The sequence below is a fragment of the Lytechinus pictus genome, chromosome 5, assembly GCF_037042905.1.
Source record: "Lytechinus pictus isolate F3 Inbred chromosome 5, Lp3.0, whole genome shotgun sequence".
Classification (NCBI taxonomy): domain Eukaryota; kingdom Metazoa; phylum Echinodermata; class Echinoidea; order Temnopleuroida; family Toxopneustidae; genus Lytechinus; species Lytechinus pictus.
Window position 1 is genome coordinate 52,262,102 of NC_087249.1, and position 126,403 is coordinate 52,388,504.

Below are 126,403 nucleotides of genomic sequence, written 5' to 3' on the forward strand. Positions count from 1 at the left end.
ATCTTGTCAGAATGTATACTGAAATATGTCACCCTCATCGCTCTATCATCAGCTCAGCTGAGCTGCGCTGGTATACCATATAGCTAGTTAGTTTCAACTCAGAACAAAATCAGCCGAATATTCGCCAATAACGTTAACAGCTGGCGCCATTCGCAAGGCCAAGGTAGGATTCTAGGAAGCTCGACAAAGACAAAACGTAGCCCAAACTGGAATAACTACTCAAAGACAACAAATTTCAAGGTAAGAAAATATATCCTCAGTCAGCTGGTCAGTGTGAGTACCTCGTGGTCAAGAAAATTAGATATTGTTATTTTATACTATTTTACTGCAAGAATTTGGCCTAGGCCTAGATATGTTAGACTCTAGAGTAGACGTTAATCCCGATTCATTGGCAAAGTTTTCGTACTGAAATTACCTCGGGTCCCACTCATAGCATTATGTGTGTGCCAATATTTGCGTAATTAGCTCGGCTCATCCTCGCCCTCGGCTCAGCTCAGTCAGGATCACTCATCGACGTCGATTCAGTAAACAAGGTTATGATTAAGGCCCAGATTACGCCGGGCGTAGCCAGGCGGCTTCTTGAGAGTAAAAATCATTTACTAACGTAGGCTTACTCTAAACGAAGCCAGGGAGTCCTTCCTATTCACTCTAGGCGACACCGCAATACTTACCCGTGTTAATAAAGTAGGTATGTGACAAAAAAAATGAAAATCATCAAATATGAATAAATTTGGTATCACTTGAAAGCTCTTAAAAAGACCTTTAAAATGATACCAAGAACTTTAGTTTTCATAAAGAAATTATAAAGTTATTCCAGTTTAAGTCGCACATATTCATCCAAATTTGTGGTCATTGTCTTAATGTAAAGTCAATGGAGTACAGAATCGATTTTTGTGACCATTTTGTCATTTTTGTGACCATTTTGAACCCAAGTCTTCAACAGGCTCTAACTTCTTTGTTTTTGAGCCCTATGAAGTAATTTAGGTATCAATGGAAAGGTGAGAGAATACTTAATTGATGTGTATCAATTCATCTAGTAATTTTTCTTATTATGTGTAAAATAATTTCTTCTAATTAATTCTAATTAATTATGCAAATAACAGAAAATCACAATTACTTGCCTCTTTTTTTTTGCCAAATGAAGGTGATTATGATAGATAATTCATATAATTTAGTTGGCATCAAAACAGCATCATGTAGATAATTTCCTAATGAATTTGTCTTAAGTATTGTTTTTGTAATTTCTAATGTATTTCTTTGTTTTTCTGATATAAATTACAAGCTCTTTTTCAACTTAGTATTGTAATTTTGTATGTGTTTGTACGGGGGTCCTTTTTTACATAAGAAAAAAAAATATTTTGTACTTTGTATGACCAAATGAAAATATGTGTGTTTTTCTGATGTATTTTATTGTTTCACCACTTCCTTATGTATTCTATTGTTTCAACAGTTTGTTATAATATGTAGCTTTTGATTTGAGAGACAATGGACATGTGATTACATTTTTTGAAAGAATGAGCAGCTGAGTGTAAAATATGTATGTAGAATTGTATGCAATTTATTTCAAGTATCAAGAAGGACGAACATGAAGTTTTAATATATTGTATCAGTTGTCAATTTCTTAGATTTGTATACATACATTGTATTACAAAAGCCCTGTTTGAGCTCTCTTTTTAAAGAAAAATAAATTCAAATTATTAGTCGAATCCAAAAGAAAAGGAAAAGAGTGGTCTATTTCTTTCAAAACAAAGCAAAAAACAACCAGGAAAAATATATAACAAAGCTTTAAACAACAACAACAAAACAGACATCAAAGCTCCAAACAAGCACTAAAAACAAGAGAAACAAAAACTTGTACCAATCCCATCCCCATTTTCCAATTCAAAATACAACCCCCACCTGCATCCCTAAAAAAAGAAAAGTGAACAAAAAATAAATAGTACAATTAATAATAAACATAAATACAGGACTCAGACCCATCTGGAAATGAAATATTCTTTCCTCTGAGTTTTCATGTATTTTCTTACAAGAATGAAAAAAAATACAACATAAAATAAACAACATCTAGTTCGTGCATTTGAAAAAAACAAATCAACATCAACAGAAAAAAAAACACTATAGAATAGATTTTGCATTTTAATTTAATAAGTCAAGTCAACATTAATATTCCACTCCCAAAAGAATCCAGTTTCCAAATGATAAAATATGATTCTATAACCTTAGGAGGAAAGAATGTTTTTGTGACAAAATGTATATATTTAAATCAATATCAGAATAACAATCTACGGTAATGACAGACATTTTCAGAAAAAGGTACAATATTATCAAGTGAACAATTTAGATCCAGTTCAATCCAGCATGAACGACTCACTATCGACCACTCCCGTCACCAAGCCCTCCGCATCGGGTACCGGTAGCTCGACTGCCGAAAGACCGTCGGGAGCCCACCGCATCGGGGAGCTCATCTGGCGAGAGACCGGCTGTGACAAGGGTAGCTCGCGCCTCTTATATCTGGACTGCTCCAAACGAGAACATTTTTTTTATAGTTTTTTTTTCAATTTAAATACATTTTTAAAAGGTCAAGATACATAATTGGATTGCAGTTCTACTTACCATTAAAAAATTTCGATCATTTGCGCATCCAAAAATTTGATGAACTTTCAAGCTCCGATATCCACACTTCACAGGCGAGTATCCACATTGAAACTTATATGTACAGAAAGAGCAAGTCTTCAACTGTCTGTATCGAGGCACGAGATTGCATCAACTATGTGCGCATGCGCATGAAACCCCATTTTCGATGAGCCGCCCAGACAGAGGCGATGCCACTTGCAGCAAACCCGCGCGAAAACCGTGCAGCCAAAACCAGCGTTCGCGATGCGCCCGTATTCACACATACCTAAATAAAGTGGGACTCCGCTCACGCGCGTTTGGGCCTCCCTAGCTTAGAACTAAGCACTAATATCACCTTAAAAACTAAATCTACAAGGTATATATAATCTATTTTATTTATAGTAATTTGATAATGTTTAAACGGTACTCACCAGTTCTTTTGATGTATTTTCTCCAGAATTCCCACGGATTTGTCCCAAATCTTGCGACAAACCACGTCGCGGTAGACAGCTGTACATTTTTTTTTATTTATAAATAAAGCGCCCCTTACGATAGTTGTTAACAACGCGGCCAAATCGTTAGGTTTTTTGCACTGTGTCCAAGGCTTTTTTATTTTGTTTGATTTTTTATTTTTTAATAAATATTTTGTTCAATAGCGATTTTTACGTCAAATATTAAATTTATATCACAAAATATTTTTTAATTGTAGAAATATACATAATATTATGCAATAATTTATTCTATATATATTTTATAATAAAATTTATAATTGTTGCGGTCTTTAAAAAAGGATAGTCGATTGATCAGGTGATGACCACACGTATCACGTGATCTGAAAATCAGCTTCATACCGCTTTGATCGCACTCGACGGTGACCGGACTGACTGCCAAAAAAAGATCGAAAAATGACTCAAATGTAAGTTTCCCTTTATTTTATTAAATTCAAATTAGGAATAGGAATATATTTAATGGGCAATCTTTTAATAAGTGATAAACAAACGAGGACAAAACTCATATTTTGGGAGTAATATCATACTTGGGTGCAGGAAACAGTACGGTTAGAAGTTCTAACCTGTTTTTAATGCATTGTCGCCTATGAGGTCCATACATGTTAATGTTTGGACCTCATTGGTACTAGGAGTGTTCCTATTCACTCCTAGTACCAATGAGGTCCAAACATTGTCATTACATGTATGGACCTCATCATAGGCGACATCACTAGTATTTTTGGTTAGAAATCTCTGAGAACAGGATATTTCTATATTATATCACAAGTACAAGCTATATTCCTTTCTCTTTATAGTGTAAATGCATCGTTAGCAACAACAAAAAAATGAAAGAAATGAAGGGGAACTTACATTTTCACGGCTTTTTCCTGATTTTCTGGGCAGTTGCTCTTCACTTCTGACTCGCGATCGAAGCTGATATGAAGATCACGTGATTCGCGTTCTCGTCAGCTGATCGGTTGATTATTCTTTTTGTCAGACGTTAATAATATATATTTTATAATGCTAGCATTCATCGCTAATTTAGGTGAAAGAGATTGAAGTTAAACAGCGCCAGGTCGGAATCATAATTATTTTGGAAGAGTGTATTTATACACTCGATCTCATACCTGACGTAGACGGCGCTATTCAACAAATGCACAATCTTCAATATAAAAGATAAAACAGAAAGAACGCCTTGAACACAGGCCAAAATGCCTAACGATTTCTCCGCGGCATTAACAACTATCGTAAAGGGCGCTCCATTTATTATTAAAGATGGACGTATAGCTGTCTATGGCGACAAAATTTGCCGCAAATATTTACGAAGAATTGTGAGAAATGGTCCGAAAATGCAACAAAAGAACCGGTGAGTACCGATTAAACATTATCAATTTATTTAATAGAACATATTTTATGACTAGAGTTTAACAATGTCTAGATAATATTGCTTAGTTCTAAGCTAGGGCGGCCCAAATGCGCGTGAGTGGAGTCCCAGTTTATTAACGCAGGTAAGTATTGGGGTGTCACCTAGAGTGTTCCTATTCATCTGCGTGTACCGCAAAAAACCCTGAAACTTTCGCCCCCGAGATTTCTACTTCTGTTCTAAAAGATCTAGCTCTAAATCATGTACATGGGATAAAACTTCATTTCCGACATTTCTACGCTCTCGTTATTTTTAAACAAGAATTCATCAAAAAAATGAAAAAATATTGTGAAAAGACGGAAGAGACTTGCCCGATGTTTACGCCGCCATCTTGTTTCTTATTGTACTTCCCCAACGTTACGCGACGCGACCGGTGTTATGCAACAATCCTCTTAGCTCAGCCGCGCTCAGCGAGTGAAGAAGTGATGTATTCTTCGTTAAATATGATGGTTTTAGTGTCATGGCGGAGAAGGAGGCAACGACAGAGAGAGAGGAGGAAAGAAATGCTATTTGCTCACATTTTGCGAAGGGGGGTTAACAAACGAACAATCACAATTACTGGTAGGGTGTCTGGAGAAAAAAATTATTTTTCTTATTTCAAGAAAATATCACATTCTATTTGTGAATTTGAAGAGAAATGACCTTCAGACTGACAGAAATGTAACATTTAAAAAAAAAGTCCAATTATTGGCTGCAAAAAAGAAGAATGAAATTAGGTCAATTTTCAGCATTTCTCTGCCATAGACTGTGTAGTTAAGAAATGGACACACACAAATCCAAATTTTTAGCTTCCGAGAGCTGTTATAAATTCATTATTAGTGCCAAAAACGTGTCCATAAAGAGTCCAATAGGATTTTTTATGCTCTTTCTGATGGTATGATTTTTATAAAGATTTGGAAACCAGATCACAATGAAAAATTGCGACAAAGTGAAAAAAATTGTGCAAAACAGAAATTTCATTTTCCCATAGAAAACGCATGGGGAAATGGCAATCTCAACACACACACAAAGAAGGGTTTGCAATTTATCTCTAAATCCTTATTTCAAATAATCCTATTAACTTGTCCTTACTGTCAAAAGAGGCCCCTGAATTTAATCTTTCCATACATACCAAACAAAAGGTAATAATAAATTCAGATCACATTTTTCTAGCAGCCTGAATTTCCCGAAAAAATGTGCCATATTTTCCCCTAAATCAGCCTATTTTATGCTGACACTTTTCAGTGTGGCTTCAGACACCCTATTACTGGAATCTGTACAAAAACGAGCAATGGGTATAATCAACCCACAATTATCGTATACTGAGGCACTCAAAGAATTAAACTTAGAATTGTTATCCGACCGCAGGAAAATCATGTGTGAAAAGCAATTCCTCCAATTAAAAGTTAGATCATAATTATCTTAAAGAAAGAAAGAGTATAAGTATGATTTTAGGAACAGAAAACAATTTCCCTTGCCAACGTGCAGGCCTCTACAAAAAAAAAATTCATCACTTGCCCTGTTGGGCAAGTGATAAAAAATTTGCTTGCCCGATAGAAAAAACGATTTTTTTTTCTTCAAAAATTCTTTTGCTCTTAATTACTCTTTTCTGTCCTGGTTGAACTTGATTTACTGGCTCAAGCCTCGGCATTTCTTTTTCTTGACTCTTGTTCAAGTTGTTCTGGTTGCCGATCGCGACGACAAAAGTCGCCTATTTCAGTCTGATGACTCATTGTTTATTTGGTTTGAAGTTGAAGCTGAGTCCTGGCTGAGTCAGTCCGAAGCTTGCATGCATTCAGCGCGATCTAGTTCGAGAGTCGGCTGGCTCGCGATCGCTCGTGTACGTACGTACATGTACTGTAGCGCCGATGTATTAGAGCATGCGCTAAGAGGGCGATAGAGGGGTTTCCCCAGCTAGCTCCTTCGTCGATTAGTAGCGCATGCACACAGTATAGTTTAGAAAGTAAGATGGCAGCCCCCATCAAACGGGACCGTTGGCGATAAATTGTCGGTAAATTGGCACTGATTTGACATGTTTCCACTGTTTATTGACTGGTATGACATTTTGTCTGAGAGATAATTGCAATTTATCGAAAAATTATTAAAATTTACTGTAATATCGTTTTCATTTTCAAAACAACCACTTGCCTGATCGGGCAATTGACTTTGAGAAATGCTTGCCCGCATGTCATTTTCACTTGCCCCGGGCAAGCGGTTTTGTTGCGCCCTGCCAACGTGTAAAACAAAGAGGTACAAACAGAGTTTTATCCCCTGGTGTCTGTACAACCTTCAATAACAAGAATAGTCTCTAGCGCATTAGACAATGAGTTTGTTTATTACCCAGTTGAAAGGATCGAGCAGTCTCTTGATGTTATACATACATTTTTATATTTAAATATTGCGTATTCCCAGATTTGCTATCATGTTAAGTCTGTATACTTGAAAGTGATACAATGTGTAATATCTTCCAGGTTTTCATTCTTTATGCCCCCTTCCCCTTTTCCTCTTCTCTCTCTCTCTCTCCTTCTTTTCTTTCTTTCTTTCCTCCTTCCTTCTCCTTTTTGACCCCTTACCCTTTTTCATACTCCCCTAGCTCCTCTTTCTACCTCCTTTTTTTTCAACTTCCTTTTTTCTCTTCTTCTTTTTCCAATTCTGCTCCTTCATATTCATCTTCTTTTTCTTCTTCTCCTTTCTTTTTTCTTTCTCATATTCCTTATTACTTTCTCCCCATCTCTTCCTCCTTCCCATCCGAATTACCTAAATTAACTATCCTAATTTATTCTGAATGATCTGGTTTGACCATTTATAAAGAAATGCGGTTCAGGTTTTTTGCCCCCCCCCCCGTTTCATGTGAGTATTTTTTCAACTTTGAATAGATATTCTTGTTTTCATTCCCTGCTTATTCTTCATATACCGTTTTCCTTTTTATGCTGGTTATTTCCCTGTTTGTTTTGGTATTAATGTACAGTGTATATTGTTACATATTTCTCACCAGTTTTTTAATATTTCTTTCATATGTAATTGTGTATTTAATTGTACTACTTTGCATTGTCAATAATCCAACTGTCATGGTTGCAATGAATTAATAAATAAATAAATAAGACGACACTGCTGTCAGTGTTGTTATTGACTATGACCATCGTCCATAATGAGCACCTCCCCCATCGGTCTGGTCTCTCCCAAAATCCATTCACTGGTGGGACACCATAGTTGCTGATTGGGGAATTGATGAATGCTATTTTCGCGCGAAAAGCATGTGTTCGGTACGATCGCGATGTGTTTATGTTTTGACCAAGGCGGAAGTGGAACGCGAATTGCATTATGGACTGACGTCATTAATAAATTACCCCGATTCGTTTGGTTCACACAATCATCAAAATAAACAGTAATGTCCAACTTGACTACTATATGTACTTACTTGATTTATATTCCCCCAAAATGAAACCGATTGTGCAATTATGATGCCTACATGTATTCAATATTAATTTGAAGTTTATAAAAATATGCTCAAAAATAAAGTTTTTGTATGCTCTGGTGAATAAAAACATGATCCCCAATTTACTAATGACAAATCACAAATGCATGGAAATAAGTATTTTTCGTTATTGATGTGTACTGCAGAGATCTACATAGTGAAATACTTCAATCTGATTTGTAGATTTGTTATAGAATCTGTTCATTTGTAATTTCAATCCTTCAATCTGATTGGCTAATAGTAGGTTTGTTATAGAAACTATTAATTTGACCCTGATATTATATAATTTTTATTGTTAAAATGAATGCATATGAAGTATGAAAAGATTCCAAAATATTGAATTGTTTACTCTTTATTTTTTGTTACCTTTTAATTCAGAAGCCAAGATTCATTCAAGCTTTATTGTACATGTAGTTCCTCTAGATTCAAATTAGCTTTGCTAGGCATGAATAGTGTCGCTTGCATTTGAATAGCCACCATGAAAGGTTACAGTTTGTAGTGCTCAGCTAATTCAAGGCCATCTAGTGACTGTAGTTTGTATAAGGGTAGCAAATGTTCTTCATAGCTCGTGCCACTACAAAATGAGGTTTTACCACTAGGTCTAGGTGCAAAATACCCACCCCATGACTACATGTAGGGAGTCTCTCTCCTGTTCTCTCTGGTGTTTGAGACAGTCTCATCTGTTCCATCAAATACACTTTGCTTCAAAAATAGATCTTTTATAATGTACTGATTGAATATTAGTTATAAACAGTAGGTAGCAGACAATCCCATCAGATATCATTGTAATGAAATTTGAAAAAAAAATTATATCTACATGTAGGGATACATGTACCTACATGTAGGGGAGATTATGAATGCAAGTATACATATATTATGCCTTGTTATTTAGTTCCAGGTTTTTCCTCTTCAAGATGGCAGGCTCATATCCAGGAATAGGGCTTTGTAGTAAAAATTTCCAGCATCATTATCTGGAGTACATGTAGTTTCACTTTCAGTGGTGTGTATACTAGGGGCAGTGACAAAAAATGAATTCTAAAAATATGCTCTAGATATGAATTGATAATTGAATATTAAAGAAAATAAATAGATGATAAAATGAGGGTTTTTTTTAGCTGATGATGTCATAAAAGATAGTGCCAGTTTTGGTAATGATCTCAAAATGAGATTGAACAGAATACAATAAAATGACCATCCAAGTGTCTGTACTCCTATGTAAACAGTACATGTATGTACCAAGTGATTCTACATACATGAGAAATTGCTGAAAAATAAGCAAATCAAATTTGGCATTGCAGCCAGATGTCTCCATTGAATTTTGTGCTCCAAGAAGTAAATAAGTAATGGAAGGTGCTACATGTATGGAGTCTCGCAATGTGATCTCGCAGTCCAGAGACCCAGGGTTCAAGACCAGTTGGTGTGCTATCCTTTTATCTGGTATTCAATGGGTCAGATGCAAAAAGTAGCAGTTGCTTTTGCTAGGCTTTTGCTTGACTTTTGCTTGATTCTGTATGCACAAAAATGAAGTTCAAGCAATCGCTAACTGACTGCTTGCATTTCCTTGCTTTTGCTAGTATAATAGCTAGCCAAGCAAAAGATCATGCTTCAGCAATTGCTTTATTTCATATGCATAACCCTTTGCTATTGCTTGAAATCTTTTCTTGCCTTCAGAAAGCAATTGCCAGCGGTTTGAACAATAGCGATTTCACGCTGGTGTGAACACGACTCACAGAAAAGGCAGGACTCGAACACATAGGTGTGGCAGTGCAAATTGCCGCTTCTTTCCTACATGTATAACACCTTTTCCTCAGTTATGGTGTAAAACTAAAAAAATTGTTTCTTTTTGATAAATTTAAGTATTTGGCATTTGGTTTGCACTTAATATTAGGAAGAAAACATACACATGTAGGCTACGGTACACCTTGGGGTTCTCTCCCATTCAAAAACCTGTGCATAAACATGATTAAAAACGCGAACGCCCTGGTCAAGTAAACACTCGAAACTGCTCTGACAGAGCCAATGGGTCAGATGCATAAAAGTAGCAACATTTTGCTTTTGCTAGGCTTTTGCTTGGGTTTTGCTTGATTCCGTATGCATAAAAATGAGCGAGCAAATGCTTTTGCTAGTAAGTTCAAGCAATCGCTAACTGACTGCTAGCATTTCCTTGACAGTTAATAAAGCTATTGATATTAAGCGTATGCATAAAGTGAGCATTTTGCTTGTGCGTTTAATAGGCACCTGCTTGGGTTTTTTCAAGCTCCGTCAGAACAGCTTGAGCGTTTGCTTGGCCAGGCTATTCACGTTTTTTAATCGTGTACATGTATATGCACCTGAGAGAGAACCTCAAGGTGTACCGTTACCTCCATGTACTTGTTTTCTTCATACAGTAAGTGCAAACCAAATGCCACATGATATAAAAACGAGATAGTTTAACACCACGTCTGAGGAAAAGATGTTATTGTTATAGGAAAGAAGCAGTAATTTGCACTGCCGCACCTTTGTGTTCGAGTCCTGCCTTTTCTGTGAGTCATATTCGCACCAGCGTGATGTCGTATTGTGAAACTGCTAGCAATTGCTTTCTGAAGGCAAGAAAAGTGTTCAAGCACAAGCAAAGGGTTACGCATATGAAATGAAGCAATTGCTGAAGCATGATCTTTTGCTTGGCTGGCTATTGCTTGCCAGCAATTGCTACTTTTTATGCATCTGACCCATTGCTATTGTTGAAACCATTAGCAATTAGCCTACTATCTGAAGGCAAGAATAGGGTTTATTAAAGCACAATCAAAGGGTTATGCATACAAAATAAAGGAATTGCTTAGGCTTGATCTTTTGCTTGGCTAGCAATCGCTTGTACTTTAAACGATGGCTTGCAAGCAATTGCTATTTTTTATGCATCAGACCTATTCTCTTTACCAGGTCCCTCAGAGAGGACCTGAGGCTGTTAGTCCACCAGTTGCTCTAGTACTCCATGTAACCAACAGTCATGCGTGTTTTGCAGTCATATGAAAAAATTGCCACCCTCAAGTGTAATTTTGTAGAAAATTAATAAAATAATAATAATAGCCAATTTTTATGAAGCACTTTTCCAAAAATGGCTCAAAGCGCTATACAGCATATTATTACCCCGGTCATTGGATTCATTTCAATCCCGCACGAAAAGTGCACAATCTCCACTCCTTAAGAAGAATTCCTTGCATTCATCGCAGCCTCATTATGGTGCTGGCAAATTCAAACATACAATATCTTCCGCATCCTACCGGGTACCAATTTAGCGCCTGGGTCGAGAGTGGCAAAGTGTGGATTAAAGCCTTGCCAAAGGACGCTAGACCGCGGTGGGATTCGAACACACGACCCTCTGTTCACAAGGCGAGAGTCAGAACCACTACACCACGGCTCTTCCACACAATTAATCGCGGTACATAGCCTACATGTATATGTAATTGATATTGTGAGAAAAAAAATGAATGGTTTTGGTAATAGATTAAAAATTCATATTTAAACATCAAACTAATTGATTACATGTCCATGTATGAATGAAGTTGGTGTTCTATATAAATTATGCAATTCTGGGGCTCTGTAACACAAAGTTTAAAATGGATTGATCATGGTGCTAATCATCATACACAATGATCAATTGATGCAAGAATTAATCAATCATAGATATTAGCGACATCGTTAATCATGCTTTTACATTTATGTTCGGGGTGCTGACACCCATTTCATTGTGGGATTTGTTATTTAATATCAGCTGCATATATTTTTTATGAACCTATGCAGCAAACCAATATGCATGACTTAGCATACATGAGCACTGTGTTTCATTCTCAATATAGCCTACATGTACATGTATATAGCAGTGCGATGTGCATGTACGTACATGTACATGTAGGTGTGTAGCTTAATACATGTACATGCCAGATGCCAATCTACATGTAAACAACCATTAGAGGGTTTTCCTCAGAGTACAAATGATGACTCATGCATGGAATACCGTCTGTGGTGAGATCATCATCAAGAAATGATCAAATTGGTTAGTTCAAATTCGCAGGCCAAAAATTTTCTCATAATAATATCACACAGTGTACCGCACTGGGCTGGTCTAATTATTAAGACTGCACCCCCCCCCCCCCCATCCTGCCAAGCTGTTATTCATTTTGTCCATAAAACTGAAATTGCAACAGGAGTGCATGTTCATTACACAACAAAATTGTCCTAAATTATTGGATGCTTCTGTCTCGTCACCATCTTCAAAATACAGCTGTTGGCAATATGCACATGTACAATATGTGTACTTGTTCAGGGATGTACATGTATAGTACCTTCTGATTAGTTTCAACAAGCAAAATATTTTCTTAGAGTAAGTACCTGTTGCAAACTACAGCAAATATATGCGTATACATGTATGTTTCTAAAAATTATAATGAAAAGATGTTCGGTTACTGTGGTACCATGTACAGCTGTAAATGTATGTTTTCTATAAAATATACTACTACATGTACAAACATATACATATGTATCTACACATGTATGTAAGTTTGGAATGAATTGAAAGTTGAACATGACCTCTAATAATTTGAATGCATGATGAGAAACATTTTCTTAAAAAAAAATCCTTGCTATCAGCCTCTTTCTTTGTCCACCAGCACTATTGTACATGCGTAATCATATTATCATCATCATCATCATCATCACCAGAACCACCACCACCATTAAACCAGCATCATCATCTACAAGAAAACAATGACAACAACATCATCATCAACATCATCGAATGATTTAGAATCTGATTTAGCAAAAAATTACTGGTCACTAGTCCTTTGCAAAGTCTTTCATTCATGTAACATGCTAACTGCTTTTAATAAGAAGCACACCATCCAGGGAATATTTATCATTTGCTCATAAAAATCATAGTCTGTATTTGTTTTGTTTTTATATGACAGCCACACCTTCAAACCAAACATTTCTTGATGAATACAAAAAACTGGGTGTGAATCTAAGGATGGCTTCTCCTGAGGTATAAAGAAAGCTTCATCATGTCTTCAAGGAGAAGTGAAGAATACACAGGTAAGCACATTTGCTCTGGAGCACCATTTGATATCATGTTGAACGTTTAAGCCAGCTAAATGCTGCCTACATGTACATGGAAAGCCATTTTCTTTAAACCGATTTCTTGATGAAGAATTGCATTTTTTTAACACAAAACGATTGTTTGTAGCAAGAATTAGATTTCTTGATATTTTTTGTATTGTTAACAATTAACAATTCTTGATATCAAGGAATTATACATGTACGAATAAATGAGGAAACGGCTTGTCATACGTTCGTCGGAATATGCTGACTTAAATGCCTTGCTGTGACAGCTCCCTTTGTAGCATTTGGGTGATTTTTATTTTATGAGGGGAAGAAACCGCTGTTGGGAAAAATGGCAGTCTACGTGTATTCTCTTTATTGTGGGAACATCATCATGGTCTAGTGGTTCTGACCTGCCTTTCAATCAGAGGGATGTGGGTTTGATTTTGTGTGGAATTCATGTACAATGTGAACTTTTTGTCCCAAAGGATAGACATCATCTAGAGCCATTTGGAGTACAGGACTATTCAATTAAATGCAAAAAGGTTTAAATTGATGGAAAAAGTAAGCAAAAGTTACTTTTGAAATAATTTGTACCCAAATAATGTATAAGCTTTTTTTATAATAAAAAAATCCACTAAGATGTCCTTCAACCTTTAACATGTAGATGAAGATGCATGATGAGATCTTTTGTTTGATGAAGTTTTATACTTAATATATAATTGGTAATAGTAAAAATCCCGAAGAAATATATTTTGACAATTGAACACTTTGTGTACACAATCATCTAGACATTTGACCACAACTATACATTTAGGCTGACATGCTGTACATACTGTACTCTATACAGTATTTTGATGGATATGATCGGAATAACAGCCAATGAGATATATGAATACTGTACACTGTGTTCACTATAAAAGCACTAGTACAGTGCCGGCTGTGTGAAATGTCTCGCTCATGCCTGCGAACACCCTAGGGTGCCCGCTCGGCTACCCCCGTCTACCCGAGCGCATTTGAGGGTTGAATCTAAGGGTGCTACCCCGGGGGGGCCACTTACATTGACGAGTGGATACCATGCGCGACCAAAAAAACACGTAAAAAGGATGTCCTTTTCACGAAAGGGCACGTTACGTACGTAACGTGATAAGGGTGTCAAAAACACAAAAATAATGAAAAAAGGGTGTCTATTTCGCTAGGAAAATTACGTGTTTAGGGTCGAATTTGCGGGAATGATAAAACAAAATTAAAATGTTTTATAAAGGATGTCCATTTTGCCCCAACACTTCGTGTTTAGAGTCCGATTTGCGCGAGGTGTAGAAAGTGGGGTCGTACTAAACCAAATAAGGTAAAGCCGACGACCGAAGGACCCATAACAATAAAACATTCTTGTACTTGTTTAGGGGTTCATTTCAGGGAATACTTGCCAAGAGTATCGTTTTGTTTCCAATACTTGTTAAGGGTAGGGTTTCACGCGCCAATACTTGTTAAGGGGTGCATTTTCAGAATATGGAAATTACGTGTTTAGGGTGCTTTTCGAGACCCCATGGTCGCGCATGGTATCCACTCGTGAATGGAAGTGGCCCCCCCGGGGGTGCTACACACCCGCATTCACCCTAGGGCGCATCATGACGTTTCCCGTGGCCAGCACTGTGTATTACAATGTATATGTACTAAGTACATGTATATATCAGCTGTGTCTGGTTTTTTTTTTCAATTATTTAAACCCCAAATCACAATAAAGGATTCAGTATCACTAAGAATATGAAATCATACATGTACAACATAATACATTAGCAATACAAATTTGTATTTATTTGTGTACACCCTTGGAATTACATGTACATGTTCTTTAAGCTACATGTAGATGAGAAAGTTCAAGTGAGTGCACATATAGTATCTGGATAGCATCAGGGTAATTGTCAGCTGGAAGAATAATTGAGGCCTTCCTTTTGGTTGTAATTTGATTATCAGCGTGATCCACTAGAATGAAAAATGAGTATTACTGATCAGACTGCCATGTGGTTTCGGGTATCATGTTTCAATGTTTTCTCCTACCATTAATACACTGATGCTTGATGCTGAATGATGCATGTTCTACAATGTACATACTGTACATATACATCTAGGCCTACATGTAACTTTGTCATATTTGTTGATTCTTGGAGTATGGCATGCTTGGAGCATTGAAAAAATTACCTAAAATAGACTAATGACTTTTTATAGTGAATCTTGAAATTATATAAGGAAACAATATCAGGTGCATGGAGCTGCATTTTCAAAGATTACACTGTATATTTTTTGAAATTTTCATCCCACTCCAAGCTGAAAAAAAAAGATTTTCTAACAAAAATAACAAATATGAAGCTGTTGTTATGATATTTTAGTTTGATTTGCAAAATACATCCTCTAAACATTATCCACATAAAAAAAAATTAGGACATAAATCATGCACTGTTATGATGTACACTGATAGTGATCAACCTTGTAAGAGGATTTATTTATCCAAATTCATTATAGAGACTTTCAAGAAGGCCTTGTCTGTATTAAAATGATCAAAATTCTAGTTTCCATTTTTCTGAAAGCATCCCTGTATCTGAGTTGTTTTGAACAAACATTTAAATTTCCTTGTTTCACCCTATAAATAATTGTGTCTCCCGGTCAAGTGTAATCATGTGGCCCGATCTCGCTAGCACAGGAAATTTTAGAGATTTGATTTCTTATCATGATAGGAAAAGTGTTGAATTCATAAGATATCATAGATCCTAACTGGGGCACCAGCCTTGTGGCAAGGTTTGGCAAAGAGCTTGAGCTTTGTTGTTTCAGAATTCAGATATACATGTATGAGAAGGGTTTCATGAAACAATTAGTCAGTGATTTTCACTGACATCTGTTATAAGCTACTGAAATCCAGGCAGCTGATTGGCTGAGAGCAAATTTGGCACAGTGTAAATCACCAACAAGACACTTGGTGAAATGCTCCCAATGATATCTGTAGCAGGATGTACAGATGACAGAAATGAAATGAGATTTCTTTAACATGACTGTACTTTGCATGCAGTTAGCAAATAAACAAGTCTCGTAGCGTTTTCACATGAGAGCATGAAAATAGTGATGAAAAAAAAAGCCTGACATACATTGTAAAGCTTGGTAAAGGTTTAATGAATAATTTCTGAATATCATCTATAAAACTTTCCAATCTTATCATCTCATTATTCTTCGTGAAATTGAATTTTACCTGTGAGGATAATGTTTACATGTAGCACACCTCTTGGTAAAATATTTTTTCTGAAACCCACAATGCTACAGCCACTGTGAAGTGGAATACAAGTTTAAACCATAGATAATGTACAAATTCATAACAACCAGCATTTTCGAATAATTTCATTACAAGTTCATACTGCATTCGACCAAAAGGCATTTTATGGGAGTTGCTGCGACTCTGTTTGGCATTCAATGATTTAAGAGATAGAGCAACATCGATCTGGCAGTCCACAGTGGCTGCCTGAATTTTCAGAATATTTCTATTTCAGATTTCCATTTTGGAACATTAAAATATGGGTTTTTTTATTTTCATTTTCATACCTTATTATTTGCCAAGAAATTAAATGTTTTTAGTATTTTTCAGCTTACCTGTTTTGAAACAGAGATCAAATGACCATCATACAGACATTATTATTATTTATTTGACCAATATAGAAAGTACATACACATTAGAATAAAAAAATTACAGTACATGAACATGCAAAAAAAAGGGAACGGCATGTGGGTCAGGGGGAACAAAAGCGAAAGCCATCACTGTTGCCCGAAGGCATGAGCCCCCAGACATGCCGCTCCCAAGACATAAATAAAATATATAAATACTCTTACACAAAATATTGCACGTTAAAAAAGGGAATACTGAAAAGGGTGCCAAAATAATTGATTAGATAGTCTTGAGATGCATTTAAAAAAAACACCAAGTGCTGCAAAATCGTAGAAATATAACATAGTAAAAAATTAACATCTCGGCGCTGAACAGTAATATGAAAAGGGCATTCTAAATAAACTTGCAATAGAAATTGGAAATTCAAATATATTTGATTAAGCAGATCTGGTGTAACTGCCAAGTCTCACGCACTACATGTGTGAGACGCTCGTATTTATACATGTAGGGTCTCATGTGCATCCTCTCAAATCTTTCTCACGCAAGTGTCATATCATATCCCCATATACATGTACATGTACAATGATCTCATGCCGATTCACGGAAAAATCACACTCATACATGTAGTTGGGTCTTTGAACTGGGCATCTCTGCCAAGGAATTAAAAAAAACTCTACTATGAATTTGCTCTTCCATATCATTCTATTCAAGACTCTATGAAATGTCATCAAGAAGATTTTCATCTCTTATTTGCATGACTTGCTGGAATTATATAACATCAATCTATAACTCGCCCACATGTTTCCCCTGTATGGTGATCACGTGCAGGGTTCAGTCATCCTGGTTAGGCAATATCATGATGACGTTTCAGAGAAGAACCTTAATTAATTTTTGACAGGTCTGTGTACAGAAAATTTTGAATTGTGTCAGTGCAATTAAGGATACCATACTGCAGGCCATTTACCTACTAGAGGGAATGAAAGGTCAGCTGAAATTACACTTATAGGAAGAGAAGTGATGAAATGCTTCCCCTTTTTAGAGAAATTGTCATGAATGATTGAGAACCCCTAGATGTGTTTTTTGAAGGATGAGATTTCTGGTGCGAGGGGGGGGGGGGGGGTGAGACAACTCTCACCCATAGGCTGCTATAGATACAAAATCTGATAGACAGGGTCACAGGGAACATGTCACCCCCCCATCTTTGCCTGTCACTGTGTTTATCCAATCCTGTGTATTTGCATCTTCTTTACATTTAAGTCTATACATGTGGCTCAGTGGCTGTGCATACCCAGAGATTGTACATTTTACTAGTACATACATACATGTATCATATGTACAATATGTTGTATGATAGATACTTATAGAATGTTATTGTAGTCTGAGACAGTCGGAAGGAAATGAACCGATGTTCAGGTAAATATGATTTTCATAAATGTTGACTGTGTTTGATGAGTAGAGAATCCTTCAGTGCATGAACATATTCATACAGGCAATTTCAGCAATATGGACACAAAATCAAGCCAGTGGGTGCATGTTCGATGGTAATCAAAATGACTGAGAATTGAATCAGAGCTCAATAAAAGGTCATCAGTCGGATTTGCTGTGGGTAACATTCTGTATACAAACAGCTTTATGAGCCCTCACCCAGCTCTGTATTTCTTTTTTATTATTATTCATCTTTCTTTCTTGAATCCATCTGTTTTATCCAGGTTCAAACCTGAGCCTGGCCACCAGCTCGACCTCCGATGTATCTTTGCCGTGGATAAGGAGGCCGACGGAGGAGGACAAGCAGGATGCGACGTCGACGACCACCATCCCGTTGGACACCAACGTGAAGCCTGGTCAGTATGTCCTACAGAGTCTGTTTGCAGAGTTTACCATCCAAGCAGAGAGGAAGATAGAGAGGATTATGACAGAACCTTTGGTAAGGAATAAAATAAAAGGAATCAAAACAGGGCCCTGTCTTGATACAAAAAGTTGAGATTGATCTGATCAATCTCAACGCTTTGTAAGATGGGACCCAGGTTTTCTTTAATTGGTGCGAGGATTTTTTTGGCAGAAAGGCGGAGACTAATAGATCAATGAAATAAAGTGATTCAATGTCACCAAAGACTTTGAAAATAAACCAGTTTAAAGAATAAATTTCCTTATCTACAAGAACTTCTACTTCCTGCATCATCATCTTTATCATCATCATCTTAATGCATCGACCCATTAACATTCATTCATTTTAAAAGTCATTTGTGTTGCATATTTTTGCATCAAATTTTACAGAAAATAATTAAAGAGCATTTCCTTTTATGGCCAAAAATGCTAATACGGTATTAAAGCAATGTTATTTCCTGTAGTTAAAAAGACTGATGTGAATATATGAAATGAAATGTAATACAGTATATTTATTGTGTGTGAATGATCATGCAAGTTATCAATATCTTATTTCACATTACAGGAAAGTCCTTTGGCAAAACTGCTTCAGAGAGGAGAGGATCAGCAATTCGACCAGGTGCGTTCCCACTATTTTTGTCTTTCAACTGCTGATAGTACTTTGAGGATATGTATATTAAAATGTGTTTGTATCAATCCAATACTAAAACTTGTGAACATATAAAACACAAATATTTAGAAAACATCCTGGTGGTTAATGAAAATACCTCGTAGTGATAGAAAAGCACTGGAAAGGACATTTCAATTTCAGTCATTATATTAATTCCACTTTACATTGCAAGTATCACATGGCAAGTTCCCCTAAGTCTGTGCAGTCCCCCTTGTCTGCGCACACGCGTACATGTATCTGCGCGATTCTAGTAAAAGAAGATAAGCAACAAACACACACTTTACACATGCAATACATAGACAGATATTCATTTAAAAATCTGACTCAAAATGGTGGGAAAATAATGAATTTAGGGCATTTCATGTGACAACCTCAAAATGCAGCCTTTCTGATCAAAATCATTGAATCATGTGCAAAGAGAATGGGTGCGCAGACATGGGGTACCATTTTTTTTTTCAATCTGAAAATGACTGCCCAAGTTTTTTTCCAAGAAATTCCTATATCGCTTTCAAATTTTTATAAGATATTTGGTAAACTAATACTCTTAATAATATAAGGAACATTATTAACTGAAAGATTTTGTGAAATGAAAAGAAATTCATGTTAAATCTTAACTCAAATTGTTAGGTGCGCAGACTTGGGGACCACCATCTACAAAACAAAAAAAAATAGCAGATGGAAATGAAACTGATGTGATATATGTAGAAACTCAAGTTATGATATCATGCTCTGAAGAAATGACTTTTGTTTCATATATTCTGTGTTTTGAATGAAGCAATGCCCAAGGTTCAATTAATCTCAGTTTTACATCACATAACAATCTACGAATAGAGGAAGCATCTTTGCAACAACTGTTTCTACTGATTTCCTCCATTTTACTTACAAATTCCTGCCTGTACTGCTCTCGACAGTACTTAATGGTGTAAACAGAAGACAAATGAAAACACAAAAAATGGGACTTTGCCAATACTTTTATCAAGATATCAAAGCTAGGATGATGAAAATAGAAATCTCCAAGTACTGTCAAATAATGCCATACTGCATTTTTTGGTCTAGTTTAGGGACCCGTGGAAGATCTATATGTTGAGCTACCCCACAAAACATTGAAACAAAGTCGTCGCTACATGTCATCTATTTTCTTCTGTAAATGTAGTGTGATTATATATGTTTGTTAAAGACGACTGTAATTGTGTGAATCAGTAATATATTTTATAGTTTAAATCATTGGTTAAACTGATAATGAAATTAGTTTATTTGAGGCATGCCTTAGTTAGCATGTTGCTATTAATGTGCTAGTTCTAATAGCCAAATGTTTTTTGTATGTGATGTAATGTTTCATGTAAATGTACATGACAGTGGTGGCTGTTCTGTTGAGCTCAGGTTTATTTTAAGTTTTGGTTGAAAGTTGTGGTTTAACTACATGTATGGATAGCCCAACTATGGCAGAAATCTGTAACAGTACAAGCTTAACCTATGACAGGAAATGATAACTAAAATCGTTTTTTCACTATTAAGGCACTGGGAAAGAGCAAAGCCAATATTACATATAGAAACAAATAATGTAAACAAACTTTTGACACCTATGGCTTCCCATAATGTTAGCACAGAGTTAGACCCTGGGCCCTGTCTTACAAAGAGTTACGATTGATCCGATCAATCGTAAATCTATGGAAATCCATCAGTGTCATAATTTTTTTCTACAGGATATTTGCACCATGTCCTTTGTATAAAACAAAGAGAAGCACAGAGAATTTTCAAGAAAACAATGAATGCATGAATATGCATCATAGTTAGAAAATATTTTGAACAAACATGCATGATAGATGTTGTCAATGCTGGCCGTCCATAGTTGCGATTGATTGGATCAATTGCAACTCTTTGTAAGATGGGGCACTGGTCTACATGTAGTTAAACCGGACTTCACAATATGGGCCAGTGAGAGCGGGTAGTGAATTTAAATCAATTTTATTTTGACAGTTGCTGAGTTCATTAAGTGCGGTTGCTGAGCATTGTCTACCATCGTTACTCAAGACTCTTTTTGATTGGTATTCTCTTCAAAATGAAGAAGATGGAACACAGAGACAGAAGGTGGCCACAAAGAACAAAGGGTAAGTACACACTTCCTTGTCTTGAAATGTAATGAAAATAATAATTCATTTGCCTTCTAACTTTCTTGATAAAAATATAAAATGCTGTATTATATCAATATTTAAAGGACAAGTCCACCCTAACAAAAAGTTGATTTGAATATAACAAGCATACTCTGAAAATTTCGTCAAAATTACAAAATTTGATGTAAAATAAAGTTATGACATTTTAAAGTTTCGCTTTATTTCACAAAACAGTTATATGCACATACCGGTCGGTATGCAAATGAGGGAACTGATGACATCACTCACTATTTCTTTTTATTTTATTATATGAAATATTCTAATTTTCTTATCATTGTCCTGTGAAACAAAGTTTTATTTCTCCCTGAACATGTTGAATTACCATTGCTTAACATTTTATGGTACAGTCAAATTGTTCCTCATTGTCAAATCTGCAAAAATTGAAATAATGTATACTTTGAACAATAAAAAACAAAAGAAATGAAATAAAGTACACATCAGCCTTTATTGATACACTGTGAGTGCTGATTCTCAAATTTTAATCTCCTGTCAGATTTTTTCTCTCGGGATAATTCCCATGTTAGATCATTAATGCGCTTGAATATGATTAAAAGTTGTGAAACATACATTTAATGTTAATGTATCTCTCATATTTTCTCACTTCAATGGATTAGACACTCACACCATGTTATCTTTGTTTCAATTTTCTTGAAACAATTTTTGGAGATTGTTTCTGCATATACCTTCACCCTTTTCTCATACTATACAGTGCGTATCAAAAAAAAGTTTACACTTAGAAAAATTCCTGTATAAATATATAGTTGTAATATCCGGAAGATTTTTCCACATTTTAACATTGGTACAGATCCATTTAAGCAAATGACGATATAACTGTCAAAAAATATTTCCGCTTGAGTGAGCACCACTTACTTTTGAAAAGTAAGTGAAAAATGATTTGTGCAGAACTTTGAAATTGTTATGCGAGTAAAAGTAGACCTTAATCATGAAGAACACGTGGAATTTAGCTAGTAAAATTGATTTGAAGATATCTTTTACCTTTTTTAACTTCGAAGAGTGCATTGCGCCCCACCCCACTCCCGCACACACCGAGGCCATTGTGACAATATTTGCTTTACACTGAGCTGTTATTTATATGAAATGGGCTAGGCTTGATTTTCATTTTGTTAATCATTGTCAAGCTTGGAAAAAGTGTGGAGAAACAAGTATTAAATGAATGATGAAAACTTAGTGAAAAAATGCTGGAGATGTCTGATATAAACTTTTTTTCAGATTCAGTTATGTCCTCAGATCCAGCTGGCACAAAAAGGGTAAAGGTTGTGCTTACTAAGTGTTGAAATTTCAATTTGGGAGGCGAAATTGTTACAAAATACTTGAATGTATCCGTTTTATTTCAATTGACTAAAAGTGCAAGGGAAATGTATGAGAAATGTTTCGCAGGGTAAGTTTGATTTCGCCTTTTCCCCTTGACACAGCGTGAAAACAAGCATTTCTGCGCAAACAGATTTCTGCGAGCTTTACAAAAAGGGACATTGCTCACTCAAGTGTAACATTCTGTCAAAACTTTTACTTTCTTTGGATAGATGAGATCCAAGCCCAAGATTATATATATGTGAAAAACTTACCCACATGTTGTATATTTTTTAATTCCCAGGGCTTTTTCAAAGTGTAAACTTTTTTTTTGATACGCACTGTAGAGACCTACCTTTTAAATAGATAAATTTGCAGTCGTCATTGTATTTATTTTATTCAATATCTTTTCCCTTTCATATAGATTTAAAAATTATATAATTTTGGTCTTTATACCAATTTTATTTCAATTGGCAATAGCAAGATGCTATAGTAATAGTGATCAAACATGCATGCCTGCTATTTTTGTTCCTTTTTTCTTATTCATTATACTATATATGAAATTTGGGAATACCTACTCTGTATGATGAAATATATTTATTTATTTTTCATATTTGTTCATACGTTTTTGCTTTCATAGTTGGCAGTTATGATAGGTAAAATTATACTAATGAAATAAAAGGTTAACAGTGTGAATGATTGTTGTATCTGCTGTCAGGAACAGGATAAAAAACTAAAATGTGACAAAATAGCCAAATCACCATGTTATACTTATCATCTTTTTCTTGTAGGGAGAAGGATTACCTGTCTGAACGAAGAGATGTAAGTATAAAATTGCTTTCATGTGGGATTCATTGATTTAATACTTTATTCAAATTAAATAGTCTGCTCAAGTTCAAGATGATGAAAAAAAAATAGATAAATGCATACTAATATAGCCATGATGAAAAAGCAAAACCGAAATGATTCTTGGATGAAACTCTGATATTTTGGGATTAGATTTGCAATTTGATAGAAATTGGATTTATAATAAGATATTATCTTCTAAGGTTTGAAGACCTGGGTCCTGTTATACAAAACTTGAATAGCGATTGATCATAGGACTCATTTTTATGATTGACTGTAGTGATCATTACATGCAATCGTTAATCTCTGTGTTATTGGCCCAGTGTGCAAATCATGATTCCTACTATCTGTGATCCATGAGTCTGTCGATATCAAGCCATATTTAGGCGTATTCAGACCGACTTGAGTTCGAGAAAGCCAGGAATTCTGTGATCAGGAAAATTTCCCTGATCTGCCCCAATCAGAAAATATCAGGTAATTCTGCCAATGTGAAAGCAAAATACTTCCCAAAAGAAAATACCCGCTATATAAAAATAGTAGGAACTTGTCAAACTTAGAGAACATTTGCAAGGATTTTTCCAAGGTTGCAGGTGTTCTTGCAGCATGAAAGCAAATTATGGGAACTTTCTTGACTCCTGTGAGCAGTTGGGCGTGAATGCGTTGGCCTTGCCTGCTATTCAGACCATACTGCACATGCTCGTAACTTCAAGAAATTTCCCCCCAAAGGGTTTTCTTTGGGTCAGTGTGGATGCAGAAAGAAAATATCCTGATCAAGTTCTCGAAATTCAATTGGTATTCCGGTGATCGATTTGGTCTGAATACGCCTTCTGAGACATCATACAATGGTAGAATGACATCATTGTATGACAGATCCAATTATGATCACCCCCAGTCCCAGAAGTGTTCAGGTGACTTCAACAGGATGTGACAGATGATGTCTTGGCATATCTCTAATTACCTAAACAATTCCAGAGGAAAAATGACTTTGACACATGGATAATTGGATGTCAGGCCAAGTATGTTGGCAGTAGGATGGATAAGACAAAATTGGTATTGTTACATGTTAGAAGGGGGGTGAATGAATAAATTGATCAATGGATGAAAAGACTGGTGAATGAAAGGATAAATTGACTGATGAATGGATGGATGGATGGATGGATGAATGGTTTGCTGGATTGATCATAGATAAATTAAAATGAAATTTGAAAAAAAGGAAGAATGAAAGAAAGAAGGAAAGAATAATGAAAGTTGATAGAAGAATGATACTAAATTATGATTCTATGATAAAGATGAAAAATCTGAATGTAAGAGATACTGATTATTTTTTTTTTGGAGGGGGAGAATCATAAAATACTGCGGGTTTTCATGTTAAAGAAGTTTTTCAAGGCCAAATAATATACACTGCAATTTTATTTTTTAACTTTTTTTTATATATCAATCAAAATGTTTTAATTTATCTCCCTGTCCTTTATTTTGTTTTTCTTTTTAGCTTGCTGTGGATTTTCTATTCTGTCTGGTTCTGATAGAAGTCTTGAAGCAACTCCCTCTTCATCCTGTTCCAGATAACATGATCTCACACATTGAGACCCTAGCATTCAGACATTTCAAGAGTAGAGAAGGGTGAGTTTGAAAGAGACTTTATCTTAATAATATGATCGCTCATGTGAGAACTTTGAGTCTTAACTTGAGATACACTCATTTAGTCTCTGAATGGGATAGAGACTTTTAATTTGAGATACTCTCATGAATGCTCCGAAATCGGACATTTTAAGAGTAGAGAAGGGTGCGTTTGAAATATACTTTATCTTGATTGTATGATCACTCATGTTAGAGCTTTGAGAGTCTTAACTTGAGCTACACTCATTTAGTCTCTGAATCTGATAGGGACTTTAACTTGAGATACTCACATGAATGCTCCAAAATCAGACATTTTAAGAGTAGAGAGGGGCAAGTTTGAGCGAGAGTTTAATATTAATTAGTATGTTAATATGGTCTTTCATATTGAGGCTATGTGTCTGGAAAGGGCTTAACTTGTGACTCTGACATTGAGACTCTTAATAACAGACATTTCAGGAGTAGGGAAGGGTGAGTCTATCTTGATATGATCACTCAGGTTGAAGGTTTGATAGTCTTAACTTGAGACTATTAAGATTCCAACAGAAGAATATTTAGAGAAGGCTGAATTGGAAGGTCAAGACCATCTCAGAAAAATGTGGATTTGAATCAATAAAGATAAATCAAAGTAGCATGAGTGATGGCATTTTAAAGTTTTGCTTATTTTTCACAAAATAGTTATGCAAAACTAGTGACAGGTCAATGATGTCCCTAACTATTTTTTGTAAAATTAAATACAATACAGGTGTATTTCAATTTTTGCAGTTTTGACAATAATGGCCAAATTCACTGAACCACACGATGTGAAATGGTAATTCCACATGTTCAGGGAGGAATAAAACTTTATTTCACATGGAAATAAGGAGAAAAGTGAAATATTTCATATTTCATACAATGAAGTACAAAAGAAATAGAGAGTGGATGATGTTATTAGTCCCCTCATTTGCATACCGACCAGGATGTTCATATAACTATTTGTGAAATTAAGCGAAACTTTAAAATGTCATTACCTTCTTTTTTTACATCCGATTTTGATGAAATTTTCAGTGTTACACTTGTTGGATTTTTCTCTTTTTTTTTATTGAGACACTCACGTTAAGACACTTGAAAAAAAAAATAAAAGTGGAGGGTGGGTTTGAAAGAGGGTTTGTTTTAATGACATGATTACTCAGATGGAGGTTCTGAGTCTAACAGAGAGTTTATCCGAGACACTCCTTCAGACTCTCATATTAAGACTGGAGCATTCAGACATTTCAAGAGTAATGAAGGATGAATATTGAAGGAGGGTAAAATCGTTTAATACATTAATATTTCAACCTGGCTTTAGCTCATCAGTTGACCCCCTTCAGAACATGAACTCAAATATTCATATCTCTTCTTCATTTTACTTTTAGACTGCAGAGTGGAGTGAACACAGAGAACATTCACATCATAGCTGATCTGTATGCTGAGGTACTGGGTGTCATGGCTCAAACCAGGTTCCTCTCTGTTAGGAAACGCTTCTTCACTGAACTCAAAGAACTCAGATCAGAGCCACAGAATGTCCAAACAACTCAGGTATTGGTCTTGAAGGTTCTATAATGTCTACTACATTTATATAAACTCTTTGTCAACAACTACTACCTCTGAAAATCTCAAAAGAAATAAGATCATGAATTTGTTCATGATTATTCATGACATTTTATAATAATTGAAACTGTTAAATTGTGATTATATTTAGGCCTGGGACTTTCGGGTATTTTTGTCTTCGGGTACCCGTGGTAATTTTCGGGCGGGTACCCAGGTACCCGAAAATCATGGCGCATGAAATATGACTGGTGGAAAAAACCCATAGGTGACGTCATCCAGCCACTGCGCCGCAAGCAAAATTATGAATGAAAATATAGTAAACATGCGCAGTGCAAGCCTCCCGTGCCCCACGCAGTATTCCATCAAAACAAGTCTGCAATACTCTGTCACCTTGTACCAAAATCGACCTAGAATTCCACTTTCCTATATTTCATATTAATTATGAAAGGTATTCTCGGAGGATCTGTTTTCTCACCTATACCACACAGGTAAGCAAATTTTCATTACTTGCTTTCCGTCAAAATCTTACAAAGTAGCGTCGATATTACAACATGTTCGTGAGTTTGTAGAATCTATCGCTACGTGCACAAAGTCAATCGATTTCCGGGTAGTTTCGGAGCGCTGGATGCGCCAGCCAATCACGATCGTGTTACCATAAGGTATATCGCTAAGCAGAACCGCAATGCATTATGGGATCGAAAGGGGGGCAGTTAGCTAGCTCTGCGGACGTGCAGAGCTAGCTAACGGCCCCCTTTTCAATCCAATGATGCATTGCGCGATTCTGATTAGCAATAAACCTTATTTTCGGTTTATGATGAACTGAAAATGGTAACACGAACGTGGTTGGCTGGCGCTTCGTATGCTCAAACAGCAAAAGAAACATGGCGATGATCGAACGATCTCAGTCACATCATCACTTGAAAAACTTGTATATTTATGGATATTTCGAGGGTAATTGGTGAGATTCAAAATGAGACTTTTGTGATGAGTTACAATCATGTCTTACACTACGCAATACAAATCAAATACGTTATACTGGTAAGCAATTTTCGGGTATCGGGTATTGATTTTTCAACCCGGGTACCCGAGGCTTCCGGGCGGGACCCGGGTACCCGGGTTTTAGTCCCAGCCCTTATTATATTGCTATTGTCATGTAACTATATTGTTCAGGAGTAAAATATCTATTCTATTCCTTATACATCTTATTTATAGATATTTTACTTGCATCATTGCCAGGTGGCAACTCTAATGTATAGTGCTCTCTTGCTTTTTGTTTACCATTTTCTTATCTTTAAACAATTATCTACTTTGTATGTGTCTGTATGCATCTGAAAATTGACATAAATTTATTAAATTTTATGATTATTCATGACTATTCAGGATCATCCATTCTTATCCATTCATGTTCATGAATATTCATGATTATTTGTGCTTATTCATGATTATATCTTGATATTGTTTCTTCCATCATTCTGTTACAGTCTATCATCAGCCTGGTCATGGGTCTCAAGTTCTACCGAGTTAAGATGTTTCCTGTCGAAGATTTTGAATCCTCCTTTCAACTCCTTCATGAGTGTGCCAACTATTACCTGGAAGTCAAGGACAAAGACATCAAGCACGCCCTCGCTGGCCTCCTGGTCGAGATACTCGTTCCCATTGCTGCTGTGAGTAGAGTAGAATCATATTTTGACATTCTTTCTGGTTCTTGTGGATGCAGGGAAATGCTACGACATGTCACTGTAGAAAGACACAATGCGATATAAAATTTATACCTTTAGTAGTAATAATAGATGCAGGAGGAGTGGTGCTAGCAATTGCACTTGTAGTTGTAGTAGGACTTTAGTTCATTGGTTGGGGGGAGGGCTGTTAATATCTTGTATTTCAACATTCAAAATATTGAAGGATAGCTCAAGAAATGTTCAGTTTTAGAGGAATTGCAACAAATCCTCGTTTTTATCACACATCTGAATACTTTCAAAGTGTGATTCAGTTTGTAGGAAATAAACTCCTATTATGAAAATTGGAAAATACTTGCACATTTTCATGGATAAAGTAATTTGCAAACCACTGTATGAGAGAGCCCCTCGAAATGTATTTCTTTATCAGTATATCTATTTAAGCTTTATTTCTATCGCAGCTTCCTCCAACTCAAATACATGTAGCATCTTTTGGCATACCTGTGGTAATATATTTAAATTACATGCAAAGCATATGCAAATATCAATCTTTCCCTAATAATACTATCATTAGGGGTTTGTTGGTTTTCAATTAATATCAAATAATGTTTTTTTTTGTAAGACATTATAACTAACATTTATTTGTAAATACTCCATTACAAAACATTAAGATTTGTTATAAATTTATCTGAAAGTTTTTTTGGTATAATTTATGTATTCAATAAAGCTTATCAACAAAGTCCTGGTGGATGTTTCATAAAGATGTATTATTTTGATATTAATGGGGAACCCATTGTATTTTTTTGGTATAATCTCATCTTTTAGCTTGGGTTTACTATTTGGTTAAATGTGCGTACCACTATACTATCTATTTCTGAACAAGATGACATGTTCAAGAAGGGATATAGCAAGATTATTAATTCCAATTTTATTCATTCCAATCTACGTGTATGACTAATAATGAAGTCCTTCCCATAAAATGGAACTGTATTCTTCTCAAGACCAACTCTGCCTCCAAACAAGTTGATTTCAATAAAAAGAAAAATCATAGACACACAATTTCATCAAAATATGTTGTACATAGGAAAGATAAGCATTTGGAGGTTTCACTTTGTTATATCGAAACACAGGTGGTAAACGTACCATTTCTTTGTATTTTTATTATTGGAAATATGAAATTTTTTAATTTTTCCTCTATGACATACACCATGGTTTGTGGAATCATCATTATTGCAAATTATTATAATTCAATCAAGAGCTTCCATTTTATGAAATGTGCAAAATGGAAAATATTTGCTATTTTATATAGAAAATTCAAAAGAAAGAGAGGGTGTGAGACATCATCAGCTCTCTTATTTGCTTATCAAAGTATTGCATGCAGCTCATTCTTTTATTAAATACAATCAAACTTTTAAGATGTCATGACTATCATATTTTACATCTAATTTTGATGAAATTTTGATTGTCGTTTTTGTATGATTAATCTCTGTTTTATTGACATCAACTTATTTTTATGGTTGAATTGACCTTTAAAGATCAGTATATTCATTATTAACAAGATTGGAGGATTGGCAAATTAATTTCATCATATATTTCATGTAATGTAATGATCAGGTGTAAATCACTCAATATATCAATAGAGTATCTAAGCATAAATATTCAGCTACTGTAATCAATGAATTGGAAATTGATCTATTTTCTGACAAAGCCTACATGTAATGAATCTGATTTACAATTGAGAGTTCATCTCAATATCTAAAAGTTGTATTTCATTAAGTGAAGAAATGAAGTTAAATCGGCCATACAGACAAACAAAACACTACAAATTTCATAAAAATTGGATGAGGAATAATAAAGTTATGCTTAATTTTGGCAAGACAGTTCTACGCATGTCATAGATATTATGCAATGGTGATCTGAATATGTCATCTCACCCCTTATTCTTTTGTATTTTGTTATATGAAATTATGTAAAAATAGGATAGACCATGGTGTAAACTCATCATTGCTAAAACTATATTTTGTTACAAGGGAGACATGGATATATAAAATATGATATTCTATGTAATAAGATAAGGAAAAGGACAATGGGGGCATGACATCATCAGCCCATTTTTTCTGCACATTATTGATGTCATTGATAAAGTCATAAACTGTTTTTAAAAGATATTGCTGAACTTCATGAAATTTTCAATAACTTCTTTATTTTTTTTATAAGATTTTGATGAAATATTCAGCTTGTTGAATTTCACTCTATTTATTTAGATTTCATTATTTCAGGCCTCAAGTACCCCCCCCCCTTTTGATACCTCACTTGCACAAGTGGGGCAATAACAACCATAGTAGACATACAATCATTTTTCGTCCTCTGATTATCTTTTATATCCAGTGTGTGAAGAATGAAGTGAACATCCCTGTCCTGAAGAACTTTGTTGAGAAGATGTACCAGACCACCTTTGAGCAGTGTTCCAAGAAGAAGCATGCACTGGCAGCATTCCCCCTTCTCACCTGTCTTCTCTGCGTCAGTCAGAAACAATTCTTCTTGTCTACGTGGCATAACTTCCTCTCCCTCTGTCTCTCAAGCCTAAAGGTATGCCATAGGTTATATATTATGCATTTACTCTTTTGTGTGGTGCACTTTTAAAGGGTACTTGTATGTTAACCTAGAAATTAATTTGTTTTTAATATACACATGCATGCAGGGTAATGGGGGAAAAGTCATTTAGATTTTGTGTCGGAAGCATTAAATGCAGTACTTGTCTTAATCTTGACCATCTGTTCCAAATAGAGAGTACTGCTAACAGTTACTAGCAATGATAATTACACATCAAAGGAATGAAAGACTAAATCTCATGGATTTTTGCAGTTCAATGAATTCATATTTTGACCCTGTAACAAATCTTTGCTTATATCATATGGAAATACAATGATAAAACACAGTATTCATCTTTGTAGATAGAATAACCCATTCCTCTGATTCGTTATTGCTTACAGTTGCCTTGGCTTCATAACATGAAGCTTAGCGATTAATCGTACGCTTGATTTTTATGATTGAGTGTACATTGTAGTCAATGCAATCAATCGTAGAAAATGTTCTATGATCATTGGTAAGCTTTGTGTTACGGGCCCCTGGGCTTCATAACATAAAGCTTGGTGATTAATTGTTTGGTGTATTTCTATGATTGATGGAATTGAGTATTGTGTATGATCAAGACCCATAATCAATTGCTAAACATTATGTGATGGGCCCCAGGTATCATAGTTTGTGTCACAACGACCAGTATCTTGAAGATAAATCAACTGGCATCAAAGATTTCATTCCCTGAATTATATACTGTAATTGCCCACCTTTCTACCTAGCATCGAGACAGCAAGTTGTCCCGCGTAGCTCTAGAATCCCTTTACCGTCTCCTCTGGGTTTACATCATGCGTATCCAATGCGAGAGCAACACAAGCACCACCATGCGCCTCCAGAGCATCACAGGGACTCTCTTCCCAAGGAACTCCCGTAACGTCATACCGAGGGATACACCCCTTCACATCTTTGTCAAGATCATCCAGTTCATCGCCCAGGAGAAGCTGGAGTTTGCCGTCAGGGACGTCATCTTTGATCTTCTGGGAGTCACAGGAAAGAGCAGAATGCTCTTCCCAGAGGTAAATATGATGATGATGATGATGATACCTCTTGTTTGCCCTGGGTACAACAATCGGCTACTGTATCTTTTATTTGTAGGAGTTCCATGAAAGAGTAGAATGTTCTTTCCAGATGTAATAATAATAATACTTGATACCTTTTGTTTACCCAGGGAATACAAACCTGCCATCTTTGATCTCCTTGAAGTAAAAAGGAAAGATTAGACACCTCTTTCCAGATGTGGTAATAATGGCAATGAAAGTATCTCTTGTTTACCCAGGGTTTAAAAGCCAATTATCTTTTTTTTTCTTAGAGTGACTGGAGAGGGTAAGTTGCTCTTCTGCTAGGTATATTGTACATTCTTGATTTAGTTCTACATTTCTATACATTGCCATTATTTTAATGGAGAAATATCCTTTCAGGTAGTTCATAGGCTCCTCAACCTTGTGAAATTAAAAATTTGTTTGAAAATGTATCCAAAATATTGGTAAGACAATTTGGATTGTTAAACAATCATAGACCCCCCCTCCAGCTCTACAATAATGGGGTTATTAGAAATGACATGTGATTTTAATTTTAGTCTCTTTCAGCTTTGTCTTAAGTTTTCCTTCAATCGCTCTCCTCCACAGCGCATGAACGTTGGTCTCCGAGCTTTCTTGGTGATTGCTGACAGCCTGCAGCAGAAGGAAGAAGCCCCACCAATGCCCACCACCACCCGGATCATGCCATCGGGAAACACCCTCCGAACCCGAAAGACATTTCTCAACAAACAACTTACAGAAGATGGAGCTAAGACGATCGGGGTAGCACCATTCTATCCCAGCATCAGGAAAGCCCTGGATCATATTGTTAGGTCTCTGGACATGACCGTTGGCAAGGCCCTACTCATGACCAATGCACAGTGTCTGACCAAAGAGCTGGATGACCTCATGACGTAAGTTGGATAATATTGTCCCAATGGAAATAAAATCTTAGCCTAATAAGATGTAAGACCATGACGTTAACCCTTCTGCAAATGAGGTATTTGTAGGCTGCATTAGATTGTGTAGTTAATGTATTTATTTATCAGTTTGACATTTATCTACAAATGTTACAGACTTATTTCATAGACAGATACATGTCAAAATATGTTACAAATAATTATGAGAAGATAAAAGCAGGCAAACAAGCAAAATTGAATATTGAAGAAAGATATTCTTTTACTATACGAGAATGACAGTATAAGGAGTGGCAGGAAGGCTGAGCCTTATGTAAAAGCCAAGCTCCAAATATATATAAACCAAATCATGTATATGTAATATCTCATCTCTGATTTAAACAGATAGATGAGACTTAGAAAGGTAAATGTATACATACAATTATCAACAGCTATTTGCAAATTCACACACATGGTAAATGATGTGATTTTTATTTGATTATCATTGTGTAGTTTATGTACTACTCACCATATTGTGTCTTTCTTATATGTTGCATAACAAATCCCCAAATTTGTATTTGATACACTCTAGGAATGAAAGGAAGCCAAAGATTGAATTGTTCAGGACATGCATCGCAGCTATCCCACGTCTCATTCCTGATGGTCTCAGCCGTAAAGAACTCCTGGAACTCTTATCAAGGTTGACTGTCCACAGGGATGATGAACTTAGAGGGTAAGAATCTTTTACTGTTCAACTTTAACTTCAATTTCACATTTCTATAATGTCTAGATTCCGTTTTGGTTGCTGTGTGATATTTCAAAGTTGTGTGCTGGGTGGTTCACTGACAAGTGATAAAATTAATAAGTGATTTTTTTTTTAAAGGAACTCATCCTGAAATTTTCATATTGTTCTTGTGATACTTGTATAAAAAGGAAGAATCACATCTTGTTAATTATTTTCTTCGAGTGTGATATTTCAAATAACTGTCAAATATATTGCTTAAATTTATAATGATATTCGAATCTTGTATTTTTTATGTTACATTTAGACCTGAAATAGCTAGAGATTAATTCAACTTCATAGCATTAGAACTTGGAAGCCATAAGGGGAGGGGGGGCAGCTTCAAAAGAAGAACAAAAGCTATGTCAATGGGTTATGCAATGTACCAGGTTCATTGATATTTCAGTGCGTGGTATATTTTTTGTTAGGCATGGTAAGAAATTACCATTGAAAACAGCACCCAAATCGAATTGGTTTATATACTATGGCACCTTTATAGAAATACACAATACACTTAAATACATATGTTTTTTTATTTCTGTAGCTTGGCGTTCACATCCCTGCAGAATGTTGTAGTAGACCTTCCAGACTGGAGAGAGGATGTGATCATATGTTTTGTTAACTTCATGGTTCATGAAGTTCATGATATGTTCCCTCTCATCTTGGAGAGCGCCCTCAAGATGCTTCTTCAGCTTCTCTCACAGTGGAAGATGGCAGAAACCAATAAGGAAGAAGAGGTATTGATGATGATGGTGATGGTGGTGATGGTGGTTGTGGTAGTGTTTGGGGTGGTGGTGGTTATGGTGATGATGATGGTGGAGGTGGTGAAAGTGGTTGTTGTGGTGGTGATGATGATGATGATGATAATATTCTCCTTTGTTTATTCCCTTCTCTCCAGGAGTGGATAGAGTGCATACACCATGTTCAGGCAAGCTGGAATCTGATAATGAATCTTTTAATGTATCTGTAAAGGACTCAAGACTTTGTCATTAAGTTTTAAGCACTAGACAAAAATTGCATGTTATTGCAATTATTACTATTTTTTAAATCTAATCTGAAATGAATTATTTTAAGCTGTATAATTTCTACAGCTCTTATATCCATCAACTCCAAAAAGAAAGGGAATCTCAAATGATGAATGTCAATTTTGCTGTGTTTCATTTCCTCCAGCCCCAGCTGAAGCCACCATATGAACGGAACCCATTCGCCGGTGTACTAAATCTTGTAGAAGGATTTGCCTTGGTGTTCCTGTGTAGCTGTCGACCTCTGATAAGAAGATTGAGTTTCTTTGTCTTGAAGGAAGTCCGGGCCCTTTTCAGCATCCTTGGATACTCAAGAGTAAGGATCGTTATGGATTTTGCTTGATATGCCTGACCTGCACATTAATTTTTTTTATACTTCTATGTTTGTATTTTGTAATATGAAACTATGAGTTTATTACCTACTTGGTGCATAAGTGCCCTTTGTGTCTTCAAGATACCAGGTCCCATGGAGAGGATCCTATACCTGTGGTCATCTGGTATCTTGCTTACTAGCATTTATCCTTTCTTAGCAGCCAGATATTCAAAACTTCTGACCATGGTACTTGATTCACTCAGTAAAGATTATGGTACAGCAGAGTTAAAATTATCGTTAATCTTTATTTTGACAAAGGTTCCGCTTGTATGGATTTGATCTGTGATTGGTAGCTTGATGATGACGGCGTACTAGACACATTTGATACAGCTTGCCAGAAGTTCATAACACAAAGTTTCGCAATGGTCTTAACAATAAACTTGCACAGACCATAATCTACAATTGATCGTTTGCGATCAAGCATACGATCAATCACCAGGCTTTGTGTTTGTGGACCCAAGCATTCAATCATTGTTTTTATTTGTAGGTTGACGATGACAGTGTGCTCGATGTGATTGATAGAGCTTGTCCAGGAGTGGTGGAGAGTTTCATCCATCAACTACCACCAGCAGAAAAGGTAAGACTACTCATTGTGACATCATCATGATACATAATACACCATCATGATTCATATTTCAAAACTGAACTGAAAACTTATCTTTTCAAGAGAGTTTTGTTTTATACATTTTGTAGAGATAATTGCGTTAGCTATGACTTAATTCTACATGTATTTTCTCATCTTGTTAATTGTTGTTTCCCATTTTACTTGCTGTGTATTGTAATTTTAATTGAACACATCCATAATGCAAAATATGGAAAAATATGGAATTGCAAAAAATTATTATTATGATTCATTCCTGTTTACTGAGGGTAGATATCTGCTTTTAGTATAAAAATATAGAGCTTTTGTCTCTTGCCAGATTCTCATTGCTTGTTACAGAAATGTAACAAGCATGATCTATTCTAGTATTTTTGTTGAAAAGGCATAATTGCCCATGGATTTTCTAATGAGTGTAGCAATGTGTTGATGTGACTATGGGAATGAATAAAGAAATAACGATTAAAAAATAATAGTTTTCTTGAATTATACATGGATATCCAAATTATTCGTATTTCCTAGTCTCCTTGTGTACCCCCAGAGTTTCAAAATGAAGAAAAGTCTCTATTTGTAGTATCTCAACCATGTCTGTCAAATTAATCTACCCTGAGATAACCTTTTATCATGTTTCAGTTGAAAGAAAACTTGGTGATGATGAATTATTTTATTTGCTGATTGGCTTGACTTAATTTTGAAAGCGAGGTATTGTATTGAAAAACAATTATTCCCAGTCTGTTTTATTTGAATAATTGCTAAATGCAAGTCCTAACTTTGTCCAGAATTGTCAACTGATCCATCGATCATTGGTCAGGGCTTAGAAGTTGAAATTAATTTTGTATTGTAATTTGTATCATGCAGGCTACCATCACTGCATTACCCACAGTAGACCTTCAATGGGTGGTAGAGCGTTCCATCAATCAATGGTCTGGGAGTACATACGAGTCGTCTGGAGCCAGCGATAGTCTGACCAAGCTAGCAGCGAGGGGTATGGGAGGGTTCAATCCTTGGGCCTCTTGCCTGGCTAGATTCTTCCATAGTAATTGCTTGCCACACTACTGCCCGACAGCAGTGACCAATGCCTGGCCAGTGGTCAACACCAGACTGACCCAGCTCTATGGACACATTGACCCAAGGTTTGTTATAGCTTTGCTGTTTAGTCGACAATGGTGTCTGATGAAGCTGTTTGTGAGTTATAAACCATTTTAAAACTTGTGACCCTTTCTAGAAATTCTCAATCAGTATGTTTTCCATCAGCTAAAGTTGAAATTCGATCTTTGTTGATTCAAATCCTCATTTTGCCTCTGACGAAGATTCTGCTAGGATCGAAAGCTTAGGCCCCTTTTGACTTTCAAATTAGGTATGTAAAAATATGATGTAAAGTAGGGAAAGAGAATCATAAGTAACTCATTTAGCACAAGAAATGGTGAACAGATGTTTGTAAAGTCATGCTTTACTTACCACCAGCTTTATAAAACGCCATCCTAGGGACCTCCTCTCACCCCATGTACATTGCCATCACACTTTTGTTAAAAAACACAAGACTGGTTGGAACATGCAACTTGGTAGTGGTTTGTAGCAGGTAACATGCATGCTGATTTTAACCGTGTCATTTGACGTAAATCATGGGGTGGGGAACTGGGATGCTTTATTTTTTTTACAATGGAATTAATACATCTGTATAAAATGCCTGATTTTGTATATTTTGTGGAATGAAATTAAATATTAAATTTTGATATTTGATTACAGTGCTCCATCTGAAGGAAGGACATCAATTCGTTCAAAGAAGGTTCTTCATCCAATGGATGATAACATTGCCCTCTGGAGGAACTATCTGGTGTTTGCATGCAGCTGTGCCCCACCTAGCGCCGGTTATCAAACTCCAAGACGATGCTTGTCCCCAGAACCCAATAGGTAATTTCAAGTCAATGAGACAAGGATGGTAATGTCTGTTTCTTTAATCACTGAAGGATATTTATCTTTAAAAACAGATCTCTTATCACCATTACATGTAAGTCATCTTGTAAGATCCATTTCATTTTAGAAATTAAATATCATATTAATTATTCAGGATTCAATTTTATAATACGATTTGTATCATTGTTGACTTTTGAACAAATACAGAATTTTCTCAGGCATTTTTGTTGTAAGACTTAGTTTTTTTTTACATTTGAATTGAATTGAAGAAACAATGATTTTTTTTTCAATATTAGAAAAATTTATTAAGGTGTGTATAGATTGGAAGAGAACTTGAATCATGAATGGAATGTTTACTTTTTCTGTTGATTTCAGTGGTTCAAACGATGGTTCCTCCCACCTTGAGAGATTAGAAGCCAGACTTCATAGTTCATCTAGCGGGGTGACAGCAGCAACACTCTTCAAGATGTTAGTTCCACTCATCAGATGTGATAATACAGACACTAGAGAGGCGGTTGTCAACGGTCTTGGCTGGACAAACATGTTTGCATTCAGGTAAAGTGTCCTTTCCTCTGCTTTGACCTTTGACATTCACATTCTTATTTATCCTTATTATTTCTTTTAATGTGTTTTCTTATTTGAAAGAAAATGTTGTTAATATTTTTAATGTAATGTTTTTGTTATAACTTTCTTGATTTTTGTCTGGTTTCCATATTTTATCAAGAAATTTTGCTTTTTACTTGGTAATCCTGTCAGGAGTATAATTGACGTGTTCAAATTCACTTGATCTTTGTTTGATATGCATTGTGTATGTTTTTAATACTTCATGATTTTGAAAATTGAATTGAATTGAAATGTTATTCGAGTGAGCTGTTGTGGATCAGTAGAGTTTAGCATTGAACCACAAGGTCCTTGTTTAAATCTAACTGCGACACTTATGTTCTTTGCCAGGATATAGGTCTACATTTACCACCCTAAATCCAGGTGTAGATGGATACCCATTATGTGTGAGTGCTGGTTACTTGGCAGCTTGGTTTAAATCCAAGTATCGATGTGCCATGAGAAGCACAATATGATGGCAACGGACGTGTTAACATTGGCCATTATTATCATGTTGACTTCAATACTTGTTCATGCTGTTGTGCATGGCAATACAGAATTGTATTACATGAGTAATGTATGTACTGGTGATTTTGTGAGGTGTTTATCAGATAATGTTATAGCCAGGCTGGGATAAAATGCATATTGTAACAATAATGATATGAAATAGGAAATAATCCCATCTGAAGATATCACTATTCAGCGACTCTGCATATTCTTTGGTTGTAATCTGTGTCCTTACTCTTTTAAAAATGGATGCATGTATATTGCTGTTGTCAAACAAATTTGAAGAGGAAAAAGTGTTTGATATTTAAAGGTTTTGTTTTCTTTACTAGGGATCTAATGGATGAACTGCAACAATCACTGAAAGATGCCTTGGAGAGGAAGCAAGAGGTAAGTGGCTCTACTGAAAAGATGAGAGGGAGAGTGGAGATAAGGAATGAAAAAGGAGTTGGGGGAAATTAAAGAGGAGAATCTAAGAGGGGAGTAGAATGTAATTTAGATTCAATTAAAGAGTGAGATGTGAAGGTAGGGGTAAAGAGGAGTGCTGGTTGTCATCAAAGTCTTTTTTTTTAATGCAAACTGGGCCACAACAGCATTGATCCAATGAGGACAAAGTGCACTGATGAAAAAATAAATATAAAGTGTGATGTTCGTTGGGATCATGAATAGTTTTCAAAGGTCATGAACAGTATTGTTCCTACATGATATTATCACAATTCGAAAAGATAGATGTATAGATAGTATTCAATTTATTATATACAGTCCGACCTCTCTTATCCCGACACATTGGGATCAGCACCAATCCGGATAGATGTTTATCCGGATCTGGGAGACCCAATATTAAATACACGCAGCTGCCTCCCCAATGATAGCTACTCGTAATCTTTTGTAGTGTGCGCACACAATATTTCTCTGCTGTCAGTGCAAATTAGAGGCATTTTTTAATGGAAATCGATTGGTTGCCAAAACTCTTGGATAATTTACCTGCTGAAATGATTGAGGAATACATTTAGCATATCTCGAAAGAAAGAGAATGACTCGAAACTAAGTTTCAAGTCAAAGTTAGCCATTGTTATACTGACTGTAGGCTCAAACATGATAGATGGCACTGTCTGTAATGCAAGACCAGGCCTGAGCGAGACATGTTTTTTGTTGTTGTTTTTTTCAGAAAAAAAAAGAGAATGTGATAAAATAGTAAAGTGCTCATATTTTCTTCATTCTTGTCTTTTCTCTCTTAAGAATATGTAACTCAGTGTTTTTGTCTCACCTGCATAGCAGAGTGAGACTATAGGCGCCGCTTTTCCGACGGCGGCGGCGTCAACACCAAATCTTAACCTAAGGTTAAGTTTTTGAAATGACAGCATAACTTAGAAAGTATATGGACCTAGTTCATGAAACTTGGCCATAAGGTTAACCAAGTATTACTGAACATCCTGCCTGAGTTTCACATCACATGACCAAGGTCAAAGGTCATTTAGGGTCAATGAACTTAGACCATGTTGGGGGAATCAACATCAAAATCTTAACCTAAGGTTAAGTTTTTGAAATGACAGCATAACTTAGAAAGTATATGGACCTAGTTCATGAAACTTGGCCATAAGGTTAATCAAGTATTACTGAAAATCCTGCTTGAGTTTCACGTTGCCTCTCAAGCCAGCATATCAGATTTGCTGCCATGTCAGTTGCCTCTCCATGTGTGGGAAAGTCGGGTTTTTCCATCTCTCCAGATTCTTCATCATAATCTTCCTTGTTTTTGCTTGTTTCTCTGACAGCTGATTTCAGGATCTCTTTCTCGAGTGTCTCCCACCCAGGGTCTTCATTGTCGTACTCCAACCATTCCTGGATTTTTTTCAGTGGAGCATTCAGAGCTTCCAGGGAGCTGGTGAATTAGATCTGCCACTTCTTCATCTTGTGAAATATCATCTTCTGACCCTTCTTCATAGGCGATTTCTGGTCCGAGAATCACTGGTCCACCATCACTTGCTGATGGTGCTTGCCTTGACACTATCCCATGCAGCAGCTGACAAGTAGACAGCATCCTCCAGCGTGATTGACTCGATGAAGTCAATGATGCCGTTGGTGGAACCATCCGAGTCAGATGAGATGATTTTCCAGATAAGATTTTTTTTGTAGATTCGTTTGGTTGTTTCCAAGATTCCTTGGTCCACGGGCTGAAGCAGTGGAGTTGTGTTGGGTGGTAGAAAGACGCTTCATATGTTGCCATCATCAGACATCATTTCTGCAGCATCAGGATGAGATGGAGCATTAGCAAGGTCTCAAGGAGAAGAATGTCCTTTCCTGAGAGACCCTTTTGGGCCAGATAATTATGAACAGCTGGAACAAAGTTCTTGTGGAACCATTCGCTGAATAATGCACCATTCATCCATGCATTCTTTTGGCTTTGGTAGATCACAGGGAGGGAAGCCATGTCGGATTCTTGGACTTGCCAATGAGTAGAGGGGGCAACTTGTGTGTGCCTGATGCATTAGTTGTTGCTAGAAGAGTGAGCCGCTCTTTGTTTTCTTTTGCCCTGGTGCTGTTTTCTCTTCTGGTCCAACGAGTGTACGGTGTGGCAACACTTTCCAATAGAGGCCTGTCTCATCACAGTCATAGATCTGCTCCCTTGAAAGTTCTCCATCGGCTATGATCTCATCTAGTTTGTTCAAGAAACGATCAACTGCAGGCGAATTAGCGGAACGAATCTCCCCTTGGACAGAGAATCCGTGAATTCCATGCCTCTCTTTGAACTTCTGAAGCCATCCAGCTGAAGCTTTGAAAGCTTGGCTTCCTCTAGTCCCATCCCGGAGACAAGCTTCGTTGAATTTCAGAGCCTGTGCCTTCAGAAATTCCCCAAGATTGGTGTATTGGAGCCATGCTGTTGTAGAAGCCAGCGATATGTTGCTTGGTCTATGGCATCATGGACCGGTAGTTGTATCATTTTGCACTTTGCAGATACATCTGACATGTATTTCTTGATGGACTTCCACTGCTTGAAAATGTCCGAAATAGTACTTGTTCCCAACCCATATGTTTCTGCAACTCTAGCTTGAATAGCCCGTTTCTCTATTTTAGAGATTATCTCAAGATTCTGATTAACATTCAAAACGATGCGTTTGCATTTTGGAGGCATGGTGATCAATGAGAAAATTACACCTTTAATACTTTTTAAGAAAGTAACAATGCGGCAGTGATCGTGGTAAAATTCATGAATTCACTTTTTTCATGCACATTGGGTAAAGAAGGATACAGACAAAACAAGGCTGAATAAGTACATGTAAGCAATGAGACAGACTGCAGCAGTGAAGTCTTGTTACTAGCGTTGGCAATTCATTTCAAATTGGGTATTTCGATTGGATAAAAGTTGTGTATGACTGTGTATATGCAGTTTTTGAGCACTGCCATTTGCCGCTCAGCCGAAGCATTTAAACCAATGCGAATGCGCGTCTATTCTCAGCGATGTGACCTACATGTGAGAGGAGTGTGATCATGCACAATAGATCTGTGAATGGTTGTGCTGTGCCCTGATTTACTGGAATATTATCCTGTCTAGTTCATTCGGTGATTTGGGTAATATATTTTCATAAAAAATAATGTGGATGTAGGTAGACTATATTGGAAAATGTATGTAATCAAAGTGAGTTTGCTTAGGAATTTTGATTTTTAGATTGAAATCTTGTTTCCCCACCTACTATACTATATTGAAAAAGATCTCAGCAAGTGTGCGTCCGGGTAATAGAAAGATCCGGATAAGGGGAGGCTGGATAAGAGAGGTCAGACTGTACATGTATTTACTTATTTTGAATAATCTGAACATCTGGAATTAGCAGCATTTGTGTATATACCTCCCAGTGATAACAATAATGAAGGTCTAGATAGGCAATTAACTTACAACAATCTTGTAATACATGTAGTCACCATCAGATAATATCTGTCATAGTGCATTAAAATCTCTGAACACAATAAGTGAACTTCTGAGCAGGCCTTGCGAAAGAATTTTGATTTTTACTTTAATACTTGCTTGAAAAGGCTAATGAATATTAGAGAAATATTATATAACACTGTACTTTAGTTGAAAATGTCTAATCTTTAACTTTGCTTTGTGATTTTTTCACTGATCAATAGAATATGAGACGAAAGAGAAGGAGAGATTTCTTGAGAGTGCATCTGATCAGAGTCTTTGAGCTGATAGCTGAGCACGGCTTGTTCAGAGAAAGGTTTGTATGGTTTGTTCTCAATCAACTAAATCTAGCTGATATCTCAACGAGTATAGTTTGAAGATTGATTCCATGTGAGATATGCATGCATCATCCTGCCATTGACTTGTTATGTAAAACACACCATTGTGTGGGCAATTGCTTAGAAGTATTGTAATTTTATGTTTCTCTTATACTTCTCTGAAATGCTGATCGTCAGTGTTGATTTATGTGTGAAAAAACCCCAGACCTACAAGTCTGCATACGTTTACATTTAATCAGCCAAAATATAGTTCCAGTCAAAGCAACTTTTCAGACAAAAGCAAAGCATGTGATATTTGCATCTTCTAAGTAGATTTTGCCAAAGTCAATGAAGTGTCCTCAACTGATTTGACCTAGGCCAATTCCCCTGCATCCACATAGTTGTTGATGTTGTCATTGGATTAATGTTATGTTAATATTTTTTTGTAGGTGTTTGCTTGGAAAGGAGACTCAGCCACTGAACAGTACTTTCATTGATTACATCGAGGGTATGAGGTTGTTTCTAGAGAGTGAGAGTGATAAGGATTCACCAACATTGATGGAGATCAGACTGCACTTCAGTGGATTCATTGGACGACTCATTAGGAGTGTGCCAGGTAGGATTGATATTGTGATAATTAAAAATTAATACTGAATTTGTTACTTGGCCTTTTCATTTATTCTCAACACCATTATCACCGCCAACATCATCTATCTTGTCATCAATACCACCTTCATCATCTTCATCATCAGCAGCAGCACATCAGCATCATCAACATCCTCCTCATCATCATCATCAGCATCACTCATCTTCACCATCATCAGCGGCAGCTGCAGCATCACCATCATCATTATCATCATCCTCTGTCCCCCCCTACCCTCACTACCATCATCATCATCATCATCATCATCACCTCCATCTTCATTATCATCCTGACTTTCATCTTTGCTGTAACCCATTCCTATATTTCATTTTTCAAATCAGTTAACTATCAACCCTTGGCACAGTATTATTATGCAGAAAAGATGGACATGTTGATTGGCTAAAACTCACCCTAAATCCTTTTCACAACTTGTTCATTCTGTTACAGCTGAGCATCGAGCCAACCTCTTGCCACGTGATGTACGCTACAGCGTTTTCTTTTTATGTGGAGCATGGTGTCGCAAACTTGGCGTAGTCTATGGTGCTGTTGATAGAACACCATCATATCAAGATGAGAATTTCTCAGACCTAGAGATTGAGGCATTGCAGGTAAACAAAAACATTCTATGTGACTGACAATTATTCAAAAGGAATTTGTCAGCATTCTAGACTTTGGCACCAATTTTAAAGATCATTTCGCAGGCCTTCATTTTAATTAAATGTAGTGGGGCAAACAATTTGAATTTCAATTTGTTGACAAAATGTATTTCTTCACCTACAAAGGTATTCTTTTTATTAATTATGACTGTGTATGTGTTTTTTGGGGACTGTTAAAATAATCTGGGTTGAATCCATAGAGACTAAAGAAAGAGTTTGTCAGGAGATAATGAAATACACTCAATAAAATGCAAGAATGGTGTTACTAGTTGAATTACTTGTATATTTGACCATGACAATTTAGTTTTTCAAGCTTAATTGGAAGTAAATATAGTAATGTTTTTCTAATCTGAAACAGTGGGATTTTACCGTGTTTTATGTTTTGTGCATGTTGATAAATTTGAATCATAATTTAAGAATATGTAATCATATTTTACCTATGTGTTAGATTCGCTGTAAAGTTGACCATGAATAAAATATTTTTTTAAATATATATTTCAGGCAATGGCTGCTCTTCTTGTTTGTGGAGAGGTGTTTGATACCAATGCTCTTGCCCAAGAAGGTTATCTGTACACCTGGATGGACAACTTACTCAACTGTACCGATGAAAGGGTAGGAATAATATCATTCTATAAGTGTTTTTTATGTTGTTTGTGAGTGTGGTGGTGGTTATTTTGGTTGATGGTGCTATTGGTGGAAGTGGTTGTTGTTTATGGTGGTAGTGGGTGTTGTTTGTGGTGGTGGTAGTGTTGTTGCTGTTGTTATTGGTGTGGTGAAGTGCTTGATGAGAATGGTGATGCTTGATAGGAAATACTGGAGGTGTGTGATGTCAAAGTGATGTCTGTATAAGTCAAAGTCAGTATGGCAAAGATTGTTCAGTTGGGATGATGATAATGATGATGATGATGATGACAACGACGACAGTGGTGGTGGTGATAGTTTTGATTGTGATAGTGAAGTGGATTTACTTTACATATTTGTAATAAAATCATAACAAAAAATACTCCAAAAATTTCCATGTGTGAGTTAAAATATTGTTTTCTGTTTCACCCAGGTTCACAAGCTAGGTAAAGAAACAGCAGTGCTGCTACTGGAAAACAACCCTCAACTTCCTATGGTACTGATGTGGTGTATCCACCGGTGTTACACAGGACCTAAACTTGTTGCTAGTGGTTATTTCCAAGCCATGGCTTCAGTCCTTAATACAAGGTTAGATGAGACTTGAAAAAAAAAATTATTGTCAAAAATTACAATTGCAAACATAAATTGAATACATTTATTTTCCTTTGAATACTATTTTATGTTCTTATGCTTCCATGTGGTATTTAATGCCAGCTGTTGTCAAGTGAATTTAAATATAAGTCATGTGTAAGCTTATTCACAACTTACGAACAGCTTGCTGAATACCCTCCTGGATACTCATCCACTGAGTCAACACCATTATTTTTTTCCCATGATTCCATTTTCAGTGAGTACCCATGTGATATGATAGTGATCCTGTGCTTGGTCCTACTGAAGACTGCCGATCCTTGCTCCGTCATCCGCACACTGGCCTATCAACTCCTACAAGTCCTTGACAAGAGATTCTTTGGCTCGGGTGGACAGAGCAACCTTCTCAAAGCCACCTACGGCAAGTCTCATGTCGCCCTGAGCAGAGAGCTGGCCAACTTACACCCAGAACTCACTCTTGCCATTTTCTCAGGTATGCAGGTTGTATTTATGAAATTTTATTACATTTAGATCATTAATTTTCTTATTTAACACCCTAGAAATGTACCCATAGGCCTGTATTCTCGAAAGAGGTTTCAATTGTACCATGGTAAAACAATGAACTATGCAGATGTTTTATGAAAATTTAATTATGAATAAAATCACATTTATATTCCCACTTGCATTTGGTATGTGATTTACCACTGCATTGATTCAGATTATGTAAAAAAAAAATAATAATAATGTAGGATTTATATAGCGCACGTATCCACCTTGCTAGGTGCTCAAGGCGCTCCTATATTACTCCGGCTAAGCTAGTCTACCAATTCTGGTGCGCACAGCTTTTTGAGGAATTACTTCCTGCCTGTACCCATTTACCTCACCTGGGTCGAGTGCAGCGCAGTGTGGATAAAGTTCTTGCTGAAGGAAAACACGCCATGTACAGGAGAGGTGTGCTACTGGGTATCTATCAACAAGAGTAAATGTTGAATAACATTGTGTCTGTTATTCAACATGTAATACAGTTGGTTCAGTTATCACTGTTTTAACTACTTGCAAATTGCTTAAAGTAATTAACTAGGTTGTACATCCAACCCCCAATTTCTCTATATATACTTCACTTTATGGGCTTCTCGAGCCTGGGTAATTTTCATCGCATTGCAACTAGAAAACAAATACAAATAATTTGTGATGTATATATTTGATATGATTGCTCCACTTACAATCACCTTTATAAATTCATCTTGAATCTCCAGAAATAACGGAACGTTTTGAGTCTGCCCCTCTAGTCCATCGTAACATCATGCTGGAGTACCTGCTCCCCTGGATCTATAACATTGAGCTGGTAGACTCCCTAGGTAAGGAGGGAGGTGGAGCCGGCTCCCTGGTTGGAGGTAAGGAGAAGGACGTGGTGGAGATGGAGGACCCGGAGCAGGGGTGCGCCTTGAGGCGTCCTGGATGGGGTAGCAAGCAGGCGTCCTGTGTCATCCTCAATAACCTTCTCTTCATTACGGCAGAGGTGATTTTCATTCAATACATTAGAATATTGATTTTTGTGTAGCAAATATTAATTCATTCCTTGTTCCGAATCCTTTGTTCTTAAGTTCAGTCTTTTAGTTAGATTTAGTTTTGTATATTTTATTTACGTATTTTTCATCAAATATCAAGTCATACAATACAGATACAAATGGTTGCAATAATGTTGACAAATCAGTATATGAGGAAGAATATATCATGTTACCATTTGGATAATCTCAACTTCAAGCCCCATATTTCTTTATTTTTTTTCTATCCCTCTTTATTCTTTCTTCTTTCTCTCTTTCATGTTTTATCAATATTCACTCCAAATACTTTAAAAAAATTAAATGATGAATAATATGATTTGTACACTGGAAATAATTAAGTAAGAATTTGTTATTTTTTCCATGCAGTACTCCAGTCAGAAGAAAAAGAATTGTTATTAAAGTCAATCATAAGAAGGATTTTCCCAATTTTCTCAGTATTTTTCCTGCACCTCATAGAATCTCTATTGATTAATCACCAATTAATTTCACACTTCACTTGTATTTTCCTTCATTTTCAGTATGGTGATGATCACTGTGATGGTCTTGAACAGCTATGGGCGGGGCTATGTACCTGTTGGCCTGGTAACCTACCGGTCATTCTTAACTTCCTGCTTGGTCTAACTGGTGTCATGACCAACCCAAACCTTCTACCTTATGTGAGTATCTAATTCGGGCAAACTGGCTATGTATAATGATTGATATCAACTATAATCACTGAGATTATCACCAATTATGCGTAAAATGTCATCTCTGACCCACCATTTCAATGATACACGGACTGTATGTGCATGCATCAGGATCACACGTATATGTAGTCATATTACATTGTAACTGCATTGGCTGTGTTGATCCATTCATCGTTCTGATACCTGCTGTCTTTCCTGCGTTTATTTCTCATAAAAGACAAAATGCTGCACTTTGTTTTCCTGTGCCAATAGGGTACATGTAGGTTATATACGGAAATTCACAAAGGGTGAGAATTTTTATATAAGTTAGAATTCCCATACTCGCATTTCATCATGAAGAAAGGCATTGTCAAATATCTGTGATGATCTTTGTATTTTTAAGGGAAAGTCCACCCTGGCATTAAGTTAGCTTCGATAAAAGCAAAAAAAGAATAATGTTACAAATGAAAGTTTAATGGAAGTCCATCAAAGAACAAGGGTTTTGATTTTGTTTTATTTTTGTGACTCATTAATGTGAGAAGCTGTTCAATTTGTCATGTTATATGGATTTCCATGAATTCCTTTTCTTTTATGGGTCCTGATGATTAGCCTTTCGTAGATGTAACTAGGATCACTAGTACTAATCATTCATGTCAATTGAAAGAAACTGCAACAGTATCTGAAATATCCATTCTTCCACAGAATATGTGTATTTGAACCTTTGGAACTAATAATGCTTGATGGCCGGAAAGAAATCTAGGAAGTTGTTATTTTGGAAGTACTTTGAAAATAGTAGTTAATATCTTTGATATTTTATGTATGGTCCTCAGGCATCCTTTTCCTTTACTTTTGTTTTTCAAAACTTTGCTTTGATTCTCTCTGTTGTCCTTCTCTTTCTATCCATCAGTTAAAGCGAGTGCTGGTATACATTGCCCGTGCCAAGCCCCAGCGCCTGATGGACGAACTGATGCGAGAGATGTTGTCCGTGGAGATCGTCACCACCAACGTGGAAAGGACTGAAGAACCACCCTTCTTCCAGCTCTACCACCAACCCCAGTTTGGGGCGACGGGACCGGAGTCCGGAAGCGCGGCATCGCTGATTGAGAAGATGGATAAGGAGGAGGAGGCGAGGATGCTGGCCAGTGAGAAAGGCAAACAGGAGAAGAACACGTTGGATCGGGGTACTCAGGTGGCGGTGGGAACTAAGACACCACCACCTACTGATGGAGGGAGTTCAAAGGATAAGGATAGGTATGGGATGATGGTTTAGTTAAAACTGTGCCCTAATTCGATTGCTTAACTATGGGTAACCAAATGTAACACAAATCTTTTATAGATGATGTTCAATTTTAAAGATCAATCGGCACTCTTACTCGATCTCAACTAATAAAAAGTGGCTAGAAATGGTAAAGTATGATAGTTTTTTTCACCATTAAAGCATGAGGAAAAGAGCCCTGTCATTGTATGAACTGGGTCCCATTGCAGAAAGATTTATTATCGAATTGCAATTCTAAAAATGAAATGGTACTTCATTTTCAACCCATACACTAGGGACTTGCTCTTGATTTCTTAAAGTTTCGTTTGAGCGCAACTCTTCCTGCAATAGGCCGCTGATCTATTAATCTTGTCCTTTATTTTTCCAGCATCATCCGTTACAACGAAGGATCCTCCTTGCATCAGAGTAGTGGCAGTTTGTCCACTCTAACCAGCAGTACCTCAACACCTAGCAATGAATCGGCTGGAACAGACAGAGTTCGATTTAAACCGGCCATCCCAGAGGAGCCAGAAGAATCCAATGGGTAAATTCACTTGTTGTTCTTACCGTATGAAGAACATGCATAAATAATTGATGAATTGTAAAATGCTGGTGGTCGTACTTGTGTTATTATGTTTAAATTCTACTTCACACAAATGTAGAGGACATCAGCATTAAGTGAGTTTTTTGCATAAATTGTAGATCATAATTTGTTTTGTCTCGAGAATTTTTGCATGGAAGTGACTTTGTTAGTAATTCCCCATCCAAAGTTTGTTGTATATCATTGCTTTGTATTTTATGATATTGATAAAGGGATTTGGAAAAAAATTGAAGATTTGAATAGCTTATTGGAATCAACTTTATTTATAAACTATTGTTTTAATCATGCAGTTCAGTGGAAGGCAATTTGCATACAGCTACAGTGGCTAAAAATGATAAGAAGATCTGTTCGATCTCGCTGTTGATAATCTTAGACTTGAATCCACCCTTTTCTATTCTTTTTTGTTGTCAAGAGAAAGGAATAGATTAAAATGGGAGAAAGAAATGATACCAAACATAGTAAACAAAATCATGTAATGATGATATGTAATGTCAATATAAAACTTCTTCCAATCCTAGTAGGTTTACCACTATTGAGGAGAAGACATCAGAGAATTTCCAAGGATCTACGAAGGTTGATTTCTATGCAGTATGGCAGCAGCAGACCATGAATGGACTCACTTTACCCATTCCTCTACCAGAGGAGTACTACTGCGCACCACTCTCAGATTACATTGATGACAATGAGACGCCCCCACAGGGAGTCATTCACAGGTAAGACCTTCAGGGTTAGGATTAAGATTTGGCTTATTCCATTGCAATACCTTCCATGTTTGGTTTACTTCTTTGACCAACTTTAGGTTGTTAGAAAGTTAGGGAGTTTCTTTAACTTTTGTTGAAATTACTAGATTTTACAGCCCAGTATTCACCTCAGTTTATGTATGTCAATGACATTAGACTTAGTCATCAATGTTCACTTTGGAAATTTAAAGAAAATAGTGATTTTTTAATGCCTTTTTATCATATATGATTTCTTTTGAAATTTCATCATGTTTTAGGTGCAACTTGGCGACTGTTTTGCTGACTGACCTGGTTCTTGAGAAAGTAGACGTTGACTGGCAGGTTCATCTTCCTCATATTCTTCATGTTCTATTTCTTGGTAAGTCTCAAAGGATGATTTCATGGAAAATGTTTATAGGTTGTAATGGTTGTATGGAACAAATATTGATTTTTGATGTTCATATTGTTTTTGTGCAGCATGCATGATATAGGCCGAGGTGGTTGTTCCATTTTGGATTTATCAATAATAGGGATGTTGTTTATCATCATGTGGTGATTATTATCATAAAATTTGTGATTGATGGCAGTGACAATGATGATTATGCTTTTAATAATGATGATGATGACAGTACGATAATTAACCTAATGTTAATGATCGTAATGAATATGATTAATTTGATGTAATCATTATCATTTCCATAAAATGATTCTAAAATACTCTGATTGATGCTTGTGGTGTCATTAGTGATGCCAATGAGGTGTTGTGTGTGCACTACACTATCAATTTTCTAATGAAATTTTGTCAAGGTTGGAAACAAATGGCATTGTCCATTTTGCTGCAATGTACATGTAATTCAGATTTGCTATCAAGATCTTTATGAGAATATGGATGGCATAATTCATCCCATAGTCATGTCAGTTTTCCAAACCTTTGACAAGACTCTCGCCTTAACCAAACCAACATTCTTTCCCACCAGGTCTTGATCACACCTGGCCTCTGGTCCATGAGCACTGCAAGCGATTGCTTCTCAACCTCCTGGTGAAGCTGGCTCCTCACAACGACTTTGTCAACGTAGCTCACACTCTGCTATCTCGACATGTCATTAGTGACCTCAATTCAGGTCTCCTAGATCAGAAGGTCGTTACCAAGGAATATAACTTCACAGGTAAGAAGTCTCTTCCATAAGCATTGACTGTAGAGTTAGTGACTGCTTGTGTCAGAGATGAAATACAATGTAAGGGGCGTCCTTACAGATATATTAAAGACATTTTTCAGAATATAAATTTGAGATAATTTTACCGAGCTGTTATCTTGCTGAGTTACAACAAAAGTTTAGACAATTTTTCAGAATACCACCTCAGGGTTCTTGGGCAATTTGGGGGGCAAAATCGCCCTGAGCCCCCCATGGAATTTTTCCCCCAGTGCAAGGTAAAGAGACCTTAATAATGAAAATAATGATGATGATATAATTGACATTTCTTTTGTTAACCAATCTTTTTGCATAGGTGGGCCGACGAGTCATAACGGCCACACACCAGACACCATATCCTACGAATCGGACAACACCGGCCTCATGGGCAGCACTACCACCATTAGCGGAGCATCCACAGTCTCTGTCTCCAGTATGAGTTCCACCTCGACTGTCATCCCATTTGGTATGAGTGCTGTTACACACATCAGTGTAGATCATTTGAGGACCAGTGAAGAAGCCGCCAAAGCCCTGATAGAATTCTTGGTTACAAGGTGAGGTCTTGAGAGATATTGGTGATTTCATTGTGATCTCGGAAAAATCGACATAGTCATTAATCAGAAAATGTATTAAAACAAGAAATTTGAATATAATGTCGAGTTATCAGATGCAGCAAGAATGGATTTAAGTAAAAAAAATTATTTTTTATCATTTTAGAAGAAAAGATGTTTTTGTTTCAATCAATGTTGATCATTTGTCTTTCATCAGATTCATATATGACATGACTAATGTTTCATGTGTGTAACTTTTCTTTTATTATAACCTGTAAATATGTGGGTATTGTAGGTAAATACTCATATCATCTTCGTGATTTCAAAGTCTCAGCAATATTCATGCAGAGAGCATGCATGTTGTTATATGTTTAAGAAGTTGAAAATGCCAATTTGCTAAAGAAACTCAATCATGTTTCTTGTTCATACTAAATTACAGACTTTGCTGCCAATTTGAGGAACCTTTTTAATTTGTTAATTTGCCACACACACACACACATACTAAAAATCCCTTGTGTTCTTCTGATTGTATCTCTCTCAGGAAATGTCGCCCTCTGTGGTCATGTGAAGAGATCACCCCCAGGTTAACCGTCATCAAGAGTGCAGAGCAGCTCGAGACTTTCCTTCGGAATGTAGTAAGGATCTTCCATGGCAGTTTGAGAGGGTCTCATCTAGAGCAGCGTTGGGCTCAGGTAGCACTTCAGCTAGCTCTGTCTTGCTCTTCAAGACATTATGCTGGCAGATCGTTCCAGGTGAGTATCCTATCTGTCTAATTGGTTTTTAATTGGGATACCAATAGACCATGTATTATTTTGTGGTTATATGTTTGGCCATTAAAAAAGGAAACAGTTAACAATTTATTAATATCCAAATAGGTTGTTTGGGAACGCACAATTGCAGGATTAGTCTGTAAATCCCCTATGTCTGTAGCATCTAAGAATCAGACTTGCTACAAAGCTCTTCTGTCCCATGATGACGTTTGCTTTATCTTTTGCCATAACAGATGTTCCGAGCACTGAACCCTCCACTCAACCCTATGATGTTGTCTAACATCATGACCAGACTGGTCGAGACGGTAGCTGATCAGGGAGAAGATGTACAGGTAAGAGTAACATCTACATCTAGATGTCAATGTGTCAGTTTAAGGAATATCTTGACCAGTTTACGTTGCCATTGCCTTCTCAAACTGGATCCCTGTACAAAGTATATTGGAATCATACATTAGTTTCATAGGAAAGTGCAATCTATCGTAAAAATTTGTCCATAAGCAAGGGCTAAACTCAATTTTTGGAGGTATGCAATTAAAGAAAACCAAATAAATTCATAATAATATAGGATTTGTATAGTGCATGTATCCACCTTGCTAGGTGCTCAAGGCGCTCCTATTCTACCCCGGCTAAGCTAGTCTACCGATTCTGGTGTGCACAGCTTTTTGAGGAATTACTTCCTGCCAGTACCCATTTACCTCACCTGGGTCGAGTGCAGCACAGTGTGGATAGATTTTTTGCTGAAGGAAAACACGCCATGGCTAGGATTCGAACCCACGGCCCTCTGTTTGAAAGGCGAGACTCAGCACCACTAGACCACGACGCACATTCATGAATGTTAGATGTATGTATAATGATAATGGAGTTAGATTTAGATGTGTACTTTATGAAGTAAAAAGCTTAAGCCCTTTTTTGCATTGTAACACTGATCTTCTATTCCTTGTCCTCAGGGGTATGCAACAGAGATCCTGCTCACCTTGGAGAACTCTATCGACACCCTGGCCCAAGACATCATCTTCGCTGACCTTCGGGAGAGGTCAAAGTCTGGGTCATCCCGCAAGGCAGAGTTCCGTAAGAGTACCAGTAACCTCTTCACCAGTAACTTTGAAGGGATCCGTCCCAAGATCATGGAAGGACCTAACTCTGTCAACTCGCCAGGGAACAACAATGCAGGTGACTCTTGTTCATTGACCTATGTGCTACTCTACATGCCCACATTTTTTATTGGGGAAATTTTTCCTTCAAAATTAAAAGTTACTTTACAATAACCTGAATGTTATGTATGAAGTTTGCTGATCAGAGTGTAAGTTGGACAGGAAAATTAAGATGGGATTGTAGATATCAGGTATTAATCTGTTTTAAGACTTATTTGTTATACATATTCCCTTTTTAACACTTTTAAGTGTACTTCAAGTCATATCACCCCAGCCAAATGAAGTTTGAAAGGGTTATATACATTAGGAATCATTGTACGTTTGAGTGTTGAGGCACTTGATCAGTCCATTGCAAATCGTTTGCATCAAAACACTTCCTCAGTGTTTGCCAGTGGATTACGAGACGTGTATATACATTGATCTTGGATTGAAGACATCCAAGACATGCTTTTAGAATGTATCAGGTACTACATTGCCATGGAGATGGCATTATTATTGCAATACATCATTGAATATTCTGGAAGAGAACTCATTTTGGAATTATTTGCCAAAAAACAAATCCTAGGAAGACAAGTAGTCACTCACCAAGGGATTACGCTTCCCAGGGGAGCTGTTCTAGATCAGTCAAAAAGATCAATCCACTTTGTCATTCACAAATCCAGGCTCAGCTAATCTTTTTTTTTATTGCAGACATGCGAGCGTACGTAGAACACCGCGGCAGGAGCTCCACCACCAGCGAGCTTGATAAGTCAAGCTTCCATCGAGGCCGTGCTCGTAGCAGCTCATCCCTCAAGCATATCGGAGAGAACAACATCTTTGAGGAGAGGCTGAACATGCTGGCCCAGGTTTTCTGGATCTTTGTCTCTCTCCTAGAATCAGACTATGAGTTTGAGTTTCTGATGGCTCTTAAAGCTCTAGAAAAGGTAACTTGTAAATTATGATAGTAATTTGCGTTTTTATAAAAACATAAAAATAATTAATTTTTGGGGTTAACATAATTATACATTACCATCCTGGCCATGGGACTCTGGCTTGCCTGCATCAAATACATGCACTTGTTTCACTCCCGTGGGGGCAATCAATTAAATGCCAAAATAACATTGGGCGCAAGATGATTTATCTCTCTCAATAATTAGAAAAAAGTAGGTACATAGTGGCAAATTATCGGACAACTATGTGGACACATGCTCAGACTCATTGATTACCATTACTGGTACCATAAGTGTCCATGTTTGTTCAGTGTCACATGGTTATTATTTGGGTTAACACTGGGGTACTTGGTAGTACATTATGTATATATCTTAAATTATTATTATTATTATTGTCATGTCCCTATTTTTAACCTCTCTCTCTCCCTCTCTACTTTTCTCTCCTCTCAATCGCTATCTCTTATTTTCTCTCCCACTCTCATTAATTTTTCCACCTGTAGCTTCTAAGATACCTTCCTCTAGACCGTCCTGAGGTGAGAGTTCGTCTTGATCAGGTTCTAGCTCAACTCAGATGGGAAGGATACCCTGGACTTCAAGCACTTATCCTGAAGGTAAAGACCCCTGTAACCATGATTACAAACATTTAGTGTAGTAGATTGATAAGTTATGATGCACAAAACAGTTTTAGAAAGATTGTAGACAAGGCTTTCATCACACAACAAAGCTCACAAACATTTTGGCCCAAAATCATAAAGGTGGCTTTGAATATGTGGTTTTTGTCTCGCCTGCGTAGCGGAGCAAGACATAGGTATCACTATTTCCGGCGTCGTCGTCGTCAACAATTGTGTTGTACACCCAAAAACTTTCTATAGCTTCGAGGTGGGATCACCAAATTCATACCAGAGGTCCATCTCCTGAAGGCACAGGTCAAGTTTGAATATGAGTCGAATTTGAATAAGGTCAAAGGTCAATGAACTTTCCATGACTGGCACTGTGCTATGTTGTACACATAATAACTTTCTATATCTTCGAGGTGGGATCACCAAATTCATACCAGAGGTCCATCTCCTGAAGGCACAGGTCAAGTTCGAATATGAGTCGAAATGTGAATAAGGTCAAAGGTCAATGAACTTTCCATGACTGGCACTGTGCTGTGTTGTACACACAATAACTTTCTATAGCTTCGAGTTGGGATCGCCAAATTCATACCAGAGGTCCATCTCCTGAAGGCACAGGTCAAGTTCGAATATTAGTCGAATGTGAATAAGGTCAAAGGTCAATGAACTTTCCATGACTGGCACTGTGCTGTGTTGTACACACAATAACTTTCTATAGCTTCGAGGTGAGATCTCCATATTCATAACAGAGGTCCATCTCTTGAAGGTGCAGGTCAAGTTCAAATGTGAGCCGAATTTGAATAAGGTCAAAGGTCAATGAACTTTCCATGACTGGCACTGTGCTGTGCTGTACACACAATAACTTTCTATATCTTCGAGGTAGGATTGCCAAATTCATACAAGAGGTCCATCTTTTGAAGGTGCAGGTCAAGTTCGAATGTGAGTTGAATTTGATTAAGGTCAAAGGTCAATGAACTTTCCATGACTGGCACTGTGCTGTGTCGTACACATAATAACTTTTTATATCTTCGAGGTAGGATTGCCAAATTCATACAAGAGGTCCATCTCTTGAAGGTGCAGGTCAAGTTCAAATGTGAGTTGAATTTGATTAAGGTCAAAGGTCAATGAACTTTCCATGGCTGGCACTGTGCTATTTTGTACACACAATAACTTTCTATAGCTTCGAGGTGGGATCGCCAAACTCGTAACAGAGGTCCATCTCTTGAAGGTGCAGGTCAGGTTCGAATGTGAGTTGAATTTGATTAAGGTCAAAGGTCAATGAACTTTCACACTACTTTGTTCCTCTAGTGACATGAACTTTATAATTTTATACTTTTTAACACTAACATTTTACTTCAGAACTCAGTACTCTCTATACCTGAACCAGATTTTGTATTTTACTTGTTTATTCTTTAAAAACTGTTGTTATTTATTTAATGAGCTATAGTTCTTGGCACCATTATAATATTCACACAAATTTGCCAATGTTACAATAGAAAAGCTGTCAAAGTTTCTTAAATGTTACCCTTCAGATTTGACATGCAGTCTCTTCATGACTGCAATATGCAGGCGAGACAACGCTTGGCGTTTGCCTTGTCAAGAATGTTTTATGCAGATATCGTGTATTGATTAGGCTTAATTCAACGTAAATCTTGAGAAAGTGTCCAATAAGGGATGCTGTCATCGCAGCATGCTAAATTGATGCTTGTTACTAAGGTTAAAGCATTCATGAGGCCACTGTTTTAATTAATGAGTCTACTTTTTATGTTTATGTTTATCAATTCACATGAACAGTTGGCTCATTATTACTGTATCCTTTATAGTAGAAGATGTGAATTTAGCATGCTGTGATAATAGCGCACATTGATTATTGGACACTGTCAATATACGCACCAAATTAGACGTAAATAATGCATGAACACCATGGATTCAAACCACCTTTTTCAATTTGGGCCTGTCTGTAGAAGATTGATAAGATATGATTTGCAATACAGTTTGGGGGAGACTGGAGACTTTTATTTATCATCGATTACAAAAATTGCATTGGTCATCATGCTTCAATAACTTTAGGCAATAATAATAAGATAAGGCCTTTGAATTATGGAGCCTCATTGATTTCCTTATCAGGTAACTAAAGCTATCTTATTTCTAAAATGAAAAATGAATGTAAAATTTTCTCTTGCAGGGTTTCACTTCCTCTGTGACCTATGACCTGACTCTTCACCTGGTGTCAAAGTTGACAACCTACACTCACCTGAGAGTGATAGATCCCACCCAGGCTGCTGGCTTCCCTCTCAATGTGGTGGCTCTTCTACCATATCTCATCCAGAAGTTTGGTCAGCCGGAGAAGTTTGCTTGTGAAATAGCAACTAACATCAGTAGGGTAAGTGTGTTGTGAGAACAGAAAGGGTGGTACAAGAAAATATTTGCAATCAATTGCAAATTTCTTTTACAGTTTTAGAATGGTTAGATCAAACCTAGCTGTAGCCAATGAGTTTACACTCCTTATTACAAGAAGCAAATCATTTCTATCTGTCCTATGGAAGGTTTCTATCTGTTCTATATTATAGGTTTGTCAGGAGAGATGTACCAAGATGGCACCCCTCTCCACGGTCCTGACGATGTATAAGAATGGAACCTATAACCGTGATAGCAAGGCTTGGGCTGGTGTGGTATGTAAATACCTCCATGGGGCCTACTCACACTTCAGCATTCCTATGATGACATTCCTGATCGAGGTAGCTGTTGCAGATCATTGATGATTATGATTGTGATGATGATGGTGATGATGGTGGTGGTGGTGGTGTGATAATGGTTGTAATGGTGATGATGGTTGTGATAATTCTGATGATGATTATAATGATGGTGATGGTTTTGATGATGGTCATGACAATTATGATATTGATTGATGATGATGATTGTGGTGGTCATTGTGACTTATAATGCTGGTGATCTTCATCATTTTGTAAAGATCGTGATGATGGTGGTGGTGGTGATGATAATTTTGGTGATATTGTAATAGTGGACATGTTTATGATGATTCTGGTTATAGTGGTGACTTAAGTCATGAAAACTATGAACTCATAATCCTTTTTAAAAATTAATTGGTTCCTATGATTGTTTTGATTTATTGAATTGATGTATTGTTTCTTTATCATTTGGATAATTAGACTAGATTGGTTGCAAAATACATCAAGTATATGCATACCCATCCAGAAAATCAATATTTGTCATTTTTGTTCTAACTTTGTAGGTATTGGAGAAAGGTCCAATCAACAACCAATCTCCAGTTCTCCAGATAGTCTATCATCTCATTCATAACATTGATCTCATGGCTGCACCAATGCAACAGGTTAATGATAATCTATTGAGAGTCATCGCTAAATATGTCCAGGTAAAGAGATCTTTTTTCGTTGCAACCACGTTAGTGTACTGTATCAAATGTTGGGATGCATCTTTTCAATGAAAAATAGGAAGACACCTTTTAGTGTACAGGATTATGAAAATGATAATAATAATATGCAACATTTATATAATGTAATGTTTCTAAGCGCTGCATATTATTACCCCTTCTTACTCTGATTGGGTACTCCATTCAAGTAATTTCTTCCTACTAGGTACCCATTTACTACACCTGGATAGAGAGTGGCAATTGTAGATAAACGGCTTGCAGTGGATTTTGAACCCGGACATTAAGGTTCAATGTCTGGAGACTTATCCACTGAGCCACACCTCTACAGAAGGCCCCATTTACAGATAATTTCCTACATTTATTTATAGTATAATGATTTAAGCAGGCATCAGAAGCCATTTATTAAATGCTTATTCATGTATCCATTACTATTCTATGGTCAAGTGCAGCATAAAATGAATGAATTTCTTCTTGACCGTCACAGGGAGTGCACTGGCAGGATTCTCTCAACATTCTCAAAGTAGCTGTGTCCAAGTCTTCTTCACTGGTCAAGCCTCCATCCCATAGTGACCATCACAATAGGGTAGTCTCCTTAGCCCTTGACCAACGCAAGGAACTACCGGGTCGCACCATGGAATTCACCTTTGACCTTTCTAGGGTAAGATTGACCTTTATGATTCAAATTTCAAGGTCCAAATTATTGATTGGACATTGAACATTGAACCCTTTAATCAGGTTAGCTCTGGATTCAAGCGTAGGAATTGTATGGACATTCTAACAAACATTATGTTTCATGCAGAAGCCTTGATTTCAGCCCTGGTAATGTAATATGTGGCTTAATTTTAGAATTTATTGTGTAAGATATGATTGCTTATTTTCCTACTCTCTGATCAAGACCAATCCATATCCCAGAAATGATTGGTTGACTTTAAAGTTTGGGCGTTTTGAAAGGCAGTGTCAAAAGTATTTTGTTGTTGAGCTAAATATGGATAATTCTTTGGCAGAAATAGAAATGTATAGATACCTTGACTTGGGATATTTAAACATTAGTTCAAATAATTTACATTCTGATAGGAAAATTGGTAAATTTCCCAATTCTGTAAAATATTAATTATTACTTGGACTTTTTAAAGTGACAGATGGCCAAATGCTTTTACACAAAATTAAATATTGTCTACTATCTTAAAAGCACCATTCTTTTTTTTTAGTACTACATTGTAAATCTATATTAAACTTTAATACAAATATGTTGAAAATTATATTTTACTTCCTCAGTTCACTGTGATAATTCACAAGATTTGTATGGAACCAAATAATTCTAGTTCTAGTATAATTCTAGTAATTCATTACAGCTTATAAAGCAGTTAGGTTGAAAATGTGAGACTTGTGTTAAGTTTTGAAGTGCTCCATATCGTCATTTTCATGTAATAAAGTGGTTTTTCAAAGGAAATGTCTTGTAGACAGTTTTAATTACAAAAATGTACAAATTTCAAATCCTTTTGATTTAATTATTAATGAAATAACAAAGAGTGATGATATGTTTAGGAGAGCGTTTCATGTAATGACTTGTCAGACATTTTATCCAATAATTACCATAGGAACTGTGCTTCTCAGGAAATCAAAATCAAGGAAAGTTTTCCGATCTGATAACTTATGGTTTATTTCCAATTTGTCTAATGCCAATTCGTCTACCATCATTTGGTTTACCATCAGTTCGTCCACTATCCACATGGTCTTATTGCCAATTCGTCCATTTACCATTTCGTGTGATAACCAGTTGGTCCAATGGCCATTTAGTCTATATACCATTTGGTCTAATTGGACAAAATGGTCATAGACAAAATGGTGATTAGACGAGGTGAAGATTGGACCAAATGGTTATTGGGCCGAATGGCTGTTAGACGAAATGCTGGACGGAATGGCATTAGACTAAATGAAAGTAGACCATGTGGTGAGTGGACGAGTTGACAGTAGATGAATTGGCAAATTACCTAACTTATCAGACAAAATAAAAATATGTTGATGAGATTCTCCCCTGTTATACTTTTGCATCATGACATCTTTCATAATCCCTCTCACATAAACCATGATCTTAACCAACAGGATGACTGTGCATCATGCATTATTCATGAGATCCCAATTCTCTGTTTGAATATTCATGATATGATTAACAATGTATGAATATTCATGAGATGGTTTGATTTGTTTGCTCCAGGTTGTTGATCCAGAACATACCTCCAGTGTGAGTTCCATAGTTGTTTGTTTCATTTCTGTTTTCCTCACCTTTTTTCATTAAAACCAGTTGTTTTTCTATTCCCTTTTACGAGTTCTATACCCTTTTGTTGTATTTTACCCCCTTTAAAGCTTTCTCTAACACTCCCTACGTATTCCTATTGTCAGCTACACCCTTTAGCTAGAATGGCATCAACAATATATTCGGGTCTGTCTTACAAAAAGTTGTAATTGATCTAATCAATGACAACTATGGAAAGTCAACAACATCATTGTCTAGAATGTACATATTCATTCAATGAGTTCTTTTAATATCACAAACTGTTGTGCATGCTACATTAGTTTCAGCAATCAGTTATTTTATTACAAATTATTAGAGGGGCATTGTACATTTCCAAGATTAAGAATTACATTTCCAGTGTTAAGAATATAGAGGTACTGATGAATTATCATAATTGAGATTCATAAGATCAATCACAACTTATTGTAAGATGTGGCCCATAATTCCTTTTCTCCAGGGTTTGTACAAGACTAGATTATCTCTATTCTTGTACAGACCCTGTATAGAGATGATGCCATTCTGACTTGTGGCATACATTTTATCTGCAAGATACACACACTTAGTACACAGCTTCTGCACTTTGTGGTATGCTGCTCCCTATCCGTAGCAAGTTTGGCTTATAGTGCTATCTAGTAGAATACATGTAGATCAGAGTTAACTATGCACAGAGTTTTGCCAAACAGAGTGTTCCATTTTGCTCATTGGAAACCCCTTGTTGGCCTGGCTCTTTGTAATGCTCGGTCACACCCACTCCAAACTGATTGATGGTTTGTCATTGGAAATAATGTAATCATTTTGATGGGTCTACAGTGTGTTTCGCTGGTGTGACTTAAGCATAAATATGTGGCTCCCGAGTAGATGACACTAAAGTTAGTTCACCCCTTGGCGTCTTCACAGCTGTTGCTTAGCCAGGATTTAGCTAGAGCTGGGTTGATGTCCATTATGATTGGGAATGGCTCAGAGATGCTGATCACAGGAATGGGACAATAAGTACTAGCTGCAGTGATCAAAACAAATAAAATAAAGAGCAAAACTCGTTGATTATAAAGCCTGGGGTCTGTCTGGGTGAAATCTTTTACCTGCGCTAGGCTATTGGTCACATTGGATTGGATTTGAAACCTTTTGAGTTTCAATCAGTCAATCATCGGTATTAGTCATTTCAAAGACATGCAACAAAAGTTATCCCCATAGCAACAAGAACCATTATATTTTGAAACGGCACTATTTCCTATAAATAGTCCAAAATTTGTTACTCTGGTAATAGCGATTTGTACGCTAACATGCAATCACAATCACCTAATAAAAAGATAAAACGAAACTTCCAGCGTTTGATAATACTTCATCTGCACATGTTTTACATCTAAATAAGCAAGCAAATAATATTGTTCAAATAATATTGCATAATTTGCCAAGGAATTGTTAAAAGACTTGCCCATCTCCCAACTCCTTTCCATGAGTTTTCAATCAACTTTTGAACAATCATGGGATGGCATACGATAGCTGTTTAATTAAGAATGTATTTCATCCGTCTATTTGAGGAAGATTTACAGCTATGTAGTTAGGAAACCATGTGGTTACATGGATGCAACATTTCCAGCAAAAATGTAAGATTAAATCCTTTCACTGCTTTTTTTGAATAAAAACGTTTTTAAGAGGGGGGCATTGTGTTACAAATCACCTAAATTTTAAGCCTCCCCCCCCAAAAAAAAAATGATAATGCCTCTTCATCAAATTTAAAAGGCATTCATGTGACTTGGATTTGCTTGTGCAATTTCTCATAAAAATTTCATTTCATTATATCAGAGAATCATATAAAAGACAAATTGAGTAGACTTTATATCTATTGTAGTTGTGAATTGATTATATATATCGGATTCATGTACATGTAAATCTCTGTGATAGTACATATAGCTTGCAGATTACGAACCTACCCCAATTTTGTTGCAGCTATGCCCTCCAGAATCTTGCATTTACATAACACTTCTCAGCTTAGTTATAATCCCTTAATTCCTTCTTCTTCCTAGTTTTAGTTATCTTTCTGATATAAATCAATTTGTGATGTTTTGTGTAGATATTGAAGTGAAAGCCTTTCCGCATGCCTTGTTTGTATCTTACTATTCGGTGTTTGGTATACTCAGGTGTACTGTCATTCCTTCAAAAGGATTTTTTCCGTCAACCTTTTAGATCTTTAGACTATTTAACAGTAGACCTAGTTGGTGGTACGTGTTGAACATGTATTTTTAGTAGTAAAATTTGTACTCTTCCCTGTGCACATGTGTACAAATATATTTCACTGTTTCAGTATGTTTTCCTATAAATTAGTAGAGGATGGAGAAAAAATAGAAATGGTTCAGATTTTTCTCTCTGATTCCATAAATTCCACTATTTTCTAGACTTGTTCTTGTCATTACTTACCTTTCTTATTGATATTTGTTGCATATTCAAATTCCTTTTCAAGCATCTCATTCATGTGCATGTATGACAAAAATGATGTGAAAAGTCATAAAACAGTCATGTGACATTGGCAACACATGTAGTAATAGAATTAGAAGTAGCACGAGGGGTAAATGATAGAATTACTTATCCACAAAACTGATTGGATGTATCCTGAATACTAAGCCAAGTTTGATAGATGATCATAAAAACTGTCATGGAAATGTCTTTCTTGTAGTATGGGTATATACTTTGTATCAAATTATGGTATCAAATGATACAAAGTTAGCTTTAACTTGAAAGCATGAAGCAGTTTAAAACATCCGTTTCTAGAACATAGGTTGCATATAGAGGAAACATGTAGCACCATCTACTCAAAATATATTTAAAAAATGCTTCCTACAAGCTTTTGAAAAGAAAATTATTCATTTTAGATTTTAATAGTTTAGTAAATAAAATAAAGAAAATCTGCATTTACCTCCATGTCTTTCACATCTACATGTACCATGAAATAACGTCTTGCCAAACTTTTCATAACTTTAAAGTTTATGTTTAAACCTTGTCATTGCTATTGTAATGTTTTCTAGCAGTGTTGAAGGATGAAATTTGTATCCTCATCACATTGTCATTGAAAATATCTAAATTTTACCAGTAAATGTTGTGAATTCTAATACCATTTGTAGCAGCTGCACACAACTACATAAGACAGATAAGTCATAACCAAGTACTTTCCAGATTTCCAGAGAAAATAATTTCAAATTGAACATGAATGTGTTCTTAAAGAAGATAGAAAGTGATGATTCCCAATTTCACTATGAAAAGCACACAAGACTAGGTAGTTCAATAGATGTTGTTGGTATTTTCACCTCCCCTATTTGTAAACTTTTAAAATATTGGTTCACGTAATGTAAAAGTGTCTATGTCTTCTATGAATATAAAGAGCTAGATATTCACCAAATAGAAATACCAAATGGCTGTTTCATACACCAGTTTGTAAATTAAGCATGACGTTACAAATAACTGGAACATATTCTTGTGCCTAATTATGGTAGATTCCAAATTTTCCCTAAACAAATTAGGATTGATTTTTTTTATCATGTTCCATTTTCACTGTGTTTTAAAATGATTGTTATGAGAATTTTAATGTCCAAATCACCACTAGGGTGTTAAAGCCGTGTATCTCACAATGTAGTAAAGTTTGAGGGCAGTTCAAAAAGACTCTACCTTTTATAAACATAGGAGTGGTTGCAACCTTGTATTGTAGAAAACAGTCTTCTAACAGACCTGCCAACCAGTACGTTTTTGGCGTATTTAGTACGTTTTTGCAATCAAAATACGGCAGTACTTTTTTTCTTCTTTTTTTTTACAAAATCGTAATTTATTGAAAAAAATCATCTCTCTATATCTCTATTTCATAAAACTTACACAAATATGGTTATTAGATCAATGTAATTTTAGGTAACTTGTTTTTTTTTTCAATCATTTTGTTAAAACCAGGGTGAGATATACACATGTTTAAATGGTTTTTTTTTCATCTGCAAGAGCAGTACGCATTTTAGCTTGCATGCAGCTTGAGCGCCGCGATGAGCGAGTGCGCCACGCATTTTATTATGAAATACACTTTCTTGGGGAAAAATAACACTTTTTTATCACAGAATACAATTTTTCATTCCCAGAGGTTGGCAGGTCTGTTCTAATTCATGTAGGGAACCTCTTCTAGGCAAGAGAAAGTTTCCTCTTATGACATTACTCTGAAATCAAGCTTTATTGTGAGGTACAAGATGTTAACGCCCTGATGGTGAAATATATTTCAAATTTCATCTTTAGTTGGTGCGATTTAAGAATAATTAAGAATCTGATTTGCACACAAGAACTTGTTCCTGTCATTTGTTAAGTTGTAACTCTAGCATTGAGAAACACACTCATTAATGTTCATCACTCACCATTCAATTTCTTTTTCTTCTGACTATTATTTGTCTGCTGTTTTTATTCCTGATGCATTAATCATTTTATTCTTTCATATTGCAATGTTGATTTGCAGTACTAATGTTTTGTGTTAACCTTTTTTGTTTGCATGCCTTGTTATAGAGTTTGCCTGAAACATCACTACTCAGTTCGGAGAAAATGGTGAAAAAGGAGCACTCCCCAACGGGTTTTTTGGTATTTGTTTATTATGTTCACTTGATTTCATTCTTGATTAGACATAGGCCTATCATGGGACATATAAATGTAATTTCTAAAAACATGAAAGAAAAACATTTATCTTCATTTATGATCTTCTACTTCATATCTAGAAGATACTGACTCCTAACATTTGCAGTTGAACTAAATCTAGGGTGTCTGATATTAAATATTGCGGTCTAATGGGACTCCAAATATGTTATTTTTCTTATATCATTTAATAATATGTAGTTGTGAATTGGTTTTGTTTTAAAAAGATAATTCTGAAAATGTATTTGTGAATGCAAATATCAACATTCCTTTCGAAAGAAATTACTTCAAAAATTGTTCCAAAGTTTTTGAGAGAGAATTTATGTCAAGTATGACAGTATCATATTATACAAATAATGATAAATAATAATAATATAGGGTATTTATATTGCGCACATATCCACCTTGTTAGGTGCTCAAGGCGCTCCTATATTACCCGGCTAAGCTAGGCGTAGAGGACCTAAATAATGAACTCTGTGCTCGACTCGCCTGCATGTAAGCACATGCATGCAGGGCCAAATAATGAACGATGTGTGAGAAGAGCCAATGGATATACCGCACTGAGGTCCGCAGCACCACAGGACCGATTGCGGTATATCCATTTGGCGAGTCGAGCACAGAGTTCATTATTGAGGTCCTCTATGCACAAGAATATGTGCATTGTTTGTTTTATACAATTCCCCCTCACCCCTGTTACTGAGTTGCCCCAAATGCTACATTGTATATTTGATCTAAATTCTAGATAATTCAAGATAATTCTATACCTCGCACTATCCTGCACTCTGACGTCAGAGTGCAGGATAGTGCGATTTGGATGCCATAGTGCAATTTGCTGAATATCATGTGATCCGATTTGGACCATTCAGATAAGAGAACATCTTGGGAGTTGTATAAAATAAAAATGATAAACTCTCTTTATGTATGATTATCAATCACATTGATACTCCTGAGTCCTGGGATTAGAATAAACGGAAACAGTAGGAATCATGCTGTGGTAAGAAGTATTGGTGTAACTCATGTTATACTTCATTTTTGTTCCCTGAAAAGTGCACAATTTTTTCAGTAATTGTATTACCTTGAATACCACCTTATCAGTAGGACATCTTTGGGATCAGAGAAGTCGCTTGATAGAGCAGAAATATTTTCCTAGCATTAATTGGTTAAAATAAAGGCAATATATGAAGCAAGCACAAAAGATATTTGCAATTAAAATTACTTTGCCTATAAATAATGTATGGAATTACCCGAGGAACAAAAATCATAATGGCTTAAACTTGTGATTTTAAACCCACTTTTACATATATTTCATAAATACTTAAATCCAAAGTCAAGTACCGGTAAATATAAAGCCAAATATTTGGAGTCACATTTCATCATAATATTTTAATTGAGAGACCACTGTTAACAGTATATAAACTGGTGGAGGATTATTAAAAACAACTTATATCTTTTTTCCATCTGTATGCTTTCATATTTCAACATACATTTATGCCAAACAGACTATTTTTATTTCTTAATTATCTGTGCTATTCACATACAACATATACTACAGTTGCCTGTTTCATTAGAAGCTTATTGTGACTTTGCACAATATAATTGGTCAGAGTTCAACACCCAATCAAAATGAAGTTTTACATGGTGCATGTACTGTAGCTACCATGATAGCAGAAATACCATTATTGTAAGGAACTGGGGCCCTTTTCATAAAATAGTACCTCTATGGTAACTTTGCCATTGATTTATATTCCATGGAAACTGTGATTGGCTGCTAAGCCCTATTACCATGGTAGTTGCCATAATGGCATATTTACGAGAGTTGTAATTCTTCATGAAAAGGGGTCTTTTGTCATCAACATGACATGGTAGTAATTTATAATCCCCCCCCCCCTTGTCTGAGTTAAACATGTATAAACTCAAATTCAATGGCAAGTATTACAGGTCTTAAATTCAGAAGTTGTAGTGGAATACCCATGCTTTTTAGAGGGAATTAGATTAAAGGTGACATTGCTAATGGTTGATCCAAGATGTACATACAAAATACCATTGCTTGAGCTTGAAAAATAAGTCATCACTTAAAACATAGCTGTTGGGGCAATTTAACTTGTATTTCAAAAAAGTAAAATACTTGAGAATGTCTACATGTGGAATGGCATTGTGGCTTCAATTTTTTGAGATAGTCAACCTGGAATCATACAGAAAAACACCACCTAAAAAAATATTTCCCTCAAAATTTGAGATACAAAGAGATCTATCATCCCAGCAATGATAGATATCATTTGTAATCAAAGAACATGTACTTATAGTGTGTTATCTTTGTTTCATAGCAATGATAGATATCATTTGTAATCAAAGAACATGTACTTGTCATAGTGTGTTATCTTTGTTTCATAGCATACAAAATCAAAGAGAAACAAAATTGCTTTTTACCCATAATGTATATATTATCTCAGAAATGACTGCTAGACAAAGTGTGACCCACATACCAACACATGATTTCTTATACACAGTTTTTTTATACCATCAGTAGTGTGCTTTTATGTGAAAAGATACAAATATTACTTCAAATTCAAAGTGCACTGTTTCATATTATGCATGTCTTATCATTTCACCATCCTAATTTTCTGTTTAAAAAAAAATACTACTTGAAATTAAAAATCCATTGTCTTTGTACTATGCTTATCTGGTGATTTTTTTATCATCATATATGATTTACGTAAAAAAATCTGTTGTAGATCTATATTTTGCTATTAAAACCTTTGCTTTGATACAAGGAAAAAAAAACCAGTCTTCCCATTTAACTGATTTAATCATTAATACAGGTAGGCATAAAGGCTAAGTGTCATAGCAAACTTGAGTAGCATCAGCTCAATTTCTGAACTACTCAAACTCTTCCTGAATCCTTACCCAGAAAGTATCATTTTGATCAAGTGGTCTCTTATCTCTTACCACTAGAACAATTACAAATTTATTAACTGTAATTTTAACGTTCACATCACACGTATGTTGCAGAGGAACAAAAGCACCACGTTGCACCTCCAAACATTCATGTTTCTGATAAATATTTAAAAGCAAATGAAATTTCCACCAAACTTTGCAGTGTATTTTCATTTGTTTGATCAAAATGTTTATCTTTCAAGACTACATGTACACTACAGTACAGGTCGCCCGCTGCGTGTTTGGCCACCTTTAAGGAGTCAATATCCTTAGTATCATTTTTAATGGATTAAATGAAGTAATTCAGAAAATTAGGGTATCCAGGCAATTCATATTCTTATCATTCTGATATGCTTATATCGTTTTGCCTCAACATAATTTGGTATAGATTATGATGTCAGTGAATATGATTATTTTCAAAGTAGAAATTGATATGTAGATATCGCATGCCAAGTTTGTTTATGTTTGTTATTGTAGATGTTGAACAGATATTGATATTATGTTTTGTATCTTTTTTGTTGGTATTTTACCCTCAATTTTCTTGAATACAGACACGATCATCAAAGGATAAGGTGACGATTGAGAAATATTTTCTTTGATGTGAAGTCTTAGCATGCAGTTCCTTTATCGAGTTCTTGCTCTTATAGACATTCTCTCCATTTTAGCTCTTTATCTTTTGATATAGGTTTACTTTTTGTTCTCATCAATTTAATTTAAAACAAATCTAATGTACTGTTAGATAGAACTTTTAGTGTCTTTTTTCTTTGTGACGTTTTGGATCATATTCCTGCATATACAGAGGAGTTTTGACAATATATTTTTCCAATAGTAGTTTTTCCTGTATATGAATTATGAATGTCACTTGCTACCTCATTTTCTCCAAGATACAGGTACAGGTAATCATTCTTTCATTTCCTTGGGGGGTATGTTAAATCAAAGGGTTAAGGATGGATTACTAGTAATCAAACCATTGTGAAATATCAATCTTAAAAAGCTTAAGAAAAGAGAGCTATTGGGGGAAGCATTTTTAATATTTTAATCCATTAAAATCAGGTACAAATTGAAAGTTACAGAGTTTGTAGAGAACACACTTTTCTTTTGATGACAATCATTTTTTATCTAGTCCTGCCTTGTTATTTCTATTTCAGGCCTTAGTTTTAATAGGTTTCTTGTCTGCAACAAAAATATCATGCTAGATTCCAGGCCTTCTGTGAGGTCAACTCTTTTGCTAGCATTCATGTCCTTTTTTATCACCATCATATAAAACACATTTTTCTGTTTACACAAATCTTCTACCAACACGTTCCCTTCTTCGATCCCTTCACATGTTTTTAGTGTTCATAGCCTTTCAAATCAGTTTTTCACTCAATGCTCAATTAACTTATTAACCAAGTGTGGTGTGCAACAAGCTTTCTAACTATGATGATAAGTGTGCTCCAGTTTCTTTTGACTTTATCCAAAAAGAAAAGACTTGCAGTGGTGTGCCCGCTTAAGTACATCTTTTGTGAGCTTCCCGTCATAAATAATCTCACCCCAAAACCTGCTGCTCAGTTGTTCACCCTGAAATGTTGTCTAATATTTCTTTTAATCAGAGTTTTAAGGCATGGGGGCTAGTTTCATAAGCTGTTTGAAAGTTAAACATGACTTTGTAACCTGTTCTGTGGTTGTTTTACCTATTTTTTTTGGGGGGGGCTGATAAAACGTAGTGGGGGCGCGTTTGCTCTGATGCTAATAACATTTTGAAGAATGTGTAACTTTTCTCCAGATGCTTATTTACATCAGGAATGGACACAGATATTAGGATCCTGTTTCATGAAGACTTGTTATAATAACAATTAAACAATTTTTATAACAAGTTTATATATCATCCAATGAAATAAACAATTTCAGTAGCTTTAAATTGCTATTGCAAATTTGGTATTATAACAAGTTTTATGAAATGGGACCAAGATTCCAACTTAAGCTGATGGTTAAAAAAAAAACGGCTTAGAAATATCATGCACCAAGTCTTTTGTAACTTGATAACGGGTTATGAAACAGCACCCTTTTTTTTTCTTTTTGAACTTTTGCTTGGTGTCGGGGCTTTTTTAAAGTGTAATTCAGCAAAATAAGCAGTTTGAGATTAAAAAGGTGTGAATATTTGAAAAGGTTATAACGACAGAAAACAAGAGGAAGAACTGAAAATAGGAACAACATAAATGATGTCGTTAAAGTCATAGGGGTGAAAAAAGGGGTAATGGGGACAAATTGCAGAAACACAGAAGAAAAAAAATTAACTTCCCCCCAAAAAAATTTACTAGAAGAAGAAAGCAGATCTGAAAAGGATGAAGATATTGATCTGAACAATAAGGAATTTTCATGAATGTCAATAACTGTAACTTTGACATGAAATATAGAAAGGTTATGAAATTTCAGATGCACAATTAAATAATTCCACACTAAGCTTCATTAGAAATTTTATAACTTTATTTTGATGTTATAAATATAATTTTTGGACTGTGGTGATTCTTTTTAATGAGTTTTATAAGAAATTCTTCCTTTTTCTGTGAGTAGCTCTTCTTAGACTTATTTCTTTTAGTCAACAGTTTGCAGTGTTTTTAATGCTTTTTATGGCATTTTTATTTGGAAGGGTTTTGATGTTCTTCAACTTTAAAACTTCAAATTTGTCAATTTTGCTTTCTATTTGTTTCTACAATTTTCTCATTCAAAGAAGGTTTTTCTGTTCAGAATAATTGCTCTCTTTCAATATTCTTGTTTACAAATTAATAGCATTTTCCAAATAGATTTTTCCTCTTTTTTTGTAGTTTAGCAACCGTATCATCTTCTCTACTTTGGTGAAAATGAAGGATATGCTTCTTTCACTCCTAATTTTTTTTTTTCCAATCTAAAAACTCATAATTTAATTAATATACAGGTCTTAATTACTACACTAATCAACATACTGTTTAACAATGATGTAAACATGGAAAAGGGCAGCTAATTTAAATCTAACCTTATTAAAAGGAAAGTAATAATTTGTTTGTTACTTTCAAACTTATATTTTTTTAAATTGAGATTGATTAATTTAAAAACATTTTTTTTTTTTTACATTTTGTTATAAAAGGTTCCCTACAGCACATTTTCATTTTTTTTTCCAGTTGAAATGAAGTGGAACTTGAAATATTGGATATTCAATAATTTTTTTTTCTGCAATGAATTATTTTCATTGACATTCAGACTCCTATCATACGACGCAAATACCCTTCCATGGCTACGATCACTACATCGTTTAGCGATGAGTCGGCAGCGAGCACGCTTAGCAGTGACGACAGCAGCATGAGCACCGAACCCACCGACATGTCCCAGCTCGGGCCAGGAGGAAGCATGTTCTCTGCCTCTTCGGCAACCATCAATGCAGCCAAGCAGAATATTGTACCCTCGGCCTGGCGCAAGCCTCAGCAGTCGCAACGAAGGACCAGGGAGAGAATTTTGTCTGTTCTCAAAGGACTGGGTCAGAATGTTGGATTGCCCAGGAGCCCATCGGTAAGTTAGATAGGGGTTTGCAGTCCTGCTGTTGGTGATAAGTAAGATGTTGTCACACCCATAAGAGACTGATTTTCCATTTACAGCCAAAGCAAAATGGAAACTCTGTTTTGGTTCTTTACTTTCATGTTCAAATTCATTGAACTTACCTTTGATGTGTACATTTTCTTTGACAAAAGAGAATTTCCATTTGGATCAAGTTTGAAACGGAATTACAGGTCTTAAGAAACGGAAAAGGCCTTTTTGTAAACGTAAACTCGTTGTCCCTACACCTTGACACTTTAGCAAAGGTAAGCCATTGTATGAGCTCTAGACATTTTATCATTACAATTCAATTCTTGGAAGAAAAAAATCAAAGAAAAGGAAACTTGATATCTAGAAATTGTTACAAGCTGTTAACAAATGTTCTTGTCATAGAAATAAGATTAAATTGTCCTACATGTATATAGTGCACATTACACATGTGCATGTACAGTACATGTATGCTTTGTTGTTGAAATTTTATTTTCTTTAAAAGGTTGCTTTATGATCCATATTAATATCAATATCGATCTTTCACACTCTTTTTCAGGTGATCTTCAGTTCTACAAGTGACATTACAAATGATCGACAGACCAGCGTATGTTCATCAAGTGATTCTACCTCCATTGTTGACTCTATGAACCCAGAGGGCAGCAAAGCAGAGGAGAGTGGCGATATACCAACACTCAAAGAGTTTGACTTTGAGGGAGAAGAAGTAGACAGAGAGGTATGCATTGATTTGGGTCAGGATGTGGTGATGATGATGGTGATGATGATGACGACGAGGACGACAAAGACGATGATGATGATGATGATGGTAGAGGCGGTGATGATGATGATGATGGTATTGATTGGTCAGGATGATGATGTTGATGATGATGATGTTGATGATGATGATGTTGATGATGATGATGATGATGATGGTATTGATTGGTCAGGATGATGATGTTGATGATGATGATGTTGATGATGATGATGTTGATGATGATGATGGTGATGATAATGATGATGACGGTGATGATGGTAGTGATGGTGATGATGATGATGATGATTATGATGATGATGGTAGAGGCAGTGATGATGATGATAATGAAGAGGATGATGGGTCAGGATGTGGTGATGATGACGACGAGGACGACAAAGACGATGATGATGATGATGATGATGATGATGATGATATTGATGATGGCAATGATGATGAGGAGGATGATGATGGTGATGACAATGAAGATGACGATGATGTTTATGATCCAGTAGAGTAATGATGAAGACAAAAGTTCCTTTCGGCTATTCCCCTGATTTGTATGTCTTTATTCAAGCACCCTTGACCTCTTAACAAAAAAAAAACATCTTTGTTTTATTTTCAGGATGGTAAAGGTTTTAACTGGTATGACAGCCGTCATTCTTTGGAGGATATTGATTCAAGTGGAGTGACAAACCCTGATCATGAGGGATCCAAATATTCATCAGAAGATGAGGTAAGAACTTAGGGACAGATACAGGATTCCATGAATGAGAGGAGACAGTAATTATTATATTTCAATGCAAAAAATGAACACTTCTGAAACAAATAAGAATGTAATTCCCCCCCCCCCCATGAGAAACGTGAATAAACAAAACAACCCAAAAAGAAAAATAAAGGAAAAAATCCCAATGAATTTAACTTCTGGTATAAGGGAATGTAATTGATAAGATTTTATGATTTGTATGTAACGAATTCAATCACAACCCACTGTTATTTAGTATATTGCACTTATAAAAACAAATCAGCAAAAAATTATTGTTCTTTAGTTCTAATTATATAGCAACAATGAGTATTTTCATTGGTTGAAGTGTTCAGTCATTATTTCTAGATTTCTGATTAGATGTTACGTTTGTTGGGGTGTTGCTTGGATATCTAGTTACGTAAGTTACAACTTCTCAGAATACAGTTTTGTGAAAGTTCTAGTGTTGATATAACAGCATTATAACACCATTACCACAAATTACAACAAAAGTTTATAACATTTTTCATACTACCTTGGGCCTAAATATCTCTCACGATGCTTGGATCCGTAGTGAAATTGAAGATACAGCTCTCCCATGTTTTATCTGATTGATTCTATAACTTCTGTCATACAGACAAGTATATCAGGCGCTGATGATAATGCACCCAGTCTTGAGAATAGTCGTATCTACTCAGGAATGTCTCAAGAATTCATTCCTTCACCAGGGGGCAGCAGCGTCATCCGAAGAACAGCGTCAGGATCATTATCAAGGTCAGATATATTTCACTTTCATGCAGAAGTTAAAATTCATATAAGATAGTTTCTTCAATCAGCTGTAACTTTTAACTTTTTTAATGTGTTTATGTAGATAACTTCATCAATGATCAACATTTTTGTACGTCCAACCCCATGTAGATAACTCCTTTAAAGTAATCAACTGTTTTGTACATCCTGCCTCCATATACATGAGTTAAATCACAGATCTTGGTGACATTGCCAATGGGAGATGTAAAATTGGGTTCCAAAAGGAACCGATCAAACTATACAAGGGCACTGCACAAAATCCACATTATCAAATTGAACAATATTTGTTACACATGCTAGCTCCGATAACCTTCACTAAGCACATGTGAATGATTAAGAGATTGGTTGAACCACAGAGAGGCTATAGCCCCTCACATCAATTGATTTCAGAATCCAAAGTCACAAAATGGCAAATGAACGACCAATGAAAATGAGATGGACTTCCCAGTTTATCATACATTGTTCACATGCATGTTAAGAGATTGGCTTAATCACAAAGAAGCTACAGGAAGTTAAAATCAAAATGATTTTAAATGACTAGAACTATCACACAGCCACAAACAGATTTCCAGGGATGTCCCGGTAAGCAGGGGATAATCTGAACACGGCATTTATCTGTGTGTGGCTGAGAGAGGTACACACAGACACGCACCATGATCAGATTATCCCCCGCTTACCGGGACATCCCATGGCAAGTTTGCATGAGGCTGTGTGATTGTTCCTGTCATTAAAAATTTTGATGTTAATTTCCTGTAGCTCCTTTGTGATTGGGCCAATCTCTAAAAGATGTTCGTGAAGGACATGTGTAACAAACTGGGAAGTTTGTTTAAGTCCATCTCATTTTCATTGGTCGTTCATTTGCCATTTTGTGACTTCTGATTCTGAAATCAATTGATGTGAGGGGCTATAGCCTCTCTGTGATTGAACCAATTTCTTAATTATTCACATGTGCTTTAATAGTACAGATTATTGAGGCTAGCTTGTGTAAAAATATTGTTCATTTTGACTGAGTGGAATTTGTGCAGTGCCCTTGTATATTTTGATCAGTTTCTTCTGGAACCCAGTTTACATAGCATTAGGATCTCAGTATTCAAATGCCCATGACTTTCTTATTATTTATTAAATCTTCCTCAAACTTTCAATGATCCGTTTTCTTTGATTTTTCTTTTATATATGAATTCACCTGGCTTCAAGGTTTGCATTTTCTCTTTAAATGTTACTGAAATTTTTTTAGAAGTTTGTTTCATGAATTTGTGTTTTCAATTTGAAGTTTGTTTCAATCATTTAAATGTTTTCTATCCTAGTGGTGGTAGTGATATTGATAGCATCACATCCCCGATATGCAACTCACCCACCGCCAACTCGTCCTTCATCTACATCCCCGTCGATGAGGTGGAAGAAGCCTGGCAGAGTCACGTTGACGCGGTCATGGGGGATACGAGCGGTCGTTTCGCCGTCAATACGTTCCATATCTTCACACAGCTGTATAAGGTCATGCAGCAGAGGTTCTGCAACCTGACGCGAGAGGCTTGCAATTACCTGGGTGATAGGATGAGAAGCATAGCACTTCAGTTCCATATCCTTTTAATTGGATCTCTTTGTTGAATTTACAAACGAATTGACGCACAACTGATGACTGTTACTTGTGCTACATGATATGTAAGATATCTCTATGTCACTGGCATCTAAAGTTGTGCGTAAAGTCATGTAAAGTCATGCATAAATTAGAAACGTGTGTAAAATCCTTTGTAAAGTATTGCGTCTTTTTTAAACAGCTTTATGAAGCACTACTCTGATATCATTAGGCCACTTACAGAGAAATATGTGTTGTCTGTCACCCAGGATGGAAGAGTTTTATGACAAACAAAGTCTGTGTAATGCACTGTATATTCCATCCATTGACTAAATATTAATACAGGCATTGACTTGCTCTCCTTGGCCAAAATGCTAGGAGCTGAGTGAGAATGTCATTTGTTTGAAGAGTATGATAGCTAGCTTCACTGATGTAATTTTATTTTTACAGTTTATTTCCAGTGCTTTTGATGATTGTAATCCGTTGCCATGGAAGCTGAAAACCCAAGATTTTACAAGATGATTTCATTGGTCGAGGCATGCAAGCATTACTGAGATAATCTGCATTCAATTTTAACGTGATATGATGGAAAAAACAATATTACTTCGATATTCGAATATAATGCACTATAATTTAAAATTACTATTCTTTATAAAGAATATACCCCCTCATATCTTCATCATAGTTCTTATGAAGAAAGAAATAATAATAATGGTGGCTACTTATATAGCTTACAGGTGCACCTGCTCCACCTGCTCATGGCGCTTTAACAATGACCCTGCTATTATTATCACCCCAGCTAAGCTAGGGAACGGATTAAGGCACACACAGCTTTTTGAGGAATTACTTCCTGCCGGTACCCATTTACATTACTGGGTCGCATGCAGCACACAGTGGATGAATTCCTTACTGAAGGAAATTACGTCATGGCTGGGATTTGAACCCACGACCCTCTGTTTCAAAGTCCAGAGACTAATCCACTGGGCCACAACGCTCCATGAGATTAACAATCCTTATTGTCCTTAACCTTCTGTTTCACTGAATACCCTTGAAGTCCTGAGCACCCATGCTCTTTGTCCATTTGTCTATGTGGACACCGAGACCTTGATGATGTGTAGATTACTAGACAGCCATAAATACTGTGTGCTTGAACTCAATGAACACTACGATACATACATCTCAAAAAGGGACCTTACGGTTGAGGTAAGTCAAACTCTTGGGTCTGAATTCATTAAGATGATTTTGAATCCTTGGTTTGAACGCATGATTTATGCAGATTTTGTGCATTTGTTCATCTTAATTCTGCATGTATATTGACAAAACATCCCACGATAAATGAAAGCTTTTGTCAAAGCACTTTAATTGATGCTTGTGATAAAAGCGGGTGTTCATTATTGGAAGTTTTCTAAATATATGCATTGAATTAAGCATAATTTATGAAATCTACATAAACTATGATTTCAAATCAAGGATTCAAAATTACCTGTGTGAATTTGCTCTTAAGGGGGATATTGGTATAAACTTAAAATACACAGCAAGTTAGTCAATTTTAGGGCTGCAAATCAATCATAAACCGTACATTCAATTACAGTGAATTGTTGGCCTGTTCCTATCGTTTGCAAGTTTGTAATCTGAATTTGTAATCAATAGCAAATTAGTTTTGTGCAAAACCCTCTTAGACTGGATTTTTACTTTATGGTTTTTGTTCCATTGGTTGTTTGATTTTAGCATCCGTGTCTGGGTCCTGTAACACAAAAAATGTGAATTATCATGCAGTTAGTCAGGTTGATTGATTGCACATAATGATCAATGCAATCAATCATAGAAATCAGCACTAAGAACAATCACTGAACTTTGTTTTATGAAATCCACCCTCTATCTCTACCAATGCTTCAGCTTTTGAACCACTTTTCACAGTTAGAATTTATTGCATGACATGTTTCAGATAATGCATCCATTATTGTTTTAACATTCTAATAAAACCGTTGATTCCATTGACTATTCTGCAACATTATTTTGTAGTCATAATAGGTGATAGACAACTTTGATAATAGATTAGATTTTCTGTATGTTGCCACCATAGCAGTAATATATTGTTCTTAGTATTGTATTAACATATTCAATGAGAAAACATTATGTTTAACTTCAGGGTTTTTTTGTCTTCAGAATTTAGATTTTTATTCCATGTCAATATTCAAAGAAGATTGAATTATGCATGCTGTCGGTCTTTATTGTGAGTTTGTACTTATGAATCTTTTGAGAGTAAAACAGAAAGGTGATATTTGAAAAAAATATGTTTTTATCTTTTATAGTGCCTGGATTCAATCAAAGCATCTTTGAAGAGGCAAACTCTCGTAGCTCATGTAAGTATATCACTATGTGCGTTTAAGTTCTTAGGTTTCAATAACATTTGATTCCTTCATAGAGCATCAATCAATCTGGATTGTTAAAGTATTAGTGAAAACCATTTGAAATTTCATAGGAATCTAACAAGTCTAATATTTGAGTTCCAAGAGCACTTAACAGATTGCATAAATACTGTTTGATATTTGCAAATGTTATTTGATATTCTAATTTTGGTAATAGTGATAATGATGTTGACGATGATGATGATGATGATGATGATGATGATGATGATGATGATGATGATGATGATGATAAAGGTGGGAATATTAATGATGATGATGTGGATCATCTTTAAGAAGTAATTTTAAAAGATTTTGAACCAGAATAAATAATTGCAGCACTTTATTTTATTTTATTGTTGTCCATACAGGATATAAATGGCCCTACAGGAGAAGAACAGGTAAAAACTCAATTTTTCCCTCCTTTCTTATTTGTGTTACTAAAATAGGATTGTTTTTTATTTATTTAAAGAATGACATGATGAATACCTTATATAAGGAATCCACAGCGTGTTGTGTATTCTATGGGTTTCATGTGTCTTTGACAAACTACTCTTTTCATTTTGGAATCTCTCCAGTATCTCTGATTTCTCCTTTGTTTTCTGAGGGTTCTTTTATCCAGGTTGTTGGTTCTCATCATTTAACTCATTTGGGACAGTTGATTAAATGAAGCATTATTTGATCATCTTTTATTCTTCCATTTGCAATGTTATAATTTCTCATACTCTGCTTCATATTCTTTTGAAAGTTTATGTCTTATAAATGGATAGAGACTGATGTAGAATGTCCAGAGAAGTGAATAAAACTCTCCACTTTGCATATAAAATGGTTTTACCTTTCTATTGTTTTGTCAAATATGAGTGTAAATTGATTATTTTCCCGTAAACACTTTTTAACTTTGAAGCGTACCTATGTAAATAAAATGGACAAAGTATTTTAAAGATTAGTTTTTCTGTAACATATTTTGTAATTGTTATTATGGCAGAGCATAAATAGATATTGAACCAAACCAAGATACATGTATGATATAATGAAATAAAACTATTCTTTAAGCAGAAGATAGGTGTTACACTTCCATTTATTTTCCACCTTTTTTATTTATTGGTTTGATTTTAAAATATTTATATATAAAGTGCACTAGCTTTTTTTTTAAATGATAATAAAGAAGAATTAAGCTCTACTTGCTATTATTTTGTTTTATTTATTCAGTATTTAAAAAAAAAAGATTAAAGTTTATTAAAAAAAGTTTACTTCCCTATAACCCCAATATATTTATAGATGTAGCAGGAAAAGCAAAGACTTATTAGGGACCAAGGATGATTTTGCTCTCACAATGTTAAAAAAGAAAAATACTGCCTGTGTATTAAGTGTCCATGTTATTCACTATTGGTTGACTATTGGTCAATTATGAAAAGTATTTTGTAATGAAATTATGTAGGGGGAAACTCTGTAAACAAAATAATATTTTCTATTGGGTTTAAGTTTTAGCGCACAATAATTTCATACATTGCAAAGTCTTGGAGATAACCCATGATGATAGATATTGATAGAAGAAGGATACCTATATTTTTTATGAGTCTTTTAACCCAGTCAAAGCAATGCATACCTTGTTTTTCTTTCAAGAGTAGAATTGAATTTTCTCATTAGAGAGTTCTGTAGTTAACAAACAGGTGATATGTTTTAAGAAATGATTGGAATATTCAAAATAACAAATGATAAATGGAAACCAATGATGCAAATGATGTTGCAGCCTTCAAAGCCCTCTGGTTTCACTTGTGAATGTGGACGAGATTATCAACTTTATACTTTGCATTATTCCCCAGGGTGTGGAAAATGATTGAACCCAATGATCTTACACTCTACCTTTATATTAAGGGCCTCATTGATAACTGGACTATTATTATTATCTTACAGATGCAAGGAAAATAAAATGAAAAAAATAAAATACACTTCGTAATATGTGAATGCATGTAGAGCATTACAAGGAAACTTGTGAGAAAAATTAACACTAAGACTTGTTTAGAGAACTTTACATATTCACTTTAAATCCTGTGGTCTCAAGTTTTTCGTCCTTTTTGATGATTTTTGACATCCAAATGTATTTTTGCCATGATTCAATAATAGTAATCATTGAAATAAGTGATATAACAATAATAATAATGATATAGATAATCATTGAAAGATAATGACCCACATAACCATGCAAATGATTTGATTCAGTCATAGCAATACCTTGTTCACAGTTCAATCACAAGTGAAATGATCGGGCTTAAAACAGGAGCTAGCTAGTCCTGGCTAAATGTTGATGTATCATAATAGAGAGCTGTAAAACTAACCAATGCTTCTAATACTAACCCTCAAACCAAACACAAAACACTCTGGGTAACAGGAGAGGGTCCATATTAACCATGTAAGTATATGCCTTATATTGCATGGCTTCCTGCTTTGCTTGCTTTCTCGCCTGCTTCCCTAAAAAAATATGAAAATAAAAACATTAACAGATGAATATTTAACAAAAACGCGAGCAACCAGCCAAGCAGGGATATTATATTTTTCATATGTCTAGTTATGTAATCTTTCTAGGTGCCATTTTCAATTAGATATTAAATGTACATGTAGCCCCTTTTTCAAATCAAATACAAATATTAACCTTCACGCTAGTGAGTTGCAGTAAAATGCAGGAGAATTTTGATATCTAGAAACCTGTCTAATTTTCTAACTTGATTTAATTTAGATGTTAAATATAGTCCCGTTTTTAATTAAATGCAAACACTAGACCTTAATGAAAGCTGATGAGTTTTAGTAAATGCATATACTGTATATCAGAAATATTGGAAGGAAATTAATCACATCGATGGAAATCATCAAATGAATATTTATGTTTAATATTTATAATATTTTAAAATATCATTTCAATCAAATTTTTAAAAAATCTTTGTGGTCGTAATCTATCATAAAAGTACATTGAAAATATGCATTATTTTCTCCATAAATTTCAAGTCATCCAATACTCTTCTATTGATAGAATGCAACATAATTGCTTTATTCTGAGGATGAAAAATTTAATTTTTTTAATGGAATTGAATCATCTGTATAGCATATGAAATTGCACTTAAAAAAAACATACTTGATAAGTTGTCCATTCCTAAAAAGAGGAAATGATTTATCATATTGAAGAAATTAAATTGAATTTCTAATTATTCTGACCTCCGCTGCCAATACACCGCTGTTCTCACCTTGACTTCAATCAACCAATAAATTAAACTTGTCCCTTTATATGTGTAATAAAATACAACATTTATTTATCTTTATTTTATTAATCACGTCTCTTGTATTTACTCCTCAATAGTCCTGTACGTGCATAGATATTTACCTGAGCAATATTTTCATATTTCAATCAAGTTAATCACAAAAAATGAAATATTGACCTGAAATAATTTGTCCTAATTATATTGATTTCTTTTTACCTTTCATAAGACATTTTTCTGCTCTATGATTTTCAAACAATGATTTGTTCTTATGCATGAAATTACATTTTGCAAATTGTAATGTTTTTTCTCCCAATTTGCCTTTTTTTGCCTTGCCCCATTTGGCTTTGCTGCTTTCGAAACTCATTGTGTTTTATAATCAATGTTGTAATCAAACAAAGTAGTTATTGTGAATATTTGCATAAAGGACACATTATATAAAACAATACAATTTTAAACTTGCAATAAATGGCACATTGTTTCCATGGAAACCTTGATTTAAGCCCGTCTCACACTGTGCGATCCGATACGACATTATTTTTTTTTAAATCACATTTTGAATTAAATATGAAAGTTTCAAAAAGAAAAATTACTTTATTTGAAGTTCGGCATGTTTTGAATAATGAAATCATCATTTTGCTTCACGGCAAGCCCTGTTGTCAGAATAAAGTCCAAATCGGCTTCAAGTCGCAGCCGATGATGAGGTCATCATGATTATTGGATTTGCTTTTATTCCTACATTGAGGCTTGAACTACATTGAATTATGATTTCAGTAGTCCTATAACTATTATGACCTCGGATTGCTAAGATTTTATTTGTTGGAATGTTCATGTCAAATGTTATTATGATTTCTTTGAAAATTGGATCTCAACAAATCACATAGTGTGAGCCGGGCTTTAGATTCCCTCTTAAGCATTATTACCATGTTACAATAGCATTGGTAGTATTACTACAAAGGCTCAGTTTTGTACAACCAGAACCAGGTCTTTCATTTTTTGTTGTCGTTTTTTTACTTGTCAGTAACCTAATTTCTAATCAGTCCCATTTTCCAAATATACATAATCTGTACAGAAATATTTACCACAATTTCATGGCTAATCATTATCTGTATGAACATCATGTTCAGGGTTGGCTCAATAACTTTCTTCAAATACAATTACCATTATGTAATTGAAGAAATGTTAAGTTACAATTACTTTTGTCAATTACAATTTCAATTACTTTCTAAAAAAGTCATATCAATTAAACCAATTTGTATTCTGTACATAGTACCACCTATTTCAACATAATTATATAAACTTACAGAGAAACTGACAAGATGAAGGTTTAAGTTTAAAGAGCATGGATTCTGCCTGTTCTTTAATGCTGAAGCAGTTGACTTGAAAAAGTGTCATGAAATTATATGATACATTATGTAAGTTTATTATTGAATGTAATTAAAAGTAATTGAATTCAATTACATTTTTTTCAATTACAATTACTTTCTCTTTCAAAATTTAAATGACAATTACGATTGAAATTACTCCAAAAATGTAATTAATTATGTAATTGATCAATTACCTTGTAAATGAGCCCAACCCTGGTCTTGTTTGAACATATAAGAGAAAGACCCCTTTTAAAAAAGTTTCAGAGTCCCTGTAAAAAGCTACTATTTCCCTGTATTTGATGTTTGATAAACTGTTGCATAGTTGTATCATAGTCGTATCATATCTTGTAAGGATAATAAACTGGAAGTTATGTTTCTTTATTTCATAAAAAACAGACACCTCATGTAATTTTATGATATAAATCTTTGTATGATTACATTTAATTCCTTTTATTTTCTCCTATTGGATTGGTTAGCATGTAAAAAATGTTTTGATGATATCATCTATATACATGTATAATGTATAATCTACAGGTCTAAGAAAAAAAAGAGACTTTGTGTGTGAAGGCAATGGAAAGCCTCATGAAAATGTTTTACTTGATGTGCAACACAGTTCATTTGTGTCTCTACATATTACAGAAGTAATATATAGGTGTTTAAGTAATGCTAAATAATTGATTGTTGGTTTTTCCAGTTTTCCCTTATGATAATTTATGTGGAATGTATCATTATACTTATAATCTAGCTTATTATTTGTATCAGTGATATGATATTTTCAGTCTTTTATTTCTGACACAAATATTAATATGCTATTTCATTATTATATTGTGTGCATTTCAATATTTTTCAAAGTAAAAAAATCTTCACTTCTCTTTTTAGCTGAGAGTAATTCATTTCTCTTTTCTGATAGTTGTTCATTGTATAGTGGATTGATATGCAGTGTTAAAGAATTCATGACATTTGAATTGTTGTGACTTTTCATTTTTCATTATGCTTGTGGTAGTGTATTTGAAACTGTGCATGAAAACTTGTTCCTTTTTCTCAAATGCTACAACGGTTTGTAATATTCATCAAACAAGCTGTGTTTGGTATTACAAATTAGTCATTAAATATAAAACTTCATGAAAACCATGAAAACATTAGGTGGAAACCATGATGAGTAAGATCCATTTTAGATATAAAGTGAATTTCATTCTTTTCTTAATTTAAAAAATACCGTCCATGGGGTGCATGTCCAGCTGGATTGAACACAATACCATTTCAGGGACCATATTTTTTTTGCACAATAATTGGCCTCTCAAAACTGTTGTTTCTAATCTGGCTGGATCTGCTCCTTAACTCCATGACTTTATAGTTTCACGATGGTTTGTACTCATGTAGCTAATGCAAGTGGAGGCTGTATCATGAAGATACTGATGATTGAAGAAAAACTTGCCAAGTAATTTTAATTATGGAAAGCCAACTGGTATTCTCAATTACATTGCTAAGTTGTTATAGAAGCTCTATTATTATTTTCTTTACAATGTATTGGACAAACAAAACAATTTATTCATAGAAATACATAGTGATTATTAAAAGAAATTTGACAATTTTCATATTTAACATAAGCATATATATGCAATAAAACAGTAATTGATAATGATTCAAATTGCCATGAATCAAGTCAATTTTATTATCTGTGATTAAAAAGTATTTGAGGATTTTCTGTTGCTTACCATATACATGTATAAAGTCAATTATTAGGGTTTCTCATTGAATATATCAACTTAAAATTATTTTTTATCACATGTGGCACACTATATATATATTAAGCCAATCATTGCTTTTATGTATACCTGCTGAATTAAAGAATATCTAATGATCCACTTTGGCTTTATACATATCAAGTATTTCTTTATTTTTTAAGTCTCCTACATGATTCTGTAATTTCTGTAGATTTTGTACAGGGACCACCTATTTTCAGTTATCTTTGTGTAAAAAAAATATATATATATATATATTAGAATTACACTTGGCTTCCCTTATTACTTACTTTCCATGGTAATCAAAAGCTTAATTAAGCACTCTTTGATTTCCACTATCTTTATTTCCCTTGATTTCTGTTTCTCTATATGACCACCTTGTTTTTCTCTTTCTATTTGTAGCAAATTGAGCTCTGTCGTCGCCTGTACCGTCTCTACTGCCAACTGAGGATGTTGTTTGATAGCTACTGTAAACTGATTCATTCTCTAGAGGGCGCCAAGCATGGTCCACATGCCTCACATGTGAGTATTAAAATGTTCCAAGTTATTCACTTTAATAAATGATTGCTGAACTGATTCAGTCTGGCTCAACGTTCCGAGTATGGCACTGGCAATATTTACTGTACATGGCAAATGGGATTTATCTTTTACAAAGTGTATTTAGTCTTTCAAAGCTTTTGTTTGTTTGCAAATTTTCTCTGCAGTGATTGATTGATTGATTGATCGATTGATTGATCGATGCAAGAGCAGTGCGCATTTTAGCTTGCATGCAGCTTGAGCGCCACGATTGGGACTCCTTTTTTTTATTTTCAAATGTTGGCAGGCCTGCTATCTGCATAGCAGTGTGCATTTTATTATGAAATACAGTTTTTTTGGGGAAAATACAATTTTTTTGTCACAGAATACAATTTTTCATTCCCAGAGGTTGGCAGGTCTGATTTGCAAGTATGTCTATCTTTAAGTACAGTGTATTACACAAGAAAAAATATGATTTCTGTCTTGACTGTCTTGCAATCTCAAACAAGCTCAAGCTTAATTCATAAATAACTTTGAATTTCTATTTTCTGCTGCAGATTGTCGACTTCTCAGTGCTAGTCTGTGCAGCCAAGGAGGAACTGTGTCTTGCAGCTCAGGAACTAGAAAGTGGCCAGGTTGCATTGTCACCAGAGGGCGACACAGGAATCACCACACCTGAAGCAGCCGTTGTCACCTTGACCAATCATCTTGGACGAAGGGATGTCAGACGGGCTCTCAGGTTCTTACATGTATACAGGTAAACATTGCATTTCCCACAAAAAAAATTATCCCTTGAAAATGATAGAAAAATCCAGCTCCTATTAAGTTTTGTGGAATTTTCTTTGGACCATTATTTTATGCATCAGAATACAAATACATGTATATTCCAATTTTATATTCATGTATACATTGTAATTTTGACTGTTTTGCTCTGCATAAATGAAATCTTTGTAGTGCATGTCGGCCTTATACATAGAAAAAAAAGGAAAAAATTGGCTTTCGTAATTTTTCTATGTTGAAATCTTAAAATTAGATTACAAAGTTGACATCTTGAAAAATTTGAAGTGAAATTGGGTGTTAAATATGCAAATATTGTTTTTCATAGTGCTGCAAGTCAGGCGCCATGTTCGGGTTCGGTTCGGTTCGGCAAGGTTCGGCAGAAATTTGCCGAACATTGGTTCGGTTCGGGGTTCGGTAATGATAGACTGATAAAGCTATAGGCCTAGTTCATTCAGGTATACGTAGCGTACCGGTAGACAATTTGTACTTGATTGACTGCATGTGCTCGCGTGTACCTCTGTCACATCAAACCATTTTATCTCTATCTTGTTGACATGAGACTATGAAAGTTATAGCGCTCAACGAATCAACTGTTATCTCGAATTTGATTATCTGATGACATATTTATTGGGTAACTCACAGTTCTAAAATGGCGACTCTTCCTAGTCGTCCATACCTGGACCACACTTTGGATACTTGCCAAATTAACTACGCTCGCACTCCAGCGCATGCAGTCCCCGGCCTTGTAGCGGGACTCTGAGCTCATGAATATTTATATATACTAGTACAGTCCGGCCAAACGTGATTGGCATCACATACGAGGCGGCCATGCCAGCGCCAGTGCACTGAACTGTAGGCATAGTAGGGCCAGGGGCGTGTCGAAGAAAGCGTGCTTATGTAATGCGCCTTTCGCTAATTGGCTCGATGGGTGAACTAAACCACCAATCGCATGTCGCTGATTGTCGTATCGGTACATGCAGCCACGTGCTTTGTCTGCTCGCGAAACTCAGCTCACTGATTGAAGAGCAATTCCCGAGATTTCTATGATTTCATTGGTCAGATTTCATTCGACCATGAACATACAGACCAAGTGGGATGCAAAGTTTTACGACTGCAATGGGACAGGGGGAGTAGAGTGATCATCGCATTGTTTATGGTTAATTTGAGAAGTTGATAAGATTGGGGGTCATTTTCCCCCAAGAGATGAATGTTTCCGCATGGCTTTATCTTCATTCAACTTGTCAACGAGGGGAAGGGGATCTTGCTATATGCTTTACCGTAATCATTCATGAGTGTTTGATTTTTATTTTCATCTGATTGTTAATAATAAAAAAGATAACTTCACCTCATCTCATTTCTATATTATTTGTTTTGCGTCTCTCCTTTCCATCTCTAACAGTCACTCACTTTATTTCCCACTTTCACTGGATCTCTCGTTTTCAAAACTCTTTACTTCTCTCTAAAATCATGAAAACTAGACAGTAGCGAGCCGACACCTCAATAATAATGTCAATCACCTCAATCAGATCTTTATTCTCCGCCGCAACAATACACGAGTTACGATCTTAATCACATCGTATCGTAATTCGTAATATTAATGGTACTTCATCTTTCACTTTCAGTTTATTGAGCTCGTTCATTCAAAATACTTTGAAGATTTTCAAACAAGAATCTTGTTCGCCACCTAAAAACAACAATATTTTAGATAATTAGATTTAACCAATGAACACATGTGACACATACAGTTTTGGTTTTCTTTACCATGCTTCGGCGATTCGGCCACAGAGCGAGAGATGATGAAAGCCAGTAAAATGATTATAGCGCAAGCTCGCGCAACATCATTCATCGGATCTCCTTTCTTAATCAGGGCCGTAAAAACCACAATGTCAACATGAAAATGAAAACAAAATCTAGTAACCGCAAAATAAGCGCATACTTCCAACATACAATTGCAAAGAAGATTAAATAGAGAATGCGCAAATATAATGATTAGAAAGGGTGTAAACTTATAAATTTATTAGCTGAAAGCCGTTTTTTTTTTTTTTTGCCGAACTTCCGAACCGAGTCTTAGTGTTCGGTTCGGTTCTGTTCGGTTCGGAAGTGCCATGTTCGGCGAACTACCGTTCGGTTCGGCGGTTCGGCTACAGCACTAGTTTTTCACTAATAAATTTGCATATTTTATTCATAATAAATGAAAAAAAATTATTTTCAGATTTTTTTTTATACTGGCTTTTTTTATACTGACGTTCATGTGATAAAGAAAGTGCGTGCCAAATTTATGCGCAAACGGCGGCCAAGATCACCCCCCCCCCTTCAGTCCTCAATGCATCTCAAATAGCCCAGTCCTTTTAGGGTTAAAGTATGATTTCTGATATTTCCTAGATGGTCATCTATCTATTATCCATTATGAACTGAACATGCAATCATGGGATAATGTTCATGACATAGGAGTATGAACCCAAATCACAAGTTGATCAAGTTTTCAATGAACTTTCTTTATCTTGACCATTCATAATGATGTGGTAATAATAATAATATGTTCATTTATATAGCGCTCTTACAATATATCATTGTTTCACAGCGCCTTACACAATAGAAAATTATAATAACTAATACATGTTAATATTATTGATTAAAAAGCAGAGTCTTGAGATGTTTCTTAAATACTTCCAAAGAAGGAGAAAGTCGCATATATCTTGGAAGGTCATTCCAGAGTCTTGGGGCACATGTCTGAAAAGCGTTGTCACCTGCTTTAGTATTTGTCCGTGGAATATGGAGTAGAGTAATGTCCGTACTCGAGCGTAGCCCGGGACGTTCTGACTGATGTAGGCGGATGAGAGATTTCATGTAGTGTGGAGCTTCATTATGGACAATCTTGAAAACAATGGTCATAATCTTAAAGACAATACGTTGCTTCACTGGAAGCCAATGCAACTCTCTTAACAGAGGAGTAACATGATCGTGCTTACGAGCTTTGAAAATCAACTTGGCTGCACGGTTTTGGACCCTCTGAAGACGTTGCATCTGTGACGAGTTGATTCCATACAAGAGTGAATTTGCATAGTCAAGACGTGACAATACAATGGCTCGAACAGCATGTTCACATACCTTGGCAGTTATGTAGGGTCTAATGCGGGCTATGTTCGAAAGCTGACAATGAAGTCCCCGACAAAGTGCTGAAACTTGTTTATCCATTTTTGCCTCTAAAGTTTCCTACCCCTATTCTCGTTAATAATACTTTGTGTCAATTATCTTTGATTATGTTTTTAGGTCAATGTGGTCTGGTGAGCTCTTTGGTTCCAGTGAGGAAGATGATCAGGATGTTCTCTTGGCTTTACTATGTAAACAACTTGCTGATGGCAGGAGTGGTATGTAATTGATTTAAGTTTATGGCAGGGGGGTGTTCATAAAGCAAGTCATTATTGAGTTACCCCTAGTCGGTAAAATGTAAAGGAATTTACTGAAATGCAATAAGTTTTTGATTTTTAACTCCGTCTATAGTATTTCTAATATGTTTTCCAAAATAAATTTATGTTAATTATATTAACCCATTGGCTATGGAAACCAGTTGGTAGCTGTACAATTTAGAGCAGGCAGTAGTAAGAAGCTTATACTTTGAGCATCTGCATATTTCAAAGTATTGGAAAATATATATGAATGAGAATGAAGTGATGAAGGTGCTTTATAAACATCTCATGTCTGCTGTCTAACTTTTTGAATATAATTTGAGTGATCATTGTGGAGGTGTTGTGGCTCAGTGGGTAAGTCTCCAGACTTTAAACCGCAAGATCTATGGTTTGAATCCCACCGCAGCACTCTTGTCTTTTGGCAAGGTGTTTATCTACATTTGCCACTCTCCACCCAGGTGTAGTGAATGGGTATCCAATAGGAAGAAATTGATTGAATGCTCGAGCGCCTAATCAGGGTAGCCGTGCTAAGAGTATGCTATGGTTAGAAACGTCGTATTAAGTGTTGTATTAAGGAAACCAGAATACAAGGAGAGAATCCGTCTTATCAGAAAGAGTAAAATTAGAGGAGCAATCTAAAATTTGTTTCATCAAAATCATTTGTAGAATAAGTGAGTTATGAAAGTCTGAAAATTATTGTTGTACTTTCTATGGGGATTCTCAAATTTGCAAACATGCTTCAAAATGGCTGATTTTGTGGACAACTCTCCATTTGTTTTGTACACAATTTTCAGATTTTCCCTGTTATCTTTCAAATTGCATCTTGCCTCCTCCTGTATGATGATACACCAACCTGGTGGACTGTACTTTAACGGATGATGATGATGACCTTGCCATAATGTGGTGTAAATTATATTTTCCCATGACATATCATATATTATGCTCAGAAGGAGGCAAGATGCAAATTGAAAGATAACAGGGAAAATCTGAATATTAGTGTACAAAACAAATGGAGAGTTGTCCACAAAATCTGCGATTCTGAAGCATGGTGGCCAATTCGAGGATCCCCATAGAAAGTATAACTAGACTTTTTAAATGCCCATAACTTGCTTATTTCTTAACCAATTTTGATGAAACTCGTTTTAAATTGTTCCTCTCATTTTATTCTTTTCCATTGATTGCTTCTCTTCTTGAGTTTTGGTTTCCTTTATTGTTGCACATTATTATTATTGTCTTGACAGAGTGCTTTTAACATCATGCTTTACATAATTTACACAAGAGGTTCAACCTGGATGAATATATTGATTGTTCTCTTTTTCTTTGATCAATATTAGGTGTTCTAGTGATCTCAAGGTCAGGCCAGGAGCTCCAGACAGCATGCCACAAACTGATGGACATAAACGCTCAACTCAAAAAATCCATCAAAGTCATTGAAAACCTGGAAACCAAGGAAGAGGTGGAAGAGAAGAGTGAGGTAGAGAAGGCGGAAGGAGAAGGACCAGGGAAAGGTGACGAGAAAGTTAAGATGAGGAGGAAAGGCAACAGGAAGGGGAAGAATGATGGAAGGAAGAGCTGGAAGAGCGATGGGGATAGAAGCTCAAAGGAAGGAAGCGGGGAGGCCGGTCAGGGCGTCAAAAGCGGACGGGGTAATGATGAGAAGAAGAAAGGAAAGGAGGATAAGAAGGGGAAGCAGGAAAAGAAAAGATCCAGCAAGGAACTGACACCAGAAACTACTGGAACGGAGGAGAGGAATGATGGGAAAGGAAAAGATGGAAAAGGTGGGGAGGGAGAAGATTCGGAAGTTGTCGTTGTCACGGTGACGAGCGATGAAGGGGTGGGAGGTGATGTCGAGACGAAGGAAGCAAAGATTGTATTCCAGAGCAACGAGGGTGTGGAGAGTGAAGGGGTTGAAGGGCGCAAGGTGACGCTTGATACCAAGGGGTCAACTGAGAACATGGAAGAAGTGAAGGTTGAGGATGTGACATTAAAGGATGCATCCAGCGGTAAGGCTGATGGAGAAGGGGTGGAAGGTGGCAGCGAAACCAGAACAATTGATGAGGAGGAGGTGGAGTCTGACTTGACCGCTCTCATTGAAGCCATTGAGGAAATGGAGGAAAAGGAGGAGATGGTGAATAAAGACAAAATGGAAGCCCTACCCTTGAAACTCACCGATGATGAAAACACCAGTACTGGTGCAGCAGGGGCAGGGGTTGAACCCTCCTCTCCGGCCAAAGGGGAAAGTTTTGCCCCCCTTCCTGACATGGATAGTGGCGTCATGGCCGAGACTCCAGACTCTCAAGCACCTGACAACAAAACTTCCTTCACCGATGATGTCCCACTGGATATTCAGGTCACACCTGCAGAAGAGGACAAACTCTTTCCTCCAGACAAGGAGCCATTGAGGAAGGGGTCAACGGGAGAGACAGAGAATGAGACGGAGAAGAAGGCTCTTGGAATCACCGAAGATGTTTGGCAGAAAGATCCCAACTCCAGACCAACATCTGGAGAAAGTCTTTGCACAGAGCTTTAGGACCAAAACATAACTTGCCATTCAGAGAGCTTGAGTGATATGAATATTGGTGTAAGAAATGGTGAACCAGAACTTGTTTGCAAGAAATCTTAATGTCAAATGTGTTTAAAAGTTTTGTATCTGGAACCACAGCCAGAATGAAGATGTTATACATGTGTGTTTGCCATAAATGCCCTAAATTTGATTAATGAGTAACAATAAAAAAAAACATGTGAATGACCATTTGTAAAAGTGTGAAATCCTCAAACTGTGTATCTCATATCTGCTATCTTTCGTTGATTTGGCCCAATACATTCACATCATTCTATTTAGCAAAAGACACTAGAATTTGCAATGGAAGACAATATTGATGCCATTAAATTAGAGGGAATGGAGTATTTTCACTATATTTATTAAAAAAAAAAAAAATATATAACAATTAGGCTGAATGCACAGATAAGTTTGGTTTATTTAGGTGTCTTTATGTGGATATTACAACAGGTATTCAATAATGTTTTGGGATTCTTTTGCAATATCACTGTACAATTTAATGTTTTCAACGACAATACTTTCATTGGAGTGGAATACTGACCATTTTTATGTTATCAAGTTCTTTGTTGTTTTCTTGTAGAATAGCCTTGTTTTCAACATTTCTTGTTTTTAAAAAAAATTCTTGCTTTCTTATGAGAAAATAGTTGCAATAAAATGCTGTGCAGTCATCATTTTTTTAGAAGCCCATTGATTTTGTTCACTTCCAAATCAAGTATTATACATTTAACCCTTTGTTTACTGGAACTGGCTAGTTGCTGTACAAAGCCCATAGTTATAAGATAATTTAGTAGTCAACTTGTTAAGTTATTTGCAATTCATTCAAACCATGACAATGTAACATATTTGTGAATGAATGGCTTGAAACAATGCTATTGATGTGAACAAAATATATATTCTAAAACAAATAACTGGGCCTTGAAACAGCTCAACAATATATATTGTAATCATAAAAATTACATTTAGGGGGAATCCCCAGAGGTGCTTTGGTTTTCTTGTTCATATATACCCTTGCTAATGACTTCATTCACTTGTATATAAATGAGATACATGTACATGTTTATTTAAATGTTGTACTAATATACTGCAGCAGAACATTTGTTTTTATGTATTTGCATTGTTGCTGTACTTATTTAAAAATGTGGAAATATTCTCTGTATCAATATTCAATAATCACAAAAGTATCTTACAGTTAATATGGACATATTCTTTGTGATAGTTTCTAAATTATTAATGTAGGATGAAAAGTTTTTGAGTATGTTTGATGGTAACAGATTCATGTGGTTTAATTTTAATTTTCGATTAAAATGAAAGTGACTGTATAGTACATTGGCACATATCATGTACATACCGGTATGCTTCTAGTTTGTTCTATGTGTTTCATTTCCTTCTATTCTAACATAGTGTCCTCCCTGCTCCTTCCAAAAATTTTATTTATCATCGTTGCCATGATTTGTATTTTGTGCAGAAAATATGACTTTATTGCTTCATAATAATTTGTGAACAAATTTTCGGCATTACTCCTTTGTGTTTAAGATCGCATGCTTGGTCTGTAATGATTCTGTATATTGCTTCAGTTGCCCATGTTTTTAAACAAAACATTCATATGCATAGTTTTTAATATGGATTTATTCTAGAAAATATTGTAAATTTTATTTAAATGTGGATTTATTTGACACTTACCTTTCAGCCATGTGATAAATATGTGCTAATTACATGTATGATAACCTTTTTTTTTTAAACCTTTTTAGATTATGATTGTCTAAAGGTAGTGTAAAGAGGGATCTGGAAATATATCTGGGGGTGTTTCATGAAAGTTGTCAGCGCTGACTAAATTGTCAGAGCTGACAATTTCAGTTAAATCCTTGGTTTTTATTGGCTGAGAGGCACTAACCTCTGACCGTTACCGTGGTAACTGTCAGAGAAAGACAAGTTGTCAGTGCTGACAACTTCATGAAACGGTCCCCAGTTCTTCATTATGTTCTCAAAATGATTTACATATTTATTTGTCGAGAAATGAGTAGAACAAAGAGATTTGAGCAAACAATGTTTATGTCGAAGATCAGTTCCCGATAGACATCTGATACGTTTTCAGCTCAGATGAATAGTAATTATATTTGGTACTCTTCAAATGATTACCTCTTTCCAAAAGTGGTCAATGATATTACATGACATAATCACATATATGCTAATTTACCATAACTGGGATAATAAATGGTGATTAACAGTATTTTTTTATTCATAATCAAGTATTTAATTTTACTTTGAAGTAAATTAAAACCCCACAAAATTCATGGAGAGTTCCAGTGTCTGTGAATAAATGAATGAATGTAATAAAACTTATAGCAGAAATCCTGATTTAGAGTACTAGCAATTAGTCATGTTGTGAAGGAATTAAATTCAGCTTGTTTTGATTCACATGAAACTTATTTTAGATTTGAATTATGGTATATATCACCGACTTTGTATTGATATTGATGAACATTGCTGCAGTTTCTTTAAGAGCCCAGAACTAGAAAAGATTTTTACATTATCCCCAAACATTGCTAAAGTATATTATCTGTCTTATTTTTAAAGGTGATTTATGTTCTGGTCAACTAACTTCAATACTCTATGGAGAGTGGGGGAAAATATTGCTTTTATAACAAAATATACTGGTATTTATTTGCTTATTTCCTAATTTCATTGACCTGGCTCTTTATCATTATGTAACTTTGTCTAGATTTAATTCATATTAGCGAAGTGATGTAATTTGGACATTGAGAGCTCCCAGCCTACTTTGCATTTCCGACCATTCAAATAGGACTGAATAATTCCATTGAATTGTGAACACACAACATCAAGCCCCTTTTTACAGATATGAATTTGCCTGGTACATATTGCAAAATAATTATGTTTCTGCATCACCCCAATGATAAAAAATGAACATGGACCTATTGTAATAGGTCCATGATATGAATGACTGATGATAAAATAGAATTTGCATAAGTCGACCTTCCCTGTTTTAAGTCAAATAAATGCTTAATCAAGCATTTTTCCAGTTCAGAATATGCAAAACATTTTATTTACATGTTGTAAGTCAAAATTCGGTCAAGTAAAACAGATGGTTGTGGCCCCAAGATATTTTACTTGGGCAGATTCACTGGTGCGTTGTGTTTGTTTGGGAACATATTGAAAAGAGAGGGTCATTAGTTGTGAAATTGAAATGCCAGTTATGAAGTGTGGTTTTCAAAACATACCATCACTCGTACCTTTGATACTAAGATATCCATACTTATTTATTTCATCAGCACCTTGAGGTCATCAGTGATATAACCCAATACAAGTTCAAATAATTTAATGGTTAATATTGAAAGTAATAGCTTTAGTTTACATGGATTTAGAGAGCCACAAAGTAAGAGTTGGTATTAGGTATTAATCAAAAAATACATTTTAAATCATAATAATAACCACGTCTTGGTCTGAATGAGGTATTGGACATGATTAATGATGGGTCTTGGCTCGAGAAAGAGAAGTTATGATAACGATGAAGATAAGAATTCTGAGTTTGATGTTTACCCAAAATGTTCTCTTTATCCTTCTGTGTATACCTTGTGAAAAGTTGTGCCCTGTAGAACGTCATGTCATCAGATCTATATGAATTGTGTGTCCCGTATTTATTTGTTTGTTCCAAAATAAATTTTTAGAAGCACATGCCTGCAAGCAGAACTTGAAGTTGTTGGTTGCATTTATTGATAGTTTCATTTTGCTTCGTACACAGGAGAATAGTGTAAGGAAATGATGATCTCACAGTTCTTTCCTCTAGCGATGGATCCAAACAAGAACTTGTGCAAGGCATTCAAGTGGGATATGCCTTGGTTGTGATTGTTATCAAAGTGTAAATCACTTGAGTCATATAAAATTGTTTATGACAAGTATCCATGGGGATGAACAACTGTGATGTCACAATTCTTTTCTCGATTCTCCTGTTAATAATAATAATAGTTATATAGGTATATTTACCTAGTTCTGAAAACTGTTCTCCCAGCGGGCCCTGCTATAATTATTACCCCAGTTTTAGCTGGGCTGCCTATTTAATAAAAATCAAAGAACACAAAAAGACAGGGAGAGAGAGATAAATAGAGAGAGAGAAGGGTTGAGAGGAAAGCAGATAATTTATTTGGGGGAGGGGCTGTAGCATAGAACTATTTGCAAAGTTGTGCATGACTTTATTTTGAAATCATTGGCGTATGTTAATACAAAGTGAAATACAAAGTGAAATCCTTTGTATTTACAACTTTGACCATACGCTTGTATCTTGAACTGTTTTTTTTTTTATGGCAAATAACATTCTTTCCACGTAAATAGATGTTTACAATGACTGCTTCTTATTAATGACTTAATGTAGGAACAAAGAAGTTTTAAAAGGAATATCATAATAATGGAATTCTAAAATACTAGTGCTTATAGGGATGAAGGAAGGACCTGCTCGAATTTGAATTTCCCCTAACTCGAACAGATCTCAGAGGTTCCAAGAGTTCCGATGTGGGCAGATCCACCTTTTATACTTTTTTCAATGTTGTTTAACCACGATTACTTGATTTATAGGAGGCAATATCTGGAGTCAAACAACTACCGAAGAAGTCAACTAAGATTTTAGGAACTACTGTCGATTCTATTGAATCTCAATCAGCTAGACTTAGTTTCTAAAGTTTAAGTACCTTGCAGTTGATAAGTGTATCGTGCTAATGTAAATAGACTTCTGGGATGTTTGGTTTGATAAGAGAAGTTAGAGGGGTGTGTGTATGTAAAGCGATAAGAGAGATGAGAAACACCGATATTTAGTGGAGTTTGGTCAATATGAGCATACTGTTAATTGCAATGCTACATTAGCATATTGTCCGAAATATATACATGGGACATATTTTGGGCAATTTACCCGTTTATAGAAAGTGATAACATGTTTTCATCTTAAGGACAAGGGGGGAAGGAGAGACTTTTTAAATTCTTCGGCAACAGAAAGCAGGCAAGTTATGATCCAATGATTGGCGTGAGCTTTTCCTCTTCGGACTAACAAGAAACAAATGAAGAAGTACTATATTGGAATGTACTTAGTGTGTCGCGGTCTTTCATTTCGCAACTGAACCGTGAACTTCAATTAGTCCTGCTCTTTGCTCAAAGAATTTCAAGATGGCGGTCAATTGCTCTAAACTCTGCGGAAGCTGCTTAGGAGGGGAATGGAGAAAACACTCTCAGAAGATTTTTCTGGCCGTCTATTTAGTAATCGCAATCGTAGCGTTTGCTCTGACAATATGGGAGACCGTCGTCACCTCTATGAATTCTGATGATCCGGTAAACTATCTTTGGTTTGTTGCTGGGATATCGGCACAACTCGCTACCGCCATCTCATTTTGGAATATCTTCAATCACCTGGTTTATTACTCAAAACCAAGCCAACAGAAATATATAGTCAGGTATGAATGGCATGAAATCCAATTCATGATGCTAAATGCCGAATAGTGGATTTTATAGTAGGCCTTGTTCAATATGTTAAATGCAAGATGGTTCTAAGAAGGAATTAAGGATTTAAGTTACACATGATCCCTAAAAGGGTACTCCAAAAGTATTTCAAGTATTAATATATTAATGTCAAATTAAAGCAAAACATTTAATAGGCTCTTTTGCGTTATAGAATACGTCACTGTAACATAAGACATTTCAGATTTTATGATTTTGAGAAAAGTTCATGCTCCAAAAGTGATTAACATGATTATTGGTTTATTTATTTTACATTCAAGTACTGATGTCCATCGTTATCGGCAATTAAGTGTCGGGCGATATTTATGAAAAACAAATAGGATTAGTAAAAAAAAAAAAGATAAATAAATGAATATACCTGATAATATGATTTTGATTCAAGGAAGCAAACTATGAATTCTTAATTAATGGTTGATGCAAAGACCGCCTTATATACATTGCTATGATATCACAGTCTTTTGGGTGGACTTTGGAAGGTATACAAGAAAATGAATATACACGTGTGATGATGATTTTATCTCATCTTATCTTCTTTTATTACAGAATGCTAGGTATTGTTCCCGCTCATAGTATCAATTGCGTGAGTATAATTGGGAAGGAGATGTTGTTTGTTATTATTTTCTTTCATTAAGTCATATAAGACTCATAAACAGTACGATTTTTATTAAGTTATTCGTCAGGGTGACTCAAGTAGATTTTTCATTTTCCGTTTTGTCCAAAAATTTGACAAATATCAAAACAGTCTGTTTGTCAAAAGAACTTCTATCACAAGCAGAAAAGCTTTAAACTTGTATCGTATATATGAACATTTGATCTTTTGAAGTCTTCAAAAATATGGACCCGTATTCTTATATCCAGTTAAACTGTGGTTTAAATCAGGATTGATTACGAGTACCCACATGGGACACATTCTATGAGCGCATTTGGCGCTCTAAAGATACTTTAATTATCTAGGAATTATATCATTTCTTCACCATAAGCATGAGAAAATATTTCAGTAAGTTGAATGAAGTATAAGCAAAGTTTTGTCGGTTGCAGGTAACTGACAAATTGACAAGCAACAGGAAGGATATGTCTTCTCTCCAAAAGGGACATATTTTCATCCTGAATTCCAAATGAGGGAAGGGGTACAATACCGGGGGGTGGGCACTTTACATCCTCTGTATGTCAGTAAGGTATCCCTTTGTTGATGTACAACAATCTTTATTATTGTTATTCTCCAATGTAGTGGTTTTCGATCAAGTTCGTTAAGTCGGCCATCTATCTGGATACGATACGAAATTTCTACCAGGCTGTTGTTATCTACTGCTTTATGTCTCTTCTATTGGTTTACCTGAACGAAACATTCGACGATCTGGAGAAAATCCTCATCAGCAGACCGAAATTTAAACCACAACCACCGTGCTGCTGTGTAAAAGCCGTCCCAAACAAAAGGTATATTTTATATTTTAATCCTGTAATCCTGTCCGAAAAAAATAATCGTCAAGGAGAAATGCGTCTATCAGAACGCCTGAATATGAATTTAATTCCATATCTTTATGTAGACAAATTACAAAATAAAATGGGGTTCAATAGACAGTATATGTAAATAACATGTATATCATCTGCTGCTATGGTGATCCTTATGTTTTCAGGCCTATCCAAAATTGATTTATCATTTTATCATGATCATAGGAGACTAAATTATACATGTACGCTTATGTTGTAAAGATCGGGTCTACTATTAACTAACTTATGGACACTATAAAAGGGCCCCGCAACAAATACATTTTTTTTTTAAATGAATCATTGATTGGTCATGATATTTTGGTTATCATTTTTTTTATGAATGGTCACTATGATTCAAATCTATGCTTTCTAACCTAGGGTATAATAAAAGACTTCGAATAATCCCTCCTTACTAAAAACGATCCTTATGTGTATATCATTTAAAAATATGTTTATGTAATCAGTATCTGTATCTGTTTTGGTAGATTAATTGGAAGATGTCGAGCCGGTGTTCTTAACTATACTATACTCCATCCAATTATCACGATATTAACTATGTAAGTACAGCTCAGCTTTACATTATTCTTGTTGAAAGGTATATTGCTGTCGGAGTTGGTAAATGTAAACTATGTGTAAATCTTTATTTGGCAATTGCTTACTACTATCTGACTATTTCGTGTTTCAATGATCTCGAATGTTCATTACCTTGATTTCTTGGCCATAAATTAGGTTATCGGGGGCCGGGTCAGGGTGAACGATGTTTGGAGAAATTGAAGATTATTCGAAGCTATCTGCAGTGTGTCGCGCTGTATACGTACTAAGAAGGTGATGCCCGATTTTGATTGGTGAAAAGTTAATCACGTGATAAAAGTTTTTGCCGGTCAAACACAAGATGGCGTTCTGTATTTCACTGCACATCATCAATGTTTGGAGTTAGAGAGAACTATGTGTATTATGCTGTACTATCTTCGAGGAAGAGTCGTTGTGTAGTCCTATACACTCTAAAAATGAATCAGTGCTAACTGCACTTCAGAGTGCTGATCCCCCCTTTTTTAGTGTACTATCAGATTAGAGTTTGTTGGTTATTATGTACAAATTAATAAAAAGTTCGTTGAACTGTATACTATCTTACCATGGCTAGTTTTCCTACTTATATTTTGAACAGAATAACAACCGTTACAGGCCATTATACTGAAGGAAGTTTCATTGGATTATGGATCTGGTTCGCAATAATAGATGGGGTCTCCCAAGTTGTAAGAATTTATTATTGTTTCATTGTGCAAGGAATAATGTGTCGTATATTTAGGCCTACATAATATTTATTCCCAACTTCGAATAATAATGAAATTACACAAACGAATTGATTACAAAATTGAAATTAAATGAAATTTAGTTTACTGCCAAGGAAGAAGAGTACACTTTATTACTTTAATCATGATAGCCCCCCCCAAAAAAAAAAAAAAGGGTGGGAATGCTCTTGGTAGACTATATCTTAATAGCAAAGATGATTACGTGTTGTTGTTTTTTGTCAGATAAACGTCACTAAAGTAATCAAAATTCATCACATTCGACAGAGGGGAGAATGCAAATTTTCTAAGAAATAATACAACCTTCTTATTTTGTTTGACATTGGCTTTCATAAGGGATGGTAAATCCTCTACTCCCACCCCCCCCCCCTTCCCCAATCAGGTGGCGCCGCCGTTTATTTTATTATTAGCTTGTTCATTAATTACTTTAAATAATGTTTCAAACTAAACACATCACCAATTCTACACACCAACGTTCTCACGGGGAAAATGTCTATTATTAAAAAAATCCTGATAATTAGTATATAAATAACCAAATTTAAAATTCAAATTGGATTTTATTTCCAGCAGAAAATATAATACATTAAACATTACATACGTGCATAATTACATTCGATGACATAAATGAAATTCAAGATACAAATAATGTGACAAACACAGAAAATGTTTGTAGATAAATAATGAAAATATAAAATTGAAATAAAGTAGGCATATTTATCTTATTTCCTCACTATATCCCTTCATCTTTGAGTGGGCGATGTACTGTTTGATGGTATTCTATCGAGCCACAAAGGAGGAACTAGCTGGGTTGCATCCAATCAGTAAACTAATCACAGTCCAGTTAACCATCTTCGGTGCTTTCTTCCAATCATTCATCATCGCTCTGGTCATTGGTCTCAGCAATCCAAACCTTGATCCAGAGAACTGGGGCTATGATGATCAGCAGAAACTGCGCTTCTCAAGATTCATACAGGTTCGTGAATTTTATTGTTTAACGGAGGAACTTGGATTAGTTGGATTTGAGGGGGTAACGCGCCTATCCAGTACCCAAATGGTTTTTGAAGTGACAGCACCTCGTGCATGAAAAAAATACTGCTATAATGATAAAGATGAAGATGATAATAATAATAGTAGTAGTAGTAGTAGTAGTAGTAGTAGTAGTAATATTAATATTAATAATTATAATAATAATGATGGTAATAATAACAATAATAATAATAATAATAATGACAATAATAATGATAATAACAATAATAATAATAATATTACAAAATGATAACAATAATGAAAATAATAATATCAAGAAAATATATTCATATCGTTTACTAAAACCTAAAACAAAGGAAGTCGACTTTCGGTCATTTGACCCCTTCTATCCCCCCCTTTTTTTTTCTTTCATGATATAGGATTTCATACTTTGTATTGAGATGGGTTTATCAGCAGTGGGTCATCTCTACGCATTTCCATACACGGCCTACAAGGATGCGGATAAACCGGCAAACTTCATGAAATCCTGCATCTCCTGTTGTTCAGTCACAGACATCGCTCAGGATATATCTTCACACGTCAAGAGGTTATCATGTGAGTCGACAATGAAATGCTATTAACATTATTTTGGTACTACCGGCAAGGGCAGAAATCTCTCCCCAAAGGTAGGGGGACGAGGGGCTGGAAAATTCGACAAGCAAAAAAAAAAAGGTTATCACTCCAAATGTAAGGTCCTTTCGACAAAAATGAATTTGACAAAAAAAAAGGGTTATCACCCAAAAGTACAAGGTCATCTCGTCCAAAATACATGTTTTATTTTGATTATGAATGATGTATTTCTTTCCATAAAAATGCCAAAAATAGAAAGGTGACATTTGATATTGTGTCCCCCTCCTATTTTTGGTAGGGGACGCGTCCCCCCTGGGATTTCCGCACCTGACTACCGAGCCTAAAACAAATGGAAGCAATTAATGATCATTAATGGCCAATAATTCTTTCCCAATCATTATCATAATGGACACTCTCAAAATAAATCCAAAGTAATCAATCTACAAATAATACAAGCTAGATGCAACTAACATGTCTACTCACATGTACAAGGAATGGCTATATTGAAGTCAGAAGGGACTAAACATAATCGGCAAACTTGTTATTCATTATTCAAATCGATTCATATAAAGGAGTTATTATGATGGGATCGGATTAATTCGTCGAATAATTCTTTAAGAGTTATAAAGAAATATGAAGTATCCAAGAACTTAGTAGCCAACGTGAAAAGGGTATGTAATTTTCAAGGTTTTTAAGATATTGGATAGATAATGAATAACAACGCATTCAGAGAAATATTCCTTTATCCCTAACTTTAATCTGGAATTATGAAGGTGCCTTACATGTCCTTTTAACCATCTGAACAATATTTCCTGTCCTTCTTCAGCTAAAAAGCCTAACCTGGCCAATCAAATTGTATACGAGCAGTATGACGAAGACCAGCCCAATGTTGAATTGGATGACATGATGACCATCGTAAAACAAGGCGAAAGCGTAGGCGATGCCTCATCGGAGACGAGGACGACCACCGCTTCATCCGACATCGCTATCAAAGAGGTCGTTGATGTCGAGGTTGATGATAAGAATTTGGATGAAATGGTTGCTGGTGATGTCGCAAACGGAACGGGACTAAGAACTGTGCGTCATGATAGCGGGTCGTACTCGACCAATGGCAACAGCGTGGCTGGTAAAGACGAGATCGACCTCGGTGTTGGAAGCAATGGAACGGTGAATGAACCGGATGACGATGGGCAGGAGGGAGGTGACTTTGACTTGGGACTATACACACATACTGTCAGGAGTGATGTAACATTCAATATGGAATTCGACGCTTGATAATGGACATTGGAAATTATATGTGCAGGTACTACGATGACGTGATGCATGACGGTGGAGCCAAGAAGGTCTTCAAGAAGGGAATCTACTTGCTTGAAGGACTATATATTTAGTATTTTTGTATGCAAACATTGGGTAAAGAGATTTGACTGTTGAGACGATGATGGTGACAAAGTCGCTTTTAGAAGTTGAATGAAGTTCAATTATGCGGAAATAAAATCATGAAACAGAAAGCTGCAAACAAGGGTAAAAAAGTAAAAGGCATATCAAGGAAACATGGCCTTTTGATACAGCTATATTCTGATTTCCAGCTAATATTTGGGAAGAAATCCCCCTTCTGCGTATACATGTATACCAAGGTTCATTCGACATATTCCTATTATTAAATCAAACTTTGAAAGACATCTCTGTCAAATGCCTCCATCTCCTCTTTGTTTCTATGTATTATTGTCACTATAGCTTTGCTATCACCTTTTCCATTTTTCTTGTAGGTAATTTCATATTTTCTAATCAATATAGACGAGAAGTGAATCTATGGTACTACTTTAATACCGAGAAGTTTTCGCTTTGAACTACCAACAAAATAATGACTGGTACTCTTCAATAATAAAAAATATCCGAAAACTAGAAACATTGCTTACAACAGCAGATATCTTCGTCACCCCTAGTGAATTACGCGAGCAAGCACAGCGAAGGTGTCAGAATTTCTAATTATCGTTCAAAGATATATATTTTTGTCATTGAAATAATAAATCTTTAGATTTCTCAACCTTCCTGCCAAATACGACATAATTTGAGCTCTCATTGAGTCAGTTGTTAAATGTATAGGGGCCGCGAAATGATTTTGAAGGGGGGTGGGGCTGACCAATCAAAACAAAAAAATCACAACAAGAATGTAATTTTTACGTGTTTTTTTTACACGTTTATTGAAAAACAAAAGTGAAATCAATTCTGCGACCACTAGGGCTGCTGTATTGAGCAGTCTGCTAAAAATAATAAAATCAATAAATAAAAAAATAAAATCGGTAGAAATATGGCTGTTTAGGGAGTGGGGTATAGAGCTACAGTCACGAAACTCAAATAGAGTGGCAGTTAATTCCATTTCCTTTTACGAGTGATGATGGATTTTCCGTGCTGGTGCAAATGATATCGTGTGTAAATGTCTTATTTCGCGTTTCAAATGAATTCCAGTTCACAGCGCTCTCTTTGTCGATCCATTTCTTCTACAATTAAAAAGTATTTTCAAAGACATTTGTATTCGGTGTCTATCTGTTTCCTATCGGGTTATTAATTTGATCCCTCCACCAAGAGGCACTTCTCATCATCCTTTCCAACTTACGTCAACCGTCAATTTTCTCGAGTTTCTACCTCTCATACAAAATTTAGTTCGAAAGAATGTCTCAAGAATCTGTGATATACAATATTTACAATTATTTTTACATTATCGGCAGCGGTTTTAACCTAAATAGCAAAACAGTTTTCTCCACCATCTCCGCCTCCTTCTTGGAAGATTTTTGTCCGTTTTTGATGCACATCCTCTCCTCTTCTTCCCCCTCTTCTTTCTCCGCCTTCTACTCCTCTTCTACCTCTTGCTCTTCCCCGTTCTCATCTTGCAGCTGCTCCTGCTGATCCTTCAGCTCCTGTTTAACCTTCATTTTGTCCACCTGCTCTTCCTCCACCTTAAAGGGGAATCCAGCCTTGGCCATAAAATGTTGTGTTAGGAAGGAGAAAAATAAATTAAACAGAATGGTGAAAGTTTAAAAGAAATCGGACAAGCAATAAGAAAGTTATAGCTGCTTTAGAATTGAGATCACCAATACTATGTAGATTTCAAATTGGCAACTGGGTAAGTAAATTATGACAAGGGGCAAGGACAACTTTCCCATAGGCCATGTACTTTATTATCAGGGATTTGCGGTTTTCTCCTAAGTACCCATTCCCCTGGGGCAGTAATCTAAATATAACCCAGGTGTAGTATATTGTTTTATGTCCTCATGGAAGAAAAATATAATTTGAAATAAAACTTTTGGGGAAAATGACATTTTAGCCATAATATGTATTGGAGTACATGGGAGAGTATAGTCCTTGCCTTACATCACTACGACATCCCATATGCAGCCAATCTCCATGGGTATAGTGATTACCAATATTTACAACTTTTAAAAATTCATAACTTTCTTGTTGTTTGTCCAATATTGTTCAAACTTTCACCTATCAACTTGTCTGATTTTTCTTTTCCTTATAAAACAAGTTTTTATTTGGGTTGGGTTCCCCTTAACCATGTCAGCATCCTGGTGGTTCTCCACCTTCACTGACTCCATCTCCTGCTGCTCGTCTTCATCTCCCTCATCCTGCTGATGATCATCTTGTTTCTTCACAGCCTGCCGTTGCTCCTCCTCTATCTGCTGATGCATTTCCATGTCATCTTGCTCCTTGTGGAGCTGTTGGGGCTCCTCTCTATATACCTGCACTCCTGTCTCCTTTTGTGGTATAATCCTCTCCAACCTCCCGGCCTCCTGTTGATTCTCCCCCTCCTCCTCCTCCTCTTCTTCATCACTATGATGCTGATGCTCCTGCTCCTCCTCTCCTTTCTGTTGTTCTACTTCCTTGACGGGATGCTCCTCCTTCTCCACCACCTCCTCTTCTTCCTCTTCATATGCTGCTGCTCAACCAAGTCCTCGCGCTCCTCCTATGCTTTCTGTTCTATACCTCCGCGACCTGCTCTTGCTGCTGCCTCTCCTCCCCACCAAATCCTTGTGCTTCTCTTCTACTTTCTGTTGTACTTCTACCTCATCAACCTGTTGCTGCTGCTGCTCCTCCTCCTCCTTCTCCGCTACCTTATCCCTTTCCTTCTGTTCCTCTACATTCCCCTACTGCTCCTCCTTCCCCAGCTCCTTTTAGGTCTACTCTTCATCCGCCTCCACTGTAGTCTTTTTTAGTACCAGTCCAAGTAAATAGTCCAAGATGCCATTTACTGATGTTACAACGAGGTTACTAAAGAGTAAACAAATCCGAATCAAATCCAATTGGTTGGACTTATAATCACAAGGTTGTGAGTTCGAATCCCTCCTCTGTCATTGTTTCCACTTTGATAACAAGTGGAAAGGTCTATTATGAGGTCAGCCACTATGACTGATTTGCCTAGACGTAAAGTGTTTCTTATAGGTAATTGGTTATATAACATCTTGGCGTTTATACCAGCAAAAAGCTGTTCTGCCAAGTTCCTAGTTACATAAAACAGAAAAACAGTAAGCTGGTAAGATGAGATGCACTCGATCACAAACCATCCAAATGAACATTTTAAAAAATAAAACCACCAGCAAACAAACAAAAATAGGGTATATAATTTTGTGTATCAAAAGGACTTTATGTGGGTTTTGAAAATAGCTTTTTACATTTTAAAGCAAACTATGTAAAGTATGAACATGATGAACAAAAAACAATGAAAATTATATCTTCAGATAAACTATACCTGTCTGATTGACTATAGTCAAATGACAGAGCTAACAATGGCACGGCTAAAAAACGGAAGGGGTGAAAAACAGGCTAGAAAAAATGTTAAAGGTAAATATAATTCATTTTCTTGATAGTGATGAAAAACATGGTGTCCAATCAAAAGAGCTCTTACTCGTTTCGTTCGATACTGCACTGCATATAGGCTTCTTGACTATTAACTCCTGTATTTAATCGTACACATGGTACAGTAAGCTTTTGGTGAGGATTATTTACTTATCAAAATTTCGATCAATCAATCAATCAATCAGTATTTGTTAGTCAGTCAGTGATTATACGCCATCTAGTGGCAAAAACGTTATATTGTTAGCTATAGCATAGCTAGCTGAATGACTCTGGGGAGATTCCCATGGAAATTGCAACGTCAGTCCGGTTCCAGGCCCAGGGCCCGAAAGAAAAAGCTTCTGTTTCCGCTTTCTGTACCGAGAAGGATAGTGGGAGTACCATTACAATCTTGGCATGCCACAATCTTTTAAATTTATGTGAGTATCATAGATATCTAAGAATTCAATAAATGGAACCAACGGAACGGAAGTCAGTAGGCACACAATCACAATATTGCGAGGTACGGTACCGTACCGGTACCGGCGGTAATTCGGCCGGGGGTTAACTTGACAAGCCAGCTCCGCCAGGCGTTCGGCGGCCGCGGATCTCAACAGCATGTCCTAAACCTGGCTGGGGCGGTATTCGAATATTATTCTGAACTTTGTCTCTTCACGATATTGTTTCTTTTCTCAGAGATATAAGACTTTAAGGCATTATCGTGGTTTATGTCACCAGTCCATTCACTGCCGTTTATTTCGTCAGCGGTGGTGACATCTTTCCACTCCCATTGACTTTGTACACAACGAGCGCGCACACACCGACACACACGAGAAGAGAGGTGACAAATTTCACGATAAGGCCGACTTTAAATATGACAGATTCTGAATTGGTATTCTGGTGGATGTCATAACTTTTGTCCTACATTTTGTCATAAACTTTGTCTCTTACATGACGTGACATGTCTTTAACTTAAGTTTAACATAAGTTTGAGTTTCACTTTGTCTTTGTTGACTTTGACTTAATAAAAGAGAATGAAACCTTGGCTTTGGAGCAAGATACCTCAAGTCATGTTCATGCAGGCTCCACTTCACTACCGCTACACTACCGCTACACTATGCTCCACCTACCCGACCTCAAGGTGGTGAACTCTTTTGGATACTCCGAGCCCGAGGGAGGCCAGTCAAATATATTGCTGTATACACGCGTGACCAAAAAAACGTGTTTAAAGGGGTGTTTTTCAGTTTTGGATGCGGTCCGCCCGTGGACTCGTTAAGGGTATAAAAAACACTGATTTTCAAGAAAAAGGGTGGTTTTGAAAGACTGGTCAATGATCAATCGCGGGTCAAACGTATTTAGGGTATGTTTTTCTCCAAAGCCTTTTTTTTTAAAGACTACTGTATAGCTGTTATTTTCGCAGTGGTTTTATTTTCGCGGATTGCCTATCGGCTGCGAATTTAACAATGCGCGAACATATTGACACATTTATCAGTCAGTGCCAATGTCCCCAACAGCAAAGTTTTGGTATTGAAAACATCCTGTGAAGTGAGAAAACTGAGATATGCCGTGTGTGTATTTGAGTTTTGTCAGACGTGTATCAATCAGATATGATTATTTACGTCTGGGACCGACCTTTAATGTCACCATCCGAAAGACGTGACCAGGGCTCGAACCTCGAACCCCTGCATCAATTTGTAACTTTCCCACAGTTTGGATTACAGGTGCATGCTGTAATGCCTCTTTATATGTACAAAATATAAGGTTTAGAAAGTACAGTTGGTGATTCAAAAAGTTAGCTAGAATTTCACTTTTTTTTATTTCTCAAACAAAATCAGAGCCTAAACTATTTTCTAACATAATTCTATCGATATTTATTCACTCACTGTAATATTACAATGTATTTTCCATGAAATAATTTGATTTTATTTTCATCTGATTGACTATATACACACCTATTGGCAGCTATTTGCATACTCATTAATATTCATAAGTCACATGACCAGAGCTTTTAGAGGGGTAAGAATCTGTTCACAGAATTCAACATTTTTGCACTGAAACCAACTTTTTACAAAGTGAATCTAACAAAACACAACTTCAAAAGATTATTCTTACATATCAAACCGTGACATGATGAATTTTCAGATCTAAAGGTACAAAAAAGTGAAATTTAAGCCACTTTTTTTCCACACTTTGTTACCGGGACATATTTATATATAAAGCACACATCAGCATTAATAATTAGAAAAAAAAAAAGAAAGGAGAAGAACGATTTTAAAGGACACGTCGAAGAAAAGAAAGAAAATAATAGTTGGCCTAACGAGTTGGCGGTAATAGTCAAATATGAGTGGTCGCCATTAATTTCCAACAAACAACAACGGTCTTTGAGAAACATAGTTTTTGCACATGGTTGAACTAGTTATGCTTCACTGAAATGCTGTGGAAGTGTTTTGTACATCTTCCGATCGCGAATTTAACAACCCGCGAAAATGGGGACCCCCGCGATTCAACAATTCTGTACGCGAAAATAGCAGCTTGTACAGTATTTTGGGGACAACTTCCTTAAGGGCCAAAATGTGTAAAGCCTGCAAAAAACTTATTTAGGAGGTTATTTTGCACACAGAGAAAAATTTGTTTAGGGGGTGTTTGGAAATTCCTTGGTCACGCGTGTGTACAGCAATATATTTGACTGCCCCCCCCCCCCCCCCCCGGGACTCCTAGTGGCAAAGGTGGGAAAAAATGCATATTTATTGTAAAAATTATACGAAAAAAAGGCATCGAAAATGAATATAAGCTCAATTTCTTACTCTTCACCCTTATTTCACTCCATATCCATCCTCCGATTATCCTCAAAATTGGTGATTTCGAGCCAACATGGAGTTCCTCACACGTATAAATAATTCGCTGCCAATTTCAAAACATCGCAAGCGCGGGGTCTGAGCTCGGGCCCTCGGAAAAAAGTGATGTTACTCGTCTGCGCCCGCTTCCCTTTTTTATTTCCGCATCAATTTTCTTGATATTTACTATATTTATAGCTGCTGAAAAGCGAAAAAATTACACATGGTTGACAAGCGATTGCTCTGATGTGCTGTGGGATCGCTCTCGCAACTTCCTAAAACAATAATAAGTCCGATATCACCGTAACTGCTATAAAAAAATTCTGGTTTGGTTTTTTATTGGTAATTATAAAGATACGATCATAAATTAGCGAGAAAATAAAGTTTGCAAACTCACAAAAAAGCACAGATTTCTTCATTTTTAGTGCATTTTCGGGGTTCCGACCCGGAGGGCAGGGGGGGGGGGTACTCAGTATCAATGTATGGGACAAATGCTTGATTTTTTACGCTGTCAGTTCTATTAGTTACAGCTATTCATCATATAATTTGGCTCTTTAGTTAATTGATTTTTTTTTTTTTTTCTAAATTAAAAATCGAGATTGTTGAATGACAATACCACCCCAGGCTAAAAAGACTAGCAGGTGAAATGGGTTAAAATGTTCTGTTTATCACTTAAGGTGACAGATTTTTCCATAATCTTGAAAACAACACCCATTTAAATTTGCCTAATTCTAAGTTATTTTACATGAAGATTTTAAGAATCTGGTGGGGGCTCAAACGTTAAGCTACATGTAATGTTAGCAACCCGCACAGAAAGATTGGCAGGGTGTGGACTGCAGCCAAAGAATACAGATTAACTACTGAGTGTTCACTACATAAATAAAGCATGCCCTTTTAATGTCTAAAGCACATTACGTTATGCATTTATATGCTGTTCTCTGCACTGTCGATACTACATGTACCTTCTGCCCGACAACTCCCTATTATATCGGTTTGACAACTTGAGTCTGTTCCTTAGAGGAAAATTGAATTCTTGTGAAAAAAATATGTGTAGTAAGGTTCAGCAGAATAATCAATGTAGAAAAGCATAGGCTACTACTAGTACTAGAAGGCCTAAGTGGTAAAAACTCTTGTAGTTTACTGTGAATTCTCCAGAGAAAAATCATATAAGCATAAGACATGTAACACTGAAAAATTGAATATTAAATGACATTGGCTGTATAAAGAATTTTTTTCCAGGGGGGGGGGGGGGTTGCGTAAAAATTTAAAAATTTAGAAGAAATTTGAAAGTGAGGGAGCAAAGTGACCAAGCTTGTCATAGGGGCACTTTTGCATTTTCTAAAGTGAAATTGAAGGATTTTGTAAAAAAATGTTGTGAATTTTGTGAAAATTTTCAGTAAAAAATGCAGGTTTTCAAAATTTATGGGGGAGGGCAAATGCCCCCCCCCCCCCCCGCTGCATACGGCCATGTAAATGAGATAATTATAACATTTCAAAATTTATTTTTGCTTAGTTTTAGAAAACTCTTTATAATTATTTGAAAAAACCATGAGAAGAAGTATCCATGGTATAAACGTCATTTATCCTTTTCTTGACAGAGACTAGTATAGGCAAGAGACATCACCCTTGACTTGTGATCTGCGGAGGGTGGGTTGTTGCACCTCTTCCTGGCCCTCTGTGGCTGACCTTTCTTTCTGTAGGAGATGTGGTACAGAATCTGGCTCTATGTCTACTTCACCTGGTTCCGCCCAATGTTGAAGTGGGTGCTAAGACGAGCTACTGGCAAGTGTGAGTTGCTTCGGATCTGTTGCAACAGTTATACCAAGACCGGTCACAAGACCAAAGATATCGGTAGGTGTCTTAATATTACCCAATAATGATAACAATAATAATACCCGATGTTTATAACATGCTTTTCCCACAAGGCCCAAAGCGCTCACAAATTCAATTTTGATACTTAATTGCACAGAAACAAAGACACATTGAAAAACATATAAATGAAGGTAGTTGCCTAAAACAAAGATGAATTTAAAGACTTTGTGAATAATTCAATTGCTGGGGATTACCTTAATGGGAGAGGGGTTTTGTTCCATTTCACTGAGGATGCAACAGTGATGTGTTTATCTCCGGTCTTACTTGCCTGTTTAAAAAATTTCAAACAGTGGTTTATCTAGGAAAAATAATGCAGGTGAAAAGTGCTCTTAAAGATTGTGCCCCCTTCCAACCTGCCATGCTAAGGGCAAGTGCTGAAATGGCACTCATTCATAATTGACTCTTTTCTGTTTTTGTCTGCTTTATTGTACTTTTTTGTTGTATACTTTGAGAGAGCCCCCCCCCCCCCCCCCTATGCAAGCAATCCCCCATACACCCTAGAATTTAAACCACAGTTTTATAAAACTCTGCAATTTGAAAGGTATGGTACATATATCTTGCCAATGGAAATAAAGGTAATATTCTTAGAATTGTTTTGGTTAATCATACAGTATGTAGCCAAAATATGGAGTTCTTGCTTGGAAATTTTAGTGTCAATCAATCAATGTTTTTCTTATTTGTTTAAATAGGCTCATTCACTTTCGATCTGAATTTAAACCTATCTGATTCATATTATTCTTCTGGAAAGCTGTTCTATAAGGTAAATATACATTACTTTGCAATGGTCCTTGCCCTATAATATTTTGTTTGTATACATGTATGCTTTCTTTTTTTTTTCTAGAAAATGCCTTGAAAACCTCCAAACTGAGAACATTTCAGAGGATGGTGATTGATGATGACCTCAACATCTCAGAGGCTGTCAAGTATGCCATGACGGTTAAGAACATCAATCCTAAGATATACCCTGAGTAAGTATAGTAACACCTGCGTTGCTTGATGTTTTAATGTTTGGTTACAACTAGGATTATGCTTTTCACAAAGAAAAGTAGGAATTCTGTCTTTTTACACACATTTCCTTCCATGGGAAGCACTTTTCTTTGTGTGCAAAATTTCTATTCTTGATGAATTTGTACCTTAAAGTGACATAGATCTTGCAAGAATTACCGTATGTGATTTCTGAGTCTGTACAATGTGCTTGTGATCTTGTTTATTCTTTGATTAAGGCTTGTTAATTTTGTCATTAATTTTCAATGGTATTAGCAGAGATGCCAACCCTCCTGATTCCATCTTACGACTCTTGGAAAATAGGTTGGAATGATGCTATTTCTTTTTTCTAAAGCGTTTTCAGTAGCCTCTGGTATTTTGTAAAGGCCTCCGCAAACTTATATGTATTACTGTTCCACTATCCAAATTTGGAACAAATCACATTTTGCTTATTTTCTGAAATTGTGAATGAAAATTATCTTTTCTTTTAGGTTCAAATTTGCTGTAAGAATACTAATATAACAATTTTGGATGATTGCAAGCCTTTATTTTGGGGGTAAAGGGTAAATTGAGGTCAAATCATAGCCAATTGTACAATTGTTATGATGTCATTACAATGAGATATTCAATTTGCTTTTATTCTATAAAGATGGTAGCAGAGTCACAGATTTGACCACTAGTATTTGTAAGATGATTAAGCTCATTAAATAGTAAAATGTTCCATGTATAAATATTGGTATAAAATTTTATTTATATGTTTTATTCCCTAAATTGGGTTGCCAACCAATCGTAAGGTGTGCGGTCGCATTTAGATAAGGTTGTGTACCGTAATTGAGCGAACATATCAAAATCATGACTGATCAAGACCATATACCATCGATTTGGTGTTAAAACAACTCAGAATTTACAAATTTTGAGGGCAGATCATCAAATGCTTTATTGCAGAAAAATGGCGATGGTGGTAATCTCTCATTGTCTGAAAACAGTATCCTGATTCATTTAGAGGACTCTTTCTAGGCAATAGAGGGGTGTAACTTATGTCATAACTCTAAAAAGAGCTTTTCCTGTGCTGTTTTTATTTTTAGATATTACTTCATGTACATAATAATAATAATGTGGCTTGTAAAGCGCCAAATCCACTCTGTAAAGTGCTTAAGGAGCATAAAGAGCTAAGAGTTAAATGAAAGAGTTTGTTAGAATATTTTTAAAAGTCTAGACAGAGGTGCATTTTTTATGTCTTCAGGAAGGCTATTCCACAAAGTGGGGCACGCATAAGCAAATGATCTTTCCCCCCAAGTTTTTGAAACTTTTGGAATAACAAGGTAGCCAGAAGTGGATGAGCGCAAAGACCTACTTGGTCTGTAGTAATTGATAAAGGAAAGACTGTAATGTGGTGCTGATTCGTGAATGCTATGAAAAAGCTCCAGCAACTATATTCTATTCAGCAAACACACTAATACCGATTAGAATCCCCATTTGATAATTGAAGTTGATGTTTTTGAATGTGATATGTTTACTTACATTGATCACAGATTTCAATATACACTGAAGGCATCATTAAAGCAGATTAGTGGCTACAATGCTCTGGTGAGAGATATAGAGGCTTTGAAGAAAGAGAAATATTCTACGGCTAATCCAAGCCATGAGAGATCATTACAAAAGGTAAGGAGAAGATCATCCTCAAAACATATGGTGGTTGTAAATGAGCCTGCTATCTAAGATGTCTTTAAAGAAGTCTGAGCTATTGAAGATTCAAATTTGTGGATTGCACCCAGTAAATAAAGAAAGAGCCGCGACCAAGGTCACCATGATAATACAAGTAGGCTGCCTCCACCATTGGCAACTGAGTCCATCATTAGAAAAAAAAATTATAGTGTGCATAGAAAGTAATGATTGTAATAATAACAATGTGTTTGATATTGATAATAATAGACTAGATAATAATGGTAACAATAATACCAATACAATTTATGTATGTGTTTTGTATCCACTCTACATAGTGGTCAAGCCACTTAATTATTGTCATTATTATCGTTGGCATTGTTAGAAAAGTCTCACATGAGTGTAATATCCTTTGCCAGTAATATTATATTATATTACTAGGACAGTACCTGAACTGAATGATGATCCTAAGCACTGTTTGCAGACATTGAAATTTGTGAGATATTTCCTTTTTTTGAGCAAGCGCCATGAGCGCCCAGCTGAGGCGTATACCGGCGCTTTACAAGAACCCATCATCATCAGTGTAATCAAAAGTTTTGGAATAAAGTTATTCTTTCATATAGCCTAAACATCTGATCATATTGTTCCTTTTATTCCTATTAGTTATGGGATCTGATGATGCCTAATACCAAACTAGAGAAACGCATCACAAGGCAATGGACTGAACTTGGTTTCCAAGGTGATGATCCAGCGACGGACTTCAGAGGCATGGGTGAGTAGACATTATCCACAAGACTTCAATCTTAGGTAACGAGCATCCTCAAACTTACTCATTTTTCTAGTACTAGTACGTTATCTTTTTTTCTTTTGTTTTTTATTCTGTTGACTTGAATTCAGATTACAGCTTAACCCAGTCAATACTTCATTAATTAGCGGCATCTCCTGGTCAGCTTCAAGATAATTAATACTAGTAGCACACTGTATTTACGGTAGATACAATTTCATGAAGGTGCACTAATACCATTACCTTGGCTTTAGCTTGAGCTGCTGCTTCCAACGTTCAGTGAATGTATTCAAATACTTCATTGAAAAAAAAAATCCTGCTGGGTACCCATTCACCTTACCAGGGTTGAGTGCAGCACATTGTGGATCAATTTCTTGCTAAACAAAAACATGCCATGGCTGAAAGATGAATCAGAACCGTGATACATTCTTGAGCATCCCTTTCTATTCTTCCTCCATCTCAGATAAAAACCTTATGGTGATGTTTATTAATTTCATTTAATTTCATTTTATATAATAATGTTTCTTTTTCTCTTTTGTTTCTTTCCTAGGAATGCTTGGACTTAATAACTTAATGTAAGTATCACATGATTGAGTCTTTGTTTTAATTTTGCACCTCTATTTCTTCATGAGAAATTGACAGTGAAACTTTGGTACAACTCATAATATTTCTTTTTTTCTGGAATCCAGGCGATATTTTGATTTATATCCTGGATGAATCAAATCCTGTATAGCAGTGGGTTAATTAGCCAAGAATTTAGACAATATGGCGTATCGGGCCAAATTTTTATAATTTTTTTTTCAAGTTGCAAGTGAGTGAATCGAGTGAGCACAAATTTCAAAATTTGTATTACAAAAATCAAATTTTGTGATAGATTTTTCAGAAAATGATATGAGACTTCACCTTTCTCTTTTTCTTTCCTTTTCTCTTTTTTTCTTGGTCGTGAAAGTTTGTAGGAGCAAGCGCCTCCCAAGCCCCCCCCCCCCCCATCTGTATGCCACTGCTGTATAATGATTGGTTCAAATAACATCTTGTGACCAAACATATTCCAGCTATAATGCCCATGATGAAAATTTGCTATGCCATGATGTCAATGATGAAATAATGCACTCTTCTATCATCATAGATTTAGAAATCAACAACTTTATTTACCATTATATTTTCATGCAGATTTTTTGCTGAGAATTACAATGGAGTGGCAAGGCAAACTCTGATTCACTCTCAACATCCTAAATTATGGTAAGATTTATTCATTTTATTTTAAGTAATGATGTTGATCACTCCTATATTTGTCACATGTTACTCTTGTTACTTATATTTTTACCTTTGTCATGGCTGAGACACCAAGTAAATTAGCTCAAGCATAGACTGAGATTGGCACATGTAAACAAATTTTCTTGCAGTAAGCCATTAGTACCATAGTGGGAATTGAACCCTAGACCTTATGGTTCCAAATTTCTGGACCCCCCCAAAAAAAAAAAAATAATAATAAATAAATAAATAAAATCTCATACAAGTGGAAGAAACTTGTATGTAAAGAGTATCATGCATTTATGTGAGTAAATATCTGGGCCCCGTTTCATAAGTTACCATTATGGTAACTTTGCCATCCAATGGTAACTACCATGGTAATGCTGATCAACAGCCAATCAGAATCAAGGATTCCATGCAAGTTACCTTTGCATGGCAAAGTTACCATGATGGTAAGTTTTATGCAACGGGGTCCAGGTCATTGGATCAAGGTCAAAATCATTTCGGGTTTTAAAAACTTGTTAAAAATTGATATTTTCTCCTAACTTCAAAAGTGATTTGATCAAATCCATTACTTTCCTATTTTTGAAACTTAGAGATGAATAAAGTACAAATTTCAAGTTTAAATATGAAAAGCTGAAGTTATCTCAAATAGCCTTTGAGCTTGACTCAGTAACAATTTCACATGATTTGTGATATCTGTGCCCCATCTCATATAAGTTTCTTAATATAATAAGATACTTTAGAAATGTATATGTATGTCAATTATATGTTACAAGTATGAACATTTTGTCCAAATTTATGAAACTGATGATTTCACCATGATTGATTGTTGTATTGCATTGCATATTGCAGGCGAGACTACCGGGGCATTCCCAATCCTTCTTGCTTCTTATTTAAGTTTCCAATCACCCTCTGTTCATTTATGATTCAAATATCCAGGTACTCCTATGCTGTAGTTGGTATCAACTTGACCAACCTAGCATATGATCTACTAAAAGATGGACAGCTCAGGGAATATTTCTACTACACTGTAACGGGAGAACCAGCCATATATCATTTCCATAGAATATATAGTAAGTAGGATTCTGTTCACTGATTTGTAGTAACTCACAGTCAAGAGTGTCCTTATACTGTAAATGCTAAACATTTGTTGTGGTTTTATTTTTACAAATTTTGTGAATGCGTACATTTTCAATTTCTGATATTTCTGTACAAAATGAATGCTAATACAATAAATTTCATATTAATAAAGGGTAACTGGCTGAGGAATTATTTCACTTCTGACCGTAATAGGAGAACAAGCTGTAACACTTGCTTTTTAAATGACAATTTCTGTCTTCTTCACTGTCAATGTATAAAGTGTTCTAGACTAGTCCAAAGCAAGTGACATTCTCTGTGAATTGTCAATATCAAAGTGATTATCATCATGATGATTGATATTAGTGTATTGCTTTTATCCATTTGATATTGATTTCATTGACAGGTCAAGTGTTTGCTGAATTTGATAGCTTCTGGTTTGCCGAGAAGCCCAAGAATGTGATGGAGTTCGGTAGCGTGCGTGACAAGTTTGAGAAGAAGGTCGTCGGCCTGCTGATGAAGAGCGATAATGCCGTTCTTCATAACAATTACACTGGGATGTCATGATGCTGGTGATACAGTGTGTGTACTGAAGTCATGCAAAGTAAGCTGAGAGCAGCGATACCCGTTAAGGGACTATACTAGAGCTTTACACTCAACTTGATCTACAAGTAAATGTATTTGATATTTTTCTCAGATAGTTTAATACTGCATGGGCTAAACCCATTTGGTTCATCAGTTTGGTGTAATTGCCATTTAGTCTAAACTACACTTGTTCTGAAACCTTTATTATCACCTGGGACCCATTCCATAAAACTTGTTATGATAACAAAGTTCCAATAAAAGTTAAAAGCTACTGAAATCCTTCAATCTGATTGGCTGATAGTAAATTTGTCATAGAAATTGTGCATTTGTTATGAAACACCTGGTCCTGTTCTCAATTTGTCTAATACGCAGTTGGTCTGATTTCTTGTTTGTCTCCTCTTTGTCAGATAGAATTTTGGTTCATAAACACTCCTATCCATAAAGACTGAGTGGTATTAGACCAAGTAGATATTAGATGAAATGTGTATATCCTAACTGGAATTTGGACAAAATGGTGAATGAGCTAAACAGTTATAAGTCTAGATAGGAGATGGACTAGTATAGACCAACTAGGATTAGACCAAGTGGAATGAGACCAAACGGAATGTAGACGAAGTGGTTTAAGACCCATCAGCAATCTACCATGTGACCATGTACGTAATGAGTTATGACTTTATATAATGCCATACTGAAAATGAAACATACCTCTTCATGATGCTCTAAATTCTTTGAGTTGGGGCTGAGCGTTGACACTAGCGGGCCTAGTTTCATAAAACTATTATCCAGGAGGCCATTGCTTAAAGACTTGTGATTGAACACTACACAAAAATCAAACACAATATGATTTTGAATTGATGAAATGCTTATATTGGAGACCTACACTTGATTTTTGTATTCAAGCACAATTCTCTCAGCTATAGCCCCTTGCTGTTGTAGTGATTTACTGAAATCATGGCACTTTGGTTGACTGAGGAAAATTTTTTCATACAAATATAATATTTTCTTATTGATGACAAGTTTTATGACACCGGGCCTTGGTGGAATGACAATAGATATTGTAACTTCACTCATTCCTGCCAACTCTTCACTGCAGGAACATGTACAAATTAACTCTATGCCTACTGAAACTAAGTGATTCCTGTATAAAGTTTATGTGAATTAACAATACTGTAATCAAGTTAATGTAATATGGAGCATCATTGATCACTTTAGATGTTTGTGTATGTGGTTCATAAAAAGAATCTACACTGTATGACTTGTAGAAAAGATAAGATATTTTTGTTTTCTCAATGTTTTTTTTAATGTTGGACCCAATTTTCTACGAACAGTCTTGTGGTTGCATTCATTTATCATTTTAATTGCATATCATGGAGTGGTATTAATGTTTATCTTGATTATGAGTGTATTTTGTAGTTTCTTCTTTCACCTCCCCCAGTAGTCCGGGTTATAATTGAGCAAGGTGCCACAAGAAAAAGGAGAAATTTTCATATAGTGCTTCTAGACCAGTTTTTTACGCTGAATATGAATATATGAGGTAACCAGGCTGTATCCTGAAAATTATTCCGTGAGGGCGCTTTTTTCAAAATGGCCGCCAAATTTTCAGAACATTTGAATTTTCGTACATAGATTTTGACATAAATATTCCATTGCCACAAAATTAGTGTCATATGAAAGACAAATAAATTTTCTACAATTTGGTACTATTTATAGGGGATAAGTAGGTTATTTGGCTGAGATTTTAAGTAGAAAACTGCATTTTTTGTCATTTTTTCCCAAAAATTGAAAATTTTGCAAATACATGATTTTACATAATTCTGAGAAAAATGAATGAATTACCTTGAAATGTTCCAGAAAACTTTATTGATATACTATTATCATGTGGATGAAATTCCAACTCTGTATCATTCTTCTTAGCAAATTTATAAGGTATCAAACTTGAATACTTCAATTTCAGAAATGTCGCTTTTTGTATGCATTTCCATAGACTAATACGTATAACATGTACTGTACATACATGTATAATATGTATAATGTATAGTTTAATAAAATTTAAATGCAATTATCTCCGCTATTTAACCACTTGGAGAGTTAAGAGTAGGCTTTTCTCTATCAGCTACATAAAACAAAATGTTGGCACATCAAGGCCTGACCCTCTCATGGGGTGGGGGTGTCGAAGTCACCCCCCCCTTGCCCTTGGCTATATCATGTTGTTGTATATTGCCTATTTGTTGGCAAAATCTCTGTTTTTTGGAGCACCCATTGAAGCAAAAACAGGCATTTCTGCTATACAGTACAGTCACTTTGATTGCTTTGAAACCACTTGGAGAGGAAAGAGTATATAGGCTTTGTTCTACCAGCTACATACAAAGTGGCACATCGAAGCCTACCACTCTCGGGGGGGGGGGGGGGGGTGGTTTGCTTAATATTGCCAATTTATTTGAAAATTCACAATTTTGGACCCAACATTGAGGCCAAAAATCGTTTGTGCTTTGTTGTACACCCCATTTTATTGATTTGAAACCACTTAGAGAGGAAAGAGTAGAGTTTGTTCTACCAGCTACATATAAATAAGCACTGGCACATTGAACCCTAGCCCTCTCATGGGCTGTCTAAGTCACCCCCCCCCCCTCTATATCATGTATATTGCCGATTTATTGGATATTTCTCCATTTTGGATCACCCATTCAGGCAAAAGCGCGTTCCTACTATATAGTACAGCCAATTTTATTTTCTTGCAATGAATTGGAGAGGAAAGATTAGGCTTTGCTCTATCAGCTACATATCAAGAAGTGTTGGCAAATCAAAGCCTATCCCCTTCAGAATGTTCAGGGGGCTGTAGAATTTACCCCACCAATTTTCGGTAATTGACTATCTATTGGACAGTCACAATTTGCATCACCCATTGAGGCAAAGGGCGTTTCTACTACATAGTACAGCAAATTTCTTTTCTAGCAATGACTTGGAGAGGAAAGAGTAGGCTTTGCTCTATAAGCTACATATAAAGAAGTGTTGGCAAATCAAAGCGTATCTCCTTCAAGCGGCTGTAGAAGTTACCCCACTAATTTTCGGTTTTTGGCTATTTGTTGAAAAGTCACCATTTTGGAGCCCCCATTGAAGCAAAAAGGCGTCTCTGATATATAGTTCTGCCACTTTTATTGCCTTGAAACCACTTAGAGAGGAAAGAATAGGCTTTGCTCTATCAGCTACATAATTTTGTGCTGGCAAATAAAAGCCTACCCCCTTCTGGGGGCTGTCGAAATCACCCCCTCACCCCTTTGCGTTATTACCTATTTATAGAAATTCACCTTTTTTGAGCCCCCATTGAGGTAAAAAGACATCTCTGATATAAAGTTCTGCCACTTTTACTGCCTTGAAACCAATTAAGGAGGAAAGAATATGCTTTGCTCTACAAAGAAGTGCTGGCACATTGAAGCTTACCTATCTTGGCGGCTGTCAAATCACCCCACCCCTCTTGCATTATTGCCTAATTATTTGAAAATTCACAATTTTTGAGCCCCCATTGAGGCGATATGCATTTCTGCTGTATAAAACACCCAATTTCATTTTCTTGAAACCACTTGGAGAGGAAAGAGTAGGTTCCCATCTTTCAGCTATATATAACGAATTGCTGCCATATCGAAACCTGACCCACTTCAGGGGACTATATAGATGTTACCCCACCTTTTTTACGATTTTTTCCAATTCATTGGAAAACTCGCCATTTTGGAGCCCCATTGAGGCAAAAAAGTGTTTCTGGTATATAGTAGAGCCACTTCTTTATATGTAGCTGTTAGAGGAAAGCCTACTCTTTCCTCTCCAAGTAGTTTCAAGGCGGTAATAGTGGTAGAACTGTATATCAGAACCGCCTTTTTGCCTTAATGGGGGCTCCAAAATGGTGAATTTTCCAATAAATAAGCAATAATGAAAAAGGGGTGGGGTGATTTCAACAGCCCTCTGATGGGGATAGGCTTTTATTTGCGAGCATGTCTTTATATGTAGCTGTTAAAGCAAAGCCTAGTTTTTCTCTCCAAGAGTTTTCAAGGGTGAAAAAAGGCAGAAACATAATCAGAAATGACTATCTGCCCCAATGGGGGCTCCAAAGTGGTTATTTTTTCAATAAATTGGCAATAATGCAAAAGGGATGGGTGATTTCGACAGCCTCCTGCTGTTTGCCTGCACTTCTTTATATGTGGCTGTTAAAGCAAAACCTATTCTTTCCTCCCTAAGTGGTTTCAAGGATTTAAAAGTGGCAGAACTATATATCAGAAACGCCTTTTTTCCTCAATGGAGGCTCCAAAATGGTGAATTTCAAGGGGGGGGGGGGTAATTTCGACAGTCCCCTAAAGGGAGTAGGCTTTTATTTGCCAGCACATCTTTTTATGTAGCTGATAAAGCAAAACCTATTCTTTACTCCCTAAGTGGTTTCAAGGCAGTAATAGTGGCAGAACTATATCAGAAATGCCTTTTTGCCTAAATGGGGGCTCCAAAATAGTGAATTTTCCAATAAATAGGCAATAATGCAAAAGGGGTGGGGTGATTTCAACAGCCTCCCGGAGGGGGTAGGCTTTTATTTGCCAGCACTTCTTTATATGTGGCTGATAAAGCAAATCCTATTCTTTCCTCCATAAGTGGTTTCAAGGCAGTAAAAGTGGCAGAACTATATCAGAAACGCCTTTTTGCCTAAATGGGGGCTCCAAAATGGTGAATTTTTCAATAAATATGCTATAATGCAAAAGGGATGGGGTGATTTCAACAGCATCCCGGAAGGGGTAGGCTTTTCTTTGCCAGCACTTGTTTATATGCAGCTGATAGAGCAAAGCCTACTCTTTCCTCTCCAAGTCATTGCAAGAAAATGAAATTGGCTATATAGTAGAAACGCACTTTTGCCTCAATGGGTGATTCAAAATGGTGTAATTTCCAATAAATAGGCAATATACATGATATAGAGGGGGAGGGGTTGACTTAGACAGCCCCTGAGAGGGATATTTTTCGATGTGCCAGCGCTTCTTAATAATTTGTAGCTGATAGAGCAAAGCCTACGCTTTTCTCTCAAAGTAATTGCAAGAAAATAAAATTGGCTGTATGATATAAAAACGCCCTTATGCCTCAATGGGTGATCCAAAATGGTGAAATTTCCAATAAATAGGCAACATACATGATATAGAGGAGGGGGTGACTTAGACAGCCCCTGAGAGGGCTAGGGTTCGATGTGCTAGCGCTTATTTATGTAGCTGGTAGAACAAACTCTACTCTCTCAAATTAATAAAATACTATTTAAGCACAAACGCTTTTTTGCCTCAATGTTGGGTCCAAAATGGTGAATTTCCAAATTCATTGGCAATAAGCAAAAGGGGGAGGGGTGACTTCCCCAGCGCCCTCCCCCCCCCCCCCCCCCCGAGAGGGGTTGGCTTCGATGTACGTGCCACTTCTTTTGATATAGCTGGTAGAACAAACATGACAAAGCTTACTCTTTTCCTCTCCAAGTGGTTTCAAAGTAATTAAAGTGGCTGTACTGTATAGCAGAAATGCCTTTTGCCTCAATGGGTGCTTCAAAAAATAGTGATTTTCCAATAAATAGGCAATATACAACAACATGATATAGCCAAAGGGGGTGGGGGGGGGGGCTTCGACACCCCCACCCCATGAGAGTGTTAGGCCTCGATGTGCCAACATTTTGTTTTATGTAGCTGATAGAGAAAAGCCTACTCTTAACTCTCCAAGTGGTTAAAAAGCGGAGATAATTGCATTTAAATTTTATTAAACTATACATTATACATATTATACATGTATGTACAGTACATGTTATACGTATTAGTCTATGGAAATGCATACAAAAAGCGACATTTCTGAAATTGAAGTATTCAAGTTTGATACCTTATAAATTTGCTAAGAAGAATGATACAGAGTTGGAATTTCATCCATATGATAATAGTATATCAATAAAGTTTTCTGGAACATTTCAAGGTAATTCATTCATTTTTCTCAGAATTATGTAAAATCATGTATTTGCAAAATTTTCAATTTTTGGGAAAAAATGACAAAAAATGCAGTTTTCTACTTAAAATCTCAGCCAAATAACCTACTTATCCCCTATAAATAGTACCAAATTGTAGAAAATTTATTTGTCTTTCATATGACACTAATTTTGTGGCAATGGAATATTTATGTCAAAATCTATGTACGAAAATTCAAATGTTCTGAAAATTTGGCGGCCATTTTGAAAAAAGCGCCCTCACGGGTTAATTTTCAGGATACAGCCTGGTTACCTCATATATTCATATTCAGCGTAAAAAAATGGTCTAGAAGCACTATATGAAAATTTCTCCTTTTTCTTGTGGCACCTTGCTCAATTATAACCCGGACTACAGACACACACACATCAATGGAATGAAAGAAAAATAAAGATGTAGCAAGTATCACATACATTTACTTGATTGGCATTATTGTCAAACAGGCAACAACAACAAAATGCTGATTTTGCCTGCTTTTATATTTGCACAGAGGCCAACGACTTTTGTGTACAACTTTTTATACAAATTGTCTTTAGACCTGTGTTTGTAAAGCCCATTTTTTTCCAAGTGTGTTGTAACAACCCCTTTCTAAAAGTGAATCATACCCCTCACAGTACCACCTCCCTCATGCCCCTATAATAACTAATTGTTCAGTATTAACAGGGTAACATACACATATGTGTGAATTAGCTTGGACATGCAATTTTAAAGTTATGATAATATTTCATCATATAACAAATGGGGTCAATAACTTCTCTCACTGACAATTTGTGATTCTCAATTTTTAAGATAAATTATGTACAGGTAATACAGATGAATCTGCCTAATTGAAACCTTTTGAGACCACAAAAATATGTTTTAATTAAGACACATTTGACTCTAATGAAAGATGCATGTACACTTGTTCTGACAAACTGTTTTTGGAAGGTTGAGTTTGATAAGCAAAGTATACTACATGTATAGGCCTAATTGTATTTTATATTTACATGTAGCTTTTAATTCAGCCCTGTCCCCAATGTAAAGAAAGCCTATCCCCTTCATTTATTTGTGAGTACAAGTGCAATAGTTGATTAGTAAAGCAGACTAGTAGTTAACCCTATAGGCAGTCCTTACATGCTCAACATTATGCCTCATTAAATAATCAAAAGCAATAAAGGAAAACACTGTATTTTAATACATTACAATAGAAAACAGGATATCTTATATTCAGGGTGACTCAATCATTACTATAGATGATAACCTGTATACAGTTATATTAAAATGGTTGTGGACATGTGTTGTGTACTATTGAAGAACCTTTGAATAGAAATGCCAGCTGTAATATACTGTACATGCCAGCTGTAATGTACATACCAATGTAATGCACATACCAATGTAATGTACATGCTTCCCAGTAATCTACATGCCATCTAATGACAATAGAACAATAGATGGATACCTGAATGGAATACCATTGACTATAGAAAGAATGTCTCTGCTCATAACTTCCAAGCCACTTCACTACCTAGCAGCCAAGCAGAGAGCACCTCCCTAAAGTCTCAGGTATAGCCTTCATGTTTGTGTGTACTTGAGATTTAACAAAATGCAATTCATGTTTTCAGCAATTATACCTCTATTCTTACTCTCATGCAAGTATCTGATCATTGAAAGTGTGTATCGTTTCCAACATGATGCCCTTTCATAATGATTATGTAATTATGGAATCACCACTAACATCTCAAATTTGGCCTAGATTTTGGTGATATGTTGGCTGTTGCAAAATACATGGTTTTCAGCACTCTGGGGCTACACCGCTATTCCAACGCGTGTTGGAAAAGTCGACGCCAGACGGGTACGTTTTGGCCTTGAATTTCCAGCAAATTAATCAAAATTACGGCCTAAATTTAGGTCTATGTTATCAATTATATACTAATTTCATAATTATAATGTAAAACGGGTACTCACGGGTTCTTTTCTTTCCAAATTTTGTGTTTTCATCGCCTCTTCTGGCCAACTCTTGCGATGGATTTTGTCGCCATAGGATCCTGTACGTGCAAATCCAGGGCGAGTTGTCACATGACGCTCGCGAGTCTCTAGGGGTAATGGCCTTTAATCAAGGCGTTCTTTTTGCTATAATTTTATAATGACGCTTAAATATCGAAATCAATGTAGACGAGTCTGTGCAGGGGCATAACAGGGGTATATAAGAGGGGGCATAGTACATGTCGCATGTGGAAGATACAAGTTACGTAATGTAAGTCCCGAGCACTAGTGTACCTAGGGGGGGGGGGGGCAGTCTGCCCCCCCCCCCCGATGAGTCACAAACCCATGCAAATTACATATCTCTGCCCCCCGGCCCCCCTGACGAGCTTGAAAACCTATTTTGCCCCCCCCCCCGACGA

General features: G+C 35.9%; 3 protein-coding genes across 3 annotated transcripts; all 3 read left to right on the forward strand.

Moving 5' to 3' along the window:
* Positions 1-12,916: 12,916 nt before the first annotated feature.
* Positions 12,917-95,929, forward strand: LOC129261281 (protein furry homolog). Its single transcript, XM_064099236.1, has 56 exons — positions 12,917-13,042; positions 18,404-18,618; positions 19,144-19,197; positions 21,226-21,356; positions 23,519-23,549; positions 25,063-25,193; positions 26,582-26,744; positions 28,238-28,420; positions 30,821-31,021; positions 31,792-32,085; positions 32,695-32,999; positions 33,574-33,714; positions 34,307-34,499; positions 34,933-35,100; positions 35,645-35,734; positions 36,614-36,888; positions 37,502-37,666; positions 38,045-38,224; positions 39,106-39,163; positions 42,896-42,987; positions 43,438-43,604; positions 44,079-44,239; positions 44,789-44,899; positions 45,342-45,496; positions 45,757-45,989; positions 46,753-47,015; positions 47,580-47,717; positions 48,634-48,977; positions 49,370-49,525; positions 50,101-50,295; positions 50,580-50,680; positions 51,279-51,467; positions 51,808-52,045; positions 52,584-52,794; positions 53,046-53,144; positions 53,760-53,982; positions 54,654-54,886; positions 55,393-55,503; positions 57,695-57,892; positions 58,080-58,247; positions 58,763-58,903; positions 59,406-59,579; positions 61,137-61,163; positions 69,344-69,364; positions 72,009-72,314; positions 72,886-73,062; positions 73,703-73,813; positions 74,457-74,593; positions 75,931-76,202; positions 77,239-77,402; positions 78,512-78,562; positions 78,976-79,005; positions 85,364-85,483; positions 86,035-86,234; positions 89,528-89,625; positions 90,999-95,929. Exons 1-56 carry the CDS (start codon positions 13,012-13,014, stop codon positions 92,192-92,194), a joined length of 10,020 nt encoding a protein of 3,339 aa, XP_063955306.1. The 5' UTR covers positions 12,917-13,011; the 3' UTR covers positions 92,195-95,929.
* A 906-nt stretch (positions 95,930-96,835) lies between these two features.
* On the forward strand, positions 96,836-104,661 carry LOC129260108 (transmembrane protein 184C-like). Its single transcript, XM_054898158.2, has 8 exons — positions 96,836-97,674; positions 98,282-98,318; positions 98,967-99,172; positions 99,712-99,783; positions 100,392-100,479; positions 101,285-101,506; positions 101,940-102,114; positions 102,956-104,661. Exons 1-8 carry the CDS (start codon positions 97,391-97,393, stop codon positions 103,402-103,404), a joined length of 1,533 nt encoding a protein of 510 aa, XP_054754133.2. The 5' UTR covers positions 96,836-97,390; the 3' UTR covers positions 103,405-104,661.
* Positions 104,662-107,202: 2,541 nt separating this feature from the next.
* LOC129261099 (ELMO domain-containing protein 2-like) lies at positions 107,203-119,397 on the forward strand. Its single transcript, XM_064099237.1, has 9 exons — positions 107,203-107,399; positions 111,392-111,644; positions 112,507-112,633; positions 114,182-114,311; positions 114,975-115,083; positions 115,646-115,670; positions 116,266-116,334; positions 117,289-117,422; positions 117,833-119,397. The coding sequence occupies exons 2-9, from the start codon at positions 111,497-111,499 to the stop codon at positions 117,991-117,993; spliced, it is 903 nt and encodes a 300-aa protein (XP_063955307.1). The 5' UTR covers positions 107,203-107,399; positions 111,392-111,496; the 3' UTR covers positions 117,994-119,397.
* Positions 119,398-126,403: the final 7,006 nt, after the last annotated feature.

Coding starts and splice junctions, on each gene's coding strand:
- LOC129260108 (XM_054898158.2), top strand. CDS start 97,391: ATGGCGGTCAATTGCTCTAAACTCTGCGGAAGCTGCTTAGGAGGGGAA. Junction 100,480..101,284: donor TAGATGGGGTCTCCCAAGTT/GTAAGAATTTAT, acceptor TTCATCTTTGAG/TGGGCGATGTACTGTTTGAT. Junction 101,507..101,939: donor GCTTCTCAAGATTCATACAG/GTTCGTGAATTT, acceptor TTCATGATATAG/GATTTCATACTTTGTATTGA.
- LOC129261099 (XM_064099237.1), top strand. CDS start 111,497: ATGTGGTACAGAATCTGGCTCTATGTCTACTTCACCTGGTTCCGCCCA. Junction 112,634..114,181: donor AATCCTAAGATATACCCTGA/GTAAGTATAGTA, acceptor CATTGATCACAG/ATTTCAATATACACTGAAGG. Junction 117,423..117,832: donor TCATTTCCATAGAATATATA/GTAAGTAGGATT, acceptor TTTCATTGACAG/GTCAAGTGTTTGCTGAATTT.
- LOC129261281 (XM_064099236.1), top strand. CDS start 13,012: ATGTCTTCAAGGAGAAGTGAAGAATACACAG. Junction 31,022..31,791: donor TCTGTCTCTCAAGCCTAAAG/GTATGCCATAGG, acceptor CTTTCTACCTAG/CATCGAGACAGCAAGTTGTC. Junction 48,978..49,369: donor AGTTCAAAGGATAAGGATAG/GTATGGGATGAT, acceptor TTATTTTTCCAG/CATCATCCGTTACAACGAAG.